The following is a 144,179-nucleotide window of genomic DNA, read 5'->3' as shown; positions in this document are numbered from 1 at the left end:
CTATCACCCCAAAGGACTCCTCACACAAACAGCCACAAAGCCACAGAACAGCCTCTGGAGCCGTCATCCCTAAGCAAACAAGCAACCCCAGCAGTATTTGGGGCTTTCTGTTGCGCATGCATCTAAAATGGAACAAAGAAGTATTTGAAAAAGACAACCGCCCCCCCCCCCTCCCCCACCAATTGCATGAAAAATCAAAAGTATTTTGCATTTTATGTTGGAAAATAAATACAGTGTTTGTCTAAATAGCAAAACATTATTTCACAGTAGTGAGATGTTACTTGACATTGCTTGTTATAGTTGGTACACACATCAAGAATAATTTTAGTCCATTTCTCTCTGCAGATCAACATAGAACCATGTACATTGGAAACTACCCGTGTTGTTTTCACTGGCTAGACGAGTCAGTTACTTTGAAATGGCTTTTATGGAACCCCTTCTTTGTTTTCTTGGATTGTTTTGGTTTGTTGTCGTGGTGGAAAATACATCTACAACCCATCCCAGTGCCCTGGGATGACATGAAACGACAGCATCCTGTACTTAATACCTTGTACTGTTAATCTTTACACATAGTAGTTGAACAATTGATTTGAAATAAACTACTGTTGCTCAATCAGTCACCTTTAAAAATATTGTGCATTTATTCTATAAATAAAACTGCATATATTACCTAGATGGCTATTTACCTTTTTCATAAATGCTATTATCTAGAGCTGTAATTTCAATAGCGTGATGTTTTTGCTCATGGTTATCATAATGTTCGATTCTGATATCGTCCCATGCCTATTCACATACATTCAAAATAAGTAAATGATGTTACAATTGTGACTGATAATGCTCCCTATGTGCTCAGAGATGAAAAAAATGGCACATGTTTCATGTGTTAAACATACAATTTAGCTGCTCCCTTGAAAAAACTACTATGTACTGAAACATTTGGGCAACAGTTTTTCACATAACATTTTGGTACTGTAATTTCCTTGGAAATAACAATGTATCTTGGTCTACCTTATTTTATTTTTGTTTAATCTTATTTCAAAATATAAAAACTATATAACTTATAACTAGCATCAAAGAGGAGCAATGTACACATGTTATTTTTTGGGAAAAGGACATGTTCATTACAAATAAAAACTTAGTAAATGTAAAAAAAAAAGAAAATTTTGTCTTGCAAAGCAGACTGAAGTTGTATGATGATTCTTTGCACATATATAGATTGAAGCAGAAATCATCTTTGATTGAATTGAATCACTTTGAATCAGAGACCCCAAAATTGGAATTGAATCATGATACAGTCAAATCAAGTAGTATCTTGACATGAAAATATAAATCGGGGTCCATTTACTTCTTTACTCTGCAAAACTGACCACTTACTAACATTTTTTACAACTTAGTCTACCGTGTTTTTGTTGATCTTGCAGGTCACATTTTACCCAAGATCTCGTTGTCGTGAGGTTTCGTCTGCAGTATCTCGTTATAGAAAAAAAAAAAGCCTCCTAAAAGTGCTATCTTCAACCCCGAAACAAAATCAACTCTGCAATTTTGTTAGTATCAGTGACAAGTCATGTAATACAGGATCAGTTAACTTTCAGCCAGAAAGTAAAAAGCGAAAATGAAACACTTCAGAAGAACAAGAAGAGGAACACATGTTGACATGTTGAAGCTAAGTGGACCTTTTTACAAAATGGACTGTTTTATCAGTGTTTGTGAAATGAAGAAGATCCTAATGGTGGCAACATGTTAGTTAATTCTATTATTTTACTGTGACTGTTGTTGGTTTTTGCTCACATCTTGTTTATACAGTTTGAGCCTTAAATGTTGTCCTTTTTACTGTGCAATTTTTGTGACTCGAAACATTTCTGTAGGAACCCATAGTTTTATAGTACTGCAAGTCTCTGGGATCCTACACTTTTCAGTGGTAAAATGAGCACTGCTCTATGTCTCAATGTATTACAAATGTTTTTCTTGGTGATTGTGGTCTCTGTTGCCTTAAGACTGTTAACTGATCTCTAACCTTTCTCATGATCACTGAGACCCCACGAGGTGTGATCTTGAATGGAGCCCCCACCCAAGATGGAATAACAGTCACCACAAAATATTTGCACCAAAAGTTGTCACCTTCTCATTTAGCTTGCTACTTAAAGATTTGTAGCCCATTCCAGCTTTGAATAGGTCGAGAATTTTTTCCCTGATATCTTAAGACAACTCTTTGGTCTTCCCCATGATGGAGATCTAGTGTTACAGGGTTTGTGTGTAACTGGCATTTTATATAGGTGATAGGTTAAATAGGCAAGTGGTTTTCATGCAGATACTGATTTTGCTAAGATTAGAAGGATGTCAGTCATCGGTGGGAGCCAACAGGGAATCAAAAAATGATTTCCCTCAATATGTATAATCACTACAGTGTTCCCTCGCCACTTTGCACTTCGCTTTTTGCGGCCTCGGTGCTTCACAGTTTTGTTTTGCTTTTCAGAAGGAACCATCACTTCACAGAACTACAATATCGCTCACATGCTCAGTTAGAAGCAGTCTGTTAATGCACAAGATTCTTCATCTGCAAATTAAGGTACTTTTTCTTGAAAATAAACCACTACTTGTCATACTACACTGACCGTCATGGCACAATATAAGTGTGTTTTGGAAACCCTTTGTGACTCTTAAACTGTGCATCTGTGGCTGTGAGTGACCAGAGTTGTGTGGAGACTTACATGTGGGGGAGGGGATGGGTTGTGGGCAGATTGAAAAGAGTGTCAACACTGATGGAGGCAGACCCTTTAAGAACAATTGCAGTGCAAGGTGGGAATGGGCGGGGGGAGGGGTAGCGGTAATGCTTGGTGCTGCAGAGAGAGTTAGGAGTTAGTGAGCAGCCCTCATCAAACACTAATGTACTGTTGTACTGCTGTGTGTTGTAAAAGCAAAAGTTTGTTACCAAAAAGAATACTGTTCATTTTCCAGACTCTGTTAGATCGTTGGGCATGGGAGAGAAAGGTAGGGAGGGTTTTGTTAAACACACTTTAAACACATTTCAAACACCTTATGTGCACAGATGTCAGTCCAGTGTAGGGGTACATTTCCAATCTTTAATTGTGCCTATGTGTGTGAATAAATGAATCTAGGTTGGATGCATAATTGTTGAAAATATAATATAAATTGAAAATAAACCAAATTTGACCTGAATGGTAAATGGAAAAGTGTTGTGCAAGTGTTTTACAAAGCCCAGCATTCAATTATTTGTAAACATGCAGAGACACATTGCTGACACATTACTGTAACCAGGTAACGGTTATTCTTTTATATTCTGAATGGCTTATTTTAAGCACACCCTCAGATTGCATTATGATGAAAAATTTAGTCTGAGTTGGTTATTGTACACTTTGTTTTCTAAAAACGGAGTAAACAATCGTTGCATTAAGACAGTTCTGAATGCTGCATTGTGTCTGCATTTTTGTTACAGTAGCTAGCTAGCTAGTTAGCAGAGAAGACACTAGATATACAGAAACTAGAACAAGCAGCTCAGTCAGAAATTGATTACAATGGATGTAAATAGATTGCTTACAGTATTACTTCATTAACATCGAATAGCAAGCTTCTGTACACCGACAGGATATTTCACCTAATCATATCTTTTTCTGTTGGGTCATATTCCTTGCCAACAGATCACATTCCACGTAGACTATAACAAGCAACATAATAATAATTAAGTCCCCACATTACTTGACTTTGTGTGAACAGAAGCAATCAATAAGTCAGACTTATGGAAATGTGTAAGGGCTCATAAATTGCTTCAGGCATGCTAGAAAGATGGGCAGTTACATTTTCAGAGAACCATACTGCCCGTCAAGGTCAAGAGTGGATGTGGCGAGGAGCTATCATGGTCTTGGCCTAACCCTGTGCTGTCCATTATACTTGGCCACTGACTGGCCAAGTACTTATTAAAGAGAGAGGCTAATTCTGGTGGCAGGACCTGTGATCCACAAAGTAGCAGCTAATCACCAATTAAGATATACTATGGATTACAATCAATTGATTTTATGTGCAGGATCTGGGCAGCTGTGCAGAAATAGACAAGAAGCGAAGAAACGCCATCAAAGATTTATATCAAGACCTAAAACGTAGAAGCAAAGACATGTATAAAGACATAATCAGATAACACTGGTTCTGCTACTTTTACAGAAGAGTATTGCATAACTGAAAGTAAAACACTGGCAGTCTGTGCACATAAAGCAATGATAGGGATGCCAATAGACCTTCTGTGTCATCTCCTTGTGGTCTGAAGTCCTAGACTTATGGACATCCCGGATGAAACTTGGATCATGACTCTGTTAGGTACAGCAGTTACAGGCCACAAACTAATCTAATATGACAAACTGGGAGTGTCCTGTTATATGCAGGCCTGGTGATGAATCGAGTGCTGGAGTCACCCAGGCTGTCAAGTCAGAGTAGAGCTAAAACAGATTGAGAAGGGGCAGACATCTGATTAATGTTGATGACATTTTATCACTCAGTCATATGATCAAAACGTTAGAATTGTAAAAATGTCTAAACCACAGGCCGGAGCCGTCCAAAGTCAGCTTGGAAAGGTTCCAGGTCAGCCACAACCACAGCAATATAGAAAATTGACGTTGGAATATTTTAACATGGGATTATTGCAAAGGCGCGTCACATCGCAGATGCACTTCCCACATCTCACAATTTTGCTTCTTGACTACCGCACTAGAGAAAGCAACAATTACCATTAAGTGGACCTTCATTACTTGACAAAACTAAGGTCTTGTGAACTTTCCTTGATGCGATGCATCATTGTGGTTAGACCGGAAAATTTGAGCCAAGATAAATCAATCATTTTTTACTTTTTTCCCGTTAAAAATGTTGGTTTTTAATTGTCTTACCTTAGGGCTTTTCGATTGTAAATGTTCAGCGCTACCGATGCAACGCAGATGTAGTAAAATATACAGGGTGAAGTTGAAAAAATTAGAAGATGGCCACAACACACACCCTATTTACAGATGCTGTCTCAGTTGCAGGTGCTCTTTCAGTATTTAACACACAGGTAACACGCATTATACAATTTGATGCTAGCCCAAACCATGTGGTACCATGCATGCACGCTCGCATATGTTTTTTAAAAAAAAAAACTTTATTAAAGTATTTACAATGTAATCTCATTATTTTTCATCGTCATCCACAAATCTTCATCTTCTATGTCCGATACAAACAATCGGGCAAGTTGGCCATACAACAAGCAAGGTTTCCTCTCGTCAGTATCCAAATCCGTCTCACTCACGTCTTTGGTGAAAGCTCGAACAACAGCGCAAACGCCCACATTAGCCTAGGTATCCACAATCCATTCACAAATTGTGGCATAACTCACCGGGCGCTGCCTTCCAGTCTTGGTGAAATTGTGTTCTCCATCTGTCATCCATCGCTCCCCTGCCGCTCACAACTTCACTTTTAATGTTGAATGTATTTGTAACGAGTACAATATTACTATTTTTACTAATATTACTATTTTTGTGTGTGCAGTATATTACACTACCGCGTTACAGCAAAAATGGTAGTGTGGTTGTGAAAATACTGTACTTACTGTACTTACTGCTTTGGATTGGTTTTCCTTTCCAAAGAAGTGGATAAGCTCTACCTTTTACAGCACAGTATACATGTCAATGCATTCATGCAGCTAAGTTGTTTGCGATAAGGGAGTCCATGCAGCCAGGGGTCAACTATGATTTTTGTGAATAACAGAGGAGTGACAATAGTCCATCGCGGTTCCTAGTATCTATTCTCACACTTCTCTTCCTCACCCTCCCCTCTCACTCCTTTTCCAGTGATGACCACATCCCCATTGTAATGTACCTGTGTGTGAAGGACACTCCGACCGGCGGGGCTATCACAGACACAATCTCACAGCACTTTAATAACTTTGAGAGCGGTCAGCACCCTGTGCTTTAATAACACTCCCTGTCAACTCACCCCACACGGCGCAAAATTGTCTCGTTGGAATTCTTTATGGTGGGGGGCCACAGAGCTCTACTGATGGGACAGGAATATAGCTGCGATCACCCCGCTTCTTCCCTCTAAATGGTTTTTCAAGAGCATGTTTTTATCTGTGGCTCAAAACAAACACGAGGGAGACAGACACTGGCCTTGTGACATAGCAATAAGCTTTGAAAATTAGCCCTATTGTGAAGCCCTCTGAAAAAAAAATTGTAACTGCTTCCTTTGACAGTAAAATTCACTCATAAGATAAAAATGTCAGGGATTAAAGGGCTGCTGAATGCTCACATCACATAACTTTCCGAAAGAATACTTGAAGGCAACTGACAGGTTACATAAATACGACGAAAGCGTAGAAAGGCATCAGAAATCTCAAATATAAAGTTATAAAAATATATATAAAAATATAAAGAACTGCAAATCTTTTTGTTGACTGGGTATCCCAATTATTTCCAGCGATTGGTTATTTGGCTTGGAGAACAAAGTGTACAATGGATTGCTTAAATCGCTTAGTACCATTTGCCATATCGTGATGCAAATATGATCAGTCTAAAGATATCACAGCCAGAAGAATCATAAATGCAGCGTGTTTGTCTCCAGTGTTCGTATGAAAGGAGAATTCCAGCTGAGCAAATGAAGTGTAAATAACTGTATACCACACACAGTTTATTGGGAGTGTTTTCCTGGCTAATGATGGGCTGGTTCTATGTTTTCTTCTGTATTTTGTCCTTTTTTGTGATGCATTTGAGATTATAGCCTCTGTAGCAGTGAAGTTGCGATCCTGCTTGTCCCTCCCTGCCTAGTACTGCTGATTAACATAATCAGCCAACATTAGTTATTCATGTGATGTGCAGAAGCGCTTGGGGGTCAAATCTTTGCCCTGTCTAATAACCTATGTTAAATATTAAAGAAGTACATGGGCTGCCTGATTTACATGCCTCTTATCCTGCCTTTAGATGTGCATGTAGTACAAAAAAAAACACACACACACTCTAGGCCTGGGGTCCATCACTTAAAATGCAAAAAATGATATCACTGTATGAGGAGATGCTTTTTGTTCATGAGTGTAAGTGATGAGCCCGTAAATGTATCCAACACATGATTATGTGCGCAAACCTAAATGTCAGAGCTCGAAATAAGTGGTTTCACATTGCAGTTTGTGAGTCAAAATTTGCATTTTGTACCTCATCAAAAGAGAAAAAGTGAGAATCACAGACATAAGTTTTTCCGATTATTGAACTGCTGAGACAGCCCCAAAAAAGGCTGGCTGGGCTGTAACCTCTGGTTCTCCATTATCATGCTTGTTCAGCTGCGTGCTCCACGCTAGGTCGACAACCAAGGGCCGTTATGCCGAGGGCGACTGTATTCCCCGACTACAAGGGATGGAAATGATAATGGATACCAGTAAAGCTACTGTATAATGTTTAATAATGAAAAAATACTACATATACTGAAGTAATCTTTGTCTCAAATAGCTAAAGTACACATACTTTTTACATAGTATAAAAATGGTTATACGTACACTTGCACGAATACCCCTGGGTTCTACTTCATGGGTTTATATTTGTGTGAATATATATATATATATATATATATATATATATATATATATATATATATATATATATATATATATATATATATATATATGACAGAAAAATTATGATGAAAAAGTCACGGTTTATAGTACGAAAAATACGATCTATCTATCTATCTATCTATCTATCTATCTATCTATCTATCTATCTATCTATCTATCTATCTATCTATCTATCTATCCATCCATCCATCCATCCATCCATCCATCCATCCATCCATCCATCCATCTATCTATCTATCTACACAACATACTAGCACACATAATTGTTACATTTAACGTGTTTGTGCACATGGGACTTTTTCCACTCGGCTTCTTTTAAATGACCCCAGTGGGCATGCATTAACGAATTCCTGCATGTTTGTGTGCCTGCATCTCATGATTAAGAACAATGAACAGAAAGGCTAGCAAAGTGCCACGAATCCCATGCTGGGTGAGCCAAGCACTGGGTGGAGGAGACCCTTTGGGCTGCAGAAAAGGAGGCCGGCTGCAAAGCCTGAGGAAGTCATTAGGAGACCAGTGACCTCACTGGTGAAGAGCTCAAAGAAGCTGCCCAGTGGCATGATGTCATACTTCAGATGTCAGTCTTAATCATGGCAGCGCAGTGAAAAATTTAAAACTGTGAAAACCACATCATGCACCTGCCAGTCTCATCCGTTTTTGAATGCCAGTTGTTGATTCACCTAGGAATGGAGTCTGTAAGCATTATATATAATCTGGACTCAGTGCAATCTTCTGTGAATGGGCTAAAGAGTAAATGGACTTTCACTTTTAATGCTTCTCTACCTTTGGCACTCAAAGCGCTTCACACTAACTTCACACTAACTTGTCATTTACCGACTGATGACGGAGCACCTGAGGTTTCAGTGTCTTGCTCAAGGACACCTTTACACGGTCACAATGATCAGGGGATTGAACTCACAGCCTTACAGCCTTGGAGCTGGGAGACCAACACTCTCCCACTGAGCCATGTGCTCGACCTACATTTTAGTTCTTAAAACCTACCAACCCTGGGATGCAGACATAAAATATGACATAACTGTATGTGTGGCCGTTCAAAAGACATCCTGAACATCATTTGAGATAACTCGTACCAGTTTTACATAGCAGCTTCAAAGTATTGAAAATACTTGCGTGTACACTTGGCAGTCTTTATGTCAGGAACTTAGTTGTTCTTTCTGCGAGGTATAAAGTCGTTGCACAATGTAGAGATAGTTTGGAAGATAATTACATACACATAAATAGCAAAATGTAGAGCTTTAAAGTGACAGTATAGTTCAGACTGTGTTTTTAATCTTGACCAGGAATGTCGAAGTGAATGGATACACAATTTATCACCATAATCTTACACTGAGTACAACCAGGACCAAGTATCTAAACTAATGAACCACAAACTCTTTTCAATATTTCCTTTGTAATACACAACTCCAGTGGTTCTCAACCTTTTTTTATTGATGTTTTCAGCCCTTTAATCAGTGCAAAAAATTTTGGGGTTAAAAAAAAAATTTTCAAACTTTATGATTATTTATTAAACTTTATACCCTTTCAAACTTCATTTGTATTGGTCCACAAAAAATAAGCATCCTAAAGTGTCCTCTTTTAGATCATCGAAGAATCTAAAAGGAATAACTTAATTATTAACGAATATTTTCAAATTGAAGTGTCAGACCTGTTCTCTCCCCCAAAAAATAATTATAATTAATTATATACTCACAGACAAATATTAGAGATGCGTTCACAAAAATAAATCATTAACTTGACAGGTAACCAGAGGTAGCACATGACAAGTTGGGTCGAACAATTTCAGTATGGGAGAGAATCTATTTTTTTTTACAATAATACATTTGAATAACCTACTGAACATTTGTTGTATGAACTTAGATTTTCCTGAAACAGTTACTGATTACCTTCAATCTGCTGTTTACATGTTCTACTAAACACAACTAAAAATTGTTTCCAGTTTATATATATATATATATATATATATATATATATATATATATATATATATATATATATATATATATATATATATATAGATAGATAGATAGATAGATAGATAGATAGATAGATAGATAGATAGATAGATAGATAGATAGATAGATAGATAGATATAGGACTTCATGTCTATTGACAACTCACCAACACTTAAAGCTTCAGTGTTCCAGGGAACAAAACAAAACAGAATAAATAATTGGATGCCAAAATGGACAGATCTTAACAGAGCAACAATTCAGTTCACAACCCTTGCTTGACAAAGGACCTCTTCAGTTTGAATGACATCACTAGTTTGAACCATCTTGCATGCTCCCCTGATTTAAATGTCATTGAAAACATTTTTAACTTCCTGTCTTGAAGAAATGCAAGACCTAAACAAGTCAGACTAAACTAAAATGACTCGATGACAAATTATCGATTGATTATTGATGCATTCAAATGAAGACATCACAAGGGATTCTACTCGCATTTCCTTACAAGTTGCAACACAAACGCAAACGGCAGGAGTATCCTGCAACATACTTTATGGGCTACTGTATTCCTGTGTTAAAATACACTTCAGTTGACAGTAAAAACTTCAGTTTCAGTAACACATTGTGACACCGGCAGTAGTCCGCTTATGTCAGTTAGTTTCTATACTTTATCTTTCAGGTAATGATGTGTACTAGTCATAGAGCACTCACAAAAAATCATCTCTTATTCCATATATAAATATGACGGCAGCCCTGACGTATTTGGCAGAGACCAACGTCCAGTGGTAAGTGGATGAATGGGACACAATATTGCACAGCGTGAACGCAGTCCCACATCGCAGCGGACTGTGTTTAAATCAAGCGGGCGGTCATACTCGATGTGTACATCACCACTGAGGCATGGTGAGCAATGAGACGCCTGTACAAGGCCCCTGCCGGCCCATTGCAAAACTGGACTACTGAGGCCCCTGGGCTGCCTAATCAAATCTGAAACCATCACATTCACTCGGGTCTCAGGCGAGGATGCATGCATGCAAAAAATAAATAAATAAAAGTACATCACCAATCACGTGCCCCTCCCCCATCACTCTCTATTATAACCATTGGGAGGGCGAATGCTGGCTGAAAGTGTAGCATGTCTTTCTGTTGCTTTTTCAACAGTAAGTAGCTTTGTGCCCTGGCAGCGGTTCAGATAATTGTATCGCTTAATCCAGCAAATGCAAACACTCTTATGATTCACATACAGTACCATATCATCCACCATGCGCTGCTGATAAATTCCCTCTCGCCTCAATCCTTAACTTTCCAGACCACCGAAATTGATGTGTTTATTTAGCGTGTCCAAGCCAAAGTAGACCAGTAATAGCCTTGTCGCAGGGGCCAAGATAGAAGCCCATTGCTCCGCCATCTATGCAGAATAAATGCTTTCTTTCCTTTGATGGAGATTTGGTCCATCTAAATATAATTAGGCAAGCGTGAACAATGATCTCCATGAAGTGCAGAGCACTAATTAAAACAGTTCAGCAATACAGCATTTCAAACATGACAAAAAAAATAACAAGAGGATGTATTGCACTCTGTACCAATGATTCCAAGGATATCAGCTGTTCAAATAGAAGCATGTCCTAGCAAAGGAGAACAACTAAAAAAATAAATAGTACATCAGTCAAGGCTGAGCCACTTCAAGTTCAAACAGAAATCATTTTAGCAGAGTGCAAGCTCAGTTTCAAAATTTAACTGGGAATCTACATGTGGTACATTGTTTTATTCAGCATTTTCCTATTTTAGTTTTTTTTATCTACAGGTCTCTTGTAAGTAACCATATGGCAGCAGTTTGATGTACTGTGAAGGGAATCATATATTAGGTTGTTATCATTATGTTCTTAGTTCATTGTTACCCATTTATGCAATCCTAGTTCATCTTGACCCTGTCCTTAGATAGAACTGTTGACGCACGAAAGTGTGAGCCGGGACCTTGGCCCAGCTGCCGGTGGCGCCCGGCTGGCTCTTTTGTTGTGTCTTGTAATCTGCTATGCTTCTATTCAATAAAAGCCGGGGGGAACGGCTGGGCAAGTGGAAAACTGGCGTTGGAAGACCCACGAGTTACATTTGCCCAAGCTTTTTTCCCTACGCCGGCGTAGAAAAGTCAATCTTGGCTGGTCTGAGTTACTCTTTTTGCTGTTTAAGCAGCTAGGCTTGTCCTAGTCTTCTTTTCTGAGATTTCTCTGACATGTACCTGCATTCAAATGTTACCAACTGTCTTACCATATGTAACCTTCGTGCAGTACTTTGACCATTTATGGGTCGTATTATGCTATATTGTTTTTACAGTATTTTAGTCAAGGGATGGCAATTTTCTGGTATTTTGATAATGAAGTGGTCAGGCCATGTTGAAATCACAGTCTGGGTGAAATTTCATCTCCCTGTCAATGGATGGATGTTGTAAAAATCAGAGGAGATGACCACACAAGTATAAAAGCTGTCAAAGAAGATCCGAATAATAACAGAAAGGTTGTGTTGTGTCCATGTGCGTGATTCATAGAGGCCAGTCTCCAGAGAGTCCCATTGATTCCTAAATGAATGCAAGCCTCGAGAAAAATGGATTTCTTCCTGAAGATGTGACTTTATGTCTTTTCTTTAAATCCCCGCAGCACTGTGTGCATTTGATTACACTCTGAGAAGGAGGAAATCTTTGCATCTTCATAAAATATTCATCAGCATGGAAGGGTGAGGCAAGGCTGGGTGGTTGCTGGGTGATGTTGGAAATCTTTGGAAAGTTCAAACGCATGCAGAGAGAATTTGGTGTCTGTTGAGCACAGCATAATCACATCATGTAAGTAGGCCAGGTAGTCAATGCTAAAGCTGCTTTAAATCATGTGAAACACTTTTTGACGATGAGCCTTGTTTATGGCTTTGCCTCATTTTTAATAAATTGTATGGCGCATACAGTAAATGAGCTGATCAAGTGATTTAGTGTTGTGAATCAGCTACGGACAAAGGTTGCTTTTGTTACAGCATCGTTCATCCATTTTGCACAGACAACAGATTGATTTAAGGTACGATTGTGAATTAATTAATACTGGGTCTTTTATTATCCACTTGGCAGTCTCTTCTCTGTTTTGCCCTCATAAGCTCGGTATGGTTTATCTCCCTTCCTTTACATGCATGTGGTCAGCGCATTAATTATAAATTTTGCTCTTCAACATGCGCTGGTGTGTCATGGCAGTCTGACATTTCGTATACCCTTCCGACTCATTCTTAACTTTTAAAACATGTAAAAATGAAGTAATTAATAACTGCCTAAAAGAATAGAGACTTGAATGCTAAGTGGTGAGTGGTGTGGCAGCTCACGTTACAATACCACTTTGTCTGCAGGGTAGATGTTGTGGCTCATTTTAAGGCTCTACAAGATGTGAATAATCAAAACTCAACAATTATCAAGGCCAATTAAAATAACTTTTTTTTTTTCTTTTTCCTAGCTGAACCTCTTTCCACACACTTAAACACAACCGTTACATCAGTTACCTGTGCCTCATGGCACACTAATGGAGCACTCATTATACACATAAAAAATTGCGGTCAATCAGAAGGGGTTCAATATAATAGGGATCCAAGAAGAATTGTCAGTGAAGGTCCTCAACACTCCAAGTCAATTCCAAGTGTTTGGAATCCCTTCCTATCGATAATAAAGTGCCGATTATAAATTAAGGAATTTGTCATTTTGTAGGGGGGTAAAACAATGTGGACACATCCTCTTTAATGGGAATGACCCAGGATGTGTTGGACAGGCTGCCTCCCTTCTCTCCTTCGAGATCCCCTCTGGAAGAGTTGAACAAAGTGACTGGGGAGGGCGAAATCTGAATCTATCTCCCTGAACCTAGATCACATCCAGAAAAATTGTCTGATACATCCTGCGCCACAACTAGGACCTGTTTTTTGCTGATTTAAGGATTGCTCATCTTTTAGTCAACACATTTTCAGGTAAGTTGGGGACGTGTAGAATGCCCTCGGTCCGCCAAAATGCTGACCATGGCACAAAAAGGTATGTGGAATTCCCATACATGCAAGTATGGCTTCATTTTTTTGTTGTTGCTTTTTTTCAAATATTTGTCAACCATCATATACTGATAATACTGTCATGTAAATGCATTGTTTCTGACACTTTACAACAGTGCCTACATAATGTACAGCAATAACACTTCCACGCTCAGACAAACGTGGGGTGTAAACCAGTCTAATGGCCTGTTAACAGGGGTGCACATAACAGGCACAAATGTGCAACAGTAATCACTGATGCGTAACGTAACATGCTTCACTGCGCGCGTTTGCGTACCTACCTACTTTCATCTATGACAAACAAAAGTTTTATTTTTACTCTTTCTGAAAAGTGGCTCCAAGATGTGCCATGGCTAGAAGCTTATTTACTGTAAATGTGGTGCAAGATTTACTGTTCATGTCCTCATCTTATTTCCAGTCATCCTTTATTTGACAAATATGAAAGGAGCACATGAATGTAACGCAAGTTACTGCTAACAAAAAAGCTGCTTGTACTTTAAATGTCAACCTCAGGATGTACTGAATCTTACGACAGTTTTAATACACCCTTACTTGTCTGTATTTGAATTTACACATCGTCTGTAGCACGGGCACAAGATTAAAGTAAAACAAAACATGGCATACAGAATGTTGGCACTGTATTCTTCTAGTTCCAAAGCATTCATTATTAACAGTGTTATTTGTTACATCACCACACTTAATAGCACAGTAAGAACAGGTTGAAAAAATATGCAAAAATCTCTTTTCTGACAAAAAAAAGATTTGAATGAATAGTTTCCATGATTTTTTCTCGCCATGGTTTAACAGATGCTCGTTGAAAGACTTACTGCACAACTTTGCCTTTCGTCAGCAAGAACAGAAGAAAAACATCAAGCGTGTATATGCACCAGACACCAGCGTTGTCTTGCTACAAGCCTTTCCAAACAAAAGATATATACATGAATCATTTGAAATGAATACAAAAATTATAATACCAAATTAATTTGCAAGGTTTTCATTTTTTAATTTTTTTTTTTTTTTTTAGCTATGCTGATCGGTTTAGTATTGATAGCTAATGTATTTTCTTAATGAATACTTTATGAATAAGCTTTTATTTTCTGAGGTCTGTCTTAACCTGGGTTACACCTGTGTCCCTAGGAAAATGCATGCTTGCTTTCTGGCATGCTCATTACAATAATTACAGTGTACATGGTGGAAAAGTATTTTCACCTGGGTAACTTATACCGAATCGCCCTCTTGCTAGGTGGCGAGATAAACTAGAGGTCCTAGACTAATGAAACTGATTCATGAACGAATTTCGCAAACCATAACTGATGGGACTTACAAAACTTTGAGGACTCAGGCTATCTGCACATGAAGACAGTGCGATGCTAATGTGGGAACAACACTGAGAAGGACTTTGTGCAAGCCAAGGGCGCTTATCTTTTTTTTTTTTTTTTCCTGTTACTAATGTTAGTAACCCATTAAAAAAATATGTGCACCCCTACCAGTTAATATTCAATCTCGTTAAGCCAGAAATAAAAGTACTTTTGCTTAAAAATAAAACACTTTTTCTCATGGCATTATATGAAGGTCACAATGGCAACTCCTTGCCACAATTTTTACAGACAGTGCATGAATGGTAGTTGTGATGTGTGTGTGTGGGGGTGTGGGTGCGCGTGAGGCGTTTACCTGTGAATGATGACAAGTCACAAAGGGAAAACTCAGTCTGGGACATGGTAGCCTTGGCTCCCCAGTGTTTTGCTTGTTTATTTGGGTTGAAATGTAAATCAAATATGAGGTGGCCTATGAGAAGACGATTACACCTGAAGTTGAAAAGATTGTCACAATTGTCATTGCAAAGCCAGTAGTACCCCCGGTCATTAATACAAGCAATTTAGAGAGACTTAGAAAGAGTCCAGCAATGGTTTTGTGTTACTTGTAATATAGACAAACAAAATCAAAAAGAAACTGTGTTGAATCATCAAAATGTCATCAAAATTGAATTTGATGTGGCCAAATGCGTTTGGGATATAATATCCACAATAAAACATTCTTGTCACCGCTTGGCCACACGATATGGCAATTTATGTTTGTACTTCACTTTCCATAGGTCATTTAACACTTCCTGAAAGTTTTGGGTCCATATGTTTTTCTCAAGATACTAGTTGCTCTGGATATCGAAGGTAGTTATGTGCCAAAACTTTAAAGGTGTTTTACTCAAAACGTGGTTTTTCTACTTCGCAACATTCAAAGTACTGTATGTTTGTCAATTTTTGAGGTACAATCATGTACCATATATCATTTTGGAGGGAATTGCTGTTTTCTTTTATTGGCAACATAAGCCTATAAGCCTAGATATAGATTTTGGAGTGAAATATTGGATGTTTGGATGGACGTAATTTTTTTTTGTTTTTTTTTATCAGGTTTTTGTGTATTTTGCAAGATGTATGACAATTATACCCACCATATGTTTATATTTTTTTTACATATTAATTTTGTTTTTGGGAATCTGAAAGCTGGACATCTATCCCTGTCTAGATCAATACAGAGGTAGTCTTCAAATCAATACAAATGATTCCTGTCAATAACAAACAAAACTGAATAAACGAGTAAATTAGAGAATGTAAGATGGAAGACTTTCAGTCGAGAGGCAAGCAGGGTTATGACATAAAGTATTAGTCACCTCAGAAAATATGGCCCCATCAACAGAAAACATTCAAATGCGGGTATATCAACAGAGTATTTGGTTGATGTAGTTTTCTAATTGGGACCATCTTTGGATCCTTTACGCAACTCATCACATTGATGTAGAAATACAAATTATTTGGTTTAAAACTGCTCAACAAAGTTAACATGGAGCGCTTGATAGTGTACAGTATATTTTTGCAACCATATTATGATGTGATGAAAACATTTTCTTTAAATGGGATATTGTCATCTATCAGTCAAGCAAAAAGTTTAATTGAATTTTTTTTTCAACAAGCTCTTCACCTGGCTTTTTTCACTTATATTCTTGGTGGAGGCAAAAAAAAAAAAAAAAAAAGAGTTGGGAAGTGGTAACACACACACATACACACAGATTGAGTGTAAGGGCTTGTCAGAGGAGTAATACCCCTTGCTTGGTATCTTCAAAAGTGACTGGATGACAAACATGTCTGTCAGCGCAGTGCCAATATAGTTTAGAGCCTCTCGTGATGGGGCACACACCCAATGACAGAAGCAGGTCATTTCCGTTCCCTGGCATCATAAATCCACCGTCTGGCCCCTGTCCGGCTGCTGATGCTGCAGAACACCGCACACAGTGGACCTGTCGGAGAACCATGAGCTACTGCACTGTCCCTGTGGCACAAAGTCACACACATGCACACACACACACACACACACACACACAGTCCAAAAGAACTTTGCTTTGACCAACAGACTGTACAATTTACTGTTACATAGCGTCCTCTGTGTATGTACATCTGTTGGTCCTGCTATCAGTTACATAGTTTGGTGTAAAAAAGCTTTACAAAGCATCTTTCCGATGATTCTTGGCAAGAAAGAGAGCAAAGCCGCCATCCTGTGGCTCACCTGTCCTCTATGCGCAGCCTGACATCTCATAATCCTGTCTGCAGTAAAAGTTACATTTAATATACAGTAGCATTGCCAGAACACGGTGAGAGCACATCAGCTGGAGTATAACAGATACCGCACATAATGCATTTATGCTCAAGGTTAAAACAACAAACGTTTCTCTTGGCGTCACATCTCTTTGGCACAGCATTTCGACATGAATGCCAATATGTGACATCTCCACTCAGTAATACAAAGGAAATAAAAGATGAATGATAAGTAAGTTGGCATTTGTATAACCTACCGCTGCACTTGCGCCACTTGTGTTGCTCTCCTCTGAGGAGATAAATGCAAATAGGTCATTGAACATCATTCTCATTTTGCTCTAACATTCAAAGACCATTTTTACATTTTGATTTTAAATCATCTCCCTACGTATGGCACCATAGATCTTCTCCATTTAGCATGAAAAGGTAATATCCTTTCCCAGCATTAGGCCAGAGATCAAAATATGTGCTTTAGGGAAGCCATGACCGCATTCAGAAAGCCACGTCTGGGGTTGAGCAGAATGCTAAATGCCATACATCCTCAAGGTTATCTCTGAAGACAGAGCCCTTTTGGAATCAGCCCCTGCTTTATTTTTCCTGAATGCATGCATCAAGTCAGCTGAACGGAAAAGATGAAGGTGACTCCGAGAATGAGTCAAGCCTGTGCCGTGTGCATTCTGTCGGCGGTTGTACACCTCGCTGTGTCTTCGATGAATGGTTGTGATTCGGTGGGTTCGCTCCAACTAATCAGTGCGTGAACGGGGATTGGGCAGGGGTACAGTAAGCCAGGGGCAAAAAGAGTACATACAGTAGCTTGAAATGCGAAGTGTCATTTCTATCCCCAATTCCCTGAATATTGAAATTAGGTCATCAGTGCAGCAGAGGCCAATTGTCACCCTCATATATCATGGCTGCCCCTGCACCCAGGGTCTCATTACACTATACATGGTCAATAAGCTATTAGCATGCAGCGCACAATGTGCAATGTTCACACAAAGACATTCTATCTACAGTATCAGTCAGGGAGAAGTATGTTTGACAAACAGTTTCGAGCATCTCGTCATAATTTGTCGTCCTAGAGACAGATTCTGATGATTGAGGGATTTTTTTTTTTTTTTTTGTGCATGGGGTGATGGAGGGAGTGAGAAGCTTAACTACGGATCATCTCTTTTCCAGCATCCGTTTACCAGTTTGATATCCATTTGGAGGAAGCTGTGCTGCATAAACAAACAACTCCCAAGGCTACTTGCGGCTGGTTAAACAACCAGAGGCTGTTTTCTCTTTTCTCCATCACATCACATTGTGAATTCTGTTTTGGTCCACAACACTTTGCTACATTTATTCAACAAATAGCTCACATAGACAGATAACTCAAAGGTATATTATTTATTCCACTTTCGTCACATCTGTGTGTTTATATACTCACTGAAAACGGTGCATGTCAAACATCATGCGAGTGTGACACTGTAATTGTCTTTGTAATGATTTAATGTTTTACACTTCACTTCCTCCATAAGTCGCAATGATATAAACGCCCCTTTGTTTGTCTGCTTCCTACATTTCTTGCGCCATTACTGTGCAATAAAGTGAAGGCATCAACATTCTTCTAACAAACCAAAGGCAGATTGAGGCCCCTGGCTGCCAGAGCTGTAACAAATGGGCCAAATCATTGTCACAAGCCATGTTTCTTTCGACTTTAACGTGGTTACATGACTGTGCGGGGACATTTATGGACTGTCTGATCCAGTGCTGGCGGATTAAAACTAAATCAAGCCAAACCAGTTTAAACCACTTCTGTGACAACTCATCCAGCACACAGTACATTTAAGAACAAACATTTTATTAACAATAAAACAACATTGTTTATTTTATTTTTTTGCTCTGATTCAATATATTTTCCTCAATATTTTTCCCCCTCAGCTGAGTACCTTCTTCCTGCTTGTGAAAATGGGGTTTGTATTGATGAGCCGGGCCCAGTATTGATTTCCCATCATTCCTGGTGTGGACATTTTCTGGTCTATTATACTACAGTCGCAGCATATTCCCACAGCAGCCGTAAAGTGGATATATGGACAACCTGACCTTGGCAATATGGAGATAATGAAATATCCTTAATGACCCTTCCTGAAAGATTTTACAGGCCGGACTATAGACTGCCAACCTATGTACAATAATAGTTAGCAGAGGAGTATTTTAGAGGCCTGACTGGAGTGTGCAAGACATATTGGGAGGAATGTTGACTTGCCTGTTTTACTAGGTAAATGTAACCTATATTTAAGGGCACCCAGTTACGATAGACAAAGAATTTTCATGAGTGAGAAAGGACTCAACTGAATATCAAAAGTATATTCACCCTAGTTAAAATGCCATGGTTTTGTAACGGGAAGTTTATTTGGTTTGAAATGATCAATATTTTGTCATTACAGCAATCAGAGTCTTGTGCATAGAATATTCTTGATTGTGAAAAAAGTGATTGTGAAAATCCTACTCTGTGTTTGCAAATTGGGAGGGGCTGGAGGAAGGGGGGGGGGTCTTCCGTGTCTAAACCAATTTAGGTCACGCCCAGCTTTTGGTTACTTGGTTTATACGTGACACGCTGGCACACGTTTTGCAGCACTTTATACTCAGGAACAGCTTCCCCCGCAGTCAGAAAATATTCTCCCATACTATAGGTGGTAGCAGTGGTGGACAGTGAGGGCCACAAGGCCTTCTCGGCTTCTAATATAACCTGACATTGTCAAAACTATAATAAACTATTATAATTATAATTACTATAATAAAAGTCAATTTCATTTAAAATTGATTTGTACTTCGTTTTTTTATTAATATGTATATTTTAGGTATATTTTATAAAATTATTCTCCATATTTTGTTCTTTTTGTGTCATATTATTTCCATACGGTTACACTCCTCTTAGTGCTGCAGTTTTAGTCTAGAGTTTTGAGCCAATTAGAATTCAGCTAACATGTGTCGCCAGGCAGACTTCATGGCAGACTTCATGTCTGCCTGAGCCCGGACGCTCTGGGCATTCGCTTGAACATTTGAAGGCTTCTGTGCAGTGTGCAATGATGGAAATTGGACCGATGTGACTTTCAGCGTTGGTGTCCATGTTAATACATAAGGATTTATTATTGGAAATGAAACGCAAAGACAAACTGTCTGTGCAAGCAACTGTCTCTACAAGCAAGTCATGAAAGTCTTTCTGAGGAAAAAAAGAAGAATGGATTTTGTACTGAAATATCTTTGAAACAGCCATTTTGGGTGAGTTAATATGGTTTTGTCATTTGATGTCATTCATATTCAATTGTCAAGTTTGGTTGGGTGTGGTTTTTGTGAGTTTGTGGGGTTTTGTTCGTGTTTCTGTTCCACCGCGTCTGTTCTCTCTTAGTTTGATTTGGTCCACCTGTGCTCCTGGTTCGGTCGGTAGTTAAAGCAAACTTAACACTTGAAGAAGGAATAAAAGTAATAAAGATGAAAGATGGGATAAAAGTTTGTTGTAGAGGAGTTCTACTGTATATAATTAGGTTAGTAACATGAATTCTGGATGGATGGAGTGACGTTTGGGATTTCTACAAAAACAATAGCTTTTTTTAGAGTTTCCCATGGCACCTGCCATGATCGTCAACTCATCTCTGTTCAGCGTGCACTGTGCGCCTTTCCGCAATAAAGCTTTTCGTTTTTATGTAAATAAATGAAAAACATAGGTAACATCCTTTTTTTTTATTATGTGTTGTATTAATATATCTGACTTGACCAAACATCACATTTAGACATTGCCCATTCGTCTTTCAAAGTGCATACCCTTAAAATGCAAAACAAATCTAATATGACCTTTTATTAAGGTAACAATGCAACTCGAGTGAGGATCAGTAGTATAGAAAATGTATGAATGTCATACAATCTGTAATTTTTGTGGATACGACCGCTTCAAATATACTTTCTTTCCTGTATTGTTGTTGACACACATTCACATTTTATGAACAACTATCAATTGATAATTCCCTAAAAAAAACAATTCCTGGAAACATTTTACAGGTTTCCTATCCAGGTTTGATATAAATAAAGCAAAAGAAAGGAAAAAAGTTGATTCTCTGAAGTGCAGTGCAGTAGATATTTAGGTGTCAGAGTTGCTTAGGTGTCAGTACTTGAAAAAAGAAGATCATTATTCCCATGTCATGCTGACAGTTGTTTCAGGGCTCAGCGCCAATAGCAGAGGATAATCATACCCGCAGCGAGGCGGCAATGAACTTGCCCTACCACTCTACTGTCTTCACAATACTTTCATCATTCCCGATTTCAAACACAAAAGCAGCCGTCTCCTTTGATGTCATTGTCAAAAAATTGAGTTTTGTTCGGTTGTATTTAAACTCCGCCCCTTCAGCTGAAACCTTGATGGAGCCGCGCACGAGACAGTTTGAACATGAAAAGAGCAGCTGTGTTGTCTGACACATGCCTAGCATGCGCCTCCGTCAGGACTGAACATCAGCCACTGCCCGGCTGAGCTCACTACCATGTATTGTTATAGTCTCAAGAAATAATAATAGTGTCCCACTGGGACTAAAAATTGTATTTGCTTCCTCATTTTAATTGTGTGATGTTTGTTTCTCTTGCATTTTAGGTGTAGCGGGCAGCAAAGTGCATAAAAGTGACTTAACAGGCTATATATTTGTTAGAAAAACGCCAGGTACCCTGCGGTATACAATGCAGTCATTTTGACCATGGAGTTCTTTTTGGACTTGTGATCTTAAGGCTTTTGTACGACAAAACTCCTATGTAAGTAAGGCTTGCAGAGTCAGGGAACTTTCCAGTAGGCTAAACAGAACTTGGTTGCAGAGGCATCTGGCTGCGCTTGTCGGCGCCAGCAGACGCAGTTGCATCATAATGACTATAATCACAGCAGATAAGCAACTAGTGCATGGGAAGGAGGGCGGAGATTCGATGGTGAAAGGAACAGAAGGAGAGAAAAAGTAATTGAATCTTTTGGAGAGGCGTTTAGATGAAATCCATTGGCTATGTGGGAGATGCTTTTCAGTGAATGACATTTAGATTACAGAGGTGCCTTGTTCGCCATCACGGTCAATACCTCCTACTTTACAATGGCACTACACATGGTCTTAGCAACACATACTCTCAGCAGAGCTCTTAGACTGTGGATATTCACAGGAATTAGGTGGGAACGACTGGCGCTGTATTATAGTTGAACTACAGTATGTAGCATCGCGGCTAGATATGAAAAAGAGGTAACCGTTAAATTTGTGTTGCAAAGGAACATGACATGACCACTTCAGTCAAAATCCTGTAATTCAAAGACTTCTCACAGAAGAGATCCTGAAATGGCTATTATAATCCTGTTCATATAATATCATATCATTTTGTTCATCTGTTATATTTGTTCATTTAATTTGCTTTCCACATACCCCCTTGTCGAACATGGAGAATGAGCCAGACCATTCACTCTCTGGGATTAACAACCGCGTCCTCCACTGTCTGTCTTGGATAGCTTATAGACTGTGACAAAACTAAAGACTTGCGTGAATGTGTGTGCGATTGGTTGTATTCGATGATCATGTGGTATTGCTCTCATCGCACAATAATTAACAAAAGGCTTATGTTATTGCAGAAAGTTCAATGCTACGCAGTCTGTGTGTGAATTGAGGAGTGGGCACTCAATGCATCCCTCATTGGGTAAACAGCTCATATGAAAGAGCGTTATCAAAAATTGTTCCCAAACAAAGATCATGTTTCGATCATTACCATTATCATTATCTTGAATTTAGGTTGGGTTGATCAGACGGTGCTTCTTCTGTTATTGCCTTTATCTTGATTCTCCCCAAAGAACTGGTCCATTACAAAAAACATGTATTGAATTCTCTTTGTGGTCAACATTCAATGAAGGTTGAATGTTCAACAGACCTAGAGCAACTTAATACCCCCCACACCCATGCACCTTTCAGCCATCACTGCTCCTGTATTGACACAGACCAGCATATCCTTAATGTTCGAGGAATCGCATATCGCCCCAGTGACACCCTTCAAATGTATCGCAGATTAATGATATATCACAGTGAGAGATCTACAAAAACCATTAGTAAGCCTGACACCCTGACGTCAGCTTTTAAAAAATTTCCAAGTAATCTTTTTGATTTATGAAAGTGTGTCCAGGTTCATCGGGAGTGATTCCAGATTTATCACATCCTGGTTAGAATTATTAATGATTTTCAATTTGTAAATCCGATGCCGCCGCGTTCAGAGGAGCTCCGCGGAATCACCAAAGGCCGATATCCGAGTCTGACGTTTGCTCCCCAAGCATGATTACTTTATCAAAATATTGCAATCTTATATTGCACTTAGTTTTCCACTCTTGCAGAGCCGTCCGCGCCACCTTCATTTCTCCCACCTCACGTACGTCTGCCGCACACATTTTTCAAAAACTGCTTCTAAACACCAGAGCGGCCACGGCTAATCTTCTGAAGTTACACATTGCGCTATTAGTTCCAAGTTCCTGACACATGCACTTTTAAGGACCTACTGCGTCAACATGTCAAATGAGCGTGGCCCGCAGACGGCTGTACATTGCAATCTTTCTCACCGTTGATGAGCAGCACAGCAAAGATCATCATCACTTTCCAAAGATAGCCAAGAAGTGTTGAGCTTTGCTTTAAATGTCACGTCAGTGCATCTATGCCACAGTCCGACCGCGCGTGTTCATAGCGCAATCACTTCTGTGTGAGCACTCCTTTGTGCGGCATATGCCCACTCAGACATGAATAAGAATGGCACTTTGCAAGTAAGCGCGATGAACATGTACGACGTGTATGGCCTTGACACCTTTTGCTGAAATGGGCTTTTTTTGCAGCAGCGGCCATCAGAACAAAGCACTTGATGTGCCTAATAAAACTGTAAAGACCTCACGGGCGGGTTGGCGTTCAGCAATTACTTGAAATGCTCTTCTCCATGAATAATCACCGGATGAAAAATTTGCCAACCTTTTGTGACAGTTGCTGTTCACATGTTTACTTCTCTATGGTACATCTCACTTTGATGGGATTCACTAGATGTGTGAAAGTGTTTGATAACCCTCTCCAAGCCTTGTCCCGGTCTCAGATAAATACATCTCTTCCATGCCACATCCATGATTCATTGCTGATCGTGCCAAAATAAATGTGTTAGAAATAGCATCTCTTTACTTATTCAAAAGACTCATTGTTTCCCCTTCCCTGAACACCGCAGACATTGCAGGGATAGTGCTCACAATAGGCTACATTAAATAATACCGCGGATTAGCAATTAAGTGTGGCCTACACAAGGAAGTCCCTGTTATATTAATTGTAAAAGTGACATTTTAGACAGATGGTATTGAGTCTGGATGATGGTCAGCCTCTGGTAAAGAACAAAAGTCCCCTGAGAAAAGTAGAAGATCGAAAATAACTCGAATCCATGCGCATCTGAAGTGTAGCAAAAAAATAAAAAGTGTTTTCACAGGGTCGTATTCTGTATTTTTAGGATTCCTTGGCTCTCTACGGCAATTTGAGGATGCCAGCCGTCCAGCAAGCTGTTTGTTGAAAAATAGCCACCTGCGAAAACACAAGGGCTCTCTTTTAAATAGTTTAGTATGGATTGAAGAAACTTGATTCCACATCTCAATTAGTGGACCGGATATTGTGACTTTCCAACAAAATCAGGTTAATGGCTTTCTGGTTTGCTTAGGTCTCGTGCTATCGTGAGCCAAACTGCTACCAGTGACTATTTCTGACGCCGGGTTGAAATGTGACAAACAAGTAAATAGAATGATGCACTGCATTTGTTGTGGCTATTATTTTACTTTTATTCTACACATAGAGTTTGTATTACAGTATTCGTCCATTCTACGTAACAAATTGACAAGAAAAAAAAAAAACAATAGCTTCGGCAACCCATATTGGTAAAACATGAAACAGGTTTTAGTATGTCTAGTGTCTTATAAAGCTGATCCAAAATTATACACAGTTTGAACATCAATATTTCACATTAACACTGTCTTTAAATGTGAATGTGGAAGGGGCAATTTAAATGGTGATTCTATTAAAATGTAGTGTCCATAAGTTCAATCTTGCTCCTTGTGAACAGTATACACAAAACTACATTTTACGAAGCAAATCAAATGTCAAAAACATGAAACAGCTCATAGAATCATTAGGCTTTCAAATTGTTCACATTTTTTGAGGATCAGCACACGTAAATTAAAGATCCTTTGAGAATGTTCTCTTGATTATCTTTGTCAAACGGCGCTGCAAGATGCGTACAGCACTTGAAGGACTTATTATAGTATTGTGGTCGGAGAGACAAGAATGCTGAAATAGTGGGACTTCATTAGTGTCGGACAAGCAATATAGTAATGAATTTGAGCGGTTTGGGAGGACTCTCTGCCAAGGTCTTGATATTCATCGGGTGAAGAGCTGTGTGTGTTGATTGCAGATACACAGTATACAATCCAGCTAACTCTCATTGTGTGAGCCATCTCTTAAATGATTGCTCATCAAAAAAGAAAATGTCCATGTCAATTTGATAAACGACAGCTCAAACCAGCTCAAACCTAAGATACAAATGTATTGCCAAGTTATATTTTGTTATGAGGTTGTGAGGCAATGGCGCTTGATCATTTTGTCCATGCACAATAAATGACCTTTTATTGAGAATGTCAATAGGAGGATCTGGTTACCTATGTTGAGTGAGGGGGAGGAACTTAATTGCTCCCAGTGAGTGCAGTCTGAGGACTTGATTAGACCTTGAACCACTTCTCATGTTTTTCATTTGTGTGGTGACGACCTTCCTCCTGACTCAAATCAGCTCGGGCTCATTCCACGTCTAGTGCTCTCTGGAGATTCATGCCCCAGCGACTCCGACTGCTCCGAGAGCTGACTTCATTCGGGTAACTCTTACTTTTAAAATACCCGTTAGTTCTATGAATAGCGCACATGCCATTATATTCATACTGGATGATTCCTTTTCTTCATCGTATTTAGAAGCCGAGGAAACATGAGCGTTTCGATATGTACTGAGCCATTTGAAAATGGAAACCATCAAAACTAATGACTAAATATATGTGCGGATGGCAACGTAAAGCTAATAAAGTTGTGATTGTAAAATTAATGTGTGAAAATGCAGACTGATGATTAGAGATGCCATTTATGTGTTTATTTAAATGAATGTATTTCTCTCTCTTTTTTTTTTTTTTTTTAGATCAAAGAGCTGCGACAGGAAAAAAGGGAGAAGAAGCATGGAAATCACAATTACAGCACCCCACTGACCCACCTGCTATTAGCAAGATGAATTAGCTGGGTCCATGCTAGTGACAACAGCTACAGAGGGGAAAATGATCCTGGTGCCGCAAAGACTTGGACTCCCAGACAGCAGCAGGAAGCAGACAGGGGCCTATGGACCCCAGGGAAGGGGAGAGAGACATGAATAAGATAAACACCTTCACTAAGGCTGCAGTTGTGTAATGGTGACAGAGGTTTGCTCCATTTTAGAAAATGAAAGAAAGCAGTCCAACACAGTCCACAGTGACCATAGATTTTCTTTCTCAGGAACAAATTATCGTGGAGAAGCTATATTTTGGTGAATGTAAGATCAGCAGTGTTAAGCAAGTTACTTCAAAACTGTAATGCATTATTTATTGCTTATTACTGTCAAGTAATTTGTTTACATTACAATGTTACTGTAATTGAAATGTAAGGCATTACACTACTATTACTTTCATATTACTCTCACCACTATAACTGAAAATATGGATTTGCCATTCTAAATGTAGCTCATTGCGCTCATTACACATCTAGTGTAAGGTTGGCCTAAGCCTAAAACCAATACGAATCATTTCCTCTGTATTGTATTTTAAAAAATATAAATCTAAGACTTGATACAATTTTTTTTTCTTGTATTTTAATCCCATTATAATTTAGCTTCACAGCATAGTGTTGCATTGTCAATGCTGTCGGCAAAAACAGTTAACACATTTCATAATTTCAATGTTAAAATGCAAACTCAAGATCAGTTGACTAGGTTAGGGACATATGTTTCAAAAATAGATGGTTTCGGTGGGTCTAACGTTAGCAGCTCGCATATATCATTGTTATTGTGTATCATTTTGATACACATTGACCAGAACTATTTATAAGCTATTATTAATAGCAATTGTACAGTGAAAATTAGCATCAGCTTACCTTGTCGTGATTGTTGGTTCCGACAGGGATCTTGCTGACAGTTTCCAAATGCTGAGGAATCTACTGTGGAAAGTGACAGCCTATCTCCTAAAGAATCTTCTAACTTCTTGATGTCGAAGTGAGAAATAGCGAGAAATAGCTGTAGTAGATCAGCGTGTGAACATTTTGCCCCAGACTTTTCTCCTCCGATCTCACAGTGTTTTTGGCGAGTGTTTTTGGGGGGAGAAAAACAACACTTTCAGGCTGGAAAATGCGTTGCAACTAATTACTTCACTCTCATTTGTAATGATTACAATATTACATTACCCCATTACAGTAAAAAGTAATGCATTACTGTAATTACATTACTTTTGTAATGCATTAATCCCAACACTGAAGATCAGTATACCAATATTTTTACCTTTAATTTTTCACAGTTATTTCCCTTCTGAAGGGGAAGTTAAGTCTTCATGAAGGAATGTTCTAAAGAGCTATTAGGAATAATATTGCCTTTGAGCAATACAAATAAAGCAGTAAAATCCATCCATTCTCAGCCATATCAGGAAGACAATTTTGCCGCTTGCTGTCAACTAAAAATGTCATCAAAGTTGCTGAGGACCGGAAATTCTTTTCTACACACCTAACTGTTACATATCAACAGTAATAACGCTCTCATGCTGTAGATGTCCTCTGCAGACAACAGCTTATGCAAAATGGGATGAAACCAGTGTCAGGTAAAGCCTAGTAGGACATTGGAAATGTATTTGTGTCACACAATGTTTAATGTATAAACGTTCTGGAAATGTGGAAAGCACTTCAGGAATCTTCTATGTGTAAAGTGCAAATTTGCATGTGGTGAACAGATTATGCAGTTGCAAATATAACACAAAAAAAAAATACTTTTACTTTCAAAAAGCAACCGAGTGAATAGCACCTACACCTCACAGTTCAGAGGCCACAGGTTTAATTGCAGCTCCAACCTTCCTGTGTGTAGTTTGCATGTTCTCCCCATGCCTGATCGGGTTTTCTCTGGACACTCCAGTTTCCTCCCACATTCCTCTCAACATGCATGGTCGGTATGTTAGACGCTCCAAATTGCCCTTGAGGTATGTTTGTGAGTGTGAATGCGTGTTTGTCTATGTGTGCTGTGTGTTTGGCTGACAACCGGTCTGTTATTGTTACACTTGTGAAGGTCAGAAGTTGTACAGTATGGTATAGTTATAACATAAGTATCAAACCAGTCCTTGAGGGCCGGTATCCTGTGTGTCGAGAGAGTGTGGACGAGAGAGAAGGTTCGAAAACGTGCAGGATACTGGCCCTCAAAGACTGGAGTGGGACACCTGCGGATTATAATATAAATATGACTTCATGCCAGCAGGCTGGTTATTTTGCTGTCCCAACACATGGTGTCACCTCTTTTCTAGTGACATTGTTCAAGTTTATAATCTGCAATCTCTGCAAAAGGGGGTACCAAAAACCCCACCCTTTTGGTCTGTTTTTCCCTCAATATTTCATTAATTTGTTATTGATATGGTTTCAGTCAAAGATTACAGGGTTTTGACATGGGACTCGATCTTTGTGCAGCTCGCAAGTCTAGAGCAAAGTGCTGTCAAACTGTGTACATGGGTGGGTTTTATCTCTTTAGGTATTTTCCTAGACGTTGCGAGTGACAGAATTGGGCATAATGTGGCCAGTGTGGGATAGACCGCCGGCATCATTCACAATATTTAATCTTTTTTTTTTTTCATGATAATGATTATAATTTGTTTAGTAAATCTGTTTATCCAAAAAATTCAGGGATTCTACCATGCATGTTGTCAAATGGAAACCATCTTTGATTTACCCTGGACCCATCATAAGGTTGCTGTTAAAATATTTGAGGATAATGATGATAATTAGTTTAATGACATTTCTATAAGAATTTAGAGGGACTATCCCATTAATCCCATTATGGCATTTGTGGAAAAAACAAGTCGCAGAGCGCAGAATCTATGTTTTGTCCTACTTCATTATTTGCTCCATTATGGAATGTAGTCTGCTCGGGGAGGTGTACAGAATAAAAATTTCATTGTGTAGTATTACTATGCTTATGACAATAAAACTCTTGAATCTTGAATCTGTTTGCTTGCTCCTCTCTCTAAACTACCAAAATCCCATTTACATCCTGCGCCACAATATTGACCAACTTGTACTGGCATGAAAATGAAGATGCGCCTGCGTGCATGCCAAGGTCACACCTATTTCTTCGACCAAACTAACAGAGCATCTGGGCGAGGCAGCCGATGTGCGGCGGAGCGTCCAGGGACACGCAGCGCTGCTTCAAACACGGCGATCAAGGCTTGCACTGGCATCAAAATGCGGTTGTCCTAAGTCCGCGGATGCCAGTTTACCAAACTAAAAACGAAATAGGGCCCTCAGTGTGTTCACCCCAAACGGCCAAAATGCATTTACTGTAAATTGATCATTACTTTAAATCCCCGATGTCAGGTAAAGATCCCACCGGGTGGCTTGTTTAAAACGCGACAAAACAATATGAAGGCGTTTGCGATCTGAGGTTGTAGACAAATACTATATGTCCTCCATAGGACTGATCTGTATTTGTTCTGCTCTGAATCATAGGTGGCCCAAAGCTGTCTTGATAAATAGCTTCTCCAAGCAAGTATGGTGTATGCTCTCTGACACTATAGGTCACATAACCTTGTTGTCAGGACTAAGACTAATGCAATGTGAAGTGTCAAGTTATTATACTGAAACTAGACTGTGGAGTGCAACCTGAGCCACTGTGGTGATAGCAAGTCGGAGAACAAGCCAAGGTGAATGTAAAAAGGTCATAAAAGGGGGAGATACAGAGCAAATGAGCGGGTATGGACGGCAAATCCTCAGTACTAAGTGGCTCTTGTTGGAGGGGGAAAGAAGCACTGTGGGTCTTGGTGGCCGGCGTAAATCATAATTGGCTACTGGTGCATGCACAGCACAATGCTCACTTTATAGTCACACATCATTCCAGGCAGGCAATGTGTGTGTTTATTTCAGGAAAACTAAATAATGCAGTAATAATCCTCCTCGCCCTGTCTAGCGAGCAAATGTCTACGCACCTGTCAAGAATCTGCAGTGTGCTGTCTATTGAGAGTTGCAAGAAGAAAACATGGTATTATTACAGATCTCTGTACTGTAAATTGTCTGCAGATGGCAAAAACAAGGCACAGCTGTTAATACAGTGTGAAACACAAAATATGAAATATAAATATGTAGCCAGGGACTGAGAACAAACTGCATCATGCAACTAATCTAATGACTTCTCATTACACATAGAAGGTCTCAACCAACACATTAGGTGCTTTGGATAAAAAAGGGAAGGCCTCGTCCAAATTATAGTACCTTATTGTTTATGGAGAAAAGATTACAGATTTTGATCAATTTCTGTACAAATATCATTCGTCGTCACATTGAAATGTCGAGGGGATGGGTGACAATAGAGCAAATAAGCAAATAATGATATAGTTTGTTTAATGAATTGATTTCTATAATGATTCATGCACACTGTTCTCATATTTATGAATGAAATGCATTGATGGCATCCATCATAAACGAATGTTTGCGGAGCATAGAATCGACCTGCCAATGCCTCAGTTGTATTTACCAAAATTGCGTTTGACTGCACGTGCCACTCGTTAGTTGGAGTTTGAGCAGGTGTAACGTCCGTTTTCAGCCACTAAATTGTCAGGTGCGCTACATGCTTGTCAAAGAATATGGCGCTGTTTTGGCACATAACTGTCAAATTTCCCAAAAGGCAAAATGAGAAACCAATGCACTTGTTAAGTAAAATCTGTGAAACTGCTTGGGTAAATGTAGCTTCTGTGGATGCCACAGCACTGTGGGAGCATGAAAGTAGCATGACAAAGCTATTTGATGTTCCGACAGCAGCAGTTCCTAAATTACTAACAGAGCCCATTCACCTTACAATATTGTGTTTTTGTATGCATTTCATACCCTCTATATGCTCATATACTGGATAGTACCAAAGTTCCCAGATCTGTCTGAACCCTTTAACAATATAACCGTAATTACAGTATTTGTTTTGCACCTTAATACTCAATACTCACAACCACTTCGGTTTAATGCAGTGTCACACAGTTCTATGAACAATGCACAGTAAGCAATAAATCAAATTATGAAAACTAAGTCTTTTATCTAATTTAATAAGAACTCTAATAATATACAGTAAATGATATCTTGCTCTAATTTAATCGACACTTGCATGGCGCATATTTGCTAATGTAATTCTACATTTCCATATTTAATGGTGCATGCTTTTCCTTGTGCATTTTACTTACTTATATTGTCATCTTTAATGAACCTATGAGAATTCTCTAATAGGTATAATCTCAGAAAATGCATTGTCTTTATTTAAACGGGTCTGGGGCTAATTTTGTTGAGTACAGTACTTAAAATCCAGTGCTTGAAGTTGGGAAAGTAAATACATCTATTTGTAAAAGCATATTGAGCTAATAGATTCTAATGCAAATAGCCAAGAAGAGCAGTAATGAACCTTAAACTCCAAATGCTTTCATATTTCTTTTAGTATATGAAAAATGCATAGGCACGATATAATTACAAATCAGCATTTAGCTTTCGCTCAACGGTTTCATTGCTCTAAGTAACGACGAAAAAAAAATTAAAATAAAAGGACCCTTAGGAAACTACAGTATGAAGTCAAAAAGGGGAACTTTTTGGCCATGTCCACCAATATATTTGTCTATATTACTTTTGTTTGTAGGGTGGCTCTATGGTTTTCAAAGACAATGGGATCCTCAAGTCATCATTTCTTTTGCTGTTTTATAACACGGTAATGCGAGTCGACACACATTACAGTCCACATCACTAACCTCTGCTAAGTTGCTAAGTAGTTAAGTCATAATTTTCGTGAATGTATGAATACAAAACACATCTTAGTCTTCAATGTAAAAATATGAATTTAAAAAGTGACAGAAAAGGAAACAATGACTTACCCTGTGGGTGTTTTTGACACGGGAATGGGCTCAAGTTCAGAGTTGTGCTAGACACTGTGAACTAGTTCACCACAACCTGTTCTTATTCATGAAGAAAAAAAAAAAAAACTTGACTGCGGGGGGTTGCGTCATAGTCACGTAACGTTGCAAACAATGACCTACTGCAGATTAATGATTTTCACAAAGATTCTGCACCATTTCAATGGACGAATATGCTGTACTGGGCGAGTGTCTGTGCAAATTAATGAATTTAGATCCAAGGTGTTGCATCTCACTAAACTCTTTCCTGACCATCTACAATTTTGCTAACAGTTCAAATTTTGTATGTGCCTGTGTGAAGACTATTGATAGCGAAATTGATGGCGTTATCCCAGGTGGGATGAGCTGAGTACAACCAAAGTGAGTGATTTAGAGGAAATGAGAATAAATGGGTATCGGTTTCCACGTGAAATTGGTACTCGATGATCCATTAACTTTACAGCGACCGCAACTAGACTTCTATCTTGTACTTTGGGATTTCTTCCCGAGACATCACGCTGGTCTATTTTTTTCAAACCTATATTCCAGTAATCACAATGATAATAGAGTGCTGTTTAAATAGAAATAACACTTTCCGCAGAGATTAATACTGTACTATATGGAGATACACAGTGGTATGAAAAAGTTTGGGTCGATCATTTTCATTCATTTTCATTTTCAAGATTTTCCTCTTTAAATCATTTATGGTTGGGATCATCAAAGTGAAGTATAATTGCAGTCAAATAAGAATAATTCATTTATTTATTGATTCATATATTATTTTCAGGCACTTTGATGCACTTGGCTATTTATTTATCTTTTAGACTAAGCTAAGGTACCTAGTGAGGAAATGGAAGACCACAGGAACAGATCGATTGAAGGCCTGAAGTGGCAGACCCTGAAAAATCTCAGATAAGCAGAGGCAAAAAATGGTCAAACTCAACCCACAGAGCAGCTCCCAACACCTACTACATGATTTTGCTTCAGAAGGTGTCACTGTGCATCGCTTAACTATTCAGCGCATTTTGGGCAAGGAGATGCTATATGGGAGAGTAATGCCTTTTTTGTGCACATGCCCTTACCAGAGTTGCTTGACGTATGCAAAAGCACATTTGGACAAGCCATCTTCATTTTGGAATAAGGTGCTGAAAATCGACTTATTTGGACATGTAGTAAGAAGGGGCTGTGTGCATGATGGAAAAAGAAGACAGCATTCCAAGACAAACACAAACACTGCCAACAGTAAATTTAGTGGTTGTTCTATCATGCTGCTGGGCTGTGTGGCCAGTGCACTACCAATCTTGTTCAGGTTGAAGGTCGCATGGATTCAGTATCGCCAGATTCTTGAAAAATGTTCAACATTCAAGAATCAGTGACAAAGTTGAAGTTGCGACAGGGCCAGATACTTCAACAACACAACAACACTAACTCGGAAACCATCAAACCTAACTGAACTGGAGATGTTTTGTAAAGAAGAAAATACCTTCAGCCAGAATCCAGAGTCCAGGCCCTCATTGGAAGTGTTGAGAGAGTGTTATTGCAGCAGAAGGAGGTTCTACTAAATATTGATATCAAAGTGTTTATCTGCTATATAATATATTTTAATGGTAACGAACATCAATGACTTAAAAAGTAAAATCTTGAAAATGATCAGTGGTGGCCAAAGTTTTTCGTACAACTGTAACAGAGATATAACACGTTTCAATTTCAATTGGTGGCCTCACGTGGCTCACCACCTACTGCAAAACTATCATAAGGTGCAAAAATGTTTGTCTCTAATGCATTTACAAATACACATTTTGTAGTAATGATGTCATCCCCACAAATACATCTTGTGGAGCGCAGAATAAGGCCAAGTTTGGAATTTTGTGGAATTGTATGCATATGAAGGCACTTTGACTAGGTAGTCTTTTATATGTACATTTATGATAGTTTCGAACAAAAATATACTTTCTTCAAAAAGTTGCATTATTGCACAGTCATTTTTTCTTAAATGTAATATTTATTATTAATTATTATTATTATTATTATTATTATTATTATTATTATTATTATTATTATTATTATTATTATTGTATTATAACACAGTCCTCTCCGAAATCAAATTATGGGTTTCATTCCTCTCCAATAAAAAAACAAAACAAAAACAAAACAAAAAAACATCCCACGAGGTTGTTTTAAAAATAAAATAGATAAGAAATGAAAGAAAAAAACAATTAAACACCATACTATACATGGCTGTCTTTTTGGAAGTAAGAAAAGTGATGTACCATACACAGTTTGGACTTTTTTGAATGGTTGTATCACTCTTGTTTGTTTGTTTTTTAACAGGGAGTTTATGTCTTATTTAAAATGAGTCATCACACAAAAGAAAAAAAATACTGTCATCAAAGCAAATGTTTTATTTATGTTTTAAATTACACAACTACCACAAGGAAGACTCTTCAGTCCAGGGTGTCGTCCGGTTAGAAAGCAACACTAAACATTTTTATTACATTTGAATCACTGCCACAAATCATTTGTCATGACTTTCCAGTTTCAGAATCACATACAATAGAAAAAAGAGAAAAGAAGTTTGAACCCTGTTGCACAGAGCTGGAAATATACAGTTCTGAATACTGAAACTTCTATGCATTACAGTCTTAATAGTGTTTTTTTTTCATTGTTTTTTGGGTATGTTTAGTAATAAGATAAGCAACATTCAAAATGTTTTTTTAGTATTTACAACAGTTTTACTGTTAATTTATCGCAATTTTATCGTACCCTCTTCATAAAAGCCACAAACAAACAATGCACGCGCTCTGTTATTTTTTTATGGTATTAATGTTATCAGATTGACTTTTTTGTCCTTTTAAGCTGCAATATAGCAACAGAGTTTTATTAAAAGATTAAAATATACATTACATTACATTGAGAACGAGGAAGTTTACAGTGCTGAAAGATGTTATCAAAACAAGTAGAAGAATAAAAAAAAAGTAGGGCAAAAAAAAAAAACATGGTGATGATGTTTAGAGGTAGTATGTGAGCACTCTAAGCTACGGGAATGGTGGGATTTGCTGCTATGAATTGTAATGAGACAATAAAGCTGTGTATTGATTGTTGGTAATTGACATACTCTTAAGTTATGTTTTGTACAGGTGTCTGCGTCACTGGACCATGGGAGTTTGGATCAGTTGAGGAGCATTCGATGACTTCCAGTATAAAATGTTTACATATGTACATATCAAACATAACATGATAAAATATGGGATGATGTCATGTTGTGGTAACGCAATCAATTACATTTCTTTACGCTCCGGACTGAATAATCATTGGCTTGTACTCATGTATACAGCTGTAATGTAAATCACACCTTGGAAGTAACCACAAAGCTGCTGTTGACCTGTCAACAGTGGAACTGTTGCAGTCACATTAAGAGCTGCTTTAACACATTTGTTATAAGGACACAAAGAAAAACATCTTTTTAAAATAGGAAAAAAAAAAAGTTATCACGTACATTTGACATTTTAAATGTCATGTAAATAGCCATCCTGTATTTTCAATACAGAAGATAAAATGAGCTTGATGAATGTCAGCGGGCTGTTTGATATTTGCACATGCAGTATGTGCACTTACCCCTCAACAAACATCTGATTTACAAAGAAAGCACTGAGTCATGAAAAGTTGGCTCTTCATGATAAAAAAAAAAAAAAAATGTCATCCTTACATGTGGAATGTAGTCATTACAAATGCACAAAAACCAAATGTGGCATGAAAATGTTTTGGAGGTCCTTTGCAGTGGTGCCGCCCATTAAAAGTCCTTGCCCAGCTTGTAGCTTAAATGTATGAAGAGTATATCAGTTGGACGTATCCGAGTGCACGCTGCCAGGTCCCTCTGTGGCAGAAATGACTGAAGACGGGGTTGTTGCATCTTGCCACCCTCCATTTGTCTGAGACACAAACAGGGGAAATTTGAGATGACTATCACATTTCCTGCAATATGATTACACAACAGGCTTAATCACAACGTTGAACATATCTCTCAAACTCCAAACTCATATGAGTCATTTTATGGCATCAGATGCCTTTTTGTTTTAGGGGAAGAAATGTGTATTACTGTCCACAAGGATGGTATTAAATATGAAGGTTGGAGTAAATACAAATATATACAGGCAAGGAAAAAATTAAGAGACCATCCATGCTTCATCAGTTTCCTCTTCATTTTAAATGCCTAGAGGAACATACAATACCTTTGTATGGACAGTTATACATGGAAAAAAAACAAAAAAAAACAGCTCATGAAGGTTTTTGAGCTGATGGAGACATCTCCAAAAGTTGTATTAGTAAAATCCAAAATCATACATAAATAACTTGGCATTGTACTGCCAAAAATGTGTTTTCACTCATTGTGTTTTTTGTTGTCACTTGATACACATTTAGTGGCACCAGAATATAAAATAAACAAGACATTTAAAAATAGAATATGTTGTATATTGGAAATGAAATTGAAGAAGACCTGTCCATTGCAGTCTACAGGTACATTTCATGTCAATTCACACAAATCCCGGGAGAACTGTCAACCGAACAGTCATACATACCTCTTCTTCGTGTTGCTTGCATTTTTTTTTTCTGCTATTAGTTCCTTATGATGTCACGCTAAAAGATCCAAAGTTTGAGAATCCTAGCCCAAACCATTTCCACTTATGGCCTTTCACCGTTGGGGTGCTATGTCCACTTTTGGAATCTGGGAACGGCACACTAAATTTTGGACCAAATTTCGCAGTTCTTAGCTGTAGATTGAAGGTAGATAGAGACCTGTGAAATGGCATGTCTTTGTACTCTGGTCTTATCGATCAGAATCTGGGCTCAGAAATAATATAGATTTACTAATGTTAGAGATATCAATGATTGTAAAATTAATGCAATTTAATAACACCTTGTTTTGTTTTTACATTTTGAATGTACATAGCTTTCAAATGTTTTGTGTTGGTGGAGTTTCAACTGATTCATCGTAAGAGAGAACTCTATATGTAATGAGAGAGTTTCACGGGACTCAGACCTTTAGTGGGGTCTCCATGGGACGAAACAATCATTTTGGCCTCCCTAATTCTTGTCCCTTTTCACCATGTGAGCACACGCTGACGGGAATGAGCTTTTTACTGCATCATTAGTCACCTTTGATCAACATTCAGAGCCAACAAAAATGTTGATTCTTCAACTCTCTGAACAAAGCTTTTGCATATATTTTTGGGATTATTTTGTTTATTAAAAAAGAAAAACCTGGAAAGTAGGTCAACTTTCATAACTGTTTACCCTATTCCAAGGTGTTTCACAATGCAATTTTAACAATAATCCATAGCTTTCACTATTCTGACTAAATTCTTGACAGCTCCAGCTAATAAACCATAGTAAATATACACATAATACAAATAAACATGCAAAAGAACAAAATAAAATGAAACTACAATTAAAACTACATAAAATAAACATACAATAAATAAACAATGAGTCTACAGAAGTTGCTGGATGGAGTCTCTCCCAAATGATTATGGGCACCGGACAGGGTTGATACAGTAGACATGACATGTATATATACTATATCATAAAATTTTAGTAGCTCGGTAAAATGTACGTTAACATTATTGCAAAGATTTTTTTCGACACGTCAAGTTTGCATTACAACTTATTATAACATCCACTCTTGTATTAACTACGTCCTGTCTCTTAATGCACATTCAGCACTGCATTTGATTTTGCCAGACAGTTATTGGAGTAGGCACACATTGTTTACATTGAGATTTCCATATATATTTGTGTCATAACATCGTATGTCTTTTACTGCCTGCAAACATCCATTTTTTAACACCTAATGAACTGCCTAACATGCCTCCTTCCTGAAAAACCATGATCACCTTTTGGGCTAGCCTTTGAAATAGCTGTGAAACAAGCAAAGAGACAAATTTGTGTTACATCCCAACCAATGGCAGAGATGCCTCAAATCAGTGTCTAAGCAGAGTTCAGCAGCGTCCGGCAGCTTGTCGCTACATATTTTCCTGCCAGTCAGGAGGAGGGAGGGCTCGGCCTGGGTGAGGTGGGGAGAGCTGAGTGGAAGTGACAAGGCAGGGCCTCGCCAAGAGAGCCAGTCTTAGCCAGCCTGACTTTGCCTCGCTCTAGGCATGACCTAGCCTTTACTGGATCCGTCTACGTCACCATCAACAACGCTAAAGGTTAGTCTATGCTAATATGTCTACAAAGCACTTTTTGGATGAACATAGAAGCAGTGCAACACTACCTCATTCAGGGATATGATAATATGTTTGTGTGTTTGTCTCTTGTTGAACAGTATTACTTGTTTATTTTAATTCATTTATTGTTTATGGAAAATGTGAGGATGACTCAGTCGTGCCCGTTGCTATTTTGGTCAGGATTGTGCAAAGCTCCAGTGAGCCACTAGGCACAGGTCTACAGCACACATGGAAGTGAGAAACCTTGTGAGAAAGTGAAAAACACTTGCTCTAGCTGGGGGCTGACGTGTCGGAAAAGCTTAGAGTAATAAGGCTTCAGCAGAAACAAAATGACACCGGAAGCTACCGGTACAGTCCATAGAATTTTCTTGCATAGAAACTGTCACCTATTTTATACACACACGCACACACACACATACATACATAAGTTGTAATATATATATATATACATATATATATATATATATATATATATATATATATATATATATATATATATATATATATATATATATATATATATATATATATATATATTACAACTCAGATATGTATTGTGTATTTTGAAAAGGACTGGCCTGATTTCAATGTAATGCCATATATCAACCTGAGCCATATTTGATTTTTGAACAACAATACAGAACCTCTGTGACAATTGTTAAATAGATTTTAGGCAAATCACAAGAAGATAATCACACAAACCAACACAATGTTGCTAATGTGAATACATAGACAGATCCACGAATCCCTTTCGCTAACACTTATTCACTTAGGTTACGGGTAAGCTGGAACCTATCCAAGCCTATCAAATAGACTTTGGGCGAGAGGAGGAAGCCCATACCTTGGACTGGTTGTCAGAAAATCACACGGGGAACCTGAGAAGCATGTGTTTACAAATCCACGTGCGTCCATCAGACACATCGTTTTTTGACATCAAACTATCACTCATCGTCCATCTACTTTTTTATTCAGCAAAACATGACCACTTGAACATGAGCGTTTTTGACAACTTTGTCCGCCAGTTTTGTCTTTATCTCCTGTGCGACCTTGCTTTCTGGAATAACTTGAAAATAAAAGCCAACCAATGCCATTCGTTTCATACATTACTTGATATCTCACATTTTCTTTTGAATAATTGTCTGGTTTCCTTTACAACCAGCTGTGTTGCCAGACAGATTTCAGACAGATTGGGGCACATGCTACAGTATTGATATTTTTTCCAGTGCCCCAGTAAGAATTTCACCAATAAGAACAAATTTTCCTCAGACCGCACATGCACATACTTATATTAATTCATTGCTACTGTATTCACTCCACATAAACAATGCACACATGGCTAATTAATATGGCAATTTATTCGTGCGTAGCTGATATTACTTCCGTAAGTACGTGAGGCAGGGGCAGGTGATGAGAATCAATGCGGGAAGTTGGTAAGTTTAGCCAACAACAACCTGTTGAAAATATTATTTTGAATTGGCTTTAAGTGTAATTCCGAGATGGATATCAGAAAGTTATTGGCCTGCAGCAGGGATAAAGCAGCGAGCAATGAGGGGGGTAAATCAAGTCCTAGCTAGCAAGGCAAAATGTCGGTCTTAGGTTCATGCTAAGTTAGCTGACGTTATTCCTTGTGTCAACATTCTTATTACTTTGCTGCACGAGCTGTCGTGGGGATTTCATTAGCATGAAACATAACGCTTCTTATGGTCTGTTGGCTGAGTATCGATGATAATTTTGTGTTAATAAAAGATTTAGTTGGTTGTACATCTTTGAAGAATATGGAATATAGTGGTTTGGGACCCTGTACTCACATTTAAACTGTGTGGACTGTACATCGTGTTTCGGCCAAGAGCATCACTGTATCCTGCCGTCTGACTGATAACATGGCGCAGGGTATCCACCTGAAGAAACAGACAAGGTAGACAAGCTGTTCAACTCTGTGTGTTTCAGCAGGACAACACTCACTTTACACATGCTGAGGCAAAAAAAAAAAAAACTAACTTGGGTGAAAGGGCATCACACTTCAAAAGACAGAAAACATTCCGACTGGATTTACTAATGACACTACAACATTTTCTAATACAAAAAATAAATTGATTTGAATTGCACATAAATTTTGCATGATTACTGTTATACAAATACATTTGACTCCTCACAATAAGCACAAGTTAAAAAAAAAATCAGGAGCACTACAATTGCTTTAATTATTCATCATTCATGATATTCATTATACCTTTATCTATATACATACAGATTGTATCGCGTAGATCTACAAAGATAAATTGATATAGATTGCTGTTGTAAGTGCACAACTGTGACCACTTACAGAATGGTAGACAGCTACAACAAGCAATAACACAATGAGACAAAGGAGGATAGGACAGTAACAAAAGAGGGGAACACATTAGCAAAACAACCCAATACCAACCCAAGAGGTCAAGTCAAAGCCAAATGCATTCACCAATTGTTCACTTAGGCATGATGTCTGGAATCTTAGATATTTTGTGATAATATTCAGCCGAATCTTCCATCCAAAAACATCTCATCAGTAGACACTCTGTTTGCCGCTTGGCGGTATCAGAGAACCTCACAGAGCAAATGTGGGCTTCTCTCACGAGATATATCTTTCTGTGCGTACTCTAACGTGCTTCAGAGTGCACTGAGGAAGGCTCAGTACACAGGCAAGACAAGGACAGCTCTCTGCAACGGCAGCGAGGAACTGTCCCTGATTGTTAATCCTACCTGTGACTGTACATTGGCTCCGACTTGTGCCCCTTGGTAAGAATCCCCATTCAGACTCTGCATGCTCAAGTACATGTCCCCAGAGTTTGGGAGGTTAAAAGAACCCGAAGAACCTAGAGAGGGAAAATGTAAGTAGCTGAATAACATGAAAGGGCTATAATAGGACTGCACATTCGCACACAAGTAATGCAAGCACGCATCGCGCACAGGCACGCACCGCGAGCGCGCGCGCGTGCACGCACGCACACACAAATATGTCTGATTAAATGGAACCCAACTCAAAGAGACACATACAAATATACTGGAGAAAATGCCCATAAAGCAAGCAACTACCAGAGTGAAGGAGGAAAGCAAAAGAAGCAAATAAACAAACGGAAGGGGACAATATGCAGGAGGACTGAGGAAGGCTTTTATAGTTTTACCAACATGATGGACACAAATGAAGTGAGAATCACACGGCACAAGGGGCTCTATATGTGGTTGGTCGCTTAAGCTCCCAATTGCTCCACATCATCTACGCCTAATCTAACACTGGCGGAAGTTATCACATGGTAAATGACAAGAACAATAGAAAGCTTATGAAAAGACCAGTACCAGTAAACATGTTGGTTAAAAGAGTGTTTTTGCTCTCTGCAGAATCCAGCTGAAACTCCTCATCTTTCATCTGGAATCCTGGGTGCAAGAAAAAGGGACCACTTCATAAGCTTACCAAATCCTGATGCAGTTCATCCCAGTCCAAACCGATCACATTCATTTTACTCATCGCACTGGTCTTTTGGTAATATGTAAAATAAACATATTGCTAAAATAATCCGAATCCTCCTCGCTCCTGTTTTTACACTTATATAGCCAAATAATATGCCACATTCCACGTGACTACATACTATTACATTTTCAAACGACAGGAGGTTTGACAGAAAAGTCAAGAGAAAACAAATCCCATGGCAATATTCAGATCTTTTTTTTTTTTGTTGTTCTTTTCCAAAAATACATGTATTTTCGGTTCACGAGTCAGGAACGCTCCCTTTATGCATGAGTTTGCTTGGCACCAAGTGTCTTATAGATGGGAGACACTGTGATCCCCAAGCTGGGAGCTGAGCCTGTCACTCTCGCCTGCGTGAATGGTTCATGAGGGAGGAAGGGAGGGAGGGAGGGAGGCAGCAGGTTAAGGCCTGAGGTGTGGAGCAGGTTTATTTTTCTTTTTTTCATTATGCAGGAGTGCCTACCGGAGTTAGGTGTAGTGGGGGAGTTGGCCTGGCTGTTCTGCACCGCAGCGGCTGCAGCGTGTGCCGCATTTACAGCAGTCTTGGCGGCGTAAAGGTTGGCCTCCTCCTGAAACTTGCCAATATTTTTCTTGTAGCGGATTCGTTTGTTGCCGAACCAGTTGGATACCTGCGTGAAAGAACACAGAGGGGAGGAGCAGAGGAGTCAGACGTCAAGCAGCCAGAGCAGCGTGCACTGAGCAGTGTGACTGTTTCAAGATGTCATGTTTGGGTCCATCAAGTACCCAATTCCCAGCCCCTCCAGCAATGTCCACTGGGTACACAAGCTAATTAAGCCATAATAAGGAGCCACTTGTGTCTTCACATGGATGGGAGCCTGACATACTCGCAGCTCTGTCTCCTGACAAAACCCAAACACGAGGGACGCCTGCTGCTTCGACATGTCCGTTATTGCGTGGCTGGCTGTTAAGGATATACCCCCGCCCCTCAGTGATATGCGCAGACAAGTGAGTGATGCGATAAAAAAGAAAAAAAAGAGGAAATAAAAATGAATGAATGACAACGGAAACAACAAATGCATATATTTTGCAATTTAAAGGTTACATACTACAATTGTTTCCCATCAAAAATGTAACGGAGGAAAGAACCTTTGGATGAAAGTGAACTACTTTTTGAAGACCAAGAAGACATCCTTGTCCAGGTAAATTCAGGCCCCTTTCCTGCATCTTTCGTAACGGGCATATACATTCACATTTGACTGCCCTTTACTAGAATCTTTTTTCCAAATAAAGCTTGCATAGCAGCCAGAAAATATGATCACTTTGCTATGCAATCATTTGAAAAACTCTTGTCTGTATGGGAGTATTTCGGAAACAGAATTTACTATATAGAAGAACATTTAGTAAACAGTGGCCATTAAATTCTGCCATTCCACGTTGAGAGTCAGTGTTGAAATTATTAAATAAAAAATGGATCATTTAGAGTTTAGAGCAGTCTACAGAAACGAGATCCCGTGTTTAGGCGAAAGGACAAGCTTGAAAGCAGTAGCGGTGTGCCAAATAATCGACTCACGTAGACATCGGGATTCTCAGTTACTACGATTTACATCGATTTAAAACATCACTAAATCGATACAGGTGGAAGGAAATCAATAATCTTCCTGTCGGCTTTCGTACTACGTTGGAGGGGCGTTGTGCCATAACATCACCACTGCGAGTCAAGCCTGCTCAGCAGCGCGCACAAAAAAAAAAACAACAACTCGGCTGCTAACGAATGGAGTTTGACTGTCTTGGATCTGCTGATTGTGTAAGCATTTCCCTATCGCGGGTTGAAAGTGTGAAATATTTCTGCCAACTTCCAACTAAGTAGAATCCGTTTCATAGATCAGCAACGACACCACAGCTATCCTCGCTTTCTCGCGCATGCTTGTGAATTAATTGAGCTAACCAGGAACAAATATTCATACAGAACAGAAAGCAAATGGTCTTTAATCAACACGACACAAAACTTCAACATGTCCACAAAACAAATAAAACAAAATGAGATAAAATCCAAAACAATGAATGCAAACTCCAAATTGATTTACAAACACATATTACTTACATTCGTGTAAATGAATGAACATACTGTACTAAATAATGTTACAATTGTGACTGATATGCTGAGAGCTGAACAAACTGGAACAGGTTCCACGCTTTGCCCATACAATTTAGCGGCTCCGTTTTTTGTCATAAATGTACTGAGAAATATTGATATTTTTCATTTGGGCAACAGTTTTTCATATAATATTTTGGGACTGCAATTTTCTGTGAAATAACTATGTATCACGTTCTACCCTTTTTTTTTTTTAAGTTTATTTTATACAATGAAAGCTATCCAATGTATAGCTAGCTTTAAAGAGCGGCAGTTGTCCACATGCTATTTTTGAGGAAAAGGCATTTTCCTTAAAAAGACAGTCTCTCTTTCTTATTCTGTCTGAAGACTGAAGTAGTATAATGAATCTTTGTGCATCAACAGATTGAAGCAGAACTCGTTTTTAATTGAATCGAATCATTTCAAATCAGTAATCATTTTGAATCTGAGACCACAAAATCAAAATCACATCAAATGGATAGTAAGCAGAGTAGTTTGAAATGCAAATTTCACTGAAGTGAAACTTCTAACATTAGTGAGACCCTCAAACGTTCTATGAATCTTCTGAGTAGATTCTGGCTCTGTGATAAGAGCAGAATAATGATGAGATGATGCATGCTTTTAATGGTTCTATAAATTAGAGTGTCTCATTGCTGTGCTGCTTCCCCCCCCCCACCCCCACCCCCACCCCCACCCCCCACCCCACTCCATCTATGCAAGCTCACTGGCCTTGCAGCCCACCACTGGACCAGCCAAAGAGCAGCTGCCCCTAATGACGCTTTATTTAATTTCCACCCATGTGCTTAAATTTTAATATCCCCAGCAGCCAGCCAATGTTGTGGCATAAAAAGTGACTGGATTTGCAGGACAACAGATCATTTCTATCCTGCACGTCTCTGTGCTCTAAATCTTTAATATCTAAGCAATTAAAATTAATGACCATTCAGGCGAGACCCACTGTCGGCGGCAGGGTTTCCTTGACATCAATTGTTTGATGGCTTTACCTAGAGGTTAAACTAACAAGCAAGGTTTAATTGGAAGCAATGAAAGCCCTGGCTATCATCCTTTTTACTTAACCTGCTTATAGTGGCTTGGAATGATGTAATCTTCACCCTTTTTTTCCCCCCAAAACAGCTCAGAAAATGGAAATTACACATTTTACAGACATAATTCTCTTCGCGCATATATTTTTTTAAATGCATAGTTTTAAGTAGAGAACGTCTTAATCATGAAGTGTGACCTTGAGCTCCTTTAATCTTTGCCACTCTTAAACAACCATGGCGGCTATGGGAGCAAATCTTTCAGTTTGCCAGTCAGAGGAGCGCATAAAGTGTTTATAGTTCAAGTATATTCCATTTCTGCATTGTGCCTGTCCTTCCTGATAACAAGTAATATTGGTCCGCCACCATTTACGGTATATGAGCGTTCGAGGCACATAGAGAGGCAAAGCCTTAAATGTCACATTTTTCTTCTCTTCGCCCACTGAACACCGGCTTTAGTGGTTCTCCGGGTCAGCCTACTATCGAGCAATGCGAGGTGTGGATCACCACCTAATCTATACAACTAATTCGCTTCCATTTCGGAGAAGGCCACGCATCCAGCCGACTGCTAAGCGAGGGCACAGCCAGGGTGTTAGAATACCTGACATCAGCAGCCTTGAAGCCAGCGATCGTGTAATGAGCGTGTGGACTGTTTGCAAGAACACAATAGAGTTGCTCCACAGTTTGAGAGGCCGGAAAGCCGTTATATTCTAATTGAATCAATAATCCTCACTGATCAATGGATATACATGGTCTGTCTGGGACTACAGTTTGGACAACCTTGAATGTCCGATACAAATGGAACATTTTTTTTCGCGTGACGCAACCAGTCGGGCAGGACCCATAAATAAGGAATAAGTACAAATGTTTGATCCAGTGCACCGGGTGAGGCTCAGCAGGAAAAAGGAAAATTACAGTTAATTTTCAACTTTCAAGCTATAATAGGGCACCGGGGAAGCCAGGGCTCCTAAACATACATGCGCTGAGCTGAGTAAAATATGAACCAATTCAAAGTCAACCTTGCTAACAATAATGCGGCGTGTTTCATCAGCAGTGATGTATTGAGCAGAGCTTCCGACTGATATTGGCATACCGCTCACGATGGATGGTTTTTACTTGATGAACTGTTTGAATAATCAACAAAGCCCACAAGAAGAATTCGGGATTTTGACAAATTACTTAACTAAGCCCACCAAATAGCCACCGCGATTGGATTGTGAGTGTGTAAAGTGGTGGCGCTGTGAAGGATAACACACTTAGGGTGCACGAGGCATTAGGGTGAGCCTCACATTCTGCTGTTCACTTTAAATGAGCTAAAGCATTAAGAATAAGTCAATAGCAATGTCTGCTGTGGCCTCTGTTTGTCGAGGAGTGCGCCACTAATGGGGCCTGGGATGAGTTCAAGTGAATTTTTAAAGGCACTCTAATTCTTGCAAGGACTGATTTGTTCTCGTGGGGACCGGTACAGTGGCCTGCTTAGCAAGGCGCTCGGAAAACTAAGCTAAGTTCCTGCGGTGCCAATTTTTTTAAGTGTTGTAGCGTGACTGTGCCAGGGGGTTCATTGAACAAAAGGTGGATATTCAGAACACCAGACATCCTGTTGATGCCCAACAACAAACAAACAATAGAAAATGCAAAATAGCATGTGACACATACTGTAGTTTGTACACACAAAATATGATGAAAAAAATAGTGTGCTTGTAAAACATGAGCTGACCAATATAGTCAATGGAACTGTGCAATTGACTCAAGGTGGGATGTGAATTGTACTATTTTAATAATGTTCAGTATGTTCCATCATATTCTTTGAATAACATTAGCAATGATCTAGTTGTGTGAGAGGGAGGGGGTCTGTGCAGTGAAGTGGCTATTACATACATAAACAAAAGAGGTAACAAATAAATGAAAACAGTGGATCAGGAGAAGTTATGACATACCTGAGATACTGTGATGGTGCTTCCCACCCCCTGAAGGCAAAAAAGAATGGGCTTTTACAGTATCTGACTCTTCATGACTACACTCAATAAACCCCTTAACACTCCCCTCCCCACACAGAACAAAACACTGCAGATGAATCGTTATGTTATAGATTAATGTCTCTCTGATATTGTGCCTCGTGAGGACGAGCATAGAACAAAAGAACATGCTTGCGTTAAGCGTGTACATACTGGTCAGCGGGAAATAAAGGGGGTGTGCACGGTAAAAATTTAGATGGGGCGAGGGGGGTTAGGTGTGAGCCATATCGCCTTCAGGTTTACAGCCGAAAAGGAGGCTGTGCTATGAAGCCCTTAAGTCACATTTTGTAAACTATAAAGGATGGCGGCATTTGGGGAGGCTTTCAAATATGATCTTATAGCCATTATGAGCACAGCATTGAGAATCTTATTTTTCCCCCAAAAGTGATGATTCCTTCCCGGTTTACGACCTAAGTGAGTGACGGGCAGGAAAGAGCGCATGTGGAGGATGGGAATGAGTGCGGAGGGGGAGTTGGGGGGAGGTGTTGGCAGGGGAAAAGGCGTCGGGGTGGTAAAGGAAGGACAGCATAGTGCTTTGATTGAGGCCAAGATGATGGTCCTCGCCTCCCTGTGGCCCTGCTCAGACCGCCTTGACTGAAGCATCATTAGGCAGTCACAATGTCAAGGTTAGCTGAGGATGCTGTGTCTTGGTGGTCTAACCCATGGTAAGGGTCCCTCTAGGCTTCTCCCTACAACCCCCTGATTAGCCAGCAGCTACTGTTAGATGTGCGCTACCCACCTGGGAAACTGTGATGCTGCACTTCTTGGCCAGCTCCTCTTTCGCCTCCTCGCTCGGGTAAGGGTTGCTGAGGTGTGAGTAGAAGTACTCGTTCAAAATTTCTGTCGCCTGCTTGCTGAAGTTTCTCCTTTTCCGCCTGAGTGGGGGGCAAAACGAGAGAAGGGAAGAGCGAGCCTATTAGTGTGTCCAGCGTGAACCCATTCATTTGGATCAGACAAATTGTGCAATCAATCTCGCGCATAAATGATGAAAATGATGAAGAATGGGCTCTAAGGGACATCAGGTGCAGAATACTGTACTGCGTCCCGCTGCAAGTCTCGTCGAGACAAAGCGGACTGGCTTCCACGCTGACAAGCGGACACACAAACAAATGCACACACAACTTCAGAACACATAAAATGTTTAATTTGGTCTGTTGGTCTCCAATTTCTAGTCCAAGCGTGTAATATGCAGAGTTTAGCGCCGTGGATGGGTGGGCTTCGTGATGGAGCGCAAAGCCCAGTCGGAGTGCATCTCGGTACATTATAGAAATCACGGCATGCACAGTTGAGCATTGTTCCTTAAGTGCCACAGCCCCAGGGAACTCCAGCAGAAACAAGCAAACTCTTAACTAGATCTGGGTCCGCTTCCCTCCCAAGGGCACTACTTATCACATTCTTGAGCATTTGCTTATTTGGTGCCGTGTTTACTGCGGCTAGCGCAGGCAGCGGGCAGCAAATGTGCTTCCGCTTGGCTTGCTTGGCCTAAACTTGTGTTGAGCCTTGCAAAATTGCACATTTCCACAATCAACATTTGCTTTACGCATGACCTGGGCCTCAATTTACATTGTACTCAGGTGGGTGGGGTTAACTGTCCGGAAAACTCATCATTTATGGAACACGAATATTATTGAAATTATGCATCTCTGCTATTACAGTCTGTTTTGAGCAGTATGTTCAAAATGAATTTGAATGAATGTAAGGCAAAGAAATGAGCAGGACCCAATTTGAAAACTTCCAAAATAATATGCAATATTTTGGTCAAGGTTTGTGTATGTTTCGATGTTTGGGGCTTGTGTCAAAGCTGAAAAAAAATAGCCGCAATGTTGAGATTTGCTGGAAGTTAAAGCCCTTACCCCACGGAGAGGCAAACGTTTGCGAAGGTAGTAAATGTTGATTTCTCGTCATGAGTCATTCAAGGTCACAAATGTTCACTCCGCATTCCGGACCACTAGACATTCCCCAGACCACTAGACATTCCCCAGACGTCCTCTTAGCATAGATGTCAAACCAATCCTCGAGCGCCGATATCCTTATCTCTCAAACACACCTGATTCAAATGATTAGGATCATTTTCAAGCTCCTGTAGAGCTTGCTGATGAGATCATCAATAGAATCAAGTGTCTTGGGGAGGAAAAACTGGAAAACATGCAGGATACAGGACTTCGAGGACCGGAGTTTGACACCTGTGCCTTAGGCGACCAACAAGTTTATCGATTTTTTTTTTCGTCACAAGGAAATGTCATGTTGCTTGTTTGAAATGTTTTTGTTTAGATTCTAGTTTGCTCGCTATATATATATATATACATATATATATATATATATATATATATATATATATATATATATATATATATATATATATATATATATATATATATATATATATTTTTTTTTTTTTTTTTAAATGTGATAAATGTGTGTGTGTGTATTGTATAATGTGGAGTACTTGTTTGCCATACAATGGTAACGGTCGCACAACAGTGAGTGCAACACAGTGATCTGCGTCCTACAAAATTGGCAGTGATCCACATGCGCAGAGTACTTTAAAAAACTGCAAGATAGTCTCCATTACAGAAGATGTCCGTTTGGCCAGAAAAAATAGTCTACACCAATCCTTACATCTATAAACTAACGTTATTTGCTGCTGAAACTTATAAAAACTTCCATCAGCAAGCATTAAGGATGTTTAATTTGAAGAAAAATAATAATGAGGAGGAGAAAAAGATGAAAAAGTCAAAGAAAATCGCAAAACAGTGTCTACACACATTGTTGATGTATGAAATATGTAGTTTGGGGGAATATCAGCTGATTATGTGCAAGGGGGGTGTAAGTGGTGTTGTCAATGTAAACAGTATTTTGGTGTCATAAATTGTACAGGTTTTAAGTGTTTATACATTATTTTTGCCTTCTTTTTGCGTTGTCTATTATTCTTTCATTGTTCACCTTTTTTTTGGTAAGAATTTGTCATCGTAAATACTGGAAAAAACGATGCTGAAGAGATCCACCACAAATTCCAAACCTGCCAAGTCATCTTGCTTTGTTGCATTTCGGTCCTCAACCCCCTCGCCTAAACCCTGTCAGGGAATTTTCTTTGAAATGTTCTTGCAAAACAAAAAACAAACTGGTGTCACACATTTGGAGAAGGTCTACTGTGGCTATTGTTTGCAACCTCAAATGACCTAATGACCGCTAGATGCAAGGAAACATTCCTTGCAACAAGAAAAAACAAAACAAAACATTAAAAGCATTGCCAAATATCTGTGTAACGTCTGGTGAACGGTCATGACCTTGAACAAGCTCTGATGAACACTGACAAGAAGTCAGCATTCGATACCTTCGCAGACACTCGCAAAAACGTTCACCACTCAGTGTAATTCCGGTTTAATCAACTGAATCAACCAAAACACATTCTCAGGCCAGACTGTCCTTAACTATCCTTAAAAGTGTGCAGTTTCCAGTTTTGTAACCACAGAGAGCATGATGCATATTTTTTTTTTTCCTTAGCAGTCGTTCACTTAAAATGTAAGAATGGTTTTTCGCCTATTGTTTTAATGGGAAAACAACTAAATTGAAGAGCTGCGGAACAAAGTTTGGGTTATATGGGTCAAAGCAAAGCAGGAAACTTGTGAAGAGCACGCACTGACCTGGCATCAAGGAATCTGGAGCGCAGGATCATGACAGCCTCACAGGTGCTCTGTTTCAGTTGCATTTGGATGGAGCTGAACTTACGGTGGATGATTCCCACCATGCGCTCAATCTCTTTGGGCGAGATGGGCCGCGTACGAGACTGTTCCCGCAGCAGGTTCATCACATGGGTAGTGAATTCGTTACACGCCTGTCGAGTAGCAATAGGGACAAAAAAGCTAGTGAGTTTTGTAAATGTCTCGCTTCCAGCCTCTATAGAAGTCCAAAAAGTCCTTTGGTTGTTTCTCTACGATTGTAAACATTTTTCACATGGGGAATGAGCTCATTAGGCGCAAGGTTGTCTTGTAAAAAGCTCCAAGTGAGCACAGCGTTTATACTGTATAATACGTTGACATCATAGGTGAATTCATGTATGAATATAAATGCCAATTTGCAATTTGGCTTTGGCCTAATGCAGAGTGAATTTAACAGCTTTCCGTTAAATCAGTAATTCATACATGATTAATTAGAATAACCCATTCATGTAGTGTGCAGTTTAGCTCATTACTCTGAGTAAAATTCGTTAAGTATTTACATTTAGATAATTAAAAGCTGGAAATACCGCTAAGAGAGATGCATTCACTGCCTGCAAAGTGGTGCATGCCCCTGTAAGCCCACCTCCACTCACTAAGAGTACATTAAGTCTAATTTAACTCTTTGGCTAGATGAAGCATTACTGCTACATCTTTTTTTTTTTTTTTTTAAATCATAATGTCTCTGTGTTTAATGGAAAGATCAAAGCGGCAGGTGAGGTAATCATACTTTTACTGGACAAAGTTCACTTACAGTTACATCTGCAGTCATACATTTTCTCTTCCTTGAAAAAGCCTCTTGAGCCTATTACTTGCTAATTAATTTTGCAATGCTTTTAAGAATCTATAGCATTCAGATGGCCAATATTTCACTAACAAGCCCTTTTTTTTTGCTTAGGAAAATGAAACTGGCAGACATTTACAATGATATCACTCTGTTTAATTGCTAACTACTATTTACCCTGGGACGACACTTTTCACATTCCTGTAATCTGTACATGCTGCCATGTTCTTTGAGTGGCATCATTGACAGATCCAGAAACCAGTTGACTGGCTACATTGCTACGTGTGGACAAAGGGAATGTAAACCTATTATTTTGATCAATCCATTGCATGTTTTTTTTCTGTTTCTTTTTGGCTCTGGTCCACAATTACATCAAAACTGAGATGGATAAATGCATTAGCGATAAAGAAAATTCATGCAAAGAATGAAAACAAGTCTTTTCTCCTCAAACTCTGGCAAAAAGCTTTTGTCTGAATCATTGAAACGAATGCTGAAAATCTTGCTTAATCCTTTTTTTTTCATGAATTCTTTAAATTTGACAAAAATATCACGGTTCTTGATGAAGCAAGCAAGTACATCAACAATGTGCATTGGTCGTTGTGTTGCTGACGTTAGCAGGTTGATGTGGAGTGGCCATTACATTACTGGGGGGGAAGAAAAAAAAACCGCCATTTGAAAACAAAGCCCATAGACATGTTTAATCCCATAAATATTGAACACCAATGTTCACAGCATTAGATAGGACTTTTAAGGTATTATGGTGTGAGGCAACTGTGAGACAACAGAATCTAATTTTGTGTCAACATCTAGTTCAAGAGTAGTTGGGAATTGACCATGGTAGTGCTTCAAGCTGGAAGAGAATCATCTTGCTTTGAGCTTACTTGTCCAGAAAAGGGCCTCAGAAAGTTTCTGCCAAATGAGGAAGCAGATTTTGATTGTTTAATATTTGAAATCTGTTGTTCGTATATTCTTTTTTAATGATTGGAAAATGGATTCTAATGTGAAATATGTTTCCGCCAAACGTAGAGTACAACGTACAACTTAGGTTGCTATCGTTAGAAAAAGCATTGCTTCTGAAAGAAAAACAATAAACAAAAGACCATCATTTTGATGGTAGGGAGATCTTGACCTTGAGAAAACAAAGACCATCCTTACCTGTTCATATTTCTCCAACTCCGTGTGATAGATCTGTCTGATCTGGGTCAGCTTGGCTCTGTAGTCTGAATGTTCAATAGAATTGTCAGCTGCCCCGCCCGAGGCAGCGGCTGCAGCTGCGGCGGCTGCTGATCCGCCACCCTTTTCTGGTCCCGCCACGCCCTCCGCCAGCAGCATGTTGTCTAAACGCATGAGCTGGGGGTCTGGCGGGTCCTCCTCCTGGGCACCCCGGATGCTGAGACCTGCACACAGACAAGGGAGAGAGGGACTCGGATGAAGCTAGGCCATGACATACAAAAACAGACACTTATTTAGGTACCCTACTGAGAGTGCCTCTTTAGGTACAAATAATCCAACCATAGTATGTGAAACACATCTGCTTTTTATGAAACTGGATTGATATTAAACATGTTGTTGTTGTTGTTGTTTTTGTTTTTTGTTTTTTAATAAGTTCTGTATTGATGGTAGCAGGTGTACCTAATATTGTGAGGAAAATAGTGACCATCTTGCAAACTTGTCCTCACGAAGGTTGCGGGCGTGCTTTTGCCCAGCATGTCTTGGGCATGAGGTGACATATGCCTATAGGTTGCCAGCCAATCACAGTGCACAATCATACTTAGAGTTGCACTTTTAAACATTTAGAGTGGTCAATAAACCTAACGTGCATGCGTTTGGATTGCAGGAGGGAACCGGAGTACAGAGAAAAAAAACACAGGCACGGGGAAAAAATCCAGACTCCACACAGTAGAGCCAGCACTGTGAGACTGCTGTGCTAAACAGTTGTCCACCATGCCTCCCCTATTATTTATTTTCATTATTTTAAAATTTCTTGAATTGCAGATGAATACTTTACACTATGAAGACAGTATTATTTGACAGTATTTATGTACATTATATTTGCATTAGGCTCTGAATAAACCTGGCACAGGTGTTGGGAAAAATTTAAAGTATTATTACGTCGACATAGTCTGCCCCAATATAACGTTTACCTTGCAGGTATGTAGTCAGCACTTTCTGGGAACGCGCTGTGTTGCTGTCGCCCATGTCTAAGTCTGTGCTTTTATTTACACACGGCAGCGCACACTGTGTACGGTGAGGTTGACATGACAGCAACATCCAGAAAGTGACAAATGCTCAATTGTGAAGTGGCACTCCTACTTTGTGAAGAGATTCTAAACAGAAAACTATATCTCCAGTGTCTCAATTTTGACACAATGGATGTTTGAAACTGTGCAATATACCTACTCGCTTTTCTACTTTTTCTTTGTTGGCTACTAACCTCTGAATTTTGTGTTATTTGTTTAGTAGGACAATGAGAGCCGGAGTCATTTTATGTGAAGTGTTTGTTCATTAATTCTGGTCATGCAATCAGACCCTGCTGTTCACTGTCTCACCAATCTGTCGGTAAGTTGTAATCACCCAGTAGATAGCATTCACGCACACCTGGACACACTGGCAAAGCAGCTTTGATGCCAGGCTTTTTAGTATAAAAACAAAACAGCACAATGGCTCAGCATAACAACACTTCAGTGTCTGGTAAGTGCAAGGAGTAGCTACTCGGACATTTGATTGCCAGAGTTGTTTCATTTCAATAATCCCTCTCACAATTCAGGGATTTTAAACAGCTCACTACAGCTACATTAAGATACGATTGGCCTCTAGATTCCAAATAAGAAGATTAATTATGTCAGCTAGCAGTCATGCAATGAGAGATGACTTGACTGACTTGCTGCCTGACCCTGTGAATCACTCACAGGAGTGAACACTAAAAAGAACTCTTGAGTTGTAAATTTGCTCTTTTCAATAACCAAATAAACAACCAAAATCAAAAAAGACACAGACACACACACACACGCACACTATCTGTATCCACTCCACTGATGGTTCCACGTTTTGTTGAGCTGCAATGTCAGTGAAAAACAAATTTGCCTCTATTTATGGATTGCCTGGCTTTGACTCTTTGAGGTGTAATGGTGTGAAAGGAGTGGATGAATGTGGCTATTTGTGTTGGAGACATTGAGATGCTGGACAAGGCTCCATCAGGCTCGCACAGCCAACCCAACCATGTGGACAATATGCCGCTTGCTCCACTAACCCTCGTCCACCATCGTATAGCATCTGCACAACTCTCACACCCAAAGCTCTCATTGTGGGGGAACCGTTCCAGATTATGCACACACAAAAATGGCACACGATTCAAACGTTGATCTATTTCAGCATGCTCTAATAGCTGGTGGTATGTCTGCCTCTGTGGTTCATATTTTCCTAATTTGGTATTTACTCACTCTCGGATTCAAGTGAAGCGCCCAGGCTCTAAATTTCCTCAGTGTTGCGGGCGGCTGTAGGTAGCTAGTCACGTTTTTCATGTCAGGTATATTAAATATAACTCTGGGACGTGGTGTACATTTCCACAGCAAACGCAATTGTCACTTTTACTCTGTTCACGCAGTGTCCAGGGGAAATGCAGCCTAGGGAATTTACAGAGCTTTTCAACTTAATAGGCATAAATCACTGGTTTCATTCAAACTAAATAATCACACACCATAAAGAGCTACTTGTCTTTCACCATATACCATATTAGCACAAAGTCCATGAGTGCAATAACTTGGCAATTCGCAGTAAAGCAAAACAGAGCGCGACATTAGTAAGTGACATGTAATCCTGTTAGTCCGCTGACATGCGGAGCGGCCGTGACATTTTTATCATACGTGTCCATTTCTATTTGAGAAATCAGCAGGATAAAAATGATTACTCTGCTAGCCCGTGAAGCCGACGGCCCCGCAGGAGTCCACCGAGGTGTATTTGAGCCACAATCAGCTGCGGCAGGTCATTCATAACACACACGTTTCAAAGGCTGATGTTTCTTCTATTCAAGTCAAGAAGATTAGAAAAAAATATGGGGGGGGGGGGGGGTAAAATGAACAAATAACAACAGCGCAATGTGTCTCTGTCTCTGCATCTTTGTTGGGGAGGCTTAAGTTTGCAGAATCACTGTCTCAACTCAGTATCATCACCCGACTCTCTCCAAATAGACTCCAGCCAGATAATATCTTTAATTTGCTGTGTGGTTGACAAATCTCTATAGTAACTTGCAAAGCCATAGTCACATTTTGAAATGCTGCTTGCCTGCACAAATCTTTATCCCATTTTCTTTTTTTTTTTGGTGTGACGATATGGGTATTAAAACAAGTTTGGGCACCCGGGTTAATCCACCTCCACAGTCAAAGTGGGATTTATCTCAGTGCGAGGGAACGTACATGAGCCGTGTCACCTTGGTGCACATCTTTTACCATCGCAACTTGAGAAATGAAAAATCCATTCTGGTTACTTCACATAACTCCAGTGACTCTGGCTCTTTTAACTACCAAAACTCATTAAAGGATGTAAAAGTAGAAAAAAAAAGCCTAAATCAACCTCATTTGTCATTCAAACAATAAAGGTGATGTATTTCCTCTTTGCGGATAAGGCAAAAGGACAAACTACAACGTATGATAATCCATCTCGATCAGCTAGGGGTGGTCGCTTTTGTATTTACAGGTTCCCCAGTTTGCTACATGTTACTAATGCCTTTGCTGGACAAAGACAATGTAGCTTTTAATCCCAGATAACAAATTTTGCTTTGCGCCTGTTGTCTCGTCCATCACTCCCTGCTTGAATCCCTGACAGTGATCCAAGGGTTGCCTCAGGCCGCTTTCCTTTCCTCCCACTTCCTCTTCCCTCGCGCCGTCCGTTATTCTGTGGGTTTAGATGACCTTTGGCCCGCTGCTTGTTTACTCTCATCACTGAAGTGCGAGCAGGAGAGCCATAAAGGCAGAGCCCTGCTGGGTTAATGTGGCCTGCTCAGGAGGGAAGGGGCAGCGCCGGGGTCCTCCACCTCATTCTGCTGCAATGACTGCACCGTCAAACACCGGACAACATATGAGAAGATATACTGCCGCATGCAGATATAATCCCCATTTGTAAATTCACGATACTCCGGAAATCTTGCGGATATTTTTGCAACAGACCGGCTTCGCCCATGTGTTGCAGTTTGACGTGACCGTGTCCACTACAGGACATACTGCTCATTACAAGTAACCCTGACCTCCCGCTGCTCCGCTCCCAGCCTGCGACTTCAGTGCACGGCTCCAGCCTCGTATCGACACCCTGTTCATCTAATTGCATTGATCCATAAAGGTCTCCCAAAGCTAACTAATCGAAACAGAATTTATTTTCTGTCAATATTTGCAAAGGTCATCTCTCTTAAAGGTGTGCAGTAGACATTGTGAGCCGGGAGGCGTCTGTGTGGAGGAGGAGGAAGAAGGGGGAAGCTGTGGCATCTAGTCTGTAACTGGTTCTCGGCCAAGGTGAGCTTTAACTCTAGGTTGGCAGTCAGGATCCAAGGCTTCTAATCCACCGTGTTATTAAAACTCGCTGCCAAAGCGACACACTAGAGAATACAGAGGGCTTAGAGTATTTATTTCACAAAGGGGCCAGTGTCACCGCTGCCGTGCTCCACGTCTCCTTTGACTTCACATCATCTTCTTTGTCGAGACGCCTGGATCAGTGACTTTCAGCTCCAGAAACTGGGAGCGGGATCAAATTACCAGTGCAAATCTTTTGTTCTGACAAATGAAACAAAAGGATCCACTTTCACTGATGTTCTGAAAAGGTTTAAAAAAAAAAAAAAAATCCTTGGCCTACATCTGCATGGCACAAAGAAACTCAGAGACTGCCTGCGGGCTCTCTATTGCATGTACAGTAATTAACATTCCATTAACACATTAATACACATTAACTATTCCCAATGTTAATGACAGAGTAATTACCATACCTGATACCACACTGTAGCAACTTTGTGTGTCACTGTCTCGGGTGAGTGAGTCAAAAATGATTTTTTAAACTGCTCATACAGCCATTGCCTTCACCAATAAATAGTATGTTATTTTTTATTTAAAAGTCATGGGGCAGCTGGGGGTAATGAGTATGGCATTTATATTGTCAGCATTATATTCTCTGACTTTGCTGAGCTTTCATAACCTTTCTAGAAGATGTTGTGACATTTTTTTTCTGATCCGCCTCATCCCAAAGGTGCTTGATAGGGTTGTGGTCAGGGCTCTTAAGTGTTCCTGTACCTGGCAACGGTCAAACACGGCGAAGAAAGCTCCCAAAATAAAGATACTTGTGAAACCAAGTGGCCTTGCCCAACTCCAGATGAACTTAAAACGGATTGAGAGTTCACAATACACAACATAAGAACAGTGTTTAAAAATCGATGGCTATACTTTGCAAGCCGGGTGGTTCTAGACTCACACGATTCAAGGAAGAACACAAGCTAAACAGGGGAATCCCTGTCGAGAATGATGATGTATTTCCCACCCCAGTGAGTGATAAGCTAATCAGCTGTGCTGACAGTAAAATGTTAGAGCCGCTCGGTGCCAGAGCTGGGTCAAGACTTCCCCTATCAGACACCCACGGTACACAGAAAACAGGCAGTTGTTGGGCTAGGCTTGGATGATGAGTGACAAAAAGTGATCATAAAAGACGATCTCTGTCAGGTCAGGTAGCCTTGATGATAATTTCCCCCTTTCACCACCCAGTAAATGTCTGCGAGAATGGCGGCAGGGTGGTGTAATGTGCCACTCATGACTTCCCAGTAAGACGTGGGGAGTCGGGGTGGGCACAGCATGGGGAACAACACGCCATACGAATGTCTTGAAGACATTTTGCCAGGCGCACCAAAATTAATCACTGTCCTGCAGTGGCACTGACATTTGTGTGAAGTGACACCCTACATGACGAACTAGGATTCGAGGATGGGGGTGGAGGGCTGCCGAAACAAGAGCCACTGTCACTCCCTGTCATCACAAGTACACGTGTGTGCCTTGTGTTTGTATTTGGACATGTGAGTGGCTGCTTTGTTTCCAGCTCTCGAAGACTACACGTGGGCAAACAGCCAAGTGGTACAGTGATGGCTGACCACGCTCAGCGGTTGGTGAGTCCGGCCAAGTAAGTGGACAGGACCTTTGCTACAGATCACAAAACAGACTGACTCACCAGGAACACAGCACAGGGCCTCAACATAGAGCTCAGATGCTTGACAATGTCTGTATGTCACACGAATGGGCTGCGGTCACAAAGATTCTTGTATAGTCGCACTGAGCATCAAGGATAATGTACTCAAATGGCAAGACCACAAACAGTTTTGTTGTGTTTATTCTCAAGAGTTAAGATCACAGTGGTCAGATATCTTGTATGATCTTGTATTACATCGATCTTATGGGGTATGTACTATTTGCGAGCTTTTAAATCACTTTCCTTGATATTGTATATATAATGTATTGATAGTCTTGAGATGCTTTTCTCAATATTCTGCAAAGGTGGACTGATTTATTATTCAGACCCCAAGCAAATAATGCAAATGTGGCACTGAAAGCCACTTATGAAATACCCCTAGGCAACTAATCAGTCCTTCTCTCATTCCAGCCTTTCTGTAGCCTCCTAATTAGAGGATGGAGATTGCATGAAACCAGGTCACACAGCAGGTCTTGTACACACAGATAACAGATTTACAAATGAAAAAAAAAAAAAAAAAAAACCTTGTCCCAGACAGTAAGCCAAGCATCATGTTTCCAAAGCTAGAGGTGAAAAAAGGTAATTAATCTTTTTTTCTTTTTTTAATTACCGAAGATAAACTGCACAAAGCATTTTGTGAGTCGTCTATATTTTGTTTCGCAGGCATACACATGTTGGCATGTGTACGTGCGAAGGCTACATTGATGCATAAACAAAGCAACGGCATTGGTAACATACAGCTAAACACGATCCACTGCCAGAGAGATTATTCTTTGCAGCGGCATTCCTACAAGAGAGTTGACAGTCCATCATTTAGATTTTGCAGTGTATTCACGAAAAGGCTGCATTGCCTGAAGCAGAAGGAGCTGCTCTTTCCCCCAGTGTCTTTTGTAGGAACGAATTCTGCTCTAAATTGTAAAGCCCCAATCCTTTGCTAGGCGCGCTGGCGTGTTAAGAACTCTGCTGTGAGGCAAGTGAGGTTACGACTGAGCTTGATTCTCAGGGAGAACTGCTAAAGCTCACAAAAAACATCCACTTCTTGTGTCTCCAGCTGCACGCAGCCTTGTTTCTGGAATCATCCGGAGCCTGATGTTGCAGGTTACAACTAGGTCTGCAGAGTGCAGTGTGAGGAGTGGGTGGGCAGATCAGGTCTGGGCCAACAACAGCTTGTGACAGAAGCAGGCCAAAGAGGATGCTGAGACACGCACAGACTTAACAGGCAGCCGGCCTGCCATCCACTCTTTTTCAGCTCGCCTTACACTCAACACATCACTTCGCATTCATTGCAACTGTCCACCGATGGACAAAATAGACTTTGGTATTAACATAAGAAAGAAGTGGAACAAAATTCAAAACAAATTAGAATCCCTTCTCATTGAGATGGGATCATCAAAACAATCTCAACACTGAGCAATGTGATGAGTTGTACACCACTGCAACGTGATAATCCACTTAGCATAGATGAGATTAATTTTAGGCCATATACATGATATTTCCATAGACCTATTGTATTACGACTTACTACATATCTGTGGAATATTTGTGGCAGCCTGAGGAACCAAAAAGCCAACGTACAAAATATTCTATTTTCGAGCCTATGCGACGGGTTGGAGCAGAGGTGCGGTCATTAACTGTGACTTTCCGTTATCCAATATGAACTGTGCAGTCCCCCTCGTGTCACCGTTGTCATCTGTACCCAATCCCCCTCTGAATAAAATCCCCTGCTTGGACTTCAGCGGAGCAGAGATGAGGCGGCGCTGAAGCAACACAACAGCTCCCGTTGCGTCTCTGCATGAGGCGAAGGAGGGGCTGGAGAGGGGTAGAGCTTGGAGCTCGTGCCCATAATTACAATAATTAACAGTTGCAGATTTAATTGGAAGGGAAGGCATTAACAGGGCGAACACTGTGGACGTGCTTGCAGGGGGAACCTCTGCTGCAAGACGCCTTTGTCTTCCTGGGCACCTAATGGTGCTTTGACTGCGGTTGGCAAGTGCTGACACGACACAACGCAACCTAGCGGAGGGTTCAGATGGCAGGGCTTGTCAGGACTCAGATTGGAGGAAGATAATTAGGTGACAGGTTAATGAGGACGCCAACTCTTGATGCCATTCCGTTACTGTATGTCCGCAATTAATGGCTTTGTTTATGTTTTTATTGTTCACTTGAGTGGAAAACAATTAATTATTCACCACTTGCCTGAGTTGTGTTTCACTGGCATGCAAAGTTGAACTGTCTGGGATCTGTGAGCGCTTTTACCTTTTGCTGCACAGTAAATCCAGTTCAGGGATCGGATGATATCTGAATCCGCCTGTATGATAACTTTGAGCAAATATGTCACGGTATTGCTGTATTGAAGTTACAGCTCTAAAATATATACATTTTAAAATCTTTTTTTTCTCTGAAATTAGCCATTTAAACAGTATAACAATTTAAACCAGATATATAAGACATCATTTGCTGCAATAAGAAACATTTACCATGCACAATAATAATAAAAAAAAAAATATGTCCAATATTTAGAAAAAATCATTTATTTGAAATTAACTACCGTCGAGTGGTAGTAGCTTATTTTAAAACAATCATTCAACTACTATGTGTAATATTTAATAGCACAATATGGATTCTATCATTTCATGGCAACGAGGGTTCGCTTTCTTGACCCGGACTTTAGTTTGATTGACTTCTCTCGTCCTACCTGGAGTATATCTGTAAAAGTAGCATAAGCATGTTAGCCACGTTAGCCGAGGAAGTTAGCTGCCGTAGCTAACTTACGGTGGAACCGAAGACGACAAACCGGGAAGTGGGCGTGATTGGCTGAGGCAGCCTAAAAGTATGAGTCACATCCAGAGAAGGACCCCGCTGCAGGCTGCGAATTGCCCGTCAAGGCACATGACGGAGGAAGAAAAAGAAAAATAACCGTGACTTTCAAAATTGTGATATATTGCCATTACGGTTATCGGCCCATGCCTACTCCTGATAAAATATTGAGATCCAACAATCCTAAATTGGATCAGGATCAAATGAAAGAAAATCCTGGATCCAAACCAACATTTTATGGTTTCTTCCTCATCCCAGCCCATTTTGTAGCTTTTGGGTTTTGATTTAGTGTAATCCTTACAACTGGCAATCAAATGCAAGTAAAACATACCCAAAAGAGACACTGAAACTACATTTTCAACAATAAAAGGTGAATAGTTTATCTATGCATATTTTGAAACTGCGCCAGAAACAGTTTTTACCTACAATTAGTACTTTAAAATTTGCTACCTACTGTTAATTGAAAATTGCATCACCTGTACACATGCAAATATCGCATGACCAAACCAAGAAAACAGGTGATCAGTGATTGGTTGTTAACTGTGCCTTGAGCACATGTGATGTTATTTTCTGTCCACAGCTAGGGGAAAAATGTTTTCCAACAGGATTAGTTGTACATGAAAAAAATCATGCAGTTATCAAAAGAATTCTAGACAAAAAAAAATAAAGTTAGGATCACTTTAATTGTAAGAGGTTTTGATGAAAAATTGCCGATCAATTTGAAGTAATGCTGTATTGAAATGATCCTTGCATTCGCCCATTAATTCAAAGAAATCTGAAAAAGATCAATTCTTTGATCATACTCTTTGTATTTTTGAAGGGTTGATGTGCAGCGTATCCAAGTATTGCAATGGGCGTCCTCACAAAGGGTTAACACAGTGGGAGTTAGCAAAATGTAATCTCAGTTGGCTCATGGTGATCACACTGCATGACCTTTTCAGAGTGTATTGCCTCATGTCAAGCTCTGAAGATGTCAAGCTCAAGTGAAGTTGGAGGTCAGGAACAGGACATGGTAGCCATAAAAATACATCGCAAAAAGGAATCCTGACCTCATGGCCTTAAGAGTTTGGTTAATTCAGCGTATTATGTTTCATGATGGTTTTGCAAAATTCTATAACCCTTCCACCCCCTACAAAAAAAAAAAAAGTGCTTTACTCGCAGGGGATTTCTTGGCAATGAACCCACCTAGAGGTCCTGTGACTTCCACCCAACTACTCGACACTTTCTATTTCCTTGTAGCTATTGAGTTGTACCTTGCCTGTGGTGGCCAATTAAGTCCTATAAGAGAAATGGGAACCCACAACTTTAATGTCCATCTTTGTAATAAGCTTTGGTTAAGAAGACATCTCAGTGAAAGGGTTCCGTATCTTCACAGTGTGAGAGAAAAGAGGTTTATTCTAAAATGAAATGCCATGTAAATACTGTTGGAGGTTTATGCTGGGTGGGGATCACACTGTTGGCTGTGACTTTGGTGTTGCCGTTCATTATCTCCTACTGCAGTTGTGCAGATTAGTCAGTGCAAGATGATTTTTAGAGCCTCGTGAAATCAAAGCTTTAATACTACTGAATCAGTAATCATGCTAACAGAGAAAAGTGTGTGTGTGTGTGTGTGTGTGTGTGTTTTATTCATCATGGGAACCACAACAAAAATCTCAATTTATAAAGCAGTGAACGCAAATTGTTACGTTCCAAATGAAATCAGCCAAGCTGTTTAATTACATGCGAACCACCAAAAAAAAACTTTCAAGATTGGCAATGCGTAGCAGTATCATGGGGGATTGTACGGCGTGACAATATCTAGAATGGCGCATGGGGCAATAAACTGCATGAGCGTGTATGAATGTGAGAGAGGTGGAACATACGCATATATCTAAGCGGGCCACGGAGTGCTCCTTTATAAGTGTGTGTAACTCAGTCAGGAATAATGTAAATGTCTGGAGAGTCTTAAGAGCGAGCAGGCCCGTTTAAAAGCACCCTGTTTCAGCCTAGTAAAACAAGTCAATAAATACAGCGGAGAAGCCGCTGCTGTCTTGTGCTCTCTCCCCTGAATGAAAACAGAGGTGAACCGCTTATTTTCACTCTGGCATCAGAGCTTGACAGCAGCATTAATGTGCGCTCATACATTCTGACTATGGCTCGTCACAAGCTATATCTGTCAGCATTACACTCGAGTGCATTTTAGATGCAAAACAAGCATACCTCGGAAGGTGTATTTATGACTTCTTGTGGTCAGCTGCCGAACGCTTCATAAGGCCACACTTCTGATGTTTGTACAGGAGCCCTCCTACTCACTCACTTCATTGGTTTGTCTTTTTGTTGATTCTCACAAGCGGAACAAACACAGATGGATTACACACTGGGCCTCAGTGGGCCAGCAGTTAGCAGCTTCTTCCTGCCTGCACTCCAAATGGGAAGCCGATGACACAGACTGAGGCTAAATGGAAACACCATTAGGAAAGCAAACACTTCACCGTGATAACGTGCACCTGATTACCATGGGAAAGCACAGGTTTGGTTCCTGTTTTTTTGTTCTTTTTTTTTTTTTTAAACTGTGTCAGCACTTTGGGAAAGCAAATATTTCACAAAACTCTCCCAGCGCTTTAATCCATATGCAGCATTCTGTTTGACACCGAAGACTCAGCATGGGTTTTCGGACTAGAAGGAGCTACTCGTCTCTACGCTTCTGGATCTGTATTACACAATGAATACACAGAGGTCACACACCATATCACACTGGGGCCAGAGCCAATCCTTTATTAAATTACCTAGCTATCTCATATTCTGTCAGCACATTGATAGGGGGGTTATCTTTTTCATTTATGCAGCGGATTTTCAGGGGATTATGCATTAAAGATTAAAGGGGTGTATGCCCAATACCGCAGCGCAACAAAATGCAATATGTGGGAAAATACATGTCTGATGTGTGTGCGGAACGGCAAGCAGTCGAAAACAAATCTCCAGCAGCCAGAGCAGGACAGGGTTTATTCTCCTCAGACAATACAAGCTGTGACTCCACAGAATGTTTCCCACCTAAAATACTGTGGTAAGCAATACAAATCCCTTGGTCAAAATGAAATGTATTAAACATGTGGATTTCATAAATCTCCCTTCCCTCTGTCTGGGTCAGAGGTATATTCACTGTAGAGCTCAGCAGGCACATTGTTACTTGGAGTCGCAAGTGCTCCGAGTGGCTTCTAAATGAATGTCAGCAAAAGCTGCATGTGTATGGATCTTCACGGCAACACAGTTCACATCATTTGCCTCTGTTACTTTAAAAGAGTATTACAGCGGTGGAGGGATTTAAAGGTCTGCTGTTGAAATATAACAAATGGAATACCAAACTAGATAGGCTACAGAAGCTCGGAAATGGATATGCACTTTTGAAGGTTACCGATTCTATGTACTTTACAGGACTCATACTATACAGTGTGAACAGTGGCAACAAACACAGTGCTATCTATATGTGCTGTGTACATGTTCAGAGGTGATGTGGGGAGACTGTTAAGCACTCATTTCAGAGGAAGAATTTAACATTGGGAAGGCACGGTGGAAGACTGCTTAGAACGTCTGCCTCCCGATGTCCTCCCAATACTTGCGTGGGTCTTCTCCGGGCAGGCACTCTCCGGTGTCCACCCACATTCCAAAAACATGCATGGTGTGTGTATTGGACACTCCAAATTGCCCTTAGTTGTGATGGTGAATGGTTGTTTTTTTTTTTTTTTTTTTTTTTTTTTATCTGTCCTTGCTCTAGTTTCTGATGAAAATGTGCATGTTCTGTCACTTTATGACAATCGTATGCAATAATGGATGTTACGCAATTATATGCCGTGCGTTTCTGGGTTGGGTTCATTTGAAACAAACTGCGATGCGGACCGTTTATCCAAGTGCACGAAACAAGCAGACCAAGACCACTTGAAAAAGTGGCTCCGGGTCTGCTAGCAAGTGTACTCTGGTGCGGTTCGCTTCAATTAATCTGGAATGTGGAAGCGGCACAGAGGAAATGCATGACCGGCTGGGAAAAGAAATGAGGAAAAAAGACGGGGGGATAGCTTTGCATGCGAAAGGAAAATCCTTCCCTTGAGCTCACCTTATGGTTGAAGCTAAACAAATACTGTAATACAGTCTACAACGTCTGAGCCACTTCAGTGGCATTGTATAATTCAATCATTATGGTGACAGCTCACAATTACTGCATCATCACATAAAGACAGATTTAAAAGTTGTCAAATTAAATATTAAAAAGGGGCTGCAGGGTGTGTGGAATATTTAAAGGAATAACACAGATCGGTGATGAAATGAGGCACCTATATGCATATTTAATGCCATAGGGAACAAATGCATATATTATTCCTCTAGGCCACCTACTTTGTAATAAGGAATAGTGAGAGTATATATATGTGGTAATGCAGCCCAGTGGAAATATGAAAGAGAAATTGGTTTTACATAATGATGTCAAAAGGAATATGGCTCTGCATGGTCATGCGGAACAAAGATAAGATTCTCTTTCTCAGCAAGTGAATATTGCGCTAATGGTTTCTTCATTTCCTTAAAGCATGAAGAAGCGAGCTTTATGTGAACCTCAGATGAGCTTCTATTGAATGAAGGCGGCGTTTATCTTTCAATAGCAGACAAGATCTGTTGAAAATGCCCGGGTGGTGCTGCATGCTGAATGTAAAAGCTTTGTCGCGTGTTGAAATAAAGAGAAAGTGACAAGTGACAGAAATGTTATCACATTTTCAACACAAGGAGGTTTGAAGTGGAGAACAAAGCAACCAAGAGCAAAGCAAGAGGGTTAAATCTCTATAAGGAACAGAGACCAGGGTGCATTTCACACAGTCAGCATCCCTTGCCGTAAACAATCACTGATCAATACGCACATAAAAGGCTCATTCTAGCAAGGACTTACAAGTAAATTTCATACCTTTTTTTTCGAACAAACATGAGGTGGATTTTTTAAACCGAAGTTCACCGTTTTAATTATCGCCCTTTTTTACTGCTCTGGTGCACAGATACACTTTTGTCATTGCACTCATCTTCACGAAATAAACGCTATTGTCTCCGAACCTCCCCTTCTAAATGGTTCAGCCTCCACCATCTGCACGCATTCCCAGGCACTGCCATAATGATGCATGACTAAGTACAGTTAAAGTGTTGCAGTCTGTTGGCAAAAAGCAGTCAAGCACCTTGCTATAGTGTCACTACAGATAAACCATACAGCTGAAGGTTGACATTGGATAAAAGGCAGTGACAAGCCAGCTCATGTGTGTTTTGTGTATTTAGCGTGTGCGAATGTGTACGTGAGCCAAGAAACCATGGCGCAGCAGATTTGGAAGTTACACTTAACGAGGACGTTGAAATAAGGTTGGGCCCAGGGAAATGAAACGCTATGCTGAAGTCTGTTGAAAGTGGGGCATTCTTTCAAAGTTATTCTCTCTGCCAAAGAGCGGCCATTGTGCTGCACTGCTCTGGTTTTAAGGCGCGCCGCAAATTGTGTTTGTCACACACACTTCAGCAAATGGTTGTTCGATAGAAGAAAAGAACAACTTCAGCTGCCTTCGCATTGCATCTCTTTAACATGTCAGCTTACTGTATTTGCCTCGTTTGCACATCTTGAGCTCAGTAACGGTAGACCTAGTACGGCTGTATTTATTTATTTATTTTTTAATCAAATCCACGTTGACATGTAGTAACCTGGATACTCCTGCACTTTACCGGCACTTGCGCCAACCTTCCACAGGAGTTGCAACAAATAATCCACAACTAATCAATTATCAAATTGTAAACGGTCTTTCACTCATATAGCACTTTTCTACCTGAGGTACTCAAATCACTTTATACTGACTAGTCATTTACCTACGAATGATGCAAGAGAAACAGAGAGTTCAGTGTCTGGTTGAGGGCACTTTTGAAATGGTCAACTTGGGCAAAGGCTCGAACGCACCACCCTTTGTTCGGGAGACAACTACTCCACCACTCGGCCATTATTAATTTTTACAATAGTTTGGATAATTTATCAAATTAAAATTGTCAAAATACTTGCAATGTCGGCTTCTCAACAGTAAATGTTATCTCATACCTCATATATCTCGAATCCTCCCCAAAAGCAGAGGTATTATCTTTGTGTTGAACCAAAAAATATTGACTTGTATTTAGGAAAACAATGATCAGCATTTATGACCATTCTCTTATGACCTAACCAGAAACAGAACCATCATTTGTGTGGAAATTTCTTAAGCAATTTTTATAACTAACTATATAACTAAGTAAACATGTAAACATAACCACAACGGCTGCATTGAAACTGTGTTCTTGTCTAAACTTCACAGAGCCTATCTCGTTTGCTAATTTGGCACTGACTCATTCCTTTGTGGCATCCTGAACCTGCGCTCTGACCATTTTTGTGTGACCCCCCAACCCACAACCCAACATTGATTGATTGATTGACTGATTGACCATATAATCACAAATTTCATCGAAACAAACACAATCTTAAGAAAGGATCAATACATAAAGTATAGTTATATGTTCAAAGGAGTAGGGAGAAGTTCACAACGTATCTAGTCCTACCCCCTCAACATACTTTATGTTAATCAGCAGCAACTGCAGATGAGTCGTGAGGAGACAAGGAAGTGCTCAATATACTGTACTCTATTTGGCAGCGTCTTTAGCGTAAAAACGCTCCACACACTGTGTTGCTGCCTCTGTCGGGTTCACTGCAGCAGCTGCTTTCATGTAAATGGTCTTGAAAGTCATTTTCTAAAGACTGCATTTTAAAGAGAAAATCTCAAATTCTGCCACAGCATCTTGTCACAAACCCTTTTCTTGACTATTGCCCTCCCTTTCTCTCACCCGCTCGGTGCTGCTGCAGCCCGCAAACTGCATAATTGATGCAAATACTGTCACACGTGTCAAGAGTGGAGACTCTTCTAGTTTACTTGTGTGGAACATTTTATCGGAGGACATTAAGTGAAGAAAGCGGCCTAATGCCAGGGCTGGAAAATCATCTTGTCAGTGGTCTCATTCACACAGCCTTCAGGAATGTTTCATCAAGGTGATTGAAAACAAATAGCGAGATAGAACATTGTAACCGATAGTATTTGCGAGCCGTGATCTTGCTCCCACTGTGTGTATGTCAGATTTCAACTCCATTCTTTGGCATATTCTTTCTTCAAGAGCCAAGCCAAAACATCCCAATTTTGAATATGACACAGATCTGACAATTAGAGAAAAATGCTTTTAAGAAGCTCTGATGGGCCAGCTGTAATGGATACTGGGGTGCAGAAACAGGATTCATTTACCATGGCAATACATGAAGAGTTATGTACAATTGAAACATTCCTAGCCATTTAATGAACCATTTTCACTAATGTCTAATTTTATGGTCTATACTGATAATAAAACACACCGCCTGCTGCACTGTTTCTGTCTATTTTGAGCTTTGTCTGAAACAATGGTGCATAACAGAACAGGCAGGCAGACATGCGCGTCTTTCCCGTGCACGCAAACAGGGAGAAGCACTTGTCTGCTGTCCTTTCCCCTCCTCCTCCCCCCTACCCCCCTTTTTTTAGCTCCAGCCTGTGCTGCAGATTAAGTGACTTGATCCTGCAAACATCTGAAGAATTCAGCTCCACAAAAAGGGGTCAAACAAAGGCCAGAGGATAGCCTTGCAGGTCCTCCTCCATTAGTAGATCCATATATTTGTCACCAGAGGACTAAACAAAGACGCCTCAAAAGGAGTCGCTTCACCTCTGGATCAACAGCAATAGTAACATACGTCTAGGAACAGGACCATAATTTTCTTCACCCTGAATGTGCAAGTGCACTTGGAAAAAAAACTGAACAAAACCAAAACAAACAAAAAAAATCCACTTTTTTTGCAAACTATTTTTGAAAGTTTAGTGAGAGCTGCAATGCTTAAGCCAAGTGCTGACTGTCTCTTTGTTTACATGTCTCTTGATATAGACTACAAAAAAAAAAAAACACCCAGAATTTTCCAGGCGATAGCGTTCACAAAGAATCTGGGGGCCGCGAGAAAAACATTTCAACTGTAATAAGCCTCCTCCATGAGAGCCTGAAACATTTCAGAGGGCTCCTTTGAAGCTCTCACTATGTTGACTGTTCATTTATGGACTGCGCTTGGAAAGCTTAAGCGCCATATCACTATAACCTCGCTGTGCATGTGCATTAATAATTAATTGTCAGTGCAAGTAAACACCAGTATAAATGTAAGAATACTCCAACCAACACAAGTTCTGCTACTAAGAACTTGGCACCGTGCTTACAGCGATGCAAGTATATATGTGGTTGCACTGCGGATAGCGTCTAGTTTTCTGATGTAAAGATACGATTTGAGCAGGCTGCTCCATCTTTCATCCCGCAGACACCCATATTTAGTCGGGCCTGCTCAGGAAGAGATTTGGAGGTGTTGCTCTTGTGTAGTTACCCTTTAGCTTGCAGGCAACACACTGTGAGTTTACGACTAACACAAGCTCATTTATATTACTTATAGTGAAGAATGTATTTGCCGAGCCTGCAGAACATGCTGACCTTGTCATTGTAGCGGCATCCAGCCCCGCTAGTGAGGAGCCCACTGGTATTCAGGTACCAAACGGCTCTCTGCTCATGCAATACACAAAGGAAAAATTAAGGGCCTCTGAGTTTGACAGCAGAGCCATTGCGCACTTAATGTCAAGGCGGTAATGCGTCTGATTCAAGTGTCATTTCATTCACTGTTAAAAAAAAAGTTCAAATCAGCTTTTTAGACTATTACTCACGAGGAGAAAAAAGTGGCCGGTACAATGAGATGAATAAAACAATGCACACATTTATCCTTTATCCTCCACATTTATGCATCTGTGTATGCATCATCGATAATTCTTATTTAGCTTGTTGAGGAGGACATGGACATGAAGTGCTATTCAGGGTTCTGCAGCAAGTAGAACACCCTTTTTTCTTCCAATAAATCCTCATTATTTCTAATAGCACTTGTGAACGCTAAAGAGTTGAGCAGAGCATGTTCTCTTTATACTGCAGTCACTAACAGACATGGCCAAGCACTATGGGTTAATGTAATATCACAGTCGGATGCCTCCTCAACTCACTTACATTCCCTGTTAGCTGCAAAGCCATTCTGTGGGAGGGAAAAATGCATCGTATGAAAGGTGGTGTAGCGAACGTAATCGCTTTGTGTATTGCCATAAAAGCTATACAGCCACAACATTAGGTACACCTCTTGTTCCAGTACAGCTGTGTGTTAAATATTATATTTCTCTCACTCTCACTATCTATCTATCTATCTATCTATCTATCTATCTATCTATCTATCTATATATATATATATATATATATATATATATATATATATATATATATATATATATATATATATATATATACATATATATATATACATATATATATATATATATATATATATATATATATATATATATATATATATATATATATATATACTGTATATTTATATTTATATTTATCATTATTACATGTGTTATAACATCATCCCACTCTTTTAATTTGCATTAAATCTGCAATAACATTTTGCAATATTGTAGATCTCTTCGCAGGTCTACCAAAATTAAACTATATAAAACCGAAATGATTCCACACAATCTTTGCATGAACTCTGAAAAGTTCACGTCCGCAATATCCATAGCTCCATTTTGTCAAGGCATAAACGTTGATCCAAGAATAGAAATATGGACTGTAAAAAGTCCATGGTTCATCTACTGAGACTGGCATATCAATTAGGAATGTGAATAAGAGTGTAATTGAAAGCAACAGGAGCAGAAAGAAGCGGAAATTCATCAAGGCAAGCATGGAGAAGCACAAATGAGCTCAGAGCGAGACACACAGAGCCTCTTCCCTATTCTTCTTCTTCTCATTCTTTGCCTTACAGACACACCTAATCTCTCCAGGCATTACCAAAACAATGAAATCAGTAAGCAAACAACTCTGCTGACTATAGTTTCCTTGAATAATTTGAAAGAGGCTAATTGTTTTATTAGAGGTACACATAAATATCTCCTGGACTGTCCCTCCTTCCAGGCACCGCAGATTCATAAAGTTAGCGTTAAAAGCACACTGGGTGTTAAAGTGTACGGCCGCGGGGACTCAATAAACAGAGCAACGAGATTTATAAAAGAGAGAAAAGTGGAGCTGGATGTGTAACATTAACCAATTACTGTTAGCTCATCAGTCTCTACCTCTTGAATTGAATCAGCTCCCCTTAACATTTGGGAGCTAGGAAGAACTCGAAGCGGTGATAAGGTCGGAGGTCAGATTAATGTGACTTATCAGCGACCTTTATTGGGTGTGTTGTTGTCCAGTGTGTGTTTTTCTGTTGCCAGCGCTGGCAAGTGAACACAACAGTGCAGGCCCGCCATGCAACGGTGCCACAGGTCCACTGTCACTAAACGCATACCCAGTTCTCCCCTTCCTAGACATGGGCTTCTACAGCTGCAGCCTAATTTCCTGTGACTTGCCTAATTACTGTAATTAAGGATTAATTGCCATTAATTATTCACACATAAGCTCATCGCAAATCATGGGGTAAATGTCTTATGAAAGCTGCCATACAAGCCATGTATAAACACACTAGGATCCTCCAAGCTGCCGGATCGATCAGTCAGCCCTCCCTCCGCGGCAAACATCCAGGTCACACTGACAAACACACTTCAGTTCTTCTTCGAACAGAGTGTTTCCTGGTGATGGTGGGATCATTTCGGGTGTTTAAAATATCCCCTCCACATCCGGGTACTCATTTTTACTTCCTGCTGCTTAATCTCAGAAACATCGAGGAGACGGACGATAGAGGTCGTGGCCAAATGTACAAGATACAGTAGATTATACGTGAATACCTCAAGCAATGCAATTCTTGAATTTTCCGGTTTCGGTATGCTGATTAGATAGATTTTTAATGCGTGCCGCTTGATTTGTTGGGGCGTAGGAAAACAAAGGTCATCACACCCACAAATGGACACTGCTTGGCTGTCATTGTGTTTGGCATTACCTGATATGCTATCCCTGTTGGCAGGGCAAGTTCAGGTTATTTTGTTTTATATCAATCTTTTGATCTACCACTCGAACAAAATGCATCTAAAATTAAAAGAAATTTCTGAAATATTTAGGTTAGAATAAAAAGAGATCAGATCAGTTTAATTACAAAATCAGTTAAGGTCTCATGTTTTAAAGTTCTTCAAAGCACCATTATAGAATAACAACTGTAATTAAGATCTTAAAAGAAGTTTAAACCCTGTAATAACTATGGACTCGTGATTTCTGCTACAAAATGGTTGAATTTGGGGCAAATGTCCATGAGCCTTTTTGAAGCTTTTTATACTCCATATTCTTTTCACAAGATAGCGTTGCGCAAGTTCATCAGTGGGCCACGCTGCTAAATACATGCTGCACCAGCATGGGGTAACACATTCTAGATCAAGACGGTGGGATAACAAGAATTCAGACCTTTAGTCAGAGCAGGCAGAATTTTCCCGGATCATCGTTATAGTTATAGTTATAGTTTAATTTACTGAGCTGAGCAAGTCCAGTTTTATATGTTTGTCAGATTAATGAACAGAGCAATATTTTATTTTACTGCTATGGTCTTAGATCATGTTTGGTTTATTGGGATTAACCTAAGATTTGAGTCCAAGTTTGAAAGAGAGAGAGAATCGCTATCTACTTATTGAGTTTCAGAGCTTGAGTTTATGGTATCAACTACAGTATGTCCTCCATTTAGAGTTGTTCACATAAAAACCATGCATGTCAGCATGTACTTTGAAATACACTACACGTTTAATTGTTAGTTTTTGAGGACGCCCCTGTGATGATACTACATTTACTGGAAAAAAAAAAAAAGGGGGGGGGGGGGTTGGGGGGCTTGTCACGTGTGTGACCAGCAAGCTATTTGGCACAAGCATGGCAACAGGTCGCTTCTGCTTGTACGTTGCAGCGCTCATCTGGGCATTTCTTGTAAAAGCAAGATTTCTGATTTCTGAAGATGGGCGTGGTCCTTTTCTTTTTTAACGATGCATAAAACCATTTTGCAGGCCGAATTAAACCTACTACAACCATGCGATGCATCATTGCATCACTGATGTCTAATTGATACTTCCATATTTATGGTCCTGTTCCACCAGCCGGCGTTCTATCTTATCTGTTGTTACATTTATAGACTCCCCAACAGCCTGATCCTGGTGACTGGAGTTCACGTGCTAATTGGCGTGAATACAAAGATGGGAGTTGCAGACACTCTCTTCACCATGCAGCTATAAATTTTGGCTATGATGAGTGAGTGTTGGGCTGCAGTGGCAGCAACACTGTCTGCTGGAAACCATTATTCCTGCCACTAGATTCATTCTTTGTTAAATATTGAAGTTCACAACGTCATGAAAATATTGGGGGAGTCTTAAATAGGTTTTACCTGGTCTGCAGGTTGCTTGTAGATGTCAACTTTTAGTGTTTACATTATCTTATGGAAATGGAAATATGAACATTATGGATCACTTGTTATTTTGTAATAGCAACATTTTTGATATTTGCAATAGCTGTTATCGAAACGAAATGCAAAAACAATAAATGTTAGGAGGATAGTATTGATACAAATGTTAATTTAAACAAGTCAGCCGTATGAACAGAGCAACAATGTATAAAACAATGTATCTGAGTAAAATTGAATTCAGTATCATCATAAAGTGTGTTACATTTAAATTAAAATTGTTTCATCATTATCACCGCATGTAAAAATGTTACTCTGAAAATTTACAGGATTTGGGAAAAGGATTACGAATTGGTCATTAAACTTTTTAACTCATTTAATGCCAAACACATATTTTTCAACAGTCCAGACATTCAATCCCATACAGCAACTTATATATTTCTTTTCAACATTTCTATAAATGGTTGGTACTCAATGCACAAAGTAATCAATTAATTTTGGTAATTAAGTACGAAAGTAATCAAGTACTTTGGTATGAACAGATACTTTAGTACTAAAGAAGCTATCTGCTAAAATACAAAAGAAATCAATTGAATTTGTTACTAAAGTAACCTAATCAGTTACTACTAATTACTATTGTAATTGATTTCTTTAGGTCTTGGTCACCAAAGGTAATTAATTACTTTAGTACTTATTTCATATAGGTTTGTCATTCTGCTTTTGCTGTAATACAGATAGAATGTTTTTTTTTTTTTCTGTCAGTAAATGTGTCATAGAAATGTGGTTCATATTACCAAATTTGATGCCCAGTTACTGTATTTTCCCCAACATATGATTAAATATCATAATTTACAATAATATGAACGCATGGTATGAGATAAATAAGAGAGAATTACCTGTTGTAACAAAACGAATGGTGTTGTTTTTTTTTGTTATCTACCCATGAAGCCCTGTTGATGGATAAGTTACTTGAGGGGCCAAATAATATCAGAAAACCGTATGCAACTCCTATTCCGTGCTATTTTCCTTATCTGCTCCAAATGACTCCATTTCTCTGAAATATGAGACACAATTATGCAGATATGAAATAGCAAACTTTTGCACTGATTAAAATCGTGTTTCCTGCGTAGGCTTTTACAATGTAAACAGAGCAATGTATGTTTTGATCTTTCCTTTTCATTTTCAACTTGGTTCTTTTTCAACTATGTGCTGTCAGCAGATGTCCTTCTAACGGAGACAAAGAAAATGAGAGGGGGCTGGATATCATCAGCATAGAAATGAGCCTCCTCTCGATGCTCCTTCTAAGGCACAGCCACAGCACCGCTTCAGCCACTGCACTACCTTTTCAACTTGCAAATGACAGTGTCACCAAATGCTATCCTTCCATCAATCAAGTCGGGGGGGTCATGAATATACAAAAGGCAAAGCGGAGACTGCCTGCCTCCCGCAGCTTTACTTGGCCCAATTATACAGGCTCTGCTTTCTCCTCTGAGCCTCCACTTTTTGTTTCCGTCTAAAGGGTACAGTCCTCGCAGCCCGGGGCTTAATCAAGGTAGGTCACGCATACTGGACCTCTCAAGTGGACTGCAAATGCAAGTTAAATGTGGACACCAAATGTCATCTTTCTTTTATATCATTTCTGCTAGGGGATGGGGAGAAGGGGGGGGCAGCATGGGGTCAGCTGTACCCCCCCCCTCCTTTTTTCTGTGCACCCACCACCATGAAATCCTCCTCATTACCAAAAACACAAGCCCAAAGCACTCAGCCATCCCGCTCCCCTACGCTAGGCCCTTTCTTTACCCCAGCTGTCAGATCATAGTAGAGAATTAGCATTCTAACGGTTCCGCCTCCACGCAGGGATGAATTAGCACACGGGAGCAACTTATGACTGCCCTTCTGAACATAGATCTTATTGCCAATGGCAGAGTTGATCAATAGTGCTGTTTTGGATCAGTTCACATTCTCTTTTGTATTCTCAGTACATTATAATTGTGCGCAAACATTTATAGCGTTACAAATCACAGTGAAAGTTGTCTTTTATCCATTCCAATCCATATGCAGCAGTTAAATCCCCCTTGAAATTTCTTTTAGGAAGCATGGGAGAAGAAAACTCCCTTCAAAAAAGGGTCTAGTTTACTATGATTCCAAAAAGTGGGAACTAAGGCATAATTGTACACGTAGACGGGTTCTTGCAGAACAGCCGTAGACGTTTCCGATTTGCCCCCATCATCTATTTGTGCCCAGGCTTTCTTTTTTTCTTCATAAAAAAAAAGGTGTCTATGGTCTTGTCTACATGTAACCAGCTCATTTAAATCCACATAGTCTCCCCCTCGTCGTTGTTGTTTATTTAAAGACGTCACATCTATACGAAGCATGCCAAGTCATTAGGTGGCAGTCATGTTGCCAAATTATGTCCAATCAGAAATGACCTCCGCCTCTGGCGTTATCAGTGGCCACCTTTTTGAGAGCAACGCGATGACACAAATCTCCATTTAAGATGGTTACACACGACCACGAAACCGGAGGCTTGGGCAAATCTCCCCTTCGTTTTGACTCATTCATTTTTGATTTAAAAAAAAAATAATAATCCGCCACCCACATATGGCAAATAGGGCAAAATCAAGAGATTTACTGCCCGTTTGCAAGAACCCCGGCTGTGTGTAGACAAGGCTAACCAAAGTGGATAGTTGCCAAATCATCTGGATTTGCTTTTGCGCGTCACAATCAAAAACCGGAAATTTGCGTAATCAATCTACTCTAACATTGAAGGTGCAAACGCGGGTGATGTTAGGACACTGGAGTTCTTTGATTGGACAGAAATTGGCAAAACTACTGCCGCCTAGCTGCGTGGCATGCTTGTAAATTAATAAAACTACATGGTGCAGATTCCTTGTCGCAGGATTCTTTTTCAAAGTTATACAAACAAAGCTATATAGACGTTTTTGTTTGCTGTTTTCATTTTTACAGACAAAGAGGGGGAAATGATCTGGGTTTAAATAAACCTGGTTATGTGTAGACAAAACCTAAATTGCATTTTCACATGAACAGATTTCAAGAGCTATTAGTGAGTGTGTTGCGTGTTTGACCTACTAAGAATGCAGTATTTTATTTAGTTCACACAGATTCCTCTGTTACAAACAATAAATCTATCACACTTATAATTTGGTGATAGCCAGCAACCATGTATTAATATTTATTTATCTATTTATTTAATGCTGTTTTTCCATTAACTTTTGAATCAGGTCCTAAGTGTAGGCTGACATGTACATTGACTAGAGAGATTTATAGAAAGAAAACAGAGAATGGATAGGATGAATCAAATTCACATAGTGTTGTGGTATGAATATTCTCTAGCAGTATAGTATAGTATAGTATAGTATAGTATAGTATAGTATAGTATAGTATAGTATAGTATAGTATAGTATGGCTGTGTATTTTGTTTGGTCAGCTCAAGTAGTAAAACAAGTATGTATTATTTTAGTGAACCAGAAAACGTCAATATGAAAGTCATGCAACCTAAAATCATTTTTCATAGATTGAATGTGTTTTTGTGCTCACACGTTTTAAGAGGTGACTGGCAGTCCATTGATTCAAAGTGCTAATTTGAATGAGCGTGAAGTTAAAGTTTATGTCTTCAAATTGGAAGCAGCTCTGTCGTTAAAATTACAATATTAAATGTGACAATGACAAAGATAGCAGGTACTGCCTCGAATCTCACAGGATTTTAAAATTAATTCATACATCGTGTCCAAAGAGAAGTTGATTGATAAAAGACAGAAGATGCCTGTCTCGATTTAAGGCTGGGCATCTGAAACGTTGAGTCGCAAAAAGAAAGGGCCACGGATCTTGAAAACGTATTTTCATCTTCATATTCATGTGTCAAAGGAGACTGAGCAATCAAGACCCAATATGTCTCAGAGGAGCGTAAGAAACCAGAGGGTTCATGCGGTCCTACGGCTGAGAAAATAAATTACTCTAAATATGTAAGCGGACATTGGAATGGTGTCGGTAAAAGCAGACTAGGTTTGGGTAAACCAACGGCGTGTCGGCAGTAATTTATAGAGCGCTACGATAAATACTGTTTGTCCATGACATTCGCATGAAATAATAAAGCGTTGCTGGCTATAAACATTGCTAAATCCTGACACTATTGATTTATAATGTCTAACAGTGACATCAAACCTAACCAGTGACAGAAACAATGGAGGGGCTTTAGGAGTGGTTTGTCAACTATTAATTCTGTCAAAGAGGGTTTCGCTCGAAGCAGAGCGCGCTTGTCTTGCACTTGTCAATTCCTGCACTGGGAAATGACTGCAGCACGTCCGCCGGCGCGGGCCCTAGGCACTGCTCTGTTAGCCCTAATTACCTCCATCCTTGCTTTGGCAATGACAAGACCAGCCCCTGTTTAAAATGCATGTTAATTATGCTAATTATTAATTGGGCTGGTGCTTGAGGATTTGTGTTTATGCCTGGATTAGGGTTAATAACTATCAAGCTTGGTTTTAAGCTTGCCCTATGACAAGTAAAGCTGAGGTGCCGAAAGGGATATTTTCCAATACATTACCCTCTTCTATCTTCCAAGTCCATTTGCGACTACAGCGTGCTAAATAAATGACATACAGATTCTGCTGCCTCATAACAACACCCAGAAGCGCCGGATCAAGCCATACCGTCCTGCTGTACCAACCGTGTGCTATGTGAAACAACTCAGGCCGTACAGCAGTTTGTACACGCGGGTGACTATCAGGCGCGCATACATTTGTACTTAACACAGGCCTAGGCAGATGCTTAAACGCGCACACGTAAACACTTGAGACTTCTATTTCATGGAAGCCGAGGACTAGCTGTCAGGCTAATTGCACGCACCTGTGATGGGGACCACACACGCTGCGTCACCACCTGCCATCTAGAAAAGTCCACACAACTAGCTAGCAGCACTTTAAAAACACAAGTACAGCTACTGAGAATATGTTTGCAAAACATTCTTGTAAAAACAACCGGTGCTTTTTTTTTTTTTTTTTGAGAAAGATTTCATATACACCAGATGAGCCCCACTCACACAAACTGTAATCACACACTGTTCACACACTCACTTATTAAAGAAACATTAGACCAACATAAACAGTTTTGGGACACTCCATTTTATTTCGGTTATATATTCCATGTGATTTTTGAGAACTTGGCTGGTGTGACACAATTTTGATCATTCGGTGGTGGTTGTTTCAGGCTATTTGATTTGGAACCAATGGAGTGTTGATCATCTCATAACTTTTTGTACATTGTTTTTGTTGAGTTTAGTCTATCTTTAACAAATTTGAATGAACACTGCCACACTGAATTTCAGGCATGCATTGTACCGTAGTTTGATAATACTAAGGGAAAGTAGAAATCTAAACTGTCACAAAGTATTGAGGGATAACAACTAAACAATACACAAAGCAATTCTATAAACCAAATGAAAAATGTCCGTTTGCCTCCTATGGCGCTGCTGTTTGATGACAACACCATTATGAGGCACAAAGGATTTGATCGTTGGCGTCAGCCAGTCAGTAGTTTCCATTTTCTGCCACGACCGAAATGGTTAAGGGTGCATTAAGCTGTTTTGTTCAATGGCCCTTGACCAATATTCAGAAGTAGTGCGATAGCATGCTGAGATTTATGTGCTGTGAAGACAAAATGAAAGCACATCCATATGACAACACGTAGATGGGATGGAAAGACGGCTGGATGGATAGACATATGGTGACAGACACATTGTCCAATAGACAAAGACAAACAACGGTGGGCATCGTGGATGAATAGTTTTGTTTGGTTGTATCTAAATTACAGCTTGATTAAAGTCTAACTGAGGGCTACAGTAAATCTAATGTGAACGTTTGCTGCAGTTCCTCCGAAATGGGAAATATTGATCACCATGATTTCCCTGGGTAGTAGGGAGCAACAGGAAGAGTGAGAGACATTATTTAAGGGACCTGGAGCCTCGGTTAAAACCAGGAGAGAAAAAAAAAAAGTGTCATTATGGATCATTTCTTGAAACATGGCTTAGTCTGAGTGGCCTTTGATGAGAAGCAAAAAAAGGTAGTTTATCTTTGGCTGCATGAGAACCAGGGGAGTGGTTGTCTTGTGTTGGTTTTACATTATTAATATGAGACACAGAAGGTCATTGAGGCGGCTACAGTCGTGTGAACCAGTTGTTATCTTAACACAGCTGTCGAGCTGGATCTGGATTGACTGATTACACCATTGATTGGTTACCACCGTGAGAAGGGAGCCTTCGGCAATCGTTCTCGATTCGATGCTTTTTCAATTCCATGATTGCGCTATGTCACTTCGGAAAAGGGGCAATATTATTTTGGAAGATATTCTCTTGGATCAAGCAGGTTCGTCAGAATATTTTCTGAGCGGCAGTGAGTGAGACACCTTCGATATCCTGTAAGCAAATCAAATGCAAATGGAAAATTGTCGCTAACGCGAGCGGCTGCAGAAAAAAAAACCCTGTGGGGTAGCGATGGGAGAAGGTGGGGATGAATTGAAAATAAACATTATAAAAACTGTGAAATCTCAAACAAAGGGGTTGAATCCTGAGCAGCTGGCAAGGACTGAATTCTTCTGGAGAGGGAATGCCAGTTTCAGAGCGCCCCGAGCATCGATTTGGAGCCAAGGCAGTAAACAGCTTTTATCAGCAATAATGATGGCATAATCCCAGCTAAAGAGGAAAGTAGCATATGGTGCAAAGCTCACAACTGCAATCCCAACAAAGTGTGTATGTGTGTGTTGGGCGGGGGGCATCACTTTGGCAAGATCCTCTGCCAATTTACCCCGCCTCCCCCCATTCAAGAGTAAATATGTATTCATGGAAAACGGCCCTAAATTGTATATTCATGTAAGGCGCGTGTCAGATGCACATGAGTTGATTGAACAATGTCACAAAAGTGCACCGCTACAATAAATGCAGTCATGCTCTCTTGGTAAGAGGCTTTGCCAGAGAAGCAAGCTGAGGGTCATTCTGATGCAATGCAGACATGAAGTGGTAGCGTTGCCTACTCAAGCCTCAGTCGCAAATTCAAATGAAGTTCAGGCAGTCGAGTAGAGCTGCCACTTAAAGCGACACGAGCATTCCTGCTGCAGTGTCTATATTTCACTTGTCACTTTTATTGTATCCGCTTTCATTAAAGCCATCAAGTTTTGCTTTTGATCAGAGAGGCGACGCCAGAAGACAGCTCTTTTCCACAACCCGTGTAACATTGCCAAGTAGCACACCAGGCCGACCAGACTGCTCTCATTGATTTTACTCAGAGCTGTGACCATTCATTGTTTGTGACATTCTCCTGCCGTCTCCTTAACACCCTTCAACTAAATCAATCTCATATTTTTGTCAATGCCTTGTGACTGCAGGGGGTAGATGGAAATGGGCATCGCGTAATTAGGAATTATTCATGTCTCTGGCAACAATCTTATTTGTTGTTTGTACACTGCTTGATTGCCCGTCTTGATGCGTTCACGAGAAACGACGTGGGACACGTTTCTGTTTGGATTTGGAATAACTTGAGGTCCCGTGGAGGAACTAAAGCTGGAATGGTGATCTAAAATCAGCCTTTTTTTTTAGATTTATAAAGTATACATTTCTTTGCACGGTCTTATGTTTACTATGTCATACTGTAAAAAATGACCCATAGTACAATCTTTCCGCATGATGTTACAAGATGTATTAGTTTTGCATTGTAGGGCTGCAACTAGGCATTTTTGTAATCATCAAGTAACCCTCTCTATGATTTTGTGTATTAATTGATGAATCACATAAAAGGCATGTTTTATTTCCTATCCCTTTACTTGAAAACAGAACATTACTGTATTTCAAATAGGCTGCAATGAAGACCGTTAATAAAGACTCACTTATCTGATTTGGTCATGTTAGAAATAAAGGACAAAAATCTTGATTTTATTTTTTTTTCCCCAAAGTAAAAACAAATGTTTGCTAATGAGTTGTATTGATTCAAAAAAACAAAAATACTAACCCTGCCTGCTTACAGGGAGGACAAAAGAAATAGGAGAATATTTATGGGGCAGATGTCGAAAATCTGAGGATTTGGTCAATTTAAATTAAACTATGTCTAAAACTTGTAATTATTTATTTAAAATGGTTATGTAATTGGATGATTGACTCATTGTGAATTAATTGATGTATTGTTGCAGCACCATTACTCTATCACTAGAAATGAATCTTGAAAAAAAAAAACCACTCTGTTTTTTTATGATTGCAGTAGTTTGACTTTGAATATGAATGATTCTTGTGGGGGAAAAAATGCTACTTGTCTAGCAGCTCTCCAAATGCATTTTCCCACAGGCCACTTTGTTTGCCCTCTATTATACTCAGGAGAACACGTACCAAGAGCGCCAACAATTATAGCCCGAGTGACCTTGACTTCCTGTCTGGACTCTAAAAATGAAATTTGATATCAATAATATTAAGTGCAACAATAATGAGATGAATATTCCCGATTTGGTGTGGCAGCTCCGGGACATATTCTGAAGGGAGAAAGTGTGTGCAGCTACATGCTGGTCACTCTTAGTTGTCAAGGCTGATTTATTGCCTCCTAGCTGTTCAATTTCACATTTTGTCCTCGTCATATCCCCGACTCATGATCATTCTGCACTGACCCTTGTAGGGCAGGCAGGGAATATTGATAAAACAATTATCTGCTCGGCGTTCATTTGATTTTCCATTTCAATTACGGATTGGAGGAGGCAAAAAGAAAAGATTGCAGCATTGATTTTCTTTTTATACCTTCCAACAGGAAGGAGGCCGGATTTGATGGGATGCTTTGGTGACACGGATGAAGGCTCGGTGGAATACTTGCTTGGGGTGCCAGGTTTATGGTTTGGGGGCTGTTAGGTTTTTGCTTCACGTACTTCATAATGAGTCAAATCCCTCACCTTTTATTCTCTACAAAGCACATCCAATTGGAGGCGTAGAGGAATTGACGATACAACTGATTGGCAAACTTTTTTTTTTTCTCCAAAGGGGAAAGGGCCATCACCGGACAGCATGTTCACACCGCAGCTGACCGGAGGTAAACACTGTATGTGCCGCATACTTTGAGGCCAAGGGGCCTAAAGGGCATAGCAGTTTGTCAGTGACACCATTTCACTCTTCCCCGTTTCTGATGGTCTGCCACTATGTATTTGTCACTCTAAAATGACAACAGAGCTGCATCATCCCTTTTCCCTCCTGCAGCACCGACAATGCTCCACCACCTCCGTATTGTAAAGTATCGTCACCTAAAAGAATGTATCGAGAAAAGTTGCTGTGAAACAAACTAGCCAAAATAAATAAACCAAAAAAACTAAAAGCAAAGTGAAAGATTGACCTGGGGATGTCAGCTGTTCGGATCCACTAAAGCAAGTCATAAATCCATTATCATATAAAGCAAATAGATTCCTCTGCAAATGATTAGGAACATTACTAATGGGTAACGACCAAATGGGAATCCTGGTCAAATAGCCGTTGGGGAGCCTGAAAGATTTGCCTCAGCGTAGTTCCTGGCTCGTGGCCAAAACCTGTGCGGAGGGGCAGGGAGGGGAGACCCAGCAACACACACACACACACACACCAGGAGGTTAGAGTAAGTGAGCAAGCAGACTATTGACTAATCTACCCTCACCCATGATGTTCATTTTGATTCTTGAACATTATCGTGTAAAAACACTTGAGATTTGAAAAGGCTGATAAATCGACTCTTTTCCTCTGATCCAACACGGTCACAGCCGGCTGCCGCAACGGCGGCACAGCTACTTCCTATGCTTCAGCACACATGGCAGCTCCCAGGGGATTTCGCATGGCTCAACTTAAGTAAACTTGGCTTTGATCAAAGTTTGGCTTTAGCATGATTGGTCTGCTTGCTACAAATCAGGGGATCAGGAGATGAGACCAGGGCCAGGGGGTCCTGGCAAAGAATCCTCCCCAAAGCTCTCGTGCAGGCTTCCAGCACCAGATTATGTTGGGCAATTAAGGTAATGAACTGGATAACGCAACAGTGTATAATGAACCTTTTAAAGCATTCTCTAAGGTATCTCTTATAGCTTCTCCGGCATATATTCTGCCGTATCAATTATAACACCGTCTCCTGCAATATTTGCAGGAAATTAATAAAAAATATATATGTGGAATCTGCTGTGACTGGGAGAGAGAATTGCATTGTCCACCTTTGAATGGCATGGTGTATTTAGGTGTATTTAGCCTAAGTGGTTTACGTATAAGAGCAAACGTCAGTACATCTTTGAGTTCAGGTTCCCACTGTCCCTCGTAGTGCGATCAGCCTGCCCCGCTCCCTTTTCATTCGAACACATTTTCTACCCCAAAATTTTACTTCAATCTCACCTCATCTCTCCATACTACATTAACCCCTGGCAATTGCCTTCCAAATGACCCCATTAAGCTGTAATTGCCTCAGCAGGCCTGCTCCCTCGCTTGTAATTCTGTGCAGCGAACCCACCAGACGTTCCCCCAGCATTGTTTCATGTTCTGGCTCCCATCAGCCAGTTCAGATGCTGACCCACCCACCCCCACTCCCATCTCACGCCTCTCTCTGTGGTGAACAGTGCTAGTGCTGCTTGCCACTACCAGTGACGCCACTCATCTCTAAGGACATCATTTCCTTAGCTAACATTAAAATTACAGACCATCACCAAAACAACCATTTACAGAGGCTTTCATAGCTTTTGTGACATCTTATGATGGGTTTTGGTTCATAAGGCCTTAACATCAATAAATAATCTCATCTGCTCTCTCTGGCTCAGTGTAGGGTGCTGAGAGTACAAACTGTCGATGATGACACGCACCACAGCTGAACTTCTTTGTTTTCTCTCTAACCCACGGCTGGATTCCTCCATTTTTTTTTTTTTGACAAAGGCCTCCATGGATAACTAACGGTCAAGTGAGGATGGCTGTAGAAAACGATTCTGACAGTGATGCATTGCAACTAGTTGCAAATGCCAAAAACAAGATGCTCTGCCCACCAATTCACAGTATGTGCATAAATGTACATTCCTGCCCCTTCGTGCGAGCATGTTTTTGCGCGGATGATGGCTGTGTGTGCACATGCGGATGTTCATGTTGCCTCCAAGTCGTTACATGTGACATGGTATGAGCATGGACCAGGACTAATAATCCTTTCAGCACTCGCTCCATTTCAAGCAGCACATCCTCCATGACGCCCAGAACAGATCGGTTAGCTCATAAAATCGCTCAGATGACACAAGCATGCACACACAAACCTACAGCCCTAGTAGCATCTTTAAACCTCCAGTTACCTTCTGTTATTTTTGTTTTTGAGAGAGCCTTCTAGCCAACACTACTTTGAGAAATTCAGAGTTCAATTTTCCCTTTCGCACTACAGCTATTTACTGTTATATGAAACATGAATTGCAAATTAATTCTAAGCTTGAGCTACGCTATCTCTCTCTGAACACATAAACCTTCAGAAACGCTTTAGATCATTGCGTACCCTGGTTGCCTGTTTATTTAAATTCACCCTTTTCCAAAGCAAATGTTCCCGGGAATCAAGGTGTTTTTGTTGCAAAGCTCTAACTGATCCAGTGGGATTTGCTTCCAACAGCCTGTCTCTCCCCCTCGCCTTTCAACACCAAACTCTGTGCTCCAATCAAAATGAACCACCAGGGACCCCCTCTTCCCTCCCCCCTGAGCTACGCCTGCTCCAAGTGCTGTGATAGCAGCCTCTCTGCCATTGATCGCCGAGTTTAGCACGGCGCATGCATGCCACCGTTAGCAGAAAACAAAGACCTCGCTCCCTTTAATAGCGGCTCACACCATTAATGCAGGTAATGTCTTCTGTTTCCTTCTGCCCTGAAGAATTGAATGAAAGAAAAGCAGACAGCAATTAAAAAGGTTAACGAGGATCACCTTCTTCACACAAATCTTTTAACCTCATAAACATGCTGTTGTTTGAAGCAGCATCCACAGGCTGCAAAAAAAAGAAGGAAAAAAAAAACGTGCCTTCATGTCATCATTTTATAATGCAAATCTAATTGTGGATGCTGAATTTGAAAAGGCAAACACGATGCCATCGATCCAACCGTAAGAGACCAGGAGGATCTTATGAATTAGAAATGAGATAAATCACCATTTAGCCCAGACAACCCAGCTTGCGGTCGACCACGACACACCGCAAGCATCTTTTTTTTCTTTAAATATTTGGTATAATTCTTCTTGGGATTTAATCTATACTGCTCCTCAATGAATACTACATGCAGGTCTGTATTTATTTAATCAGGGGCTGATTTAATTGTGACAGAGAATACTTTTTTTTTTCTATTTTTTGTGAGCCTCTATAAAATTGCCATCATTTTTAATTAATTCTTAATTAAAATATATTACACCACAGCTTCTACCCATCTCTCTTGATATTGTAACATAATCAATTCAGAACCATTTACATATCATTAATTAAAAGCTTTCCTCTCTCATCCTTAAAATCATAATGAGGGCCGATTCCTCATTAGGAACCTATAAGGGAGAAAATAACAATACAGTAGAGAATAGATGCATTCTGCAGTGACTCCTTTGTATCAGTAGCAGTATCTAAAACAATTTTAAGCAATGATTATCATTTTCATTCCAAACATTAACTCAGTGGATATCATTATCCGTTATAGTTATGCGGAAAACTGTGCGCGTGAGCAACATTTGAGCTTTGTAATACAGAGAAAATGAAGACAGTTTTACCACTACAAAAGAACTATTTCCGATGTGCACGTACCGTAAATCTACGTCCTCGACACGATCCACCTGTGGATAATGATGGCAAACCAGATCAAATGTGCAACCCTTGGAATCAGCTGAGAGCGAGCAGGCAAACAAAACAGGGCCCTTTGCAATAAATAATTCTGTGTGAATAAAAAACGGCATTCTATACTCTTTGATAAGGTCGTATAATTCCGTTGAACTGTACATTTGTACTAAAGCTATGCTAATAGTACCCAGGATCATTTATTATCAAGACTTAAAACTCACACCCGTACATATCTTTCTACCGTGGCCTGACTTCAAGGAAGGCGTAATAATATCAAATAATGATGGCCATTGTTATGCGGAGGATTGGGCATATCCCGATTGTTATCACCCGTCTTTCAAAGGTGTTTCGGCAATACATGTCAGTGTTGCATGTCTTGGGCTTCCGCACGTCAGATAAAAATCGCTGCACTTGCTCTTACGGCAGCCTGACAGCAATTTGTTTTAATGTTTTGTCACGCCGCTGTCGGTGCGTTTTGTGTGGGCTGCTCGGCGCAATGGCAACAGCTCGCGGTATCCTTCCAATCGTGTGCACACATTAGCGACACATCACAGACACACACTGTATCTGCTGCATGTCTACTAGCTGAGCATGTAAAAAATCTATTGCAAATGGAATCTGTTGATTATTATCTAACACCTCAAATGGCAGGTGTCACCAGATCATTAACGCTTGTATCACTTCAAAATTCACAGATTCAAAGCTATGTTTAGTCTATAAAACACATGTTAAATAAGCAAGATGAACATCTGCGTAAAAAACTTTCAGTAAACATTATTTCCTAAGGCATTGTTTGAGACAAAATTTTCGGCATTTTGGAAAAAGTTTGACTTTGACGTGGAGCATTGAGTGAGTTAATGAAATCCTATCAAAGACAGGAACTCTATTTTTACACCGTGATAATTAAAGTACGACACAGTTATAATTTACAGCCTGAGCTTAATTGCATAGGAAAAGTAAAATGGGGAAGATCTATGAAAGGAGATTAAAAGTGTGTGTGTGGGTGCGTGTGCATGCATATGTACAAATGTGTGTGTGTGTGAGTGTGGTTGTGCGTGCATGTGGTTGTGCGTGCATGTTTGCACACGTGCATGTCTACGGCTGCAACGCCCGAATCAGAAAGAGCGACTATGAAAGCGCATCTAAACAACAGGACGCTATCTTTCAGCATCACGGGACGTATCAAAGATTAGGTAATGAAATATGCATTGTCCTATTTTTCTACTCGCAGACCCTTTGACAAATCGAGTACAATCCAAAATCTCCATAAATCACTATTAAAGACAAGTATATCATCACCAGCGCATATATCTTCCCCAACCTGACCTGTAGACTAATGAGAAAAGGCCCAGACTATCTTGTCTGATTAATTAATTCAAAATGTCGGCTGTTATTCAAATGCGAGGCTGGCGTTATTTGAATAACACTTGACAGCGACGCCTGAAGAAATAATTTCTGCTTTGTGAGGTTGCTGCGACATTACTGATGATAGCGTGTGGAAAAAGAAGAAAACGGGGAGTCCCCCCCACCCCCACCCCGTCCCTTTGCTTACTCGGCCTCACCTTTGCTTTCATGATCACTTCGAGAACTTTTTCATTATTTCGCCGTCCGCACCCACTCACAATTATGGTTTTGACTATTTTTCTCTGCTGTTTGTATTCCCTCCCACCGCCAGTGCAGATCTACAGGGCAGAGCATTGGCTCTGTGAGAGACATGCTGGCAAAGAGGAAGGTCATGATTTTAACAACTGCAGCTCCCCATAGCTGACAGCCTGTGCTGCCAAAGTGACAAACTCTGTTTGGCTTTCCCACATTCATGGAGTGCACCAGCATTTTGCCTTTATCACAGTGCTCGCCGCACACAAACACAAATTCACACTTGCGTCAAAACAAATGCATATTTGTTCTATGTTCACACAAACAAGGTGTAAAAAGAAAAAGTCCACAGCGATGGAACTTTAAAAAAATGAATGTAAAAAAAATCACATTTATCAACGCTAACTGTAAGGGTACTAGACCCAATCCAAGTCTCAAAAAAGTTATTTTTAGAAAAGTAACAAACCATTGTTTGCGAAATGAGAAACTCTGAATTATAGATGTTGACGCTGTGATATTGAGTTGACAAAACTGTGAAACTTGAAGTTGTTCCAAACACTTTACTGATGGAGCGCAAACCTGGTGCGGACAAATGGTTCGACTCCCACATTTTTACAACCTAATTATCTACATACCCGATCTTAACCCACACCTGTATTGTGGAAACATCTGTTAGACATAATTTACTTTATCATAGTATTAAATTGAATATTAAAACGTTTTACACGCATATGCATATGCATTGAAACTTGTCATGAATGATACTGGACATTGAGATTTTGGCAATGAAAACAATGGATAAGTATAAGTAAACAAAGTCTCATAGCCAAATACTATCTATTCAGCAAGTACTAAACCTGCTTGAAAACAAGTTTGTTCATCTTAGATATTAAAAAATATATTTCCTCATTAAAATAACATTTTCTCAGTCTTACACCATATGTTTTTCCATATGTACATTGTCAAAGTAGTTGCAATTGTAGTTCATATGAGTTCAAAAGGCCACAACGCACAAAAAAAAAAGTTTGCAAACAATCAAAGTTGCCAACAAGTTAGAAATAGTCCTGCTTTTTTTCTTCTTTTTATATACGTTTAAAAAGAAGTCTACAGAGAGGATGGGCTGGATTAAAAAAAAAAAAGCAAACCGAGACTCTACGTGCGAGGGCCTGGGGGCACTGCAGACCCTTCTATCGCTTCCCTCATCAAGCATGGATTCTAATCAGGGCTTGGGAGATATAAGACGCTCAGTCATTAAATAAATTAACTCTGCCACTCCATGCTCTCCTTCAGCACCCGGGAGACGCTTGCCGTGCTCTGCATACTTACACAGGCATCTCCAAGCATCACACACTTCACCTTCACACTGCAGCCTATCAGGCCTGCCAACACACACACACACGCACAATTTAACAACTAATGCTGAATATTTAGAGGAGAGGAACCACCCCTCCTGTCCCTCAACAACTGATTCTGTTTGCATAGAAAGCTTTTACTTAATTGCATTAAGGGCACAAAAACTAACCTAAGCGCAGCGGTCTGTGTCCCTTTGCTTCAAATGCAAGATGACAAGAATGTTCGAGACCTACACTGTGGCTGTTTGATCAAACAAATGCACGCACAATGGGGACGGGAGCTCACTGTCGGCGTGCAACGTCGACACAGGCGGTCAAAGCTGACAACCGTCTTCACGGCGCACATGCACTACAAATGGATCAATAAAATAGGAGACTCATTCACTGTTTAACTCATATCCTTGCGCTCACATCATCTTCCAGAATGGCGAGATGTAAAAAGTGCACGCTTAATGCACATCAATCATTTTGACAGAGGGAGTGCTTATTTCAAGAAGCCAGCGTGAGGCGCACGCAGCAAGTCAGCAGAATGGCGGTTGACAAAACTTGCCATTTGAATTTCAAACCGCATTTTGCAGAGATAAACATCCTGAGAAAGCCCTTACGCTGCAATTTATTTCTTTTTAATTCACCATTACTTAGTGAGGAACTACCTGGGAGGGAGGGGGGGCACATTACAGTAGAGAAAGTAAGAAATGAACACAAGGGTCTGGGGATTCTCTCGTGCAGACACAATTAAATATTCATGTGTCTCCACCTAGGACACAACAGAAACAGATCATTATCATGGCAACAGCGCACCACCATTTTGTCCACACGTTTTCTGCTAGCTCAATGCATATGTGTGTGTGTGCGTGTGCGCGTACAATTTCAATGGAATGACACAGTTTTTAAAAAGTGATTTATTACAACCGCGCAAAGAGATATGCAGCAATTAGAGGATCACAAAAATCATCATTACTATCATTTATTTATCGAATTATTTCTTTATTTTTACAATACTTTGCTAGGACAGGTCGCTCCGTAAAATGATGGTCACAAAAAGAATGTGCATGTGAAGATGCGGATGTTGGGTTTGTTTCGTTCGCGAGTAAGCAGGCACTGTTAGACATTTTGCTTAATTTCACCCTGAATAATGTATGAACTCTAATGACAAAATGCAGACACATGTATGATGTGGGTCACTGTGAAGGCCTACAATTTGGTACAGATCCAAATTAGGATTGTTCGGTCTTGGCACAGACTGTGCCGTACTGAGTGCCAATTCGGCCATATTATCTCTTTAAATCAGCTTGTGTTACGTTATGAAAAATACTATCGGTGTGACACTCAGGATATTTTAAATGCTCTCAGTTGCAATTATAAGCATGTCCAGGTTTAGGCGTTTCTTTGCTATGTGTCGTGCCAAGTTTTGTACATTTCTGTACTCTTGATGACCTCCACTTTGGAAAGAGAAGGGAACCTCGTATCGCTGTCTTTTTGTTTTGTTTTTCAAAGCCTATCAAAGAGGAGCATAGGGAGGAACAGCATTCCCCCGCTCGCTGTCATTAATCATAGCTTTCTGGGAGCAACTGCATATTAATTTCTGTCATCCCAAACATCATTTGGTATTGTTAAGCCACGGCTTAGTGCTCGTTCACCAGCAGACGCCGACCGCTGCTGCTGGTTGAGGGAAGACAGGGCCTGTGTGGCTGTGTTTCGGAGCAAGAAGCCTTTATCCCCGGGGCTCTGACACCAATTAAGCCATTTCACCGAGAGACGAAAACAGGGCCCGCTGTTTCAGTGTAACATGAGCCAGCACCTAGCCTGCTGGCCCATTGCCATCTTTCCATTACTTAAGACACAAAAATGCACTTGAAGGACTTAGAATAATAATAATAATGATGGAAAAAAATAGTGCGCTCAGCCAATGGTCATACCTTACTGACAGCTGGCTAAATTACAAAGGCAGGAGAGTCGGTTTTTATGCACTGATCAGCGGCTAGGGTCATTGCCGTCTCCCAGTACAATAGTTAATTAAAGGCATTATACATGCATACTTTATCTAAGACAACATCAAAACAATTTAATAGTTGTGTGCCTCAACTCATATGAAAAAAAAAAAAGTGCAGTTTGCACGCCACTCCCGACACATTTGGCTCCTTGAAGCAGCAGTGTGGATCTTAACTCAAGGCTAACACAGAATAATGCAAGGTTTGTTATGAATTAAATATTAGAAATCTTAACACAGCAGCCAATAAGAATTATTTGCCTTATTAAAGCGGCAGAAGACACTGATTAAAATTTCATTGCATTGCCATCTTTTTTTTCCCTCTTTCTGTGTTCAATACATCATTCTAATGTAGGAAAATGCTGAAGAGTGGAACGTTGTGAAGAGCTTTTTTTCCTTGCGAATGAGGGAAATAACAGCATATATTTCCCTTTTTTGTTTTAGGAAAACAGGAGTGATGTATTTTTATCAAAGAATATCAAAATAAGTGTGATACAAAAAGCTTTTTTTTACCCTCATTTTTTATTATTCCCTCCATAATCGGCAGGTAAATTCCTAGACTCACAACAATGTGAGCAAAGCACATATATAAACACACACACACACGCACACACACGCACACATACATACATACATACATACATACACATACATACATACATATACACACACACACACACACACATATATATATATATATATATATATATATATATATATATATATATATATATATATATATATATATATATATATATATATACACACACACACACACACACACACACACATACAATGCAAAGTAATGAGAGTGACAGCAAAGGACAGCCGGACTCTTTCCAACATCCCTGCTCTCACAAATGATCGGTCATTTAGTTGTCCGCATGTAATGTGTACAGAGTAAATGAACATCATGGTGTCTATTGTCCCAGGAGGAAACACTAGAGCTAATGAAATAGGGACCTATAAATAGCAGAGTCATTACTGAGAAAGGACTTGCATTGCACCAGTCTCACTCAAACCTTCTTTGTACAGTACTAATAACTGGCTGTGTGATCAGAAATATGGTGTTTAGTAGAGCTGTGCGATGCTTGAGATTTTGGCATCAATCAATACCAAGTAAATACTGCTGCCAGCACCAATGATACTGATACCAAGTACTTTTACATTAATAAAATGTTATAGTATTTTAAATTATTCATCCTATCATTAAAATTTTTTTAATGATGCTTTCGTGTTGAGTTCTGGACCATGACATAATATTTAAGTTCAACTTTAAGCATGAATTAATAAATAAATAAATAAATATGGGTCGCACAAATGGTGATAGGAATCAAAGCAGCAATACAAATTATGTAAACTTGAAATTGGAATGGAAAATATCAAAAAAATAAATAAATAAAGCGTACTCCAAAGTAGTATGTAAAATAATGAAAATGCAAATAATTGTAGCCATAGCATGTCGGGCAGGCAAGTGTTTCCCAAGTGCATGCATTAAAGAAGGAAAATGTGTGAGCAACCATGAGAAAGTAAAATAAATAAATAAATATAAAATCTAGAGGATACACACAGTTTGGTAACGATGTGTATCGATCGACTTTAGTATATTTTCTATACTTGAAATGATCTATAGCCCTAGCATATACTGGCAATGTGTTGAGGAACAAACAAGTCAACACAATGATACAAGGAAAGATTCAAATAAAAAGATACTAAAAGAAGACAATGCTGAACCTTTTTTTTTCCAGGCTAAGTAGTTTTGTAAGCCAAAATTCCCCCTTTTTGTGATAGAGGTGCATTTATAATAAAAGATGAAAAATGCAGTGGAAACCTCTTAAAAAAAAAAAAAGCAACCTTGGATAGAAGGTCTGTTTGAAATTATTATTTGACGCATTTTAAATCGAGTCAGCGGCAGTCTTTTTCTTCTAGGGTCAACTTCTGAGAGCCTCTTTTGTTCTATTTCACGTTTGCATTTTTTCTTACTAAAGCAAGAGAGCGCAATGAAAAAAATCTGCGGCAGCCACGCGCTGTAAACTCTTTTCAATCAATCCTTCCCTTTTGCATCCCAAGCAGCCTCTGCTGGCTGCCACCGCCTGAAGATAACTATTTCACCACCTCTGTCATGCCTAATTAACAGCTCAGACGTACAATTCAGAAATTTCGCAATTAACCTACTAAAATATTGTTGGAGGATGCTAATTGTTATGCCAGTTGCCATAAAGGCTCATTTGCATAACGTATGCGCAAAAAACAATGATGAGCTGTTGATCGCACAGGAGCCCGGGAAAAAAACGCTTCCGGCGACGGAGGAGAAAGAGAACGAGAGCGAGAGACATGGGCAAGATGGGTGCAGATGGAGGGACACCGCCGGATCATTGTGCAAAAGCCTGATAGTTGCAATTGCAAAGACATCTACAGCCACGGGACAAAGGCATTTAGCCCTCCAAATGAAATGGATACATACTCTTTGTTTTCGCTTCCCTCTTTCTTTGTCTGCCTCTTTGCTGATGGGAAATAGGAGGCTGTTTGTGAGCTGCGTAGATAATAGCTATATCTTGCCACGTCCCCATCGCACTTTAGCAGAGGAAGCACATGAAGCCCCGCTATAGAAGCGAGTCGGGAATCCAGCTGTGCTCGAGCCATTGGGCACAAGACTATCTAGTTGCTGCAGCCGCATCACTGGGGCTCCCCGAGACAAAAAGCAGCCAAAGTCAATTGTCTTAGCCGCTGAATAGCTTGCTGTTGTCTCCTGTGTGTGCACCGGAGCTTTTTCAACACCGGTGAAATCACAAAAGCAAATCCAAACAAATAGAAAACACCATTATGTTCGAAATAGTTTTGCTGCGTGGCTTCAAGCAGTTAAAAAATTATAATGCAGTGATAGACAAATGTATTTGACCACCATGTACAATAAAGGCTCATGCAAAACATGCCACAATTAGCAGCATTTTTAGTGACTTTTTACGATTCTGTTTCGGTGAACAAATATGTATGTAAAATGATGCTTCTAATGCTAGAGCAATCAATTACCGCTCGCCACAAATTTGAACATGAAAGCTATTATTTGAAAAAACACATTTTGATGTCCTGACAAAAAAGTAAAACTACAGTTATTTATTCATCATCCTGAAATTTGTTTTAGTGGCTCCATATTATTACGGATACATTTCAGCCTTCTCGGAGAATCCGAGTGAAGCAACTCAGATGTTTTCATTAAAAAAATAAATAAAAAATATTTACCATTCCTGTTCAAAACGGTAAAGTACGGAATTGATACTATGGTCTATTTTTTTGAAGCACTGTTTATGTCATGAAATAATAACCAAGAATGCATTGATCATGGCGATAAAGCAATTGAAAGGAGCTGCCTCATTAGGTGCGTGGAGTAACGTTGAAATGAACGTTCCCAATAGATTTCAGAAATGCTTACCTCCTAACTCTATTTACTGCAGGTAATGCTTTTAGTCTGCCTTGCTTGTGGTTAATTACAGCCTCATCTTGGCCTGCATTTAGTTAACGCCGTCTCCCCTGCTCAGCATCACACATAACATGGAAGAGCTGGTAAGCATTCCTGAAAGCATCTCTAGCTTTTCAAACATACTGCGGGATTCAAGTGAATGCAATCTTTGCCTAATTTGTACTACTACATTTTGCAGACCCCACCCACTGTTTTGGAAGCTGACGAGTCAAAGGTCAGCAAAACAACCAGTCAATACGTAGCCAAAGCGGCGCGACGCAGCTGAGAGAGCTGTGGAGAGGACTAAGCCTCTCCGCGGCGCTCCGTGATTTAGCCTGTAATAGTTCTCTGTAATCTCTTTCTATTGATTAAACCTCACTTCAGAGAGGAGTCCCGCAACAGAACCTCTCTCTTCCTGGTCAGAAATACCATATGGAGGTAATCTTTCACCTTTGTTATTCTTGCCTCTCCCGCTGCTGCAGCCGCTGTGAGCCACTCGTCCAAGCATGAAAGCAAGACAGGGGAGTCGCCGGCAGGTTCAAATAAACCCAGCGCACAGGAGGAACTGCAAGACTCATCTGCATGGCAGACCATTTTCGGCGTATACTGTATACAGCTGGCGGCCAAGGGTACGGCACGAAGCTGCCCTTTGTTCCAAAACGATTGAGGATCAATTGTTTCGTTCATCTTTCAACGGACAGAGGAACTACAGGATGGGATGCAAGCACACCTCTGATGAGTATTTAGGGACAAGCAAACCCAAGGAAATTGTATGTGGCCGTGGTGGTAATGCGGGTGAAATTACAGCTAAAAACACTAAATTTAGTGACAGGCAAATGACTTCACGCTGCCGCTTAATCCCAATTCTCGCATAATGCCTGATTAGCATATCAAAGTGAATTAGGGCATTACTAATGCAGAAATACGCTGGCCCTCGACAAAAGCAAAAGTCAGAAAGTTCTGAAAACGAGTCGCGTTTGCTTGACGTTGTAGTCCTGTGCCGTCCTCTCAAATCTCAACGCAAATTTAGCCTTCATGAGCACTTCGGCTTTCAAGCAAATATTTGCCAGTATTTTTGCAACAAGAAATGATTTCCATACTCTTTCAGCAACTCCCACTGCTTTTGGTTTCAGTATTACAGATCATTTCCATAGCAAAGGTGCAGCCCTATCCCCCTCCCTGTGCGCCATTTGAGGAGACATGAAAAGGGCCAAGGAATCCCTCAGAGCGATGCTACATGGGCCAGTAAAAGGTGCACTGTGTGCTGCAATAACAAGGCGGTCAACAAGGCCACCACACCAGCTGAGCTCTGTCAGTGACTCCAAACCACAAGTTACCGTACACGCGCATCCACAGTCCTCTTATGCAGAACGTTTACTGTATGTATACATGTGTGTTCAGCCTTTTCATCTGCAGCTTTTGTCTTTCTTTTCAATTTTTATAATTGTGGCTGCTTAAAACTATGACACTTAGTTGAAAGCAGAAACATTCTGAATGAGCAAAAAACAAGTCATTCTACGTATGGTACGTTGGCTGAAGTGTGACCATTGCATGCTCCATACATAAAAATAATTCTAAACGGTCTGCAGTTGACTGGGAAATTTTATGTAAAATAAAAACTGAAACACTACATGAGCAACAACCTCCCTTTTTCTCCTTCTGTTGTCTTAACGAGAGACCAAATCTGAGCACCTCGGCTCGAATGCAGACCCGGTGTCTGCCTCTGTGACCGGCACCTGAGTAGGGGGGAGTTCATAAACTTTTATGATCTCCCCCGAGCCAATTTCCTCATAAACCACACAAAGGTCACAAATCTGACAAGTTATCGGGGTGCTAAAATTACGCCAAACCCGCAATGTTGTTCTCTTCCTATTCCAATTTGTTTACATACTGCTTTGGTGTTCCATGACAAATTTCTTGATGTGAGAAGCAATAGTTTTAAAGTCTTGTCAATTTTGCAGCAGCAAGTTCAGTATTCTTTGCCGTAGATGGCACAAAACAAAGCTTGAGGCAAGAAGCTTTTATGTATACTGGTTTCCATATTATTGTCATTATTTTATTATCATTAAAAAAACCTACCGTGTTTCATTTTACAGTGTGCATTTCAGGGAATTTTCACCACACATGTTTCTTCAAAATTGAAACACATGTGCAGATAAAGTACTCTACTAATATACAGTGTGGAAGCTTTAAACTTCTGTTTTGCAAAATTACACTGAATAATCAGTCACAATATCAATATTAGTTCAATATTTCATTAAATTGACATATATTTATCCAGTCACTAAAATATAGACACGGCACTCACACACGAAACTTGCTTGCAATAATTCTCCAAAATGAACAATTATAGTACAATTGCAAATGCTGTTTTTTATATTTTTCTCAAATTCACTGAAATTAAAAAAAAGATGTCTGCATGAAATTTGAATTCACCAAAAGGCAAAGAGCACGGTTGCCAATTAGGTGTACACAATGCATAATACAAAACATGCAGTCAGCTGTGTAGGGCATGCGTGTGAGATTTAAAAGCTAAAACACAGTATTTGTGTGTGAGTATGTGTGTGTTATTTTTTTTTTCCCTACAAGCAGCAGTGTTTGGATAGATGAAGGAAAAAGATGTTTGTGCAATAATTTGTGTATATGCCGCCGCTATTTGCTGTCATATTTTAAATAGGTGGTTGAGTAAAATGGACAAAGGTCCCCTGTAACCTGGAGAGCAGACTGTCATAAGTGCACTTAGAGGCAAAAGTGTGTGATTGTTCTGTACCTCATCTATAAAATATGTTATTACTTTCTTAAAAAAAAAACTTGGAAAGCATACCTGTCTTTTCTTTGATTTCACAGAGAACGCTGAAGAGTGCAGGTTTCATTCTGTGACAGTTGAGTCCATGTTTCCTGTTTCAGTATAAGACAAGAGGAAATATTGAAATAAGTTCACTGATGAGTCAGATCTGCACTATTGATAATGAAAACGACTGCTTAATACAGGTCTAAGGAAACAAAATGTAGCCAGTATTGTGTCAAACAGTGCAACATGTCAATAAAACTGGACGCTCAATTTGACTGTTCAATGAAGCCCTCAGATGTTTCCAGTTGTTTTACTACTCTTTGGCAACTAGAGGATGTGTGCACATAAACTTTTTGCGCACAAGTCAGGTTTGCGTTGACAGACAATCATTTCAATTAAAAACTGTTGTTTCCACAGTGACAACCCTCTCGTGTGCTTAAGCTTTATGAGGCGCTAAATGCACCTGATTATTGTCACTGTCATTAAACGCATCCAGCTTGCTTTTATGCCCGATGGGGTGGCATCTTTTTTTTTTTTTTTTAAATAATAATGCGTGTTCTCTAGGGGGGGGGGGGGGGGGGGGGGGGGGTTACAAGTTACAAAAACGTAAAAAAACAACCAACTTTGCTTGCGCCTCGTCCAGACTTTGATCAGTTATGGTCATTATTTGATGAAGAATGTCGCCAATGTCTTGTTTGCGTCCATCCCCGTCCGTGCCATCGTGTCCATGTGGCGGAGGGAGAGCCATGCCCCCTTGTACCGAGTGGCCGGCCAAACTGACGCCGCCGATCGACTGCATGATCCGGGCTTGATCGTCCATCGGAGCCGCCAAAGAGTCTGTGCACTGAGCCACACAAATTGAAAAACTCATATACGAAATGGGCTAGAACATGTGCCGGAGACAATAAGGGTGCACGGCAGGGTGGCCCAAAACACAGGCGTTTTGTTAAAAAATAAAAATAAATAAAAAAAAACGAAAAAAAAACCAAAACAAACAAAAACGCGTAGCGATGTGTAAATGTCCAAGTTGATGCGTATTTCTTTACGCGCGGTCCAAAGTGCCAATAGAAGACGGCGTTTGGAGATTAACTGCCGTAATGTGGGTATTTCATTCAAAACTTCTACTGTCAAAATTGTCGAAGGTTGTCCATCTTATCCACCGCGAATCTTCACGTTAATGTATCTTCTCTGTGTCTGTGGGATTTGACGGGTTTGGACACAATTGCTCCTTTGGTGATCTCTCATTTATTGGCGCTCTTCGTGGGATTCCCGGTGCATTTCCACACAAAAAATGTCCACAAAAATCCTCATCGGAAGGCAAAAATATCCAACGTTGCAAAATAATTCTTTGGAAAATTAAAATTTAAAAAAACCACCTTAGTGCAGTAACGAAGTCCACGTACTTTGAAAAATATATGGCGATGTCCAAGTATTTTCAAAATTTAAAAAATGCACAAAAAGTTGTGATGTCTGCTTGGAGAGGAAAAAAAAACAAGCAACAAGGATGGGAAATTAATAAGGACGTAGCGTTGTATTATAAAGCGATGCGCCAAAAATAAAATTAAAAAAAAATTACCTTGCCTTGCTTAAATTTATGAGTGCAGCCTGTGTGCCTGTGTGTGTTTTATGTTGTTTGATAGTGAGCGATTGACAGCGTGCCAATGCCACTCACTCAGTGCAGACGTGTCAGAGCAGGCAACACGAGGGGGGAGAGAAAAAAAATACACACACAAAATACAAAATGAAATGCACGCCCCGCCCAACAGAGGAGGGGTCTACGCTCCTGTCACTTCTCACCCAAGCAGCGAAAAAGCCCAAAATGTTACGAGCGAGTAGTTAGGCAGCTGATTATAGTGATGAAAGCACAGTCTTTGCGGGAAGGCGTCCTCGTGCAGCTATGTGCATATTCCCGCGCAGTAATCAAGATTTACTCCTGCAAACAAGGCAGGGAAATACATAACGAGACTTTTATGCAGTTTGATGTACAGCAGCGCGCTCTCCTGCTAAGGCTTTGGCTCACACTCTGCGCGAGCGGCAGACATGTTTATATGATTGCAAAATGAAGCTGGCTCCACCAATCCACGTCTAGAAGGAGTAAGAGTGACGACACGCGCGTCCTATTGCTTGGCAGATGCATGATGGCCAAAGCCCACCCACTCAATCCCTCCATCTTCACACAGCCCCTGCACAAGAAAAAAAAGAATGGCAACTTGTGATTGGTCGTTGCTAAGAGCGACATCCATTGCACAAAGCAGGCGGCGCTGCTCGGTGCTCCTCCGCAGTTGCTATGGCAGCAGACACGTTGTTGGGCTGCAGGATGTAAGGCAGCAAATGGTATACTGTACTGTACATTCATTGAGGGGGCTTTTTGGAGCTAAATATTTAGAAAAAATAAAAATAAAAAAGGAAGCTGACACGGGGGAGTGTGGATGGAGTTCACTTGCGTTTCATCTGAAAACAAAGGATGCTTTATGGGAGTTTACAGTATGTGTTCAATAAAATGAAATAACACCGTTTAATATAACCCAAAATCTATTATAGCTATATATATTGTCAGTAACTTGAAAATTTTGGCTGTAGCTATATTAGAACATGTTTCATTCATGTAACCGATGGTGTAATGGTGCATTTGGCAAACTTGCAAGAGGCAGTCTAAGTTCATTCCCTCTAAGTCTTAATATTGCTGCCTGTATGGGGTAAATGCCGAGCAACCAGTCTATGTTGTAGTCTGCCTTTTGTCTGAAGTCAGCTGGGCTTGGCTCCAGCACCCTGTGACCCTAAAGAGACTAAGCCTATAGAAATTGAATGGGTGGATGGTGCATTCATTTAAGCAACTCAGTCACAACTTGCAGAACTTTGCTATCTAATGAGATCAAATAAAATAGGCATACCTAATAGGCATTAGAATTCAATAAATGTACATAATATTACTGTCGAGAGTAGAATTATAATTTATTATATATTATTATCATTAACTAAGAACAAAAAAGTACTTTTGTTTGGAAAATAAAACATGCATTTGATAAATGACCAGTTAGTGCACTGCATGGTGCATGCGTGTCTGGTAGAACAAGTTTCATAATTCTTGGAATAATTGTAAATACGTTGATTATACACTTGCTACAATCAATTTAACTGCAAGCATTGAAGAAATGCTGCGACAAGTTCGGCCAAGCTCAAACCACAGAGAAATGTCACTTCACTTTTAATTAAAAACATCTTGCAGAATGTCTTGCTCCATGAAATGCTGTGCCGTACATGTACTAATCTTCCACCTACACATGCACACACATAGATGAACAAATGCACTGGGTTCCAGCCGTGCTTCTCCCCCCAGTCGCACTTTTGCCTTTTTAGGGTCGGAACCTTCATGTAACCTAGGGACCTCTGAACCAAATAAAAAGAGGGGGTTCGGAGAGACTGTTTCAGAATGCAGCAGAATTGTATTTGTGCAGTCCTTCTCTGTTCTCCTCATGAATGAGCAGAAACGAATGCCGTAATGATTTTAAACTATATGCCCCCTGTTCACAGAAAATGTACGGCCTTCATACAAGCAAACCCTTCCCGTCTTAAATGATGATGAAATGTAGTGTGGCCCCACCAAAATGTTTGTGTTAGTATTAGGTATGGGACAAGATCTTGTAAGAGATTAAAATGCCAAAAGAGTTCCCGTCGCTAAACAGTGCAATGGAATACACAGAAGAACACGTTTGCATGTTTTACCGTCATGCAGCCAAACTTGGTGAGTAGGTCAGCTGGTGCTTGAAATTAAACCTCATCATACCAAATAATGTTTGAACACAAACAACTTTGGACTGCTTGTAGTTTGAAATTCTTCCAGGAAAAGCATTTTTTAAAACAGCAACAGCAGTCTCAAATTTCTACTGCACAAACTGTTGATAGATAGATAGCTAGATAGATGGATGGATGGATGGATTGATTGATTGATTGTAAGTTTGTGTGGCGGCGGTGCAAATCCACCGTCTCCCTGTGTGGAGTTTGCATGTTCTCCCCAAGCCCACATGGATTCTCTTTGGGCTCCCCAGCTTCCTCCCGCACTCCAAAAAAATGCATGGCAGACACCTGTATTGTGGAAACACTAAATTGTCCTCAGAGTAGGTGTGATTGGTTGCGTGAATGGTTGTTCATCTCTGGGATAAGCACCCGCAAGCCTGCGATGCTGAAAATGGATGGATGGGTGGCAATGTTGTGCTTCAGGAGTACGTGGTACAACACCTCCTGATAAGAGCTTTTCTGTCCCACCACCAATGTCAAAATTTGATTTGTATTGTCGGCCATAAATTGGATTTGTTGCTAGTGAGGGTTTTGGCACCGATTGCGTTCACAATTTTTATGGACAAAAACTTAAGGTGGCGCTAAGGTATTGAAGGGCTCGGGTTTGATGGCCTCAGTATTGCATCAATATTGAGTATTGCAGCAATAACATGAAATGGAATTCCAGTGGTTCATTACACACCAATCTACAGATTCAAGTAGCATTTTGCAACTTTTTAATACATAAGAGGCTAGTGCTGTACCAACTCTCAACAGGGGAGTTTGCATTGTTCTGTACAATTTCTTGTGAATTAACGTTCTACTGTTGCAGCAATACATTGAAAACGTGCGATATGTGTGTAACTATAGATTACGCTGTAATGCCATTCATGTTTGACCGATAGAGAATTGGACTGGCAAATTTGGGTCTATTTAAAAAAAATAAAAAAATAAAAAAATATGGCCCACAAAGGGAGGTCCATACATATGTTCCCTGTTATTGCCTGGTGATCAGGTTACATGAAAGGTTATGTAGGACAAATTGGTTACCGAAGACACTAATACAGTAAATGTGTCATAACAGATTTAATAGAATTGACGCCCCCCCAAAAAAAAAAAAAAAAACAAAATAAAAAAAATAACCCACCCATTTGTTTGTTGTGTTTTATTTTTATTTTTTTTACATTTGTTTTTACATTATATCACCAGTTATTTTAAATGTAGCTTTAAATTATGTTGAAGTTAAGGTTGTGTGATGATACCAGACAATTCAAATAAGATAACAATTACTTTTTGTTTTTATTTCTTGGTTTTTTGTTTTGTTTTTTTAAATCAAGACTGTCACTAATACTTCCAAGTGATTTGATTTTTAATTTGAATTGATTTGAAGTGTTTTGAAACACATGACAATAATTGACTATATTACAATTGTGTTTTGTCCACAGCATTTTCTTTATGAAAGATATATAAAACTAAAACCTCTTAACATTACATCTGAACTTTACTTGAACTTCAGAATAGCCAAAATTACATTCAAAATAACAAAATGAGTAAAGTGTCAGAATGAATACGCAAATAAATAACAAATATGACAAATAATTAACATAAATGTTGATGTGGTTTTACTTTTACAATGTAAGATTTTCAGTAATGTCGTATGAGCGTAATTGACACCCAAAAGATTTTTGTGGTCATATTCATATATCAAAACCACAAAATTTAACATCCAACCCGAAATGAGACATCAATGCCATCAAACACAAAAATTGATGTTACCGTAATCGGCATTAGGTTTGCTGTCTGAACGTAACACTCGTGCGCAACGCAGGAAGATTGTTAATGTATTCAAAGTCTGAGTGTGTAACTTTGGTCATTTATCAAAAAAGTACGCGTGAAATTCACTCCCGGACAAAAAGAAAAGCGAAAGGTCTTTAGCAGTTAGTATGGTTCATTTGTTTGACCTTGAAGTACAAGAGCAAGGCACTCTTGAGTTTAGTGAACAGGAGTCCCAAGACTGCCGCATTTATCATTGAAACGCCGAGCTGTCAAGTCACACCACATACCTGTCACAGAGGGCTCAAAGGTACAGAGCCGGTTCTTCTCCTCAGTTGCAGTGCATGATTCTTCATTGCATTGCATCGCAGGCCTGTTCACTATTGTTTTCAGCCCTGTGTCAACATAATTCATTTTGCTATGTGACAGCTCCTGACTGTAAGAGTCTGGCACTGGTAGTTCAAATGTTGGCACCAGCCTGAGACGGTGCCTTTCAATGTTTGCAGCTATTCCTTATACCTCGGTTCTGAAAAGCCCATTCTTCTTTGCAAATGCCGTTAAAATGTAGCAGGTCCGCTTTACAGTTGAAAGATGCGCGCTTTTAGGATAAGCTGACATGCCGTTTTCACATTGACTGTTTGCTAAATGAGAGCGAATGACAAATATTTTCAAATGAGCTGAGCGGGCCAAGGAATGAGCATGCAGGAATGTAGAGACGACACTTTGTCATCGTGCTTCTCATCGTGACATCTGAAAAGACCCACAGGTGCTGTACAAAGTGACTGTGTTGTCATATTTCATTTAGGCATCCTTCAGCAAAGCTGTAATTGCCTAATTAGCTTGTTAATTAGAAGATTAGCATTTACTGATGGAGTGGCTTGCTCTGTTGTGATGAGAGTAATGCAGATTAAGTGAGAAGTTAAGGGTGCATAATTTCACGCGATTTTACTGTCCACAAAGGGGTCGCAAATTATTCTTATAAGATTTGATTTTGCATTTGAAGATGATGCTCAGCGGTGATGATGCTTGCAAAGTTGGCAGCAAATTGGCCTGACTTAGGTTGGAGGGTTCGAATTCAGACTTATTGTGTGGAGTTTGAATGTGAAGTTTTCTATCTATCTATCTGTCCGTGTCTGTCTGTCTGTCTGTCTGTCTGTCTGTCTGTCTGTCTGTCTGTCTGTCTGTCTATCTATCTATCTATCTATCTATCTATCTATCTATCTATCTATCCATCCATCCATCCATCCATCCATCCATCCATCCATCCATCGGGTTTGATTCACTCAGGCAGTATTGTCTTGAGTAGGTTGCCGGCATGGTCCTGGTGAAAACCATTAAGGCTGTCAGCTTTTTTAGAATTGATCATTTACTCGATTACTTAATTATTAATAATAATTTAACAAATAATAATAATTAAATAGTCAAATTAAAATATCATGGTATTGGTTTTGCAGAGCATTGTTATTTTTGTTTTATTTTTTTGTCAGCTGGGCAGGTGGATGGACATCATATTTACAGTATAGCTTTAATCAACAATTATTGTTGCAGTAGATTAAACTATTTAAAAAAGTTGACAATTCTTTTTAGAAGTAAAAATGGATGCCTTAAAATTTCATTTTTTCATTGAAAACAAAAGAAATTTGAAGAACTACAGAAATTGGAGTGTATTATTTATCGAGATCCCGAACACACACACATACACACGCACACACACACACACACACATTGTCAACACAACCTGATTCACACGTGTTCACGAAACAATTAAGTCAATAATGATTGCCAATTATATGCCAAATGTTAATTTAGAGCAAAACATTGTGCAGTTCTGGTCATGTGATGATAATGTAATGCGATATTGTGAGCATGCTCTGACCCAGAGGAAATGATAAATGTACATAAATATATTAAAATTTACCTGACATGGAACATGTAACTTGAAATGTGGTCTCGTACAATATATTTTATGTTTTCAAGTGGTTTACTTGTTAGGCTAGATAATGAAATCTGCAAATAAAGCCTGTAGAAATGATGTGAAATTTGAGTTCCATTTAAAAGGAACACTTTACAGAAGCTCAAGGTTATATTTTACAAAATGTTCTAAACATAAAATGTTCATATAGTTGCTTGGAATTCTTCAAAACATTCTGAATTTTATGTGGCAATTTTTTAGTTATGAAAATGGAGTAAATAAAGTGTTTGGACTACATTGCTTTGTAATGAAGGAAATGTTCAACATGTTTACTTAGAAGACTCTCATTAGATTGTGATTTGTACATTGAAGAAATGGTCAATCTGATAATAAATAGTTAAATAACAAAACTTAGTTTTGGTAGTCTATAACATACTGTAGACATATGCCAAATGACTACTACATCAGAAATACAAATATACATACATAAAATACTAGAAAATATAATATCTATATATACTATCTACCTCCATTTACATAAATGGAGATGAAATGATTGAGACTTTAATTTATTTTTTTCTTCCTCTTCTAAAGGACTTTCCAACAAACTAATGAAGAAAAAAACCTGCGAAGAGGTCACAGTGTACGGTGTCTAAATCACTGCGGCCAAGCTGCCCTCTCTTCAGCTTGAGTATTGACATTATGCCAGCTATGACACCATAACTCAGCCTACTGCGATGGTCATTTGATAAATGGTATCATAAATTGTTGACAAAACAATTTGTGATGTATTATGTTTCCGATGGGTTGTACTGCTTATCAAATCAAGTAATCTGGCAGGGCTTTCCATTCATCAGCATAAGGCCAGCACGCGCTGAGGATAGTGATGACTTTGTTGCTTTGACGACACGTACTCAAGAAACCCTTGGTTAAATTATCCATATATTATCCATAAATTATATATCTATATCTATCTATCTATCTATCTATCTATCTATCTATCTATCTATCTATCTATCTATCTATCTATCTATCTATCTATCTATCTATCTATCTATCTATCTATCTATCTATCTATCTATCTATCTATCTATCTATCTATCTATCTATCTATATTTCAAAAACCAATCATCTAACTAAAGAAAAGCACGGGGCCATCATTACTTTTGGAAACTTTACCATAGGTGGGTCAGTTGGCAGGCCGTCAGGTAGATATTTCAAAACATTTCTAACGTAAATATTTGGTCATTTCTATGTTATTTGTGTTATGTAGTGAACTTTTCCAGCCGTAGTCCTAGAAGCAGTTGAGATTTTTTTTTAAACATTTTTTCTTGAGTGATCAAGCCCTTTGCATGAAATTGTCAGACCAAAAAAAAAAAACAAAAAACAATGAAATTAAATCTAAGACTCAAGGAATTCATTAATGTTGCAGTGATGACAAGTGTTGGTGTGAATGCGTTTGCACTCACCACTACCTGTCTTCTTCAGGTCCTTAAGAAAGACGCCTGGAAACAAAAAGAAAGTCTGAGGGAGATCATGCGAGTCTCAGCAGTCACACTTGCGCATGTAGTCATGAAGGCATTTTAATAAATGCAAAAAGAAATTTCTTTATTTTTAGCTTCAATGAAGTCACCGGATAACATTTAATTGTCAGCTTCCTTCAAACCCTTTCAGGTGAATATGTCCCATTCATATGAAACATACCGTCCAATATGTATGAAGCGCGTCGCCGTACACGTCTGTGCTGCAGCCAATTTTCAGCCGAGATATTTGATCTTAAAAGCCAATGCTCAATAGCGGCTGCGCGCTCTTGATCAAGAAACAATTGTTGTATCTTTTCATCATGACGCGCCTTGCTGGGTGTCGCCTGTCCATCCTTCCTCTGACAGTAGGCGACCTCTAGGCTTCAAAGATACATTGAAGTTCTGCAAATAACTGTCAAGCATGTAGTCCGATGAATACTCCTGCAATGGTCTACGCTGTCTAAAGTCCCATTCAGTCATTTGCCGTTGACACCGCAGAATATATTTGTATAGCCTTCAAAGTATTTTAGTACTGCAAAGCCCTTAGTGCGATTCGCTGCGTATTCCTCGATCCCATTTTGGAGCATTTTGCTGAGACAAAAGGATGAGATGACCTGCTGGTTTGTGACATTTAGTGGCCGCCATCTTCCAGATGAAGCTGTGGAATTTATGAAATGGGTCATTTACTCGCACATGAGTCTTACTTAAGACTCCTGTTAAAGTCACATGACCTTAAGAGATAGGGAAACGTATTACTGATCAATGCTAATGTGGTTCCCATTAATTCCGCAGATGGATAAGACATATTTCACAGCTGGAAAAAAAAACATTCAAATGAAGCATTGTGATGATTCGTTATTTTACGTGTCTCCGACATGGTTCGGTTCTTCAACAATTAGTAGTGAACTTAATTTGTTTAATGATGATGTCATGGGGGGCATTATTTTTGCCTGATCATTTGTGATTCGTGTAAATTACTGATTTGGCAGTTTTCTGGATAAGATTAAAACCGTAATTGCGACAGATGTATATGGAGGGAAAAATGTACCCCGCGAGACCATTTCTTTGTTTGAAACGATAATATTTTCTCTCAATCCCCCTTTTGACTTATCCTGCACATATTTCTCAAGGATGTATACTCAAGTAAGCTCTCAAGGTTAATGTTCCTCTTGAGTCTTTACCTCTGGCCCACTGTGCAGATCACAGTAATTATGCTTTCCACATGTGAATTAAAACAGTTTGGAACAAAAAGGTCAGCTTTCATCATCTGACCCCATGACCTCGCGAGGAATAAGAGCTCAAAAGTGCTTCATTACAGCGGATTAGTTGAATGCTCAAATTTACCCAAGTTTGGGCTTCCAGGGTTCAAGGTCAGTTTTCAACTTGCAAAACATTTGTTTGTGTGCCCTTAAATGGTAATGTCACATAAAATGTATGATTACACAACAGCCACCTCTCAGTTCAAGTGCATGTCACAGGATTCAATGTTATTCGTCAATAGTGCTGTACTATAGGCTACAGTCTTAGGCAGTCTATGCCTAAGAGGTGATGCTGCTTTAGTCACGAATTTATTTGGATATAGGAAAAAAAACATGTTCTTAAAGAAGTCAAATTTGTAACAATTTGTATCAATACTTCATACAAGCAAAGCTAAGTAAATACAGTCTGCTTGATATGACACTTTTGTGGCAAGGGCATTCTTGATGGCAAAACCGAATCAAGTATTGTGTATATTTTTTGAATGGTTGGTAAAATAATAAACGCGTTTTCACATTCTCTTTTCAATTTTCTGAAAAATGAACTTTACTTAGGCGTGTTGGGGCAGCAATTAAGCAATGGCTATGACTTAAAAAATGTAACATGAGGTTTGGTGAAGGGAATCGATGTTCAGTTACCTTTAACCATATTAACCAGGGGCCCATTACTATTCTGCACAACACGGGGCGCGCTGTAATTAAAAGAATTGGGAATGTGCTTTGGTGACTACGATGTATGACAAGAGATAACGCAAAAAGTCTTGAGAATCAGGAACCATTTTTTGCCTCTCATTGTACAGCAACATAGCTTTCATTAAGGTTTAGGCATTAGATTAAACCAGAACCAGTATCCAATAGTAATTAACTAGAGTATATCGCGAGGCCATTTTTCACATTAAAGTAACCTTTTAATAGCTGAGCCTTTAACTCCACTGCAGGTAATGACTTTAAAGAGTGCTTATTAAAAGGGAAATGGTAATGAGCTTTAATAAAGCAGAACAACTTTGAAATAAAGAGCGCGTTTCAATGGAAAAGGATGGAGGGATCGGGCTGTGATTCCATTAACGAGACTAATGATTCTTTATCAGCCCTCTTATGTGTACATGGAGCTAACATTAACAGTGATTGAGGATGGGTCTCAATGAAAAGATGGGCCTTTTCATTGCCCTTTAAAAGATCAGATAAGAGGAAAAAGAACTTCAGCCATTTAAATCATTGAGAATTGATAACACGAGTCTTATGACCTCAGATTCAGAGAGCAAAGCGGGAATCTCCTTCAGCACATGTGAACTGTAACAATGCGGTACAGCTGTAATTATAAAATAAATCGGTCTCATTATGTCAGAAAATGGAAAGGGAGGTTCTCGATTGCAGATTATATGTGTCCGAATTTGACTCAGAAAGGCGGAACTCGAGTGCTATTCAATGTTTTTTTTTTTTTTTTGTCATTCGTTTGAATTTGGCAGCTCTTCTTACATGTACTGTAACGTACCATGTTTAACATTATATGTGTATTTCTGGTCAAATATTAATATTCCTCACTATGTTTAACGACAAACAAAATACAAAAATAAACTTTCATGTGAGCTGCTAAATTTTGAGTTTTGGCAAAGCAAGAAACGTGTGCAATTGTGACTATAACAGGAACATTATCAGTCACACTTGTAACATATTATTTAGTTGTGACATTATTTTCAGAAAAAGGTGCATAAGAGTGAAACATTATGACCGAACGTTTTCACGTTGTTGTTGATTTATTCAGCAGTAAGGCGCAAAAATACATCACAACTTTGGGCCTATCTATCTATCTATCTATCTATCTATCTATCTATCTATCTATCTATCTATCTATCTATCTATCTATCTATCTATCTATCTATCTATCTATCTATCTATCTATCTATCTATATATGTATATATATATATATACTTTTTTCTGCTTGGCTTATCTGGCATTTTATGTTGTTCAACTGTAATCTCATAATTAGCTGATGTCATTATTCAGTTCTGCAAATTACAGTAAACATGAAATGAAAGCGGAAACATGATGCATTTTGCGTGACTTTTTTTAATAGACTTATAGGAACGTCTGCTTTTGCATCATTTTCTGTATGTAGTTAACAAAAGACAACAAAAAAGGAAGAAGGAAATAAAGCTTGAGAATTGACACAATAAAGAATGAAAATAATGAATTCAGTGTGTGGCAAGCAGCTGGAGAAAAACTCCAGCTGACAGTGGCACCTGGGTGTGCAGCGCCGGCTGCCTTGGGCGGCGCTGACTGCCTCAACCCCCTAGCACCAGCATCTCCCCTGCCTTCCCAAACACTGTGACGGCCCCTGGGCCCCAACTGGAGCTCTGGCTGTTTCCCCCACCCTGTCTCATTGTTTGCAGGCGGCGACCATCCAACTAATTAAAGGGATGATTTGTGAAATTCTATCTTATTATTAATTAGTTTGACACACATGCTCAGAACTGTCAAGCAAAAATAATGTTTCGATTTGAGAAGCCAATGGAAAATGCACATTTAACAGGGAGCATGGCTTTGCCTTTAGCCTTTAAATGTCTGTTTCCATGCCCTCAAATCATTTGAGAGAAGACCTGTCAATCTGCATGGTTGTGCGAGGACTGTCACAATATGAATGATTCCATCTCACCGTCAGCGACAATACTTGTGCTGCATTCATGGCAACACTCAGCTTTCATAAGCCAAACACACAACATGACTAAATGAACGACTGTACACATCCTGAACAATTGCTCTCCGTCTACCATGTCCTCCTTCATCTCAACGTCTTTTAATTACTTGTGAAAAATGAGTTCATTTGGAAGATAAATAGTGCGTGTCTGTTTTGGCATGGCAGGACTAAAGACGGGTATTTTTCACTGCATTATCATGTAAAGAAAACACAACATTTACATTTCTTACACAGCTTCTCAAACAACGCTGCAGCAAGCTACCAAATCCCTAATAAGTGTAAATCAAATGATATTTGTTGTAGGATGTGTTTGAATATTTCTGTGCATTTCAGCAAGTGTCAGTTTAGTCACAAGAAGAGCAATACTTGGGGGGAATCAAAGTTTCATGCTGTGCTGATGAATTTTTTCCCAAAGGTTTTTAAATGCAGCATGCACAGTCTTTTGCATGTTTCGCCCAGACTAGCACTTGGCAATTTTCTACATCATCGGCCTCATCCAAATGTGGCCCCAAACGGGAAATATACAGTATTTAAGTAACCTATATTTATTTCTTCTTAAATATTTTATCTTCCGTGCGGACATGATGAAATCACACATCATAATGTTTTCGTATCATTAATAAATACGATGTATTATTCAGATGTTGCGGTTAGCGGTGGGTGTGAACTCAGGTGTAATTTGGTTGGAGTCTGTCAGGATTAATTTTGTCAGCCACGTGATGAATGCAATCCTAGGGGAAGCCCCGATGCATCAGTGTCATTCCGGACGAGATTTTTCATGGGAGTTGAGAGTTTCTAAGATTAAGTGCAGTATTAGTCAATGTTTTGGGGATAAGACTTCACACTAATTTAGTGAAGAGCAACAACCTGCAGAGGAAGCTCCATTAGCAATGACAATGAACTACAGCTCCAGTGGGAAAATCTGATTAACACTGCACGCTGAAATTCTGAAGTCATTTCACTGCTCGGGCAATAATTCTACATTTGCAGGAATAGCGGCTCCTAGAGTGCTTTTGTCGCTGCCAAAATATCTCTTTAGTGGAGTATTGTCATATTTCATGAATCCCCAGGAGGTGACGCGGTAGTTAGTTTTGACACCGGATTTATAGATGTCAAGGGAAGCAAACACAAGAGGCGTATTTATTTGGGGATTTAGAAATATGGTGGAGCATTTGTGAAACAACATTACCCACCAAATTGCAAACAAAACCAGAGCCAGGCAATCTGGGAATCGGCGAGAAGAGTGCTTCTCCGGGTTGAGAGCTTTTTCACGCAGCACAGAATGACCTTTTACTTTGGAATAGCTCTTAATTTTTCCACTATTTTGAAGGGAACTCTCTATTGAGATCAGATGTTGTGAATATACAACACTGACACGCTGCTGTCAGCATTGATTTCCATTTCTCCCAGAAATATGGTGTTGAAATCCTCTCCAGGCAGATAAGTATCTTTACACACGACTGCCAGATCTGATTGCCTCTCTGCAAAGCGGCCTGTATCGGAGTCCCTCTCAATGCACACCGCACCGCATTGTATTTTTCTACTCCTGCAGCCCCCACAGAGCCGTCATCTAAATAAGAATATTTCTTCCACGCTTGGCGGTTTTCACAATCATTTGTTGGGTATGGCAGACCTGAGGTATTAGATGTAAGTGGGGTGAGTGGGGATCCATTGTTTTTAGAATGGAACTTGTGACCTCTCCGAGTAGGCGATGTCACTGTTCTGCTAGTTAAAGTAGGATTGTAATGCTATATCTAAAATAATACAGTCATGTATTTCTGATCTTTTCGGTTTTATCGCTTTGTCTGTCTTGTGCGGTAAGCGGGCTTCTAAAAAGACAGCAGTTCCCATGAATGCATCCAACACAACTATTTATACATTCTTACTTTGTTCTGACAATTGTAATCCCATGCAGTATCTTGTTTAGTTTATATTATCATGTTCTAAATTCAGGATGAAAAAAAATATCCACATCACACTGGTCAACGGTATGCCTAATTCAATGTGTACAGCCAATACCTTTTTATTAGATAATTCATATATTCCTTTGTAAAGTATTTCTTAGTGTAAGATGATAATTGGACTTCCAACGTTCCATAAAATGGAGGGCTTAATGAAGACTGTACACTGTATTGTAAGGCCTGCGTAGTATATCTGTAATATTATTATGCATTATTGTTTTACTGTGCAAGAAGAGAGATGAGCGTGTTATGGCGCGGTGGGGGAAACAGGGTTTGATGGTTGCCGCTTCACACAGCGCACTAATACATTCAGAGCTATGGGGGTCTGGCATTGTCTGCGCTCGCTATAATTAAGCCGTGCATTAGAAACAGGGCTGGAATAAAACATGAGTATACAAATGCAGCCTGGAGCTGATGTTCTACTGATTATTACAATGCAGATAAAGCATTCCTCACAACTGCCTGTGTGTACTGGAGCCTCCGAAAACATCTGGAGCCTTTAATTGAAAAATGGCCTGGTGTTTCACCGAGCTGATTTGTACTAAGTGAAGTCAACAATTAAGACCAAAAAAAAAACGTAATTGATAGAAATTGCATTGCTTCATTATTTGGTGTTCTAGTCAAGAAAATGGATTTCTCCATTATTTACAGGTCACGGAGCAGAGGCCAAGCATTGCTGTTCTCATTGCGACGTCATCTCAAAACAGCTCAGAGCTCAGCGTATCTGAGACGTTCCCTTGCGTGAAATCAATCATAACAGGAATATTATGTACAAACTAATTACTTCTTATGCTGCTTGTAGTATGGCAGGGTACCCAAGTATGCATGGGTTATTGGTTCCTTACCCATGTACCATTTAATTATAATCAATGTTAAATGTGAAATTGTGAGCTATAGATGCAGCAAATGAGAATTTACTTAGCTCAGTGTTTGGCAGCATTTAACTCTTGTGAGTGTGGACATTCTCTAGCCATTACCGCCCATTGTGCTGTTAGTAATAGCAAGCTCGCAGTTTCTATCTTAGAAAAAGGACAAATGGAATTTTTCTCACAAAGCGTTCTTGCTCATATTAAACTCATTTACACCGGCTATTCGTATCTTTTTCAACGTATGATTAAACCAATAAACATTTTTACTGTCTGACAATATCACATATATTTTTTATTATCTTGTCACTGGATGTTAGTGTTTGATGAAGTTGAGCCATGCGCCATGAGGCATGGCGGGACTTTACCTTTGCACTCACAACCATTTACAGTGTGCCTATGTCTTGTCCGTCTGATTATGATAAGCACTTTATTTTTTAATGAATCCCATATGGTAAGTACATTTACTCATCGCTGTGTTTATTCCCGTATTTGTCGACAGTAGGTAGTGTTTTATCTTCAGATATAATCATAGGATTTGCTATCAAAGCTTTCACATCAGTAAATTATTGGTTGCAAACATGATTACATCCAAGAGCCAGACACTCCTCAAGAGTTCAAAGAGGCAATAGCGATATGTTAGCATTCCTTAATGACTGGTGAGCTTGACTGTAACGAGTGAGGGTATTTGATGCTCGGAGAACATTGCTTCATCCTCCCTGTCTGAAGAGTGGAGATGAGTGGGTCTGGGGCAGAGGCCGTTCATCTGCCAATATGGCAGCGACCTGAATGATGGGCATGTGGCGATGTCACTAATGATCAGACCATAATGACTCGCTGACAGGGGAGGAGAGCAATAGATTGTCACCCGGGGTTGAGTTAAAGAGGGCTCCTAATGATCTGCCAGCAAACACTGGCAAAGCACCTCCTTTATCACTCCATCTTCTTCCTCTATTCCTCATCAGGTTCCTCTCCATTGGAGGGAGCCACTGTGTAGTGTCTCAATGCCATCTCGCAAGGCATGTAAACATCTGTCACCTCTATATCTATATTTCATGCTATTACCTCTTAGGCCTTGAGCCGCATGCTGTAAGCCTCGGGGTACTTGATTTCCGCCAGCAGGAGCTTTCAGCGCAGGAAGGATCAGGTCATAATTACGGTGCCGCATTCTGGTGTTTTAGCAGCGGATGTCCTATATAGAGAATCGCAACATCCCAAGTGGCTGTGCTTCTGTGGCACTCAGCAAAATGAAGAATACCTTATGACCTCAATTTTGATCAGATGCTCTGTTACTCCTGTTTCAACTGTAGCTTTTAACCTGGCATGGGATTTACTTTGACAGGTACAAATTCACCCTTAAGTCATTGGCTCCATGAAGCATTAAAGCGCATTTTTGCACTGAAAAGATAAAGAAAGGAAAACAAAAGATGACTTTCTCTCCATCTAGCGCACACTATCTACATGTTACACTGTATGCAATTGAGCATAGCAGTCAACCTTTTGAAAGATAGACATCTCCATAACTGCTGTATGGATTGAAAAATTCAATATATGGACAAAGTTAAGGAGAAATATAGTTCCATCTGGCATAGGTTGCAATTTTTTCTGGAAAGAAGGATTGTTTTTGTCATTGTTTTTCATTATCCAGAATGATATTTGTGAGTCACAATCACTGTTGTAGTTATGTCTAAGCACTTTTGAATTCTGGTCTGGGTTAAGGACTGTTAAGGTCGTTCACATTCACCCGTCTATGTTTGCCTTTATAGCTGTGGTCCCAAACCATTTTTCTGTTGTCGACGACTGGTTAAGACAAGTATGTTCTTTATGCGGCGCGGCCCGGCAACCATTTACCGGCGTGGGTGTGGTTGAGGGGTGATGGGTACACACAATTTTAGATTATTGATTTTCTATTGCCTGTTCTTAAGCTCCGGTACTGAAAACAAATACACATGGATTTAAAAGTGTTTTAACATTTAATAATATATTTTATAAATACAGCCAGTATATATATTAAAAAAAAAAAACATTTCAGGTTTTAATCAAAACATGTAGAACAATAAAAAAATGTGTACAGGTTCTCCCAGAAAGGTATTCATTATGCATGAAATCACATATGTAACACACAAAAAAATTTCATTTATGATCCTACATGGCGTTAACAACATTGTTAGTTAAAAATGTGCATGCTCAAAAGACATTTTGGTATCCGCGCAGCACAGCCCCAAATTGCCCGGTATTGGTCCGTGGATTGATACTTGGAGATCACTGCTGTAGAGGACCTTGCTTTTTTCACAGAGGCAAAGTCATGCAGGAATATTAACATATACAGTATGTATTTTAGCTTCCCTAAATTGTTGCCAGAAAGTTGGAAAAAAAAGCACCATCCAACATATCTTGATAAAATGAATGGATACGATTAAGGGTACAAATTAAATTGCCTCTCAATACTTGTGTCACTACCAAGTTGGTGTCACACATGACCTTCAATGGATACTAACTAACTTTTCAACTACTTCCTGGACAATTTCTACCCATTAATCTATTCAGTTATGTTTGTACTTCCCTCTCATTTTCCTTGGAATTAGATCCACTTGAAAGCCAATGACTATGAGGATTAAAGCCAAAAGTACTTTAATTTAAGCGATAGTTCGTGTTCAATTACCTCCCAATTTGCTGATTTACTTTTCAAACTAATGTAGTTTCTGATGAATTTATCCCATATTGATTTTACATTACATGAGTAATAATTGGGAATTGTTCAGGTCATAAAAGCACATGAGGATGATAAGATGAAGAATAGTGCTTGAGACTGACTTTTATCAAAAAAGATGAATATTGCAGTGCATTATACCGAAAGACATTTTTGTTTAGTGCAGTACCACAGCCATACCGATATTGATAAATGAACAGTGGTTTCTTGTGTATTTGTTTTTGTTTTTTTTTTCTTTACAGCACTTTGGACAGCTGTGGTTGTTTTAAAGTGCTTAACAAATAAAGTTGGATCGGATTAATAGAAACATTTTTATTATCACAGCAGGTCTTAATTTAAAAACACATGAGACAAACACCTACTGTGTTTAGTATTTTCCAGGGCCACAAAAATGTTGTACATTAAAACGTGAAAAATGACACATGCTATGGGAAAGATGCACAAAATGAGAATGGTTTATGCGAAGTGAAAAGTCAATACTTCTGGAAATCACTTACTTTTCCTATCCTATAGACAACTTGGCAACAGTTTTTAAAGTCAGTAATGAAAACAACCTTGAAATATAATTAAAATAAGTCATTGTCATTCTTTAACGATTCCAATGAACTTTTCTCATTTCTGTTAAATGGTTCCGCTGGCAAGCAACACTGCCTTGTCTATGTCTCCAATTCAGATGTTTGCAGTTGCAGCATCTATACGAGAGCTTCAAACTCCTCTTAGATGATATGGAAAAGGGCAAGAGGGCAAATGGTGTCAGAGATCTCCTCCTCAACTCCCATTTCTCATCATAAATCACACTTGGCAGCAAAGAATAAGCTACTTCTGGAGACATTGCTACTGGCACACTGCTCATTGTAATTCATCACCTCCAAGGAAGTACGAAAACCTGAAAGAAAAGGTATACACCAGCCACACATGTCACCTCTACCCCAACATTGCCAACATTGGCACAGGTGCATTCCTCTCACAAGTCATGATGTTTGCCACCTGGGCAATTATTCCAGTTTATTGCCAGAATGGCCTTTTGAATGTACTTTTGCTCCTCATTTACTCACAGGGATAATGAGGCTTTTAACAGAGACAAAAAAAATAATTGCTGTTGCATAAAATATTTTTTTTATTTATTATATATGATTTAGTGCACTGTTCTCCAAATCCAGGCCCCACACCCTTGGGGCATGTGTGCCTAATTATGTTTGTAATGAAAGCTATTTTACAGAAGGTGAAACAATAAAAGTTTTTGTTTCTGTCAGGACCCAAAACTCATAATCGTATTGGATCTAGATCAACCAGTTCCCCTTTCGATTCAGCTCTTTCACGTGACAGACTAAAGTAGAGTTTGCTTTGCTGCAGACAATGAAACCTTCTTGTTTATCTCCTGATCTATTCTTCTCTCACGCATTAACAAAAATCAAATTTCCCCAAAGAGTCCCTGCTTGATGGAACCACAAATCAACAGAATCTGCAAAAGCATGGATGCAAAACTGACCAAATGAGACCTTGTCAACATGGCCAGGCCTACAAGTTCTCCAAGATTATGAATAGAATCAGAGAGGACAGCCTTGGCCGAATCTAGGGGTGACTTTACACCAATCCAACGTCACAAGTCTGGAAGGTTTCGTGCATCTGTCTATTAAGTTAAGAAAGCACTGTGTCGATTGGCACGGTGTCAGGGGACATTTTTGGCATATTGAATCAGCATCAGATCATCGTGACATTTGATCACTTAATTAGCTGTTAGCTAGTGAATCAGCACAAGGGGCGAAATCAGGATGAGTAGAATGTGCATAAACAATAAGCGAAGGAAAGCCTTACTGATAGCAAATTGTCACGCTCCGCATTTCAATGTACAATATATGTCTGGATGGAAAACAGGGAAGACGACTTCATATGGTGCAGGCAAGGCCGGAATTGTATGATATCAATGAAACGTATGTCGACAAAGTGAAGAAAGCCACACTATGGAAAGACAACAGGATGTAGCAGGAATGATTTATGTTCACATGGTAAGATACTGTGTCAAGAGCATTAAGATTTGCTTCACATGGGAGTTTGTAGAACATAACCTCCAGCCTCCATAAAAAGTTTTCCGGCTGGCTTTTTCTGACAAACAGGAATCGTGACTATGGCTCTGGAGGGGTATTACTTCACACAAATGTGCAAAAGGTGCTAATTAGTCAGTGTTTTTGTGGGTTGGGTCCGACACATTTGGCCCACGTCACATTGGTGTAGTTGCCTTTAACTGGAAAAGAAACAAATATACTGCCGATACTGGTCGTCCAGCAACCAAAGAACAGTATTGGCATTCTGCACTCCACATTCTTGGAGAAATACAAAATACCACCTGAGAGACTTGTATGAACACCTTTTCCATGTCAGAATCAGGATCAATGCCGATAAAAAAATGATACTGGTATTGATATGCCCCAGTGCCATGCATGGAGAACACATGACACTTTTTTAAGTAGGAGAGATGACAGTCATGCAGTGCAAGCAAGATGATGACCAACTTGCAACCACACTCAAAACAAGTTACTGTTCCGTAAGCCATAAGCACTTTTCTTGTCCTGACACCTGCAACTTGCTGCTCGAGCCTTATTTGTCCAAATCGCAAAGAGGCATTTGAGATCATCATCCCCTGCCATGCTGAGTAAAGAGAAGTAAATGATGATGGTATAATATGAAGGTGTAATATATAATATTTGTCAAGGGAGAATGTAACAGATTAAGACATGATATACAAATTACACAGTTGTGATCAAAGAATATGTTCTCATCACAGCTGTGAAAAGCACGGCAATACCAAATCTGGATGTTTGGAATTGGCATTTGTTTCTCATATGTCTGAATTCATTAATACAATAATGTATATGTCTAGCTGCAACCGCAATAATAAGAATATTTACCATACTAAAAATAACAATGATAGTTTTAATAACAACAATAATGGTAGTGATAATTTATTATTATTATTATTATTATTATTATTACTGTAACTCCAACAATGATACTAATAATAATAATATTAATAAACACAGTGTATAATTGTACAGCATTCTTTGGCCCCACCTTAATCTCCATTAAACCTGCGAACTACAGATGAATAAATGACATTCTCTTCCTAGTTTCAGAGAAGTATGAAGACATGCAGTGAACCTTAACATCAGTGCATTATTATTAGCTGTCAGGATCCATAAATATGAAGCAGAGTTGAGTCTGTTGTGACCCACTTTCAAGAGAGTACACTTTTCAAAAGCTGCACTTTAAGGAGCTTTGTGAATTTAATTGGCAAAATTGCAAATCAGGGAGTCAGCCATATAACTCATTGTCACATTTAATCAATATACTTTGTAAATCAACTCATTTAATTTATAAATTATCTCATATAGATCAGGCAACCAATTAAACAATTAGCAGACATTTAGCCATTCATTAATTTAGCCATTAATCACGTCAAAACAGTTTTTCCAATTTTGCGCCTGCAAATTTAGCCACATACTCTAGAGCAGTGCATCATGCCTTAGGAGAGCAGACTGTGACACAGTGAGATTTACTGGTATAAAAATCAATGCAATTAGGGAAGAGGTTGGAAGCTGTCCTGGGGTACACTGTGGTCTCAAGAAAATTGTTACAGTTAATAGACACCAAGTGCAGCAGAGAGGGATTCTCTGCTATAATCAATGAGGAGCATGATTTCTGTATGTTTGCTAAGTGGTCAACACATTATTGGCCACAGCATTAGCTACACCTGCTGAATGTAATGAGATCTAATAGAACTTTTGCATCCAACTTTCTTCCAGTCCTGACTTCAAAATGTTTTATTTACATTTTTCTTCGGGATTGCAAAGATGTGCGCCCCCCAAAATGTTCCCTGCATTCAACCCATTTTGCATTTCTGTATCATAATGCGCTGTGTACACACGACGCAAGGGTAAGCATTTTTTCAAGGGCAAAGTGAATGATTGGACTGAGCCACAGGTTGAGCGGCGCTCTCCTCCTTCCTCAAACCTCTTGCTTGGCTTACAAACATGAACACCTGTTTGGTACTGCACCTTAGCTTGTTTAACAAGCCACCAAACATTAATGGAGAAAAGTGCACAGCTAACATCGGCGTGCCGGTTCCGGAGCTCATTAGCTGCTTAGGTGCAGCACATTAAACAGCATGTCACCAGACCTGCAAATGTCACTTTTGCTGTTAGATGGACCTGCAAAAAGCTCATGCGCTCTGAAATATCTCTGCCACGGACACACGCTATCTGCTTATGATGTAAAACTACATCATTTTGTTTACTTTGTCTCACAAAGTGTGACACCAGAGCGGTGGCAACCTGCCCACAGTGTAAAAACTCAGCACACACATTCTGAGGATACACAGACATGGACCGGACTTTGAATATGATTAAATGAATGTGTTATCTATGTAGCTATATTTAGCAGTGAAAGGTGTTGCCCAATATTAAGTGTATAATTATTTTTAGTCCACCTTTGAAAATAAAATGTACTACTTGGTGTTGACTGGAAATGGCACGTCCTGTTTTTGAGATTTGCTCACACTGCTTTAGCTGTCAAAAACTGTAAACAAAATGTTAACTACTTGAAGCTGAAAATGACCAAGTAATGTATCAAACAAGTATCAGTTCTAAGTTGCACATTCGGGCAACCTTTCCCAAACGTTATGTCCCATCTCAATTTTTATTGAAAAACCCATTGTCTCCAAACGAATCAACATTATCGGGAATCCAGTGTTTTATTATCAGACGTTTGCTTCCATATGCACCACAGATGCTTTGTCTGATGGTCAAGATCTGGTGTGAACAATTTCAAATAGGACAGACTGCCAAATAATGCAAGCAAATCAATTTCAATAATCAAGCCTTTATTTTAGTTTAGCAAATTTAGTTCTTGAGCTGAAAATGTGTGGGGAAATCCTTTTACAGGATGCAACTCCCACTCTACATGAGATGGTATAAGCTGCCCATGCATCCTAACACCATACAAGGTAACTGAAGCTCAGTTTGAAATGTTGTGAGGAGCTGAACGTCGGATTCAGGCACGGCTGAAGAGCCGTCCGGGCCTCACTTTGCTGATTGTCTCATCTGCCCGGGCTAAGTCAGCAGGATGTGACAGCTGCCCTCTCTCTTCTACCCACTGACCACTAGGCTTGGCATCACCTCCACTCACCTGTCCAAGCAGAACCCCTGCCATATCTCCATTCTCAAAGTCTTTGCCAAAAGAATGAGGATCAAGATCTTGGAGTCAAAGTAGAGTGGATGTTGGCTGACAGTTTTAGACTGGTGAATTTGTCAATTCTGCGTACGGACTTTTGGTTGCTGTTTTTTTGGTAATACGCTCCTTTAGACTAATCTTTGTACTGCTCCGATATTGAATTCATAGTCAGTGTCATTTTTGCTGTAACGGGGTAATATAATATATTACACACACACAAAAAGAGTAAAATTGTACTTGTTACAAATGCGAGTAATGCATTTTATTACAATGCAAATTCGCCAAAAATACAATATATAAAGATCTACTTGCTGATCTACTACAGCTGATATGAATGTGGCAGCAGCGGACAGCAGGTTGAATATAGATAATATGTAAACAAGACGGACATACACCCATTACTTTCACGTCATCAGAGACAAAGACCAGAAAAATATACTTTAGGTGCACTATGTGCGCAACACTTAAAAAGCTGTCCACTTTGCGAAATACGACCAGTAATTTGACAAAGCATTTAGAGCAGTGCCATAGTAATGTGAAATTAGTGAAAAGAAAACACGCGGAGGATTGTGCCCTCTCCCTGAAGGCTGCCACTTTGACAACAAGAGGTTAGGCTGCCACTTTCAACAGTGGATTCACCAGCATTTCGAAACACTGTCAGTAAAATTGCTGTCAGAACAAGCAAAAATGAAAAAATAAGCTAAAGCAAATTTTCAAAGCATGCAAAACCCATGTTAGCTAGTTAAACTTACTAGCTAAGTTTAACACCTTAATGATGTAGGCAATTTGTTGATGGTAGCCCCACTGAAACCATCTATTTTGGAAACAGCTGTCCCTAACCTAGCCGACTGGACTTGAATTTGCATATTAACGTTAAAATTATGAAATGCCTACAGCATTAACAATGCATCACTCTGCTGTGAAGCTAAGTTGTAAAGGGATTAAAATATAATAAAAAGATTTGGGATCTTGTCTTTTAAGGGTTACCAATACAATACAGATGAAAATATTTGTACTGGTTTTAGGCTTAAGACAACCTTTCACTGGATGTGTAATGAGCGTAATGAGCTACATTTAGAATGGCAAATCCATATTTCCTTTTATGGTGGTGACAGTATTACTATTAATGCAATAGTAGTGTAATGCATTACATTTCAACTACAGTAATATTGTAACGTAACCAATTGCTTTGTAATAAATCATGCATTACAGTTTTGAAGTAACATGCCCAACACTGTTCATTGTACAGTATAATGTAAAACAGTGTATCCTTCTCCACTTTGAATATGTATGCAGAAAGTGGAGCCCATTGCTGACATCTTTGTCTCCGTGACTGTCTTTCAGTATGCTTGGTTCAGAGTGGCTTTGTGTTTCTATGGCTGTCACTCAGCAAGCTGCCGTGCATCATACACTTGCATTTTTTTCCTCTGCAGGGTCAGAATAAAATTACGGTGGGTTTTGTGTAAAACACAAAGTGTTATTTTGGAGACAGTTTGTCTTGTCAGACAAACATACACGCCCGATTAAATTACAAGACGGGCGTTTGATCTGCTCATGTCAAATTGGATGAAAGCAGTCCCATTGGCTTCTGCATAATGAGAATGTCTCCAAACATGCGGCTTGGACAATCATATTTATGAACATGTTTGAGTTTGAAATTGTCTTTTAAAATTATTTCCACCAGTGTCGCTTTTTATGGCCGATACGGTGCTGACAGTAGAGTCAGATGTTCAGATGTTTGAGGTGCTATCAGAAGAATGTGTTTGGCATTAAAATATCAGAGTGACATTATCCATCCATCTATCCATGGTCTATCCTCACTTATCCTCACTAGCTAGTGTATATCCCAGTCATCTTCAGGCAGTAGGCAGGGAACATCCTGGATCAGCCAGTCGCAGGGTGCACAGAGGCAAACAAACGAGGGTTCACCATTCGAACGGATGCTATGCAAACGCAATTTTGACTGAAATCATACTTTAGTGGATTCAAATAGAAAAGGAGTATATCATAACAAAACACATAACTACAAGAGAAACTAATTGAATTGAACCACTGTTACTGTATGTTTTTTACTCCAAGATTCAGTTGATTCTTTACCATTTTTGACTGCACCTCCCTGTTGTATCTATACTCAGCAGCAAAATTGCCTATATTATTTCTCTATGAACTTTATGTTGTTTTCCAAGTCTAACGACGACCCCTTTACAGTAGTTTTCAAGTTTTAACATGATGTTATGTTCTATACAGCATATAACATTCATTTTATTGCCTTGATCGCTCTTCTGAGCTCTTCTGTAAAATGTTAATTACCTGAGAGACTAAGCACAAGAGAAAAACCTAATATATGTATTTTATTTTAATGTGTTGTTTCTTTCACTTTTTAGACGGTGTTCACCGCAGCTCTGATCCTGCGCTCGAAGCAGCAACAAAAGCGGCCTCGTCTGGGATAACAGATGAGCACAGATGAACAGTGTCAGGTAAAGTGCTGTGAAAGACATTTAATGTGTTTTATATCAGTGTGTCTGAATTGTCCAGGAACACTTGAATCACTCAATGTCAACCAAATACGCTGTAATGAGACTCGCCTCCGCTCATCTGAAGACACATGTCTCTCCGCTTGTCACTCAGGCTAACGGAGGAAAAAGAGCGTTGCGGCTTGGCTGCATGATAGCGCTGCGTAAAGCATCAAAAATTGCTCATGCGTCTCCCAGGGAGAGGACAAGAGGTCAATTTCCATAGCTCCTGAAAACATCTGGAGTTCAGAAGCACACTTGTGCCAGGAATACCTCATAGTTTCTTTTAGGCTATTTAGTTACCAAAAAAAAAAAAAAAAAGCACACTGCATGTCCTGTCACAATTTTACATCAAGAGACATTGTGGTTTCAACGCCTCTTTTTCCAGTGGGACATCTTTTTAGCTTTCTGTCCATTTCCAAACATCCATTGTTGCTAACGCAAACCACTGGTTGGCAGCACCGAGAGGAACAGATGCATGGTTGCAATCATGAAGGTGATGATGATTTTGGGAGGGGCATTTCTCATCTCACAGCATCCTTCCGTTGATCAAGAGTGAAAAAGAACAGACCGAGCGGCGAGGGAGCTCTAATTATCCCCACCTGTGCCCTGCTATGAGCGCGGGGTCAAGATGAAGCCATTAGCTGTCTCTCCACTGGCACCACCAAGTTTGTATACATCTGCGTCTTATTTTCTTTTCTGGCAAAATTAGGCCAGGAAGCTAAGCAGGCATGACTAAATTTGGCAAGTTCCAAGGACTTTGGCAAAGTTAGACCCATCAGAAGTGGAAAAACGTAGAGAGGTTTCGCGGATGAGTTGGCACAAACATTTGCTCCTCTGCCTCTTCCGTGAGCTGGTCACGTTGCTCGCAGGTGACGTCATTGGTCCAGACGGTTTCAATGATGGTCTTTAAATGTGATCAAATGGGATTCTAATTTCAGGATGCTTATCTATGCTTTAACAGGAAGTTATCCCAGTTTCCTGGTTAAACTGTTCAAGATTATGGACATGCTTTAGCTCATCTTCAATTTAACTAAATCGAAAAGGGGTCGTTGCGATCTCAGAACCGTCAGTTTTGATTAGCGGAGTCGAGCCTTTGTGTGCTTCAGCAAGCGTGCGTGTTGTCAAAGGTGTTTACGAGCAATGAGCAGATATGAAGGCCAGACTATTGAAGTCATGTAAACGGCCACATCTGTTCAAACCCACCTGCTCCCTAGTGTTTACCAGCCAAAATAATTAAATAAATGCAGCGTCATTTCTACAGGAAAGACAATACAGCAGCTTGGCTTGTGCATAGTTGCGTAAATGTTGATAATGAAAAAAAATAACAAAATGTGTCTATCGTTTATAAAATGTAAGCTCTAAAGATGAACATCCTTGAGGAATTCAACCCAAATTTGAGAGAAGATGTGACTCTTGTCACACCAATATCCATTGTTGTATGAAAGGGCTACCAATTTCTGCAGGTTTTTATGAATTTATAGTATTTATTAATTAATAAAGGGTCTTATTATTAACTGTCCATGTATTATTATTATCCAATCCAATCCAATCCAATCCAATCCAACTTTATTTGTTAAGCACTTTAAAACAACCACAGCTGACCAAAGTGCTGTAGAGAAAAATAAAAACATTGTAAAAACAGACACAATTGCTCAAGGACATAAAACGCTAAATCTGATAAGACAAATGTGTAAGGGTCAAACATAGAATAAAATGAAGGATAAAAAGAATAAAATAGGGAATAAAAATGATCGGGATAAAATAATGAAGGAATAAAATAAAAGTTTTACTAAGTGTTAAACCCCAAGGAGAAGAGGTGGGTTTTGACAAGGGATTTAAAAACAGGCAGGGCGGAGTCCTGTCTAATGTGCTGAGGCAGGTTATTCCAGAGTTTTGGGGCTGCGACAGCAAAGGCACGGTCCCCTCTGAGCTCATTAATAATATATATATTTTTAGCTACTTCCATTTATTATATATATTTTTTAAGTGAATTAAGTGTGGAATTAGAATAGATCAATATCTTAGTTTTCACTTTCAGAGACAAAAGCGCGGTTTTGTGAAAATGTGTCACATACCATATATTTTAAATTTTTATATATACATATTTTGCAATGTAATACTATATGTTTCTGTAAGCGAAGGGTACCAGTCACGGCAAAGAGGAAAACATTCTGACTAGTATCAACCAAAATCTGGTTAGTGATAGAGCAACTATAAAAGAAAAACTAAATCATATATAATAAAGTGTGAAATTTTTTAGCCATACATTTGAAAGTATCTGGTTCTGTGCATCTTAAGTAGATCTTCTCAAGTTTGAAAACTAATGTTCATACATTGTTTTAACACATCGATATTAACAACAGAAAGGTATGAAATCTTTCCAAGCTACTTTCTAAAGCTCAAACAGAAAATCTCAGCTCCCAAACTATTTGACTTATCGGTCAAGGTCTGATTCAAGTGCATCCATACATTTACTTCTTCTCCATCTTGCATTCTCTCTCTTTTAGATTTATATGTCGCTTTGTGTGTTTGTTTTCATTTGAGTCCCTTGAACTTTGCCACCCTGTGTGTGACACTCGGGCTGTGAGCGAAGACAGAGAGGCGGGCTGTTTCAGAATGATCACTATCATTAACATTCATGGGGGGTTCACTTATCATCCCTGACTGGAGGGACATGGCGGCCATTATGAGACGTCCGCAGGTGGAGCGCCGCGATACATATTGCATCTTGCCACAATGGATTTATGTATTCAGTAACAAAAGGACAGGCTAATGAAAAAATACAGAAGACAATCCTTTATTCCGCTCGACTTCAAGTAAGACCAGTGTGTCCTGTGATGAAGAGGAGTTTGGGGAATTCCAGGCCTATTGCCTGGCCTGTCATTCAAACACACCCGTGTAACTTTGCAACGAGCAAAATTACAAAATTATACTTTGTCCCTTTGTAAAGAGGCGAAAATGATCCAGTTGATTCAATGGCATTGTTGCCACAGGCGTTTAAATACATTGGACCAATAAACTGATACACCTTCATAATCCAATGAGATCCAAAAAACAACATTTTTTACCTCTTTTGTGGTGAAGTAATCAAAGGGATGGATTTAGCATTCATTCCAACTACCTTTGTAACTATATAATAGAATTAAAATAAAAATAATAATAAAAAAACTAAAGCGCTCAGTATGATGCAGTGCAATTGCACACAACTCACAGATTTAGATTTCCTTGTATGTCCTAAAAAAATTGTAATTACACTGGAGTGATTTTAATTGCTTGTTCAAATGTGTGATGAGAGGGAGCGAGAGAGAGAGACAGCGAGAGAGAGAGAGAGCGAGAGAGAGCGCTTTAACAGTTTTGAACCTATCCTGTGAATCCGTTCCTCGATGTTTCAAACTATAAATCTAAATCTCAGTCCAAATGCAAGAGCAATTACCAAGAACTTCTGCATGTCGATTGTTTGATGTAAGACACAGGCTTTATTTTAAAATTTCTTTGCGAAGCAAACGCTCCCAGTCCAGTTATAACCTAATTGGAGTGTAGGCTCTAACTAGCGTTGCTCCTCTGTGTCCCGGTGTATAAATAGAGCTCATAATGGACTGAGGTGTGATGCCATCATTCATCTCTGCTCAGAAACGCACTGAACTCAGGTCTTTGCTCATTTTCCTAATGATGCTCTTGTTTTAGGTATGTTTTCAAGTTTAAGGTCTGTACGATTCCAGCTTAATGGACACTATTCATCACAGATGTATGGACCCAAGTCCAGTTTAGCCAACAAACAAACTTATTTGACTTAACAAATTGCTAAAATGAAAGCCATTCCAAGCAGGGAATTGGTATATTTTTCAGACCGGTAGCTTCCTATGCGCATGCTATATGTGTACTCTGAGGCCTATCTTCATTTACTTTTCAGTTGGCTTCTTTTATTTGATATGTGTGATAAATAAGCATGCATTTCCCAACCAATAAAACGCAGTAGAAGTCTAAAGAATCACCGAATGTATATAAGAAAAATAAATTTGTTAACTAACATCTCCTTATCTCAACAAACCACAATCTCAAACATTATTGTTGCTACTAAATTCGCCTGTGTCATAATATCATGTAACACCATCTTTGTTTTGTTTTTTTTCTAAGGGGCTCAAAAAACAAAAACATCAAAATGACTATTGTGGGCTAATTTCCTTAACATGGCCATGTAAGCTCCTTTTAAATAATAAATGTCCATTGACAAAACAAGCCGCAGTTTGCCAAATTCCATTGGCATCAAATAATGGGAGGTCTGCTGAAAATTGTTTCTTTGGGCAAGATTATTGCAAAGGGTAGCCCCCAGTCATAACATGCCTTTATGTGCTAGATTACGCTCTGGCTCTGGACCAGAGAAGCCTGCTTTTTAACCACTGTTTCTCCCATTTGCCTTAGGATACTCATGGGTTGGCAGGTTGCACTACACATTACCATCCTGCTGCAGCTCTTAAAACACATTTTAACCCAGAAACACTGCTGGTGTCTTGGCCGGCACTGACATGTGTGGCTTACACAGAACAAACATTGATAAAAGAAAGAATTGGGGAATTTAAACAAAACCCCGTTGACATAACAAGTGTGCATCGACGCCGTGCTCTCTTCCATTTCAAAGACCGCTCGCTATGGAAGCATCCTCGCTGTGCAAGAGCACGCTTTGATCACTGAGAGCTATTTTAAAGACTATATGTACTGGTTTTGTGTAAGTGGAAACTCACACATGGCTGCTCCTGTGTGTATCAGCGTGTGTACAAGCTCTTGACACATTCAGGGTCTATGTGCGGAGTTATGTGCTGCTAAACATCACTAAGATCCAACCGCCTACTATGATATCTTTGCTTTCCAATCTCATGCTTCACGCCTGCTGCCCTTCCATCATGAATTCTTATTTACAGGCAGGATCCTCCATGAATCCCCTCAGGAGCCATGTGACGTGCAGATCCAGGTAGGGACCATATCCCATGAATACTATCACTACCCATCTCCTGAATGCCATTCAAGAAGATTGTGACTCTGCAATTGACTAGCGACCAAGCCAGGATTTACCCAAACTCACTTGGGATGGGCCCCCTTTAAACACACACAAATCCCAGTTTGAGTGGTAAAAAGAAAATTATTGAATGAAAAATATGTGGTGACTTAATTGTTTAGGGAGACTGTTGTGTTTTACATATATATATATATATATATATATATATATATATATATATATATATATATATGTGTGTGTGTGTGTGTGTGTGTGTGTGTGTGTGTGTGCGTGTGTGTGCGTGCGTGCATGCTTTTCCACCCACACACACATGAACTAATGGTCGTCTCTTTCTCTATAGTCTATGGTTTCTATGGTTTTATTAAACAGAGCATACAACTCTGCTTTACATTCACTCTGTTTAAATGCATCATAAATTAGCTCCCATCTCCCAGCGTGCAGGAGCAGCAGGCAGTAAATACAAGCAGGCCCAAGCTCTCCTTGTCTATGTCATCAAGATGAGTGCATTCAAGAGCGTCATGAAAAGCTAATTGCGCTTTCCCAGGAAATACAATCATCCATAAATATTTTTTAGCTGCTTAAGAATTTATTTTTGGTTTTTAGTTATTGCACCGTCCCAGGGAAGTGCACGTTCACAAATATTACTTCCGAATGAGTTTTTTGTCGTCACCCGTCTTTCTAAGCGTTTTTTTTTTTTTTCCATCAGTGGAAGATTTCATTTTAATTGGCCAAAACAGAATGCAGGTTCCGTAAGTTAGTGGAGGAAACCCAATGAGATGGGCTAAAGGTGAATATCCCACAATGCGGCGGCCCGCCACCTCTCATTGTCTTGATAGGGGAGCAAGAGATGTACAGCGGCCTCAAATGGAGGTGGCATCTGGTGCCCAATTTGTCATGCCTGAATTACCCAGGAGCTGATAAAGGCTGAAGTTTTAATAAAAGTTGGGAGCAGCAGATAGCAGGGTGAAGGACACTGATGAAGTGTCTTGGGGCCTATTTCCAGCTAGAGATAAGAACCTACAGAGAGGTGGGTCGAGGGTCTAGTGCAGCGCGATAATACGCTGATGCTGAGGGAAAAATGAAAAAAGTGCAGTTGAAATGCAACGCAGCACACGTATGCGGGGGGAAAAAAAATAATAAATAAGCAAATAAATAATGATGATGATCTAAATGAGGAGAAGTCGGGGCGGAGGCGCCGGAGTCCTGAAGAGTCTCTGCCTGTAATTTGGCCACCCGCCAGCAGCCATTGCTCACCCTCAGCTGCGACGGCAAGCTCCAGATGTGCCAACGGCACGTTTTAGATTTTGCCAGCTGACTGCACCGTTTGATAGCCCGCTCTCTGGATGCCCATCACCGGCCGCAGAGATAGAATTAAATGATGATGATCTTCCCACAAGTTGGGTGAGGAAACAACGAATATAAATCTTGATTTCATCACAGCGTGATAAGTCTTTATCCATCATCACTCTTAATGAACAAGTCATTAGCTGCGATGAATGGTGCTCCGGGTTCCCGCTCGCCACTGCTGCTTTTGTTTGCGGCTTTCGGGGGCAACTTCCTGTGCCCTTTGAGAGGGTCAAACTCATTTCTCCAGATGTGGGGTAACCTCTCTGCTCCTGAGGTGGCTCCACACCCATGTGCTAAATAGGGCCTGGAAAAATGAGGGGATGAAGAGGAGCTTTCTGTTTTCTCCCCCATTGTCTCCACCTCAGTACGTCTCCGCATGCGTTACCCTGCAGAGAAGCACATTAGCCATCTCGGTACCGCCTATTATGGTAATTTTATGTGCTCAGGCCTCCAGTTGATGCAAGTTTGCAATGTAAATAGAAAGGAAAAAAAGCCCTTTTGTTTTACTGTAATAGGAGACTAGTGACGAGCTGTAATACCCTGCCGTGCTGCAGAGTTACGCCCGAAAACAACCGTGTAGCATCAACGCCGAGAACGTGCTCGATTCCTCTTTATCTGCGGGCGGAATCGTCTTTAATCTCCGCTGATAATTCCTGCGTGCGTTTGAAATGAATGAGCTGTTTGGCGAGCAAGTCTTCCTCGAGACTAACATTCCCCGGGAGCTTTCGTTTTTATTTACAATCATTGTGTTGCTAAAAGCGTTGTTAAAAAATTTAACAGTGTGCGCCATATACCCCCAGGCTACCCGAATCTAAAACACCTACATAAAAGTTGGATGAAACTGTTGTGATCTTCTACTCCTTCCCCTCTGAAGTACAGTAGTGCTTGAAATATGAAAAAGGAAAGTGTCACTCCAGCTGTACATCTGTAAATGTGAGTAGATAAAGGTTGACACCAGATAATTGAAAATATCTGGCACTAATACACTAGAGTCTGTGTTTGTATTTGAACATAAAGGAGAAGAGTGGCATGTGACTTTCCTTGTTAGTGACAGCTGCCATGTTTCCCCGTCTGCAGGGACATAGTGTAGTGCGGCATTCATCTGACGTGTACACTATCTCTGAAGTTCCTCAAATCCTGCGGGACACATCTTTAAATGTTTGATAATTTTCCTTTGGAGACGCTCCATTTTTTTCCACCCTTTTTAGAGCGTCTTCTTCCTTTAGTTCTCCAAAGGTTGAAGTCTAAGAAATAACAGATTTTAAAAGGGCTGACTCTCGTAGCCATAGATTTACCAACCGGATTGCCCCCTGCCCTCACCTTTAAAGTGGTAATAGGATTTTTTTTTTTTTCAGCTCCCGGGCTCGTGCTCTACTATAACCTGAACCACAAAATAGGTTAACGCATCGGCAATCAAACAGGCTTGATTAAAAACGCAATATTATTACTACTATCATAAATAAAAGTCAAGCCCTGCAAATAGTCCAGAGTGTACCCCGTATCCCGTCCAGAGTCATCTGCAGTACGCTCCTTACCCGAAGACAGTGCTTCTCAATTCTAATTTGCCGAGCCCCTCCTAGGAAAGCGAAAATGAGAGAGAGAGGGGCCCGCCCCTCTATTTGAGAAGCACTGCCTTGAGAAGACAAGCACAATATAAAATAGATGTAATAATAATGTTATAATTAAAAGAAACATGGATTATGTCAACAGCTGTTATAAGGGAGAACTGCTGCCTCAGAGGTCAGTTAACATTCACTTTAAACTATATTATTGTAACAGTTGTCTACTTGTCCGCTTTGCTTTATATTGTACTGAGCAGCCTGGACAAGGGCACATTTTTCTTCTGAACATACACATGCACACTCAAACACTCCTTGTTACAAGCAACTATATATTATACATTCCTTGTTATAGCGTAAAATTACTTTTTGTTTTTCTAAAACAATTTGGTGGCATTTTCTGTTTCTGTGTGCTGACACTACATTAAAGGTTTCCTTGTCATCGCTTGAATATTTCCGGAGATGAAATTGAAATTTACTGATTTTGTGGGTACGCACCATATTTATCTATGTTTCCACATTCAGCACTCAGTACGGGTGCTGAAGTGAAATACCCATTACCGCATGTGTCGGTGTCATAAACAATAGCGTCGACTCCTCGAAAGGAGGCAGGGCGGTAATGGAGGCAGTGCATCAATGTTCAACACAAGGTCTGCAATTCACACTACAACACTTACCTGGATTTCAAAGGTACAGGACAAACGAATAACCAATGAGCATTAAACGTTAAAAATATACTGTACTGTATGTTGTCTCATTGGGTATATAACACCTACCCCAGAAGATTTGGGTTTTCTTAGAAGTGTGTGATGAACTCAACTGTGCACTGTGTGTATTACTACAAAAATCTTAATCACTGCACTTACCTACTTCACTCTTAATGTAAAGTAAAGAAACATCCTTCGTGTTACCAAAGACTACCTGCAAGTGAACCTATGATCCCTGAGCGGAGAGGCGGACAAGCTAACCACTCCACCACGATGCCCCCATAATGAAGCACAAAACAAAGAAACAAAAATTGTAACTACAGTCTTGTTTGTGGCACCACCTACAATCAAAGTGTGAAATTGTTCACACCTTTCCCATGTTATTGTGCCCCAAGCGTCATCGTCATTATTTTGGTATCAAAAGTTAAGGTGTTATAAGGTGTCAAATGAGAGGCTTATATAAAAATCGAAGAATAATGAAAAAAAAAAAAAAAGTTTTTTAACAAGTATGGCTTGAATGGTCATGGTACAGTTTCATTTTGCAGTTTCATGAAGCCTGGCAACACAAGTAAAATGAATTCTGATTGGATAAAAATTCTAACCTAAAAACTACAACACTGAAGAATAACTGTATATATATATATATATATATATATATATATATATATATATATATATATATATATATATATATATATATATATATATATATATATATATATATATATATATATATATATAAATAGACACACACACACGCACACACACTAGGGGTGTGAATCTTTGGCCGTCTCACAATTCATTTTGATTCAGAATCAATTATCAGTTCTAAACGATTTTTGATTCAAAACAATACGATTCGGTTACGTAAAAATGAATTTTGCTTCAATCTATATAAGTGCAAAGAATCGTATTACTAAGTGGTCCATTTTTGCAAAACAGAATAACAGGAGACAGTGGCTTTTTTTTTTTTTTAGTTTTGATTTGTAAGGAGCATGCCTTTTTCTACAAAAATAGCTTGTTGACAACTTCTATTTTTTTAAAGCTAACTATAAACTGTATGGCTTTTATAGTATAAAATAAGATAAAGCAAAAATTTAAAAAGTGGAATTTCTATTGAACCACAGTTTTTCAGCTCAGTATGGGAACACATGAGCCTATTTGGGAATGAACTTTACAGTTACATTCCTCCATCACAAAATGACTGAACTTGTCGTTGCTAGAGATCTTGTGCTCCTCTACCTTTTGTTAGCATAGTATTCACGATCCTTCTTGCGCACCATCTTGTGCAAGTGGCTTTCTAATAGAATGACAGCCATGCAAACCAATTGGATGCAGTGTGCACTGTATGCTCTGAATTCTAAAAGGCTGATCCAGCCAGAAATGAACAAATGGATAGATAGATAGATAGATAGATAGATAGATAGATAGATAGATAGATAGATAGATAGATAGATAGATAGATAGATAGATAGATAGATAGATAGATAGATAGATAGATAGATAGATAGATAGATAGATAGATGGATAGATGGATAGATAGATAGATTCCCCGTGACAACGTGCATCTCTGGATCTGAAGCCATGCAAATCATTCAGCAGGATGTGTCCATTGTTGTTTTGGCTCAATATGTTGCATAATGACCATCAAGGACTAAAATGCATGATCGCAGCGTATTTAAACAAAAGCAGCTGATGGTATACTGGTAACATTTAGCTAGCTTGTCAAGATTCGTGTTGAAAGTATGCTCACCCTTGCAGCATGGTTTGATTTTAAATGGTTTGGAAGAAAATCCTCCTTGAGCGGATTTACAACCGAGGTTTTAAAAACTCAAAGCAATTTCTTGTGCTTGCTAAATTGCATACATATCTGTGAAAAGTGCCAAGTTTATCTCATTTTTTGTTGTTGCAAGAGCATTAATGTGACTTTAAGAATATACTTTTTAGAAGTATGTTGCATGTTGACTGGGAGATTCTTATTCTTTATATGTGCTACCGATTCCAATGGTGCAGTGGGCATTCTAGAGTTATAAAGAGGTTTGATTACGTGAAGGAATTGTGTCAGTTGCTGAAGAATGCCTTTATGTCTCCAAAGCTGACTCTTTAACACACATTTCAGACGAGGGCTGTCAGCTTATGGCATATTAGCGGGATGGCTCTGTTTCCCACGGGACATGGGAGGCTAGCTTGCAGGGATCTGGAGGAGAGAAATGGAAGACACACAATGTGTGATGCTTTGTTCTGTCACTCCGATTCAGCACTGTGAAAATCAAGTACAACTTGGCCACAAAGCACAGAATCACCTGAAGCCTTGCGTGGGACAGTACGCCCTTGGACACGATGCAGCTGTTGTTGCCTGAGTTCATTTTTAGCCGATTGTTTAGCAGGAAAGACATTCTCACCGCTCAGTAGAGCGCAGGCCACCGATAAAGCAAAACAATCATCATTTGGTTCCGCGGAAAATTGACTTCATGAAGAGGTCATGCTCAAAATGCTGAGAAAAATGCCAGGTCGCACTTAATATCATGAAATTGCATTTGAAGTCTTTTCAAATTCTCACTAAGAAATTATTATTGTAAGGAAAACCCGCATGGTGGTCGACTAAAGATCATTTAAATTTTGATCATTCATCAAGTATTTACATTGAAGCTGTGATACTGTGAATTTATATTCTTAATTTCAGTCCGTGTGCCCTCCGTGTTGCTGACTGAGTAGAGTAAAGCCAGCTTCCGCCACGCTATTTGCCCTTATGGACCCAGAAAACTGGAAATCAATACTGCATGCATTTCAAGCAGGAAAATTCTGTTATTGAGCATACTGCTATATAATGGTTTCCATTATTGACATCTATGAGTTATGAAATAAAACCTAATGCAATGAGGATGAGGAAAATAGTATTTGAGGGTTTTCATTGGATCAATTGAAAGTCCGAGCAGTGCATTTTGATGACAATAAAATGGTAATCTCGTCCCATACACAACATCAAAAATGGTTAGAAAAGTGCAGAGCTATCAAAAAGGTTAACACCAGAACACACAAAAAAAAAATACTGGATTTCTGCATGTCGGTCCTTTTTTTCCACTCGAAATTCAACTGTTTCTCTGCAAGCCAGAACATACTGCATACTGTTCTTACATTTTCGAAAGAATCATGCATATTATTGAATTATATTGAGTTTTTATATTCATGCAAAATAAGATCAATTAATCTGATCAGAATTGAGGGGGTCATGACGAGGCTTAAATAATAATAAAATGTCAGGAAACCACAACCTTAAAAATACATTTGAAATATACAATAGTTGAATTTGAATTGAAGTTGTAATTTTTTCTAAAACCATTATTATTATTTTAAGCAGAAAAATAATCCATACTAAATTACTTAGCACACTTTTATAAATGTACCTAGTAGTTTTACCCTTTGGAAATCTGAGCAACTACTGTAAGTTCTTTAATACTGTGCAAGGGCATTTCCATGGTCAACTTTGCTTGACTTTGCCCAAATAATTGCAGCTGTTATTACAACTTTGCGCAAATCAAATGCAGAAATACCATTTCTGAGTGTCATTCTAACTTTCTAAAGGTTAGAAAGTAAAGTTTACTATATCACAAAGAGCTTATGAAATGCGCTCAAACGAAATGGCGCGGTACGTATTTGATCAAAGGATGCTTGTGTATACACTAAGTACAGTAGTCGGTGATCGTGTGCTGTGATGCAGCGTTGAAGTGATCGCAGATGACCCTTCCTCCCCCAAACCCATGCACCCCCAGCCCCTTTCTTATCCATTACATGGGAGCTGAATGATGGTGATTTGGTTGAGGCCCAGCGAGTGTCTGTAGAAAATTGGTTGGTTGATAAAAACCCTCCTATCAAAGGGGGCTACTTTCTCATTTACATTTAGATGAGTATTGATTATTTATTTACTCAGTGGAGTGGGATTCTTTTCCAATCTTATCTCTCGTCTGTGCCTGTCACCTGGAGAGAAAAAAAGAGATAGAGTTCTTGACACCACACTAAGATAACAGCGTTTCGGAGCGCAGATAAAACTTGGAACGGTGATCGGTGCTTCTCCATTCCCTTTTCCTCCCTCCCAATTTTGAAGGAAAAGAGAAAGTTTGCCAAATTAAAACTGATAGCCCTTTTTCAAATTGGGGCTGGGGGTTGAAAGAATCTCTATTTGCAGGTCAAATTGGTTGCTGGGATGCGGGCAGGCTCCTCCTACTGGGAGACGTCTCATCTTATGTGTCTGTGTAGTTTAGGATTTCGCCCGGATATAATCTAAGATGATTTGATACTTGTGATATGCACCCATACAGCGCTTTCTATGTGACGCTCTATAAGATTATATCAGATGATCTTAATGACGGCGGAGTGTGTGGAAATGAAGCCTCCGGATGTGTCTGTCATGTTGGGAGTACTAAACTCTGGTGATGTTCGGCGGGTTATGTGGGGATTGGTCATGCATTGCCAATGAGTCTGGAGGCTTCTGGCAGCGTGAGGAGCTTTGTGAAACTGACTAAAGGTGTTTAGGGCGGGAGGTGCGGCATGCGGGCGTTCTGTACGAATTGGGAACCCCTGACAGACGCTGCCTCTTCCGCTGAGCGCTGTGATGGAGAGTGAAGAGTCTCTCGAGGTGGCCTCTGTCAGCTCTTGTTCTCCTCAAAGCAGACGTGCGGCTGTACCACAACACAGCCGCAACTTCTCACCCTTCAACCCTTGGGCCACTCCCAACCCCTCGTGGTCACTTTTCATCCCCTCCGCTTCTCATGAACACGAGGGTGGCCATCTCAGGTGGGGAATGTCACTCCATTGTCACGCCTTGCCTCCAGACAAAGTCGTAGAAGTGCCATATCGGGGGCTGTTGAAATGGGACGGCCTGAACCAAAGAGCAGCTCACTCAACCGAACGTGATACCCGAAGTTTATGCGGTCACACTTTTGGCTTCGAAAGGGGTTTACATATAGCGTTGAACCCCAATTATCCCATGTTCTCTTATCTACAGTGCGTAGCCTGATGCCGCAACAAGATCGTACAGAGCACAGTGGCTGTTGCATGATGGTCATATAGCATTCGAAAGGCAGTCCATTTTATTTTTCACAGGTGTTTATTTGTCATCCGGCTCAAAGGTTATCGCCCATATTTATATATTTATATTTATATATTTATATATATATATATATATATATTTGTGTGTGTGTGTGTGTGTGTTAGCCAGGCAGTCAATAGCCTAGTTAAACATCTGAATCCAGATATTTGAAAACTCCATGTTCTTTCATGCCTCATTCAAACATATACATTTCAGGAGAAGCGAGCAACAGTGGAACTTAACGGAACGATACTGTACATTTCTTTTTGAATTTGATGGATTTTTGCATCGGGTTAAAGAAGCATTATAGCTCTCTATTGTTTGTTTTGTCATTGTTGTATACGAAACAGCAACAACAAAAACTTGGTATAATGCAAATCTAGTAGTGTATTCTGTTGGCAGTTCAGTTTGGAGTTAGTCAGTTCTGATGGAAGCAGTCAGGCCATCCCGATTCCGGACCCATTGGGCTCAGCGTCGACATTGTTAGCTGTGAGGGAAAGAAAGCGCATTAGCCCATCAACTTTCCAACAACAACATAGCATGATAGGCAAGGTACGTGCAGCCAGGACTCGGTTAGCTGGCTGATTAGATGACAAGCTGTAAGGTTTCAGTCAATCAAGAATCCTTCAGAACTGCTCATTTAAGAGCCTCGCTTGGAAATTACGTTTTCAGCTATTCCCACAGGAATGCGCAAATCCAAGAGGAGATCTCATATTTTTTTCTGTTTGCCTTGAGCGTGCTGTGTACTGACGCTAAGCTGAGGCTGGGGATTTTACTTGAAACATTCAATATTTAATCTTTGCCTTGAAAATCCCAAACAATTAACTTGTACTCTGCTGTGCTATGCTATTCCAATTAGGCCAAAAAAATGCAGAGAAAAAGTGTCATATTGGCTGTTGATTTACATGTTTGGGTTTGAAAAAACAAACAAAATAAACATCAAGCGATAGAAAATGCTGCTCAAATTGGATTTTTTTTTCTTAAGTCTTCTGGTATGTAAAATTAACAATAGCGGTTGCCGGAGCTGCAGGTTTCCGATAAAGCGTCTTCAACAGAGTCAACATTTACTGCAGCGCCATTATGTCCAGAAAAGTCGCAATACTTAGGCAGGTACAGTTCACAACTAATAGAGCAGTCGATGGTCTTTCGACAAATTTTGAAAAAGGTCATCCAAGTAAGTGATTCTAACATTATTCAATTATTTATTTTAATGAATTGATTTGTATCTGGGAGTGTATGTGTGTGTGTGTGTGTGTGTGTGTGAATGCGTGTTTTCTTTTTTGTCTGTGCGTAATGTGAAACATCATCTCTCACTTGTTGAAGAGGTGCAGCGCCAGAGATTGGGAGGAGAATCCGTTTAAAACCTGACCACCTCAATTCTTCATGGCTCCATCTGTCAAAGTCTCCTCCCACCTGTCTGAATTTGCTGAGATTTATGTGGCTGTACAGGAAGAGGCCAATCAGTGTGCCAGGACATGTGTAGGCTCTGTCTTCTGCTGACAGTTGTGTGGACCATACTGTAGCTAACTTCCTCTGATGCTTGGCCCGAGGTATCAGGAATCTGTCATAAGTGAAAGTTTGAAAAGGTTAGGACAGTTCAGGGGAGATAAAGGCTGAATTGGGAGGACAGCTGACGCAGGAATGTAAACACTCCAATTCAGTCACTCATTTTCCAAAAGTTTTATTGGGTTCCTCCTTGTTCTTTGCCGCAACATGCCACAGATGGGGGAAATCAAGCACAAAAGAGATGCTCTGCAGAAGAAATTTCAACTGAGCTGCCTCTATGCATAAAGCCCTCAATTACTCTCATCAGAACAAATAATAAAGAATGATGATTGGATTTTCACAATGTCTTTTGTATAAGAAAGCTTGTTAACCGCACAGCACAAAACAAATAGGCAGAATAATCAGTATACTTATTGACAATGTGTCATTTCCAGTTAGAGCGGCAAGACTCGCACCGTGCTGCTGGCTTTGCCTTCCATCTCTCAAGAGGAAGAACACTAATGGTTTCTGAAATCAGGGATCGAAGGAACTCATAAAGCTCCGCGACATGAGACGAGAGAGGAAAAAGCATTATTAATCCTTTTTCATTTAAATATGTGACACGTTGTACAGATCAACTTCCTGTATGAATAGAGTAAACCACAAAGGGCAATCCGAAGACAGAAACTGACTTTGTTAAGCTGTCACTATTATTTCGTATCAAGAGTGGCAATAAGATTAGACACAACTAAAACAATATTATACTATATATAACTATATTAACTATAGTACAACTTTACAAAAGATCACATTAATGAATAAACAAATTCATTTTAACTGAAACAAAGCATTGCGGGATTGCATTTCCATGGCCTTTGTGGAGTCCGAGAACACTGTGGAAAATGTCACAAAGTGATTTATTATTTCATATTATCGTATACAGTAGTTAGCGTCAGTAAGCTAAGTAATGAACTAGCGCTGTAAGTTGTGTAAGGCAACAAGAAGCAACATTGTTATCTGCCGAAATGTTGTTGACTTACTGTTTTTGATAATCCTGATTTTGGTGAGGTTTCTCAACCCAGGTGGTTTTGCCACTCTTTTTGTCTGTTTTAACAGTTTATGGTTTTAACGACATTTTTTCAAATAAACATTGATTTTGATTTTAGAAACACATTTAGTTGTTATTCTGTTTGTTATTTTCTCCAATGCAACATGAATACTAATAAAAACCAATGTTTGCGGAGTTGTCAGTTATAAAAGGGTAAAAAAATGGTAGGAATAATGCCAAAATAATGCCAGGAATCCTGTAATGTTCTGGGTCATGTTAAAATTCAGGATTTCTTTTTCTGAAACTTGTTTTGTAAGGTGGGTTGTCTGGTCTTTGAATCTGTTAAAGATGTCAGTTTATGTCAATGGATGTGTTCGAAAAGAGTTTTGAGAGTATTGTATTAAAGTATAAAACTTATGCATAAACTCAATAAAATCTTGAATAACAGTTATAAGTTACACATATATGATATACTTATGAATGTATGTATATATAAATATATATATCAGAGGTGGGCCGTCAAGGCCAGCAAGGCCTTCTCTGCTGGCCTAACACAACCTGACATCATTTTCATAACTATAATAAACTAGAAAAATTATAATAATTATAATGAAATTCAATTTCATTTGAAATTTATTTTTAATTCATATATATATATATATTAGTATTAGTATTAGTAGGTATTAGTAGTAGCATTATTATATAGATAATATAAGCATTATATAAGCACATAGTTGAACAAAGCATTCTGGAATTCTTTTCCGCAGACGAGGATATATTCAAGGAATTCAAGTCCCCAAATGACGCAAATGACCATCTCACTGTGATTAAATGATAGATACCAGTTTATATATATATATATATATATATATATTTTTTTTTTTTTTTTTTTTGCTGGTTACTGGACGACATGCCCTGTGGTCAGCCCAGGGTGTACCCCCACCTATCATCAAAAGCTTACCCTATCATATTAGTTTATTTTGTGTTTAAACAAAAACATGTTGGTAGTTATTGCATGTGACATGTAAAAACATTGACGTAAAAGATTTATTTCAATTGTTGCATCCTATGGATTGCTCTAAAATTCAGACAGATAGAGGGCTTTTGGGTTTTTATAGTGTATTTCTTTGCAAAAAGATAAACAGATGTGTATCCACCTGGCTTCACAGGTCAAACCCACACTCTTGAGCTGCTCTGCCTTTCTGTTATTAAGAGGTGATTGACAGCTGTCATGTATTCATCACTTCAGACTGATATTTGTCAGATGCTGCCTATTTGACAGAGTAGCTGAGGGTCTTCTCAGCCTGTAGACAGCTCTTGACTGCTTCAGTACGCCACGGGGCTTCACCTAAAGCGCGGTTATGTTTGTAATCAGCTTTCGCAGATTCAATTATGTCAGTAATCATTTACATTAGCTCGTGTTATATCAAACCACTACATATATGTCTTGACAGTTACTTACTATAGTGTTGTGAACTTTACTGGTATTGTTTAATGATGGTCAGTTTTTCAAAGGGAACAAATAGTCATTTGGAACATTAGAATTCAAAATAAGAAAAAAATAAGATGCTGATTAGAATTGCTGTTAATACAGTACGGAGGGAGACAGAAGGACAGAATAACAATGTTTTTATATTTGGATTAATATAAATATAATCTTTCATGGAATCATCCGCATCCATTCATTTTTTAATTTATGATTTATAAATGAATGATTGATGAACTGAATATGTATTTCCCCAAATATAGGACGTACCTATGTGTAGAATGCACCCTTAATTTGGATGTGCCAAGAATTTGGCGACAATGAAAAAAACCTTTAGAAAACTAGAACACATCGCATCTTTGTAATTTAATCCCATTTTTTTTTGTACGATTACAACTGCATGTTGCTTGCAGTTGGGTGAATGAGTAGAGTCTCCGCTTAGCAAGAGCAGCATTTGAGATCGAGTATCAGAGAGATTTTCATGGAATGTCGTTGAAATTAATGTAAACCCTACCTCCTTGTATTTCTTGGCTGAATTCTAGGTCGACATGCAAGTTCCCTTAGCCTGAACCTTGTAGCTTGTAGGTCTGCTACAAGAATCACTTCCTTCCTGAAAACTAATGTAATATTCCTGTATGAACAAGGATGAACTCGGGCACTGGTTCAGTCTGCTTGCTACTTTTATTGAAAACAATGTGGTAACAACCTCGACTAACACGAACAGCTTGTTAGCTTCAACTAACGCAGCCAACTGACCGCCTCTAGTCTAGGTTGTTTCGATACCGTAATTACCATAAGTAAGAATTTGTTCGATATAGAAGTGTCCATCTGTACGTCGTAACTCGGTTTATGTGGCTGATATATTCCTGAAATATTGACAAAAAATATTATAATCTTTAAATTACTGTTTGTAGAATGTGCCTTTTGGCCTTAATTTTTTGAGAAAAAAGTGTGTCCATCATTTGTTCAGTTATGGTAATTATATAATAACGTAAGCTGCTCTCACATGACATGCATTTGACAAAGCTTAAAATGTAAATATTTGCACTGTTCTTCAATTTACTGAGATTATCATCGCCTCCAACCAACCATCCGCCAAGTCTCGTTTGAATAATCGTAAGTTGAGTTCTTTTTACATAATTCTTTTCACTAACAAACACAGAGCCATAAAGTCATGACCTCCCTGACCAGCATAACTAAATGCAAGTGAAAACACTTCATTTGCAGGTTGTATTATTCACTTGCTCATATAATCTGTTCTTGCATCTTATCAGATTTTTAATGATGCATACTTTATGATTTATTCAGAAGTCTCGGACACTTGACTGTGCAAGGTGTTTGGTGTCGTTTATCACCTACATCCCATCTGTAGAGTCGCGGGGAACAACTCTGTTACTGTTGCCTTAACAACCCAATCAGCTTGCCTCCTCACTTTCTGCTCAATGTGAGCTCCGTAATGTATGACAGAGCCATGATTTATATTCCGCGCTCAAAATTAAACAGCATAAATTACTCTTATTTACTCTGCAGGTGATAAAGATCCCGTCAAATAATGTCACTTGAGCATAATTTTTATGGAACAAATGAAATTTGTTATCAAGGAAAAGCAGGTCAAGTTCATCAATTAAAAGTGTTTCCTTTTTTTTCCCTTCACGTGCCGTAAATGTTCCACTGCTATTTAAAATGATTGATTTGATTATATCTTCATTTATTAAAGTACGACGTGAGGCTGAAGCCTGAGTAATCAGGATGAAAACTGACTCAGCACGAATGTCTTCAACTGGCACTTGGCAATTCAGCAACTCTTTTCTTTATGAGTCTGGAGACCACATTTACCACATAGTATTAAGTCCTTCAGTAACGCACGTGAGAAGTCAATTCTCACGTTTTAAACGGAGGAGGGTTTCATGCCTACTTCCAAGTGGATGTTCTATACTTTTGTGTTTCAATCTTTTCCAGAATATTGTTGACAACAGT

At 39.6% G+C, this 144,179-nt stretch overlaps 1 protein-coding gene across 7 annotated transcripts; it reads right to left on the bottom strand.

Annotated features, from left to right (window-relative positions):
• Nucleotides 1–34,793: 34,793 nt before the first annotated feature.
• pbx3b (pre-B-cell leukemia homeobox 3b) lies at nucleotides 34,794–100,266 on the bottom strand. Of its 7 annotated transcripts, none has more exons than XM_088424054.1 (11): nucleotides 98,884–100,266; nucleotides 98,294–98,373; nucleotides 52,935–53,176; nucleotides 50,924–51,114; nucleotides 48,019–48,154; nucleotides 47,202–47,231; nucleotides 42,596–42,761; nucleotides 41,964–42,041; nucleotides 41,370–41,482; nucleotides 40,439–40,528; nucleotides 34,794–36,335 (listed from the first exon to the last, which is right to left on the bottom strand). In XM_088424054.1, exons 1-11 carry the CDS (start codon nucleotides 99,129–99,131, stop codon nucleotides 36,243–36,245), a joined length of 1,467 nt encoding a protein of 488 aa, XP_088280180.1. In that variant the 5' UTR covers nucleotides 99,132–100,266; the 3' UTR covers nucleotides 34,794–36,242. The 7 variants fall into 7 exon arrangements, with proteins under 7 accessions (XP_088280180.1, XP_088280190.1, XP_088280215.1 ...); XM_088424064.1 differs by having other exon boundaries at nucleotides 98,294–98,367; XM_088424089.1 differs by lacking the exon at nucleotides 41,370–41,482.
• Nucleotides 100,267–144,179: the final 43,913 nt, after the last annotated feature.

Source organism: Hippichthys cyanospilos, chromosome 1 (assembly GCF_059441005.1).
Source record: "Hippichthys cyanospilos isolate Australia breed blue-spotted pipefish chromosome 1, RoL_Hcya_1.0, whole genome shotgun sequence".
Taxonomy (NCBI): Eukaryota; Metazoa; Chordata; class Actinopteri; order Syngnathiformes; family Syngnathidae; genus Hippichthys; species Hippichthys cyanospilos.
The sequence above is the reverse complement of the archived record's forward strand: the minus strand, read 5'-3'. Positions and strand labels throughout refer to the sequence as shown.

Bases quoted from the DNA above. Each gene is read 5' to 3' on its own strand.
- pbx3b (XM_088424054.1), bottom strand. From the start codon at position 99,131: ATGAGTTTTTCAATTTGTGTGGCTCAGTGCACAGACTCTTTGGCGGCT. The intron at 51,115-52,934 runs GTAAGGATGGTC...GCTACTCGACAG, and splicing joins AGTTGGAGAAATATGAACAG to GCGTGTAACGAATTCACTAC. The intron at 48,155-50,923 runs GTCAGTGCGTGC...CCCCCCACTCAG, and splicing joins TCCAGATTCCTTGATGCCAG to GCGGAAAAGGAGAAACTTCA.